Source organism: Mercenaria mercenaria, chromosome 3 (assembly GCF_021730395.1).
Source record: "Mercenaria mercenaria strain notata chromosome 3, MADL_Memer_1, whole genome shotgun sequence".
In the NCBI taxonomy this organism is placed as follows: domain Eukaryota; kingdom Metazoa; phylum Mollusca; class Bivalvia; order Venerida; family Veneridae; genus Mercenaria; species Mercenaria mercenaria.
Window position 1 is genome coordinate 94,328,058 of NC_069363.1, and position 116,376 is coordinate 94,444,433.

General features: G+C 34.8%; 2 protein-coding genes across 6 annotated transcripts; both read left to right on the forward strand.

Moving 5' to 3' along the window:
• Positions 1-6,956: 6,956 nt before the first annotated feature.
• On the forward strand, positions 6,957-35,572 carry LOC123523995 (uncharacterized). Of its 5 annotated transcripts, XM_045301846.2 has the most exons (10): positions 6,957-7,152; positions 9,177-9,304; positions 16,593-16,662; positions 19,133-19,285; positions 20,198-20,967; positions 26,505-27,172; positions 27,368-27,466; positions 30,820-31,045; positions 31,602-32,450; positions 32,633-35,572. In XM_045301846.2, the coding sequence occupies exons 5-9, from the start codon at positions 20,702-20,704 to the stop codon at positions 32,356-32,358; spliced, it is 2,016 nt and encodes a 671-aa protein (XP_045157781.2). In that variant the 5' UTR covers positions 6,957-7,152; positions 9,177-9,304; positions 16,593-16,662; positions 19,133-19,285; positions 20,198-20,701; the 3' UTR covers positions 32,359-32,450; positions 32,633-35,572. The 5 variants fall into 5 exon arrangements, with proteins under 5 accessions (XP_045157781.2, XP_045157782.2, XP_053395321.1 ...); XM_045301847.2 differs by lacking the exon at positions 9,177-9,304; XM_053539343.1 differs by lacking the exon at positions 6,957-7,152 and having other exon boundaries at positions 8,729-9,304.
• Positions 35,573-50,738: 15,166 nt separating this feature from the next.
• Positions 50,739-114,571, forward strand: LOC123523992 (uncharacterized). The gene is made up of 11 exons (XM_053539347.1): positions 50,739-50,858; positions 52,165-52,269; positions 56,044-56,125; positions 88,044-88,380; positions 91,162-91,226; positions 94,037-94,216; positions 98,315-98,479; positions 99,832-100,074; positions 109,494-109,598; positions 112,276-112,477; positions 112,824-114,571. Exons 4-11 carry the CDS (start codon positions 88,088-88,090, stop codon positions 114,145-114,147), a joined length of 2,577 nt encoding a protein of 858 aa, XP_053395322.1. The 5' UTR covers positions 50,739-50,858; positions 52,165-52,269; positions 56,044-56,125; positions 88,044-88,087; the 3' UTR covers positions 114,148-114,571.
• Positions 114,572-116,376: the final 1,805 nt, after the last annotated feature.

Below are 116,376 nucleotides of genomic sequence, written 5' to 3' on the forward strand. Positions count from 1 at the left end.
CAGAAAATGGTGACAGTGAATGAGTGTGTTAGGAATTGTGAAAGTGGATCTGAATGGAAAGTATAGTAAATTGATGCACTTCGCACATCTTATCATCACCACCTACCTATATTAGTTTGTAGGTGGACCGGTGGTATAGTGGTAACACGCTTGCCTGTCAATCCAGAGGTCCGGTGTTCGAATCCCGGTCCAGGCACTGGAAATTCCTGAGATGCACATATACACCGGACACATTAAAGAGCCAGACTGTCTATTCGCAAACAGCTAGACTAAGTTAGCCGGACAGGTCGTTTATCTCTACCTGTTCTAGGGGGCTTTATCTCACTCTGTCCCTGTTGTAAGATCGCTCTGTATATATACTAGTAGAGGATGAATTTCGCACCCTGTGTGGCTATGTTTGCTATATTTAAAGCGCCTTTGGACGTGTTTATCATGAAAAGGGCGCTGCATAAATCTGGTATAATAACAATAGTTATTCCAAGTTTCAAGCCAATACCTTTAAAAGTTTTCTTAGTTATATTCTGGACACGAAATACGGACGAACTGGAGTTCAATTTGTGATATTAACCTTTGTCCTACCAACCCAAGTTCATTTACACTGCACCCAATCGATTGCTAACTACCTACATTCCAAGTTTAAAAGTCATTATGTTGATTTTTTTAAGTAACGTGCCGGATTCGAAATAAGATAGACAGATAGACGGACGGACAGAGGCACATCTTTCACATTATTTGTACAAATTTTCCGAAATGGGCGTAAAAAATTTCAAATAATATTTTTGTTTGCAACTCGATAAACAGTAGCACTCAAAATGTACAGTGAAGATACCACATTTTTGTTTGTAACAAAATCTTGTTAAAGTTGGGAAGAAAGTTAAATAAGCACAAAAGACTGAAAAAAGGGACAAAAATCTCCAGTTAGCTCAGATACACTTATTAAAACTACTTTCAAGGTAAAAAAATCACAAGGTGGAAGTACTCCAGTAAACTATAGAAATAGTACTAACAATGATATGATAACACCGAAAGAGCTCTCACCAAGGAATCACACCCTTAACCTATAGCCAGTCAATACCAGTGATTACGGGTCAAAATATAAACTTTAAAAATGAGTCGGAAATAAGACATCCTCTCTCAACAACAGAAAAGCCAATACCAGTACAACATGTCTCTGTTAAAACAGAACCTGAATCAGAAAATTCTGAAGAAACATGACTTGTAGGGTAAAACACCACATTACGCAAAAAATAAAACCACCGCAGATGGAAGAAAACGTTTGGTTGAGGAGTTAATGGAAAGGCCATTAAACGATGACCAAATGAGCACAATAAAAGAAGAAAACAGAGAATTAAGAGAGGACATACAAAATGGGCTACAAAATGTAACAACCCATGTATAACAGACTCTGTGTGTGTGTGTGTGTGTGTGTGTGCGTGTGTGCGTGCGTGCGTGTTCGGGTTTAACGTACTTTTCAACAATTTTTCAGTCATATAAACGACGGTGTCTACTTGTAGCAGTGAGCACAATTCCCAGCTTTATAGTGCTGTTACACTGGAATATCACGCCGTAGACACATGGCATGATACCCCACCCAGTCACATTATACTGACACCGGGCTGACCAGTCCTAGGACTATCCTCTTAATGCTGAGCACCAAGCGAGGAAGCTACTAGTACCATTTTTTACGTCTTTGGTATGACGCGTCCGGGGATCGAACCCACGACCTCCCGCACTCGAAGCGGACGCTCTACCACTAGGCTACCGAGGCGGTAACAGACTGTCCCCAGAGAGACTTTACACACAATAACGTCAAAAACTATGTAGAATTCAACTAAAAATGATCAAAACTTGAAGGACTTACTGCAGATACTGAACATACAGACAAAAATCAAGAGATACGATTTACAACATCCAGTGACTCAACAGAACAAAAAAGTTCAAGAAATGACTTGAGCACTGTTACAGAGCCAATCCATAATCATTCTAAATTCCCTGTTATTTTAATCTTTAGGGTCTCTGTCCCAAAAGTACTCAGCAAATCTAAACCGCGGATGGAAAACTTAATTAAGTCATTAATTCCCACCCAGGTGCTAGAATTAAATCAATAGAAAACAGTATCTAAAGCAAATGATATCAAATATATTGATGCCATTGTGATACGTGCAGGTATAAATATTGTATCTAGAGCAGACCTTCCAGAAGCAATTTTGGACTATTTCAGAGACTTGACCGACACTATTAGGCAAAATAGCTCCACTGTTAAGATATTACTGTTATCAATACTTCTTAAACGCCGGGATAAACTTTCACAGGAAACCTTCACTATTACAAGAGCTGTGTGTTGAACAAGGATATGATTATATTGACAATACAAAACAATTCCAGGAAAATACATACCTGTATAGGTGCATCTTAATAATAAAGGCCGGGCTGCACTCGGTACCAACATATGAAAAGCAAAATTTAACATCTTCAGTATAGAAATGGAGACAAATATTAGCAGTGAAAGAAATCACAACAGTCAACAAAATTTTCATTGGACACAATACCCCGGGAGAGGGAAACAATTGGAGAACAAGAACACCGCGCCAATGGAACAGACCATATTCAGCAAATTCCCAGAAAATATACAGCCAGATAACTCCCCGGATGGCATTATCGCAATACTGGTACCAACCCTGGACACAACAGAGTCATTACACAGTGCAATGACAGGCCATGCAGAGGACTGGTTTGCAAATAAAGGACTTCGAATCTTTCATCTTAACATACACTATCTATATTCAAAGTTAGATAAAATAAGAAACAAAACTGAACAAATTCATAATATTGACATTATGTGCTTTTGTGGAACATTTCTGAATAATACTTATTCTAAACAGAAACTAGAAATTGATGGATTCCAGTTGGTAAGACGTGACCGGAAATGAAATGGAGGTGGTCTGGCTATTTATACACTTGAGAACCTCTATTACCTGCACCAGAAGACATTATCTAGTATCAGAAACTTTGGAAATAATGTGCCCTGAGGTTAAATGTGGCAAACAAAAACCATTTTTAATATGTTATACTTATAGACCACCCTCTTCTTATCAAGACTGGAAAGAAAGTTTAAAGCTTGAGCAGTTAGTGAAGACACCTACAAGAGTAACAGCTTCCTCCTCCGCATACATTAATTGATCATGTTAATACCAATGTTCCTATAAATATCACAGAAACAAACGTTCCTTGCTATTCTATTAGTGACCATCTTCCTGTTTGTATGACAAGAAAATTTATGAATAATGGCGAAAAATGTGATTGCCCTAAAGTTATTTACTACAGAAATCTTACAAACTTCAATGAAACAAGTTTTTGGAAGATTTAACCAATCAGGCATGGGATGTCATTGATATATTTGATGATCCTAATGATGCTCTTGATTTATCCATAGCACATTTATAAATGTATAAACTAATCATGCCTCGTAAAGGAACCAACCAGCATGGTTTTCTTACAGCATACTGGATGCATGCAACAGAGGGACTATTATAAAATAATAGGTGAGGTGACACTGAAATTTTAAAACTTGTAGAAACCTAGTAAAATCTAAGATACTTCAAGACAAAAAATCCAATTTTTCAAAAACAATAAATGACAACAAATCTTACCCAAAAGAGGTATATCAGGTCAAATAAAATCACATCATAATAATACAATAAATGATGAACAAGTGAATCCCATTTTAGATCCAGTCATTACTGCAAACACTTTTAATTATTTCTTTCCAGAACTTCCGCTTACACATATATCAGACTCCTCAATAAACAATGAAAACACCTCACTCAGCGACCATCTTAATACAAACCTTACATCTACTGACTTTTACATAATTCCACCATTAATTGAGAACTATGTGCTACATGAGCTTCTAAACTTGTCAACATCTAAATCAACTGGCCTGGGTGATCTTAGTGCCAGATTCTTAAAGATAAGGGCTAATACAATCAGTAACAGTAAAAATAAACAGTAACATCCGATATTAATTTATGTATTTAAAAATCAGTTTGAAATTGTTAAAGTAATTCCAGTCTTCAAGAAAGGCTCTAAACAATACAGGAATAACTATCGTCCAATATTAATATTACCTGTCATATCACAAATACTGGAAAGTCATACCAGTAATGATTTAAAAAGCTGTTTGAAAAAGTATGATTTATTGCATGAAAGACAATCAGGGTTTAGACGAAAACTCTTGTGAAACAGCTCTTATTGCTATAGTCGATGACTGGATAACTTCCATAGACAATAATAGACAATATTTCTTGATCTTTCTGATTACTTCGACTTAGTCAACCATCAAAAGCTGCTTATAAGTTAGCGTTATATCAATTTCATCACAGCTCCCTACAATAGTTTAGTTCATACCTAGATTGCCATTCACAGAAAGTTGCTGTCTCTGGCAAAATGTCACATCCAAGAAGTATAACATCTGGTGTGCCTCAGAATTCAGTACTTGGTCCTGTACTATTAATCCTTTACATCAATGACTTATCTTTTAAACACTAAAACTCCAAAACAAACATGTTTGCTAATGACTCCACTTTAACAGCTATAGCTAACACCATTGGAGAAATTACATTAATCTTACACAAGATCTTCTCAATGTTCATGTCTGGTGTAACAAAAATTGCATGGCTTTAAATCTCTCAAAACTAATGGCTCTGATCATATCATTTAGATCAAGAACACATAATGAAACTCAACAGTAACAATAGGTTCCCATAGTATAGATTATTCATTGAAGAAAAATTGCTAGGAGTTACTATAGACAGCTCGCTTTCTTGGTCAGGACAAGTTGTGAAAGTAATAAAAGAATGTTATTCACTTTTATATTTGCTAGGACGAATAAAACACTTTCTATACCAAATCGTAAACATTTTTTCAATGTTTACATTCTCCCACACATTGACTATTGCTGTACAATATGGGGAAATTGTAGCAAAGACCTATCTGACCAGATCTTCAAATGTCCGAAGAAAGCAGCAAGATTAATACTCGACAAAGACCTGGACACACAATCTTCTACACTATTTCAAGAAGTTTGATTTTGATGAAAGGGTAAACTACAGAAAATCTATTCTCATGTATCAAGTAGCTAACAAATCAGCACCAAATTACTTGTTACCAACTTTCCAATACATTTCAGATATACACACAAACTCATCAATCACTTTATGTTCTTAAGCCAAACTTTGAAATTTACAAGAAAACATTTCATTTCACTGGATCTATACTCTAGAACTCCTGGGCACTGTTAAATATCCTCCTACCCTTAGCGAATATAAAAAGATGTATCTTAAAACAAGATACCACTCACCCTATTCTGCATCTATACTGTAAACGGTTATTGTATTTCACTTTATTTTTACTTGCGTTTAGTGTTATTTCCTCTGATTCACAGATAACATAATTTTAGTACAATCTTTTTTAAAATTTACATTTCATATGTTAAACTGAAATGTTAATATTTATATTTAATCACTGCTTTCAATGTTTGATATCTGTTTACATTTTCTTTTTATTCATCAATGAATAAATTTAAACTTCCATTAGTAAATCAGTGCATGCACATAATTTGTTTAAAAAGAAGCTGAGAATTCCAAAAACACAAACTGTATGCATAATGATATATTTTCGACATTAATGCCTTTTTCACATGATGTTTTATCACATTTTGTTTACTGTTAATACTATCATGTAAATGTATATAATGGAGGACCACAGGGAAGATTAGTCCATTATCAACTTTGCTTCCTCTTTTAAAAAGAGTCTTTCTTCTACTTCTTATTGTTATTATTATATTGTATCGCATAACAAATTAAGTAAAGGTGATATCTATTTGCAGTACTATGCCTATATTCCTCAAATAGATTAAATAAAGTAATTCGTCCTTCACCTCTGACTCATGTAGGGAAGTTGACAGTTCATTTGTACTAGTGCAAAAGCCAGGAACACTACCCACCGTTACATATCTGAAATAAATGTTGAAAACGGTATATACCCAAAGCAAACAAACAAACAAAACAAATGTAATAAACTACTGATGAATCATGGTTATAAATAGTTACCGGTATGATATGGGTGAACTATTTGCACGCGTAAACAACCAAAAGTATAAACTATTTTACTTCTGTATACTACGTACACATACGAAATATTTATGAACAGTTTACACTTACATAAGTTACACAGAATCAAATATGCAAACACTACTGATACCTAAGTTTAAGGAAAATTATAAAAGGTGTAATATCATTCGTAACATTTACTGAAGCGGAGCTCTATTATTCTATGACCTGAAAGGAGCAAAAAAAGTCGACCAAATTTTAACCTCGGTATATTTTCATTATAACCGATACTATATAATAAATGTATGCTTTATGATATATGTTTAAGATCTGTTGAGTAGACGGATTGGGAATTCTTCAGGAGCCTATTTTACAAACTTTCATAATTTCATCCTAAATTTTCTCCTAAGTATGAACTTTTAAAGCATATTTATTTTATAGGTCTTAACTTGTTTCCGTTGAAAAAGGTGTAGCTAATTCAATTTAGATCAAATTTAAGCTTTCTGTTTTCGTTTGACTCAGATTGTATGAATAGCCAAATCTACTTAAAACAATTTATTCTTTCAAAAATATGGCAATGTAATTCGTGCATCTGAATTATTACATCTAAGTATATGTATATTCACTGAATTTGAATTAAGGTGTCTAAATTTAAAAAAGGAAGGCTGGACATTTGTTCCTGAACAGCATCAGTACCCAGAGGTTATATTGCATTCTTTTCTCATGACTTTACCAAAATAGTACACTCGTTAACTTTACTTGTCAACACAATAATTATATGCTCTATTTAAGTTATATTGTATTTTGAAGTGTTACATTTCATAAAGCTTAAACAGGGTATCTTTTTTGATATATGGATAGATAGATCCACATGGCCGAAATATTTAAATGTTGACTTGTTATATAGGGATTCCATTTAATCATTTCCGTATTACCCAAAATAACCAGTTGTTTAACTACTCGATATATTAAGTTCTATTGTAAAATGTGTTTTATACATTCTTTGATCGGGCTTAGTTGAAAGCACAGGGGAACGATGGAGGTAAGATTTTATGTTGTACCGTTATTATCATGTTTTATAATCATTTTGCGCTTATAGTATCATATTTAGGAGAAAATATATAGCTGTCCTGATCACACACGCCTAAAAAGTATTCCATATATATTATATATAAAACTGATATTTAGATGCCCCGTCAGTCCGTGCGTACGTCCGTGTAAATTATTGTCCGGGCTGTAACTCTGCTATCCATAAAAGGATTTTAAGATAACTTGGCACAAATGGTTTCCATACAGTGCAAGATCCAGTCCCTAGCTCTAAGGTCAATGCCACAATTTGATGTTGAAGTTTAACATGGTCTGTTTCTTGCCAGTCCATAACTCGATGAAGAAATTTTAAAAATACTGAGCATAAATGTTCCCTATAATAAGATGACGTGTTATGCGCAAGACTCAGACCCCTAGCTTCAAGGTCAAGGCCACGTTTAGAAGTCAAAGATTAACATAGTCTATTTCTTTGAGAATGTGTGTCGCGCTTATGACCCGGGTCTCTCAGGTCAAGGTCACAAAATGATTTATACCTAAACTTTTCTAGCATATATTGTGCAGACAACTGTAGCATTCTCGGTCACGCTTCTGGGGCATTTGACACTAACAGTGACAGCTCTTTTTTCAAAAGCTACGAAATATAGCTAAACGTATTTCAGAGAACAAATCCTTACCTCATTTTAAAGAGTTTTGAAAGAACTGATAAAGTGAAGAGAAAAGTAGGGGTTGTGTCTGATGAGAGAGATATCTCTTGTCACATTTACTTCCTGTAGATTTACATCAGAATCACACTGCTGTACCCTGGAAGTACTTATCATACTTCAGTTTCACTTCACCAAATACAACATCCTCTCCCATTTTTCTACCAAAATGTCAAAAATACATCCAAAATATAAATTAAACAGAAACCGGCTTTCATTAACTAGTAGACCTTTGTGGCCATGCCAAGTGAAAAAAATAGTTTTTAGAAACCTGTTCGCCATTACGCGAATAGACCGGATAGCTCCCACGATAAAGTAAGACCTATCCTGTAGCTAGGTCGTTACAGCGCCAGAGAGATAAAACATTGAATTTGTGGATTTGTCATAACGTGATCAGCTGACATGCCGTTATTGGCCAACATTATAGAAAAAGTGTAAATTTAAGCTGATCTTCTTAAATGATAGAAGAATGTAACTTTCAAAACTATATGTTTTCAAAAAACATGGTATGCGCTTTTGTACACGTGATCCGACTTTTTACATGACAGTTAAGAGTGATAAAATGACCTAAATACAAGTAGATGCAATAAATCCGACATACCTTATATCGAAACTAGGTGAAAAGTGATGATAGAAAACCGTTTTTACCTCATAACCCTCATAGAAAGTATGGTTTGAACGTCTGTTATGAAACTAAATACAATTTGTGATAATATGCGTAACTCCTGGGCCATACACGTATATACTGATTAATCGGTACATTGATTGTATGCCGTAAATATCTCGACTTCCAAACACATTTTTACACTGAAAAAACTATAAGCATAAAACAGGAGTTATTTAGAGCCACAAAAGTGTTGTAAACAATTCATTGTACTACATTTAAACTTGTGATTGTATATAAAACTTTGATGTGTTAGCGGTAATGGTTTTTGCTTTTTGGTACTATGTAGTTTATATTTTTTATATTTTTTTATAAGTTATTTCCATTTTTACATCAAAAACATCATAAATTCTTAACAAAATTGATTTTATATGCAAGAAAAACGTTTACATATACAATTTTAAGCGTATTTGGAAATGTAGCTCTACATGAACGAGAAGTGTCTAAAAAAATATATACATGTACATGTCTATAGAATGAGTGACATATATTGTTCATCATTAGGTGATACATATTATTTTTCAGTTGGGGGCCATTCTTAACAGAACGACTAATAATATATCAACAATGTAAAAACTATGCACATGATTATATTGTTATTCAAACACTATTCGAGTAACTAATCGGGAAATAAATTTGACATGCAATGTTTAGATCTTACAGTAAACATCGTTAAAAGTTGTATCATAATTTGGTATCCATGCCCAAAAGAAGAAAACGAGCGCGAAAGTGTCAAGGACAAATTGACCAGTCTGCATCAGGAATCCAACTACACATATTAGGTAAGCGGCTTAGTTAGCATGCATAGTTACCTTGCTTACATTTAACCGGCATTAATCTGGTACTGATCTAGGGGAGGAAACTCTTAACAAATACTTTTGTGTTGAATTGCAGAGTTACATACTTTTTCTATAGTAATTTTTGCAACAAGTTATATATTCATAAAAAAGGAAAATGGTAGTTTAAAAAGTACAAGGTCAGAATAGAAAAAATAGTAAAAATAACCATTAGTCAAAGCAAATAATATGTTCCAAAAATAACCTGTAATTCAGTACCTAAGTTGATTGAAAGATAAAAACAAAACAACACAAAACAAAACAAAAAAGATAACAAGCGCAGTCACTATGAATCCATTGATTGCAGTCACTATGAATCCATTGATTGAAGTCACTATGAATCCATTGATTGCAGTCACTATGAAGCCCTGGACCCATGTGTTACACTTCATCATCTGCAAGTAGAGTCCTTAAACTATTTCATTTTCTTTCAAAGCTATTCATTTTTATTTTTTGCGATATTTTTCTCAGTTTTCTTAAACTATTAATAAACATCTGTAAGGTAGGAACCGCCTCCTTAAATTTACTTTGATAAATAGTGTATTTTCAAATCAAGATACCCCTGTGAAAAATAGAGACCAGTTCATGGAATAATTCTTGAACTGGAGTTCGTTAATCAAGAACAAAAGTTTATGAACAATCACATGAACAGCTAATGGCCGCATCATAAACATTCGTTCATGAACCATTGATGAACTGTTCATGAACCAAGTTCATCATTTGTTCATGAATCAAAGCTCATAAATGATGAACTTTGGTTCAAGAATAATCCCATGAACAGAAAATGACCTCTGAGGTTCATGAACATTTGATGAACTCCCCTGTGAAAAAGGTTCATGAACTTCCTGAATTTATTCATGAAAACATTCATCAACTAGTCAAGGTAACCTGGTAGGAGTGTAACAATATGAAACCTGAAAGATCTGCATGTAATGGAACTCTTTGAACAATATCGGTAGAGAATGATACAAGAAAAATTCATGTAGGTCAAAGTATTGTTCCGTTAGTGGCCGGCAGAGACTGTTTTTAGTCTCTGCTGAGTCACTGTGATGATGAAATTTTCCACCCTCAACAAATAACATGTTGAGTAAAACAGTAAAACAGTAAACTAGAGTGTGATTTGAAGCATAATAAGAAGTGAACAATTGCTGTATAAAACACAAAACATTAAGTTAAACAATGTATAATTTACTTTGATCTCAAGATTGAAATTCAGATACTAGCTTTGCTTCAGGGTCGTGACAACTCGTGACATTTTAAAAGGAATTTATATTTTTTTAAAATGAACGATTTATTACAACACCATTATTACTTATTTGATATTCAGTATACTCATGCTCCTTTTAAACCATTCCTAACTGTAGTATGATAAAGATTTCCTTCTTATTTGCAGCACTAACTTCTCAAATATTGCTGAATCACATGTGCAAAAAATGTCCCAGCATGCAACAAAATAATGAATACTGATCATGTGAGATAATGAATCTAATGTTAATGAACATTCATGAACAGTTCATGAACTTATTCATATATTGTAAAAGATATTGTAAAAGTTTATGTTTAATGAATGAACAGTACAGAAACTTACAATTTGGTTCAAGAACTGGTACAGAACTAGGAAAAGGTTTTGAATTTTAGTACTTTTAATGAACCTGTGTTTATCAACAATTTTAGTTCTTAGTTTAGACCAACAGTAACTGTTTCAGGAACTGAAAGTTCCATATTAAGTTCTTGAAAGTTTGCAGTTTTTGAACCAATGCTCAAGAACCATCATTGTTTTAGAACCACATTCTAAGAATTGTTATGCTGGTTCAAGAACAGTTCTTCAAGCATTACTAGATGCACGTGCCATTAAAGGGGTCATGAAATTAGCCTTAATATTTTCAAACGTTTTCAACAGAAACATAACAGGTCACCATTAAAATTCACCCATTACTTCTTACTATTTAATGGGACTTTCATGACCATAGTTTTAATGCCATATATTAAAAAGCTATGAAATAAGTATATTAAAACCCTGGTAAAATATACCTTGTTAAAATGATTTTGGTGGCCATGAAAAGCTGCTTAAAATAAACCATTAGAATAAGTTAATTGGTTCCTTAAAACTCCATGAAAAACTTTAATTGGCATGAAATAAATGTGCCATTAAAAGTACGCCTTAATTCCACATTAATCAGTAAATACTAATGGGGCCATTACTTTTTAATACTCTGTTAATGGCCGTTAATTATCAAAAATTGAATAATAGTCTCATTAAATATGTCAGATTCAATTTTGATGAGTTCGTAATATTTAATGGTATATCAAATTAAGGGCCATGAAAATTTGCCATCAGAATTAGACATCTTACGATAATCAGCTTCATATTGACATTTGCCGTATTGATTTAAACTACTTATTACTACACACGTAATAGTACCTATACAAATGTACTGTTTTGTAAAATGCTAGAAGAACATTTTATTCTTCTGTTTTTCTCCCATTATTTTGTAAATTATTTCAGGAAATGAAAGTAATATTACTGAGAGTTCATGAATTTAAGTTAGTGAACTTTTCCTTGTACTTCATGAGCTTTTTTGAAAATTCATACAAATTCATGAATAAATTCATGAAGTTCATGAAGAACCTTTATCTTAGGGGTAAGTAATAGAGTAAGTGAACTGAAATTTGTATTGCCTAATAGAATGTTAAAATTAGCATTTGAATTTAATTTATCTCTTCATTTCCTACTGGAATCTGGAAAGTTTTGAAAGCTTGACATAAATCATAAGTACACCTACAACCTTTTTTTGCACTCTGAATTTTTCTATTAGAAATGGCTGCAAAGGATTTTGCTCTTTGAGGAAATCTTAATTTATCTAAAAAAATCCCTGATTGATTCAGTTATACTTTGGTACTGAAGAAAGTTTGTTTGGATATTATACATATCTATAAAACTATTAAACGATAACAGATTTCCATTTCTATCCAAAAATTCGTTCACCAATTTAACTCCCAACAAAAACAAAATCAAACAATAATTATGCTATCCTTTTAGGTATCAGTTTTGATTACATTGCTATACATATTTGATAACAAACTGAGGCATATACGAGTCGCAATAATACTTATTTATTATATACCTATATAAATGCTGTAAACAAAACAGCTTGTATTTCACAATCAAATATGAACAGGCAGAAAAAAATTCGTATTGTACCTTTTGAATTCCGTATTGTACCTTCCGTGTTGTATGCTGTCGGACTATTTTCATTAATATTCATGACCTGATACAGTTCTATAGATAGCGCACATAAAAGCTTCACTTAGTTCCATTTTAATATCGGTAAACATTGAAGAGTTCGTTCAATAACAAAACAACAAACAAAGGTAGAGGTGTATAATAAAAGGGTCATTATATCAGAAGTTAGATCTGGGATTTTGTATTCGGCTCTCGTGGAGTTTGCACGATCGGATCACACTAACGCTTGTGCGCCTCGTAGGATCCGATCTGGCAAAATCCAACCGAATATAAAATCCCAGATCGAGCTACTATTATAATAACCATTTTATAATATGAAATTAGGCGCTGCCTATTTGACGGGAAAACCTAGTCATACAGAATCTTATTTCTGCATTCATTTTTCTTTTTGATATTTTCAGTTTTGACAGTAAGCCTGACGGTTTTGCTCTTCAGCCTTTTGTTAGGTAAATTATGAACAAAGGCAAATGTGTTTAAATGTTTGGAATAAATGAACAAGATCAAATCATTTCTTCAAATGTGTCAAGGATCACACATTGTCTCGTGGACATACCCGCATCGGCATATTTCCACCCTGCCACACTGGCAACTCGAGGACATACCTCGAAGTACTATTTACCATTCTGTCGTACAGAACTACTCCGCCATTCCTTCTTCCCATCTGACATTCGGCTTTGGAATCAACTTCCGGAAGAAGTTGCCATGTCCCAGACCTTAGACAGCTTCAAGGCGGGACTCCAGGGCCTCCACCACTAGACGCACTTCATAATTTTATTGTCTTTTAAATCTGCACAATGTTTACGCCTCACAGTCACCTTGTACATAGTTCACCAAGAGCTTAGATTTAGCATAAAAGTAACAAATAATCAAAAGAAACTGAAAATTAGATATTACAAACCAAACTGCCCAACTGCTATTTGAAAGTGGCCGTAATAAGTAACCTTTCACCCAGCTATATTTCCAATATCATCAGCTACCATCATCCATTTTCTTACATTTTGCATATAACATTTCAATAAAACTACATGAAAGAAACAAAATATTGATCATTATTCAGAGCGAAAGACTCATAAAAAATATTTCAGCAAATGATGGCTGTTAAAAAAAGTTAAATAAAGAAAATGCACAGAATTACGTACTTTCAAAATAAAAGCTTTTGATTTGGTAACTGACACGTAATGTCATGACGTCGATGACGTCATTTTAAGACAGAAATGTTTTGAAGCGTTTCTGTGGCATTTTATTCATTATTTCTAGATTATTAAACCATGAAACATCAAATCGGAGACAGGTTCATGATTTATTATCAGAAGATTGGGTATACAAACACATTTTGTTTGTCGTAAACATCGTCATAAATCGTCACGTTAGCTTCCGGTTCGGCATGCGCACATACAAATATCAAGGTAATATAAAAACATAAGTCTGGCTTCCTATTTGGCCATTCCGCGGTCTACCAACTTGTTAATGTTTATAATCAAATATATAAATCCATTAACGAAAACAACCGACATGTATGGTATTTTATGACATATCTAATGCTTTTTATAGTGTTTGGCATCAGGTGATACCTCGGGCAATATTCTCAGCTGGGTAGATAATTACTTATAAGGTCGTTCTCAAAGAGTATTCGTCAGACAGTCATTTTCAGATACAAAATATCTGAATGCTAGGGTTCCTCCAGGGTCATTGCTTGGCCCCTAATTATTTGTAGCATACGTTAACGATATTGCTGAGTCGCTAATAACACTACTGGTCTATTTGCTGACGAAAGCTCTCTTGCAGTTTCTACCAGTGGGATTCCTCTCTTGGAAGAAAATGATAAATTCCGAAATTTTCTTGCTTGGCAAAGAAATGGCTGATTTGCCAATCTAAAACAAAAATTATGTTCTTCGCGCTATCTAATTCCATAAAACCTTCGATTATCTTTGAAAATACACCGCGTAGTATCGTCGACCATCATAAACATTTAGGAATTACTTTCAGTCAAGATGGAAAATGGCATGACCGTATCTATAGTATCTTGACATCAGTATCGGAAGTGCTCGTGTCTATGCGCCAATGAAAATACAAGCTGAAGCACGTTATTTAAGTTGATATTGCTTAATTCAGACCACTTATTAAATACGTATCAAATCAATTAAAAAGCCATAGATCGGCGCTAAAAGAATGGTCATCCGGGTTACTTCAGTCACATAATTTTAGCTTGAGAAATAAAGTATACATTTTATATTTCCATATATAGTAGCATTTGTAGATTGCCTAATATATCTGAAACCGTTTAGATAATATGAAATTAGGTGCTACCTAAAAAGCAGAGCTCCCATGAAAAATCACCAGTGCCCGTTAAAAATTAAAGGAGTGGTGCTGGAATTATCAGGAATTATGGATTCGTTTAGGAAGTTTATGTTCTTTAGATCTATTAAAATTATTAATGATAATTCATGAATTCTGAATGCATGTTTTAGACTGCATCAAGATTAATTCTCGACATGTGAAAACTCCACAAATATTCTGTATATAATCAAAAGAAAGTTCGGTATAGATTAACATCTGCACCAAGATAAAGAAAATAAAACGTATTTGAATAATTTCTGTTATTCTTATTACAACGTACTGCATCAACAATTTTACATAACTTATTATCATACTGGAAACCAGTCACAAAATGATAACTGCTTCAAACTGAAAAGCTTGAACTTTGAAAATTTCAAACCTAACAGAATCTCATTACGCCAATAGCCAAAGGAATTCTGTGTCTTTGCGTGTGAATGTTGGGCAATGAGGACTTAATGTAAAAAGTTAATGTTCCAATTCCAAAGTTAATAGAAATTAGAATTTACGTAATCCTGGAAATGACTATTGTAATTCTTTTAAATGTCATTATTGTCAAATTTTGGTTCTTTTTGGAAGGAAGAATGGGTCCAACTTTCAGTCAAAAATACTGCTATAACAGACGCCTGGTATGAGAAAATTACAATCATTTCCATGACTGTACAAAGCTTGTTTTAAACCCAAAAGTGGTTAATCTTTTAGCACTATAGAATAGGGATGGTAGTAAGAACCTTTTTGGTGTTCGCCATTTTTTTTCATTTTTTTTTTTTTTTTTTTTTTTTGATAAACTCTGGTCAGTGATTTTAAAGCTAATGGATGAAATATATGTGAACGGGGAGAAGAGTATTATTTGCTTTTCACAGTTTAATGCCTGTATATTTTGATCCTAAAGCTTTTCTTTTTTTAAGTTATGTCTACTGACTACTACACAGGTACTACAGTAGAACCTGACATCAAAACTAAACACATGTTGAATTTCACATGAATGACTTTAGTTATACAATATTTCCAAAACTCACAATAATACAAAAAATGAAATGAAATAAAAATTAAAACAAAAACCTGGTCCAGGTGAAGTTCGAACTCACGACCTCTGGATTACAACGCGAACTCGCTAACCTCTACACCATTGTACAGTTATGACGTCATAAGACAAACATAAGTATATATAATAAAGTTCAGTAATGCCAGCATGACGAAAGTCGTTTCGAAATGAAAATATTGTGTTTTATTTCTTTTTTTTTTCTTCGTAGAAAATGTATTTAGCACTTATTTCTTATTATCAAACGCTCATTTGCATTTTTATTCAATATTCAAAGCAGTAAGCGAGACGCTTTTGTCAACCGTAAACAGTAAGCGTCTACTGACGTGTTTACTGATTAATTACTATGTGCATAGTGTACTTGAAAAAATCCGAACAACACCGATTCCAAAAAGTACCACGAATTTTCAACTCGATAGTATACACAGTTAGATCTCTCTGTTCATTTTCTTTTTCATACGTCTAACCGTAATGCGACGCTGTCGGCGCTATAAAAAAGCAAATAAAAATGGTCAATAGAGAATGGACCTTTTTAAAATTCATTTGATTGGAGGTAATAAACCAGACAATATGAATCAAGGGGTGTTTGTTTCCAAAGTTTCCTTCTTTTGTAGATCTGTTTCCTATTGATGGTTTTGATTTATCAGCTTCTGACAAGCCATGTTTGGATTGGAAATAGCACAGGTAATTTATTGAACACAAACTCTAGTATAATGTACTTTACATATTCATATATTCAGAAAATTCTGCTTTTATACTGTCAAATCTTTGGTAAATTGTACTGCTAGCCTTACAGTGAGATTGTTTTTAAATACTGTTTATACCGATTTGCATGTTCTTATTGCTATGATAATTTATCCAAACTTTTTTTCCAGTTTGTTCTGAAAAAAAGGCTATTGATGATTAAATAAAAATTTTACTACATGTACGAATGCAAATCATTTCCAGAAAAAGAAATTTGTTCAACTGTTAAAAAGGTTTTCGGATCCATCGGCGTAGTACAGTTTACTACATCTCTTACTCTTTCTCTGCACTTTTATTTACACACCAAATAATGCATTGTAATGCTCAAAACTTCTGCTCTCACACTGGTTCTGGTTCATATGACTATTCAATGACTATTTAATTGTAGACAAATACATTATCGTTACCACAGACACTTAGGGATCAGAACCTCCTCCCCTCTCTCCCTGTTAACTGCTAGCTATTTCTAATGGTAAAATGTGCATTTTTAAATAAAGTTGAAATTGTAAGAAAACCCCCCCCCCCCCCCCCCCCCCACACACACACACACACGCTCAGTTCATTTTAAAATGCTAAATTGCATTGACTAACATTTAACAGCTACGAGAGAGGTGTGGTGGGGGAACTGCCCCAAAGTGTTTCCGGTCATAACTATGAACCAGGCTACCTCTTGGTATGCCACTATTACTAGTATTGTCGAGCTCGTTTGCAGTGATCGAAGACAAAGTCGTCCAAATGGCTGCCCGGTGTATGTGCGTTAGTGCGATAGTGCGTCCGTCCGGATATTTTTTCCGGACAATAACTTTTACATGCATAAAGCAATCTTCTTTATATTAGCCATGAATGTTTACCTGATCAATAAGACGGAGTCTCATGCTGAGCAAACCCTAGGTTCTTAACTCAAGGTCAGAATTAGGGGTCAAATGTCATTTTAGAGCTTGTCGGGGCCATATCTTTGTTATGTATGGAGCAAACTTTTTTTTTCATAAATGTTCACCTCCGTAAGACGGAGTGTCGCGCGCTAACTACATGTCTGTATCTTAAATGTCAAGGTCACACTAAGGGGTCAAATTTCTTACGAGGTCTTAAGCCATAATTTTAACGTGCATGGATCAATATTTTTTTATTTGACAGATCCCTTTTTGTGGACTTTCATTTTTTAAAGAAATACTTGCCTTTGTTATAACATAATTATGAATAGCTTATTTTGTAAAGATTGTTTTGTGGACTTAGAATTATTTTTTTTTTTTATTTTTTTTTTTTTTTTGTTTGAATGATCGTTAATGTTAAACAACTTTAGCTTGGGTCAAGATATTGAATGAAACTTGTTTTAATGGGCTGAAATGTTCGAGTCATTCAGACAGTGTGTCAACAAAAAATGGGTTTGCCTATTGGCTGCCTTTATGACTGGTTTGCATGAGTTTAAGTACTAATCATGGCTACGATTGGATCTTTTTGCTGGTCGGCTCAGCGGCGGCCGAATATCCTTATTAGTTTTTGAAAATGCACACAGCTTGCCACTATTCCTAATGCTCACACCACACGATAGAAATGTAGATCATAATAGCATAGAAATGAAACTTATATCCAACAGTGCTTGAACAAACGTCACGATCTGAAATCGGGAATAATCCATTATACGGAGAATGACGGAAATATATCTAGAGACAACTATTATTGTCATTAATATCGGCAAAGTTACATAAACTGTATTTATATATATATATGGCAGCATATTTCTGCTAACCATAGCCAGTTATGTATGTAGATAAATATCCCTAAAATGTCGCAAGATATGTGGAGGGTAGTTGTTGGCACTAACAGACAGTTCTGTCCTGTTATCTGTATTTTTGTGTTTGTTTTTGTTAGCATAAAAGTTATTTCGACACAATTATAGGTCATTTGGCGACTTTCCAGCTTTTGATGGTGGCGGAAGACCCCAGGTGCCCCTCCGGGCATAATTTCATCACGGACCGCACCTTAGTAGAACCACCGACCTTCCGTTGGCTAATTTACTTGAAGAATTCTATGCCCAAGAGTGACTCGAACAAACTTTGGTGAGGGGCAAGTGACTTAAAGTCGGCAACCTTAAGCACTCGGTCGCTTATTAGGATAATACGAAACATTCCGCTTGCTAGTAAAACTATGCCACCATAAAAGTGAATAAATAGGGTTTTGATACATGTTTGGTTATGCACCAGCTTTAAGAAATGTTTTCGTTACAAAGTACATAGACATTGAAACTAGAGTTTAGATGCTTAATATAGAAAATAAATTTATACTATAAAATATATCGTTCAACTATGTACCGTATGAGTGTGCAAATACCTACTATCTCTTTAAGGTAGAGCATTTATTTACGGTGATTTGATGTTCATCAGTTTTCATTGAATTTCTTTTATTTCGTCAGTGGTGGAAGATAAAATGAAGTATAACAGAACTTCCACTTTACTAAATGTACTGACGAATGAGCAGTTAAAAGTTACAGACTCTCATACTGTAAAGTTTGATGCTATTACTACAACATAACAACCTTTGGAATTTGCCGAAGGAAGAAAGCGCCGTGAGTATGATTTTAACCTCAACAGGACCACCCGTATAATTAGATTTTTACGATTTGTATTTAACAGTGTTCTTTATCATTAAGACTTGAATTTTCCCTACATGTAAATTTAGTTAGTCATGTTCATTTGTTAAACCTTTATTTCAAACTTTGAAAGTAACACCTTATTAACTGTTCCACCAGTGATAATACATACAACTGATAGATCTGTAGTCTTTATAGTCAGACCTTTTAATGTTTTCTTCCTAAATAGTTGCGTGTGTTGGGGATACCGCCTTGACCTTCCCCAAATCATTGTTTGCATTACTCCACCTAAAATTTTCAACGGACGGGCCAAAAATAATAGAAACCTATAATTATGAACTTGTGCAAGTGTTATTAAGACAAACATGTACTAAAGGTGGTTACGGATATATGACCCTCTGCAATTTTACAAATGCTATTGGACAACTCCCAGTTTTCAAAGGATCTTGTCCAAACTAATAACAATTGAATTATTCTTAAGTGAACTCGCACTTTAAGTCAGGATACACACGTAATTTGTCATGTTACCGTATGGACCTTTGGACTATTATCAAATTGCCCTTAAGCAATCAAAACCTTCTAATGGAACTTGTTAACATAGCAAAGGATATAGTCTATACTTACACGTATGCATTTATATAACGAATTCCTGTCATTATTCTTGGTTATCTACGTATGTCCTGGCACACTGTGTCCATAACACACTCGATGTACCTACATTATTGATTGCTATTCTTTAAACTGTAATGTATCCAAAACTCTCTTTGGATAACAAGCTATTAATGTAAGCGGTCGTATCAAATTTGGAAAACAATAACAGCAAAGTTTACAGATTAGAATACTTTCATTACATATTTCTGCAACGTTCACATGTTTCATATATCATAGGTAAGGTGAATGGAAAAGTTTCAAAAAAGCCTTACGCATGTCAGTGCAGCAGAGAGCATATTAGGAAAAATTGTTCAAATGGGGTCAATGCGAAAAGCTCTGGGAAGAGACGGCGAAGATCAAAAGTTAGTTGTACTGACCTATGCGACACATTTTTAGACAGCTGTAGTTTGAACATGGATGTGTCTGCGGGAAATTACGAACAAATCCGTAACATTAGTATATCATATTTACAAAAAGACAGTCAATCATATCCTGCTAGAACAAACCACTGGAATGAAGACAGGGAGACAAATTCATCGGATTCTGGAGATAAAAAGATGATTTCGAAAACAACAAGACATGGGAGGAGAAAAGGAAATGTCAGAAGAAAATACTGTAACTGTCTTCGTAGACATCACTTATTAAACCCCCTTATGCCAGAACAAATAAAGTTTAACGTAGGTTCATTTGCAATTGACTGTGGCTTATAAAGAAAAAACGAAGAACATCATAGCTTTACCTATGAGTCCGACTTTAACAAATAGTTCCTTTGAAAAATCAGCACAAAGCATTACCACTACGACAATAGCTCACATTACAAGACAAAATGACTCAAAATCATACCATTACTCGACCGCTAATGACAAAGTCGATGATAGAGTACGCAATAACTTGATCGATGCGGAAAATGAGAATAATGGGGATCAGACGATACTAGTTTCAGCTTTGACTGCGTGTGCGTGTTCCACGATCGTTGTAGTCAGCTTCCTTGTTATGTACAAATGCAGGTATGTTTTTCTTCTACACTGTGCATAAAACCTTGTATCAAATAAGGATTGTATATCGATATTGTATTTGATAGATATTGGCATATTGTAACAATCTGAACCAAAAGCCAAGTTTTGAAATAGTCTGTAGCTTCGTAATCCATATATTTTCAATCTACCCTAGTTGTTCAACCAAGATAGGCAAAGGGAGGTAATAATATTTCTACCAACTTGCATCTTTAATGAATTTCTGCAAAAACTATTTGTCTTTGTAAATGTTTTACAAACATAGTACAAGAGCTCTTATATTAGTACTTCTTAGGCAAAGTTTGTTTATTGAATTCATACATAAGCTAAAATATCTCTTGGTTGGGCTATCAGGAAGGGAAGACGCCCTCAAGTACCTGCTGAAGGGGACTTCTATTACATAGATATTGAATGAACTCGGGGACCCCAAAGGACCAGAAACTATAACAACGCTGAATTCAAGTATAAGTGAATGTTATAGACGTAGTTTGCATTAAAGGGATATCATTTGATTCAGAACAATTGACTTTCTCATATGTGAGATACGCGTGGATACAAGGTCGCATTATAAATTATCATATAATTAGAGAGAATTTATACGAACTAACCACAACCACAATATTCTAGACCAATTACGGCAAAGCACCTAGCAGTACAAATGAGCGTGCACATTTCACAACAAGTCCACTAACCGACTAACTGTATTTTCGAGCTTGTTCAAGCATATATCATATATATATGACAATGCAGAGTATGGGCGTATTTGCTTGGGCTTTAACAAGCTCGAAAACCATCTAGATATAGTCAAAATGATAATATATTCTAAGTTCGAATACTATCCGAAAACATTCTATGAACTTCCCTCACCGCTAGAGCAGCCCTAGTTATCCGATCTTGGTCTCAAACGGTAGCTAGGTCCTACGAATACACATCATAGTACAGTATGGCTATATCTCCTTGCCAAAGTGTTCAAACCGGTCTGTGAACTATTCAGACTTAATCATGGTCGATAAGTTCAGTATTCTTTTAAATGTGAACTCTGACCGGTCACTAAATACGACCCTCTAGGGCTACTCCAGGTACACGATCTGACCAAAACCTATACATGTTCATCCATATATGGTATTTCGAGTAAAATGGTCCTCATCTGTACTTGAATAGTTACTGTAGTAAAGACATGTGAGTTTTTGTTCCACTTATTTGGTATTTTCGATTTTTTCAACATAGACAGTTCGCGATTTTTTTCTTTGAGAAAAGAAAAACAAGCACGGACAAGGTCTTTTAAAAATTAACGAATAACTTTGGTTGGTTGCGCTATTGTTTTTTTTGCTTGCCAACTTTATGCCGCCGTTAATACCGTATATGGTGTTTTTTTTTTTGACCCCTTAATCTTAAATTTACATGAAAACTGTTTCATGTATTTACTTTTAATCTAATTATGCCGAGGTATAAAAACAGCATTATTGGGAAACGATAAAAATAGATATTAGCTGAATCTAAAAATACCAAATTACTGAAAATGACCAATTATCTGCTACAAAGGCAACTGTTTGTTAAACCTGCCAATTTTCTGCCACAAAGGCAGACTTTTGGCAGATTATTGACTGTGGCTTTAAAGTATATATAATTCATGAATTTACTTTCAATAAATTATACTTTATTAAAAAAAAAAATAATAAAAAAGATGAGATTTAGAATTTGAAATAGAAAATAATAGTATGTTTAGTACGTCATTATGTAACATTTTTATGAAGCATAAACAATAATAACCGCACAATACACCTGCTTTGTCTTGTATGTTGTTATTCTGTACTCCTGATGACCAATGGAGTAGGAGTATATATTTGATTACTTCTTTTGGGGGAGATAATCCGAAAGGATCAAAATACTTATTGTCCACATAACACACCTAATGGGTTCCAGGTCCAACAAAATCATCTAAATTTATAATTCCACATTCATTTTTTTATTCAGAACCTTTGGTTGTTTGAGAAAACTTTGATTTTGAATCAAAACGTGTTTCTATTAATTATTCCCACACGACTAGAGTTTAAGCTAAATCATGTTTTTAATTCTTTTACCCATTGTTCAATTTCAAAGTTAGAAATTGCTTTATTTTCAAATTTGATTATATTTTACTGGCACAAAAGGAATTCGTCTGTACGGTCTTTTCTGAGAATCAATCTGTATACCGCGCCCGGTCCCCTAAACACTTTGCTATTTTAATAATTGTTTTTGCTGACAAGGTGTTAGATATGGTTCTAAAACCTAAATACTTTGTCCGCGCAGCTACCTGCACATGCAAAATTATATTAATCAAGAGTTATATATATGCAATAGTTACATCGTTATTTAGGTTCGGACACCAAAAATTCATTTACGGAAATTTACGTAGTATTCATTTTGCAGACCGATAGAGCTCAAAATATTAATACCTTTTAACAAATTCTTCTCATTAACCACTTGATTGATTGATCCTGATCACACTTGATCTGTAGCATCGTTATAAGGTCCTGTCTTACATACACAAGTTCTTTTAAAAAAGAAACCTAGGAGAGGTCCACTGTTGCTCCTTTTAAAGTTATATTAGACACATAGATAACAATTGTTATCTAACTTTTGTCTCTGCTTATTTGACAGGTTGTGTTATAGACGAGTTTCAACTTAGTCTTTAACACCATTGTAATGTCATTTCCCAAATGTATTAAAATTGAAGTGTTGCTCCCTTTAATGCTTAAAGTAAAAATAGCGTTAAAGCTTATTCTCATGAACAGCTAGTTTGATCCTTGTCTGTAGTATCATTAGGTCCTCCAATTCAGATGTGGGCACTGCACACTTTTGGTGGACATTACAGCTAAATATACAAACGACTTCTTCGAACGTTTGACGGATCTTTATCAAACATCTGTAACATCATTTTAAGATCCTCTCCAAATTTGTTTAAAATGAAATAGGGATCACAGCCCTTTGAGAGGCCGCTGTGGCTGGACACGTAATACCTTTTCAATATTTTTTCTCACGAATCGTTTTATGGATCTTTAATAATATTAAACTCTTTCTTTAGCATCATAGTAACGTTTCTTTTTAAGTGGGACTCTGGTCCCTTTTAGCGACAATCAGAGTGAAAAATAGAAGTACCTATAAACGACTAATTCTCATGAACCACTTGATGGATTGTCAATATACTTGGTCGGTAGCATCATTATAAGGTCTTCTTCCATTATACTTGTTCAAATGGTGCACCTGGTCCCATTTGAAGGGCTACTAGAGCTTAATGTAGAAATGCCCTCGAATAACTTCTACTCATGAACGGCTGGATGCAGATTACTATTACAAAGAGACCTTATAACAGCCTGCTCAAATTGTAAATGTGTATGTTTTCTACCCAATTTTAAAAGCCTTGAAAGCATAGAGGTTGTAACCTTTCACACTTATTTATGTAATCAACTTATACTGCTTCTGGAAGTGTCGAAACCCAAAGTATATTATGGTCCACTTCCAAACTTGCACACTGTCTAACCGATTTACGACCATTATGACCGTCTTGTTATTAAGATGTTTTGAGGCAATTTTTTTAAACACATATAAAATAAAGACAGTTTTACCCCAGACTTGCGTATTTTAGAAGCAAAGTATCTGGGCTGGGGGCGGGGAGGGGGGGGGGGGGCGGGAAGGGGGGGGGCGGAACCTAGTTTCCACTATCAATTACTGACATGCGGGAAATATTGGCTCCTGCCATTGAATAAGACTACTCATACTCTATGTTTGCAATTTGACACCTGTGTCTGTAAATACTGAGAAAACTGCTCCTCGTAAGGCTACTATTACATACAGTTAAAGTATTACAGCTAAAGGCGACTGTTAGAATAGCGAACATTCTTTACGTCGCCTCATAATGCAGGCCGTTATGTATGTAATTGGTCAGACACACTACACGGTATAGAGTTAACAAACGTTCAACGTATAACAAAATTTACAGTCCGTTCGTGTCCGTTCGCATGCGGTTTTTTCCGTTTCTCATGCGGCGCCTGCGCTTATTGTCCGGCGGTGTTCGTTTCATCCGGTGGAAAGTTTTGAGCATGTTCAAAATTTGGAACGTACACCACCAGACAAAGTTGTCAGTTAGATGTACGGTAGCAATGCACTGGTATGCTTTTGTTCTTTACTCGTGCGTTCCTTATTATGTACGTGTCTGGTTCGTATCCGTTTTTGTCCGGTGGACATGCAACGGATGTAACGTATGTTCAACGGGCGATGACTGACAATACATTCGTCAAAGTTTAACGTTCGAAGAACGTTTTCTCAGTTTCTCATGCGTTGCGCTTGCGTTTTACGCCGTACAAGTCCGTTACTAGTATGGTGGTGTCCGTTAATTGGACATTATTCGTCCTGTATATGTGCGTTGATCTTGCGGTCATTGTGCGTTTTATGCGCCCCATACACCAATCGCGAGAGCACTAAGCAGCAGCGGTGGATACCTTTTGTCACCGGATAACTTTCTGTCGCAATTTTTCTATACGTTGGGCGTTAGTTAACTCTATATGGTTAAGTGTGAATGAGCAATAAACAATCGTAATCATTCAAACGCTGTTGCCTTGGGAATACTGAATGGTATTCATCAGTCCTAGATTGTTTCATCAAATTTAATGCATCTGAACTGTAAATGTTAAGATCTAACTATGTTTAACGTAGTTTTCAGTTATTGTTTACGTTTGTTTCTTTACAAAATCGTATTTAATTTTTAACAGGGGAGACTATTTGAAAATGTTTCAAGTATCCAGTTGTACGGGACAGTACAGTAAAAACTTTTGGATAGACTTTTTGTTGGTAAATGTGCTGTTTTTACCAAATATGTCTGTGGTTTGAAGATGTACTGCTACAACTGAAGACAACTTATTCACAAAGTAACTGAAAACGATTATATGTAAAATTTAGCACAACGAAAAGTATAATCGGTCCTATTTCATATTTAGCACGTCGTGTAAATTTTTTCCAATGTTGAATTGTGTCCGAGGTGCTGATTATTTACAAATGAAAATCAATTAATATCAATTCACATTGTTGTAAACGTGTGAAAACATGAAATTTAAAATAAACTTATGATGGTAAACGGATTACAAAATCAAATGTTTGGTGTGATAACTGACAACATATTCAAACACATTTGTTGTCGGCTTAACACTTTGATATTATAAGATAAAGATAAACGTTTAAAACATGACTCATCCAACAATGGCGTACAGACAAACGATACCTTTTTGATATCGCTTTTGAAAATATTATTCATTTTAAAATTACATTATAACAGCTGTACATGTATGCCTTAATTACATGTATGTTTATCGGTATATATCCTTACCGTCTCGAAATTTTTCATTTATAGCAACAAGTATAAAAATATTCAGAAAACGTTCGGATACTCAGCTCATTGTCGTTGAAAACGCAGTTGTTATTATAACTGGATATTTTAGGCTGTATCACGTTTACCATTTGAACTGTTTCAAATATTTAATGTTTTTCGTCCATTTCAGATTGTGCAGCAGAGCTCTCTATAAATGTAGAAACATGAACCTACCTTTTTCACGGGAACAGGAATGTGCATATCTTACTCCTGTCTATAGCAACGAGTACACAACAGACTATTTTTACGAAGATATAAATCTTTTATCTCACAAAACGCCTGAGAAAGAGAAGACTGTTACTGATTTTTTTCCAAGACAAAGTTTTAATAAAATGAAAAGTAAAGACCAAGAAAATGTCTATAAGCAATACGATCCAGCTGATTCATGTATCTCAGTATATAACAGTCATTTATTATACTCCAAAGAAGAGAAAGAAACAGCTCCAGTAAATGACTTACACATGGTACCAAGTATGTCAAAAGCATCGTACGAACTCTTGCCGAGAATGCACGGCCCCAGTTGTAATCCTATAAAAATTGCACTTAATGTTCCAGTCAACTATAAGATTTACCACTCGTTTGAAGTATCGTCGGAAAAAACTGTATCAAAAAATGTATTAACTATACAATTTGTAGAAGAGTGTTATTCACACTCACCTGAGACAATTGTTGCTGTGAAACCATTGAAAGCAGCTGACGATATACTGAAGCCGAATGATCAAAGCAAACAGATCATAAAAAATCATGAATTAGACAAACTGCATGAAGAAGGCAACAAAAACGGCTCGCTAGACATCGGTAATTTTCATTTATTACACTTCTAAACTTCAATTCTTATATAGAAATGTATCATATTTCTGCGAAGTGATTATAGGTTCTGTAGCATATGTGTAATGTAAATACGTATGCCATAATTTCCGGCTTTCTTTCTTATAATGTCATTATAGATCCTCTTAATTCAAAGAGTTAATAAATGTTTGGTTCGATTTTCAGAACATATACAGAAATCTTTAGACTGGGATAAAACAATTAGATTTCTTGTTCAGAGGATACCACCACATGAATGGAAACTGTTCTTTAATTGTTTATTTGGTGAGTATATGTGTTGATTATTAATATTAATACGGTATCGCAATTGCAAAGATTATTTTTATTATGTCTAGATCTAGAAACATTTAAAGGTATATGCTGAAATAGGGTTTGAAGGGATCCTCCAAAAAATATATAAAGTTTTGTTAGACAAATAGTTAAATTTAAGCCATTACCATTCAAACAAAAAACATCAGCCAAGCTGGAAGTACACAGTACTAGCAAGGATAGTTCAAGTAAAGTAAGGGTTGGAGTTCGGATGTATGTCAGGCATAAAAAGTCAGTATATCAGATTGAAATACATGTATACATACTACCTACTAGTCTGCATAAATTGAGTGCAGATGTAGGGATGGGGCTTCAAGTATCTTATTAAAATTACCTCCACAACACACTGCCGCGTGTGCGTGTGGAATGTTGAAACCTACCTTGATCTAATCTTAATAAGACTGGGGTTCAAATTTCTACAAGACAAAGCTATGCATTTTACACCATTTCAGGCATAACAGGTATTAGGTTGAAAGTTACAATGTAGTCTGCATAATTGCAGGGCAGGTGGTGTGGTTCTCTCGGGCGTCATCTTCCGTGAATGTTTGCAATTCTAAAAGACAAATGGTTCATTTTTGCCATTTTAGACAAAAACATACTAAGCAAAACTGACTAATGTATGTGCTAAAGTAAACACTTTCAGCTAGTGTAGATGTTTGGGCAAACAATAAACAAATTAGTGTTTATTTGTGAGAGAATTCTTGAGCATGAAGATCCCATTGCTTTCTTTTTTCTTTTGAGATCATGTCATCACTATAAACGAAAACATTTCAGGTTAACTGACCACCGTTAAAACAAAGCAATCGGTAACACCGATGGATGCTCCCCGAAGCAAGTATGAAAAAGGGGGAAATTCAAAAACAGGGTCATATAAAGTTATAATAATAATAATAATAACACCTTTATTTATAGAAGGTAGCTCTTGAAGATATAAATCAGTACAATGTATAAATGGTACATCTAAATTTTAAATGTGGCCTTCTGAAAAACAACAACAACCAAATACAATTTACACTATCATATAACTTAATAAGTCACATTCATCCTTATTAATATCACATTCATTCTTAGACAAATACCCTTTAAAATAGATATTGCCTTTAAGTGTCTATTTATACAATTTCCATTTCGGCAATCAATTAGTTATGGTTCTTAGTTACTGCACTCCCCCTCAGTGTGTTCTATAAGAATTTGAAGTTTGAAGAAATTATCTCTTATAGTAAAGGGGAGGTGTTTTTAAACAAAAAGGGAGAAAATTTAAAAAATGAAACCAGCTAGAGTTATGATTCTTAGTTACTGCTTTTCCTCACACTGACCTCTATAAATATGTGAAGTATTGAATCAAACATGTATATACTTTTTAAGTAATACACAGCAAAAGTTTTTATATATTAAGGGAGATCATTCAAAAAGGGTAAGCTAGAGTTATTTTTCTTTGACAATGCATTCCCTCTCACTGATTTTCTATCAGTATGTAAAGTATTGAGACACATTATCCCACTTTCATTCAGTGATCTCTATGTAGTATCAAGTCATTCCTTCTTATTGTTTTCAAATGTATGCTCCGAACAAACTTTTTTCACATAAGGGGTGATAATTCAAAAATGGGATCAGCTAGAGTTATGGTTCTTGGACACTGCACTTTCTCTCACTGACCGCTATCAGTTTGTAAAGTATCAAGTCAATCCCTTTATAGTATTGGATTTAGGCTCTGGAAAAGATTTTTACAAAACGGGAGATAATTCTAAAACGGGACCACATAGAGTTATGGTTCTTTATCACTGCACTTCCTCTCAATGAGCTCTATCGTTATGTAAAGTTACAACTTCATACCTTTAATGCTTATTGAGTTTATCTGAAAAATATAAAATTAAATAACACTGATACAGAAAAATATTTTGAGAATGCTAAGTCTAAATGAGCAAGTTAGACCTACTGTATGAAAAACATCAAATTTGTAAAAAGCCTAGACAATCTATAGTATATTTAATTGAAGTAATTGTTACAGATGTAAGACATTATCTGAGGATTCTTCGATATTCTTGCTGCAATCAAAGCCAAATTAGGTCAATACCTTCTTAGAAACTTAGGACTGTTACGATATGGTAATGGATAGAATGGTTTTTGTGAGTTTATTGATGAAATGCTAGGACATATTTCAAAATAGAAAAAGTGGAAACTTCACAAGTCGCTCAACACGACAAAAACGAAAATGTTGTAGGCTCGGTTTGAGTGAGCCTGTTCATGGATGGTAGTGGAAATGCATGCTACCGTACACGCCCTCTAGCCATATTTTAAGGGCAGATTATAATAATATTTTCTTTTGAACTGGGATTCGATCAATTTGTTGACTTATGGATAATGTTTTAATAGAAAAATAGTGTGTTGAGATTTTATGCTATACTCATGCCAGGTTATTTAATTGCTTTGAAACTAAGCTCTGACTATTAATTTATAAAATACTATTTGTATTTGTATAGTTATTAACTTCCACCCAAAACGCCCTTCTCAATTTTCTAATTGTCATCCCCTCAAATTTCTAATTCAAATAAACGCTAAACAGAGGATGTCAAAAACCTGTAAATGGCTTTGAACTCTTAAAGATTCGCTTGAAGATTAGGCACTTGCGAGGATAGACGACTTAAGCTATTTTCAATTTTAACGAACGATAGAACTCCATTTCTCTAAAAATCACAGTTAATATGTACATCTATTTATTCTTTTAACCGCACCGTTCACTCTGTTGGTAGATCGCATGACTATGAGTCCAAATGTCACGAGTTCAATGCCGATGAGAAGCGATGTATCTTATTTCATTCATTATCCATCTCTATTTCATGTAGGGATGTTGTCAGTTACAATGCAGTACATGTACACAATCCAGGAAGTCTGATTAGGTTACCTTTCCATCGTTAGATAATTGAAATTATGTTAAGAAAATTACAGACAGCGGTGTCTAAAATTGCTAAATTTGATTGCAAACAAACTATATTTCAAAAATGATCAAGGTCTTATCTCGTCAAAGTCTTAATTATTTATTTCATAAAAATACACGCGTCGCATTTATGCTAACTTTTACTAGCTTTATAATGAATTGCACTAAACGTTTAACATTTTTGTTGCCGAAAGTTTCTGGAGTCAGACTGATTGTAATATCGGATTTAAAAATATCATTTAGTGACATTAAAATGAATGATTGCAATAAATGACAATGTTTTCATGTATTTTAGAAGTTAGTTAAAAAAAAGAATTGACAAAAAACACATTTATGGAAATATTTGATTCAAACCTAAGCCACTTTCTTTTAGGTTATGCAAAACATTTGATTCCATATTGGATGTCAATAGACAATAAAATCAGTCAAATCGAAACAGATGTCAAATGTAGATCGGGAGGAGTGTCAACTTTAATGTTCGAGCTTTTCAAATACTGGAAGGAAGTCATGGGAACGGAAATTAACACAGATTATATTTTTCGTGCTTTGGCTGATATGAGCTATAACAGCATAGCAGGAGAATTCCGGGAATTCCTGAGGTATGTTTAACATATTTTGAAATAGTAGATCCATTCCATGTCTTTTGTATCATTACAAAGAAAATCAATCGTATCTAGTAGCTCAGATGTTTTTCAGACAACAGTTCTTTAAACGTGTTGGGCAGAATTATTCAGTAAAAGATTCATGCATCAGTCTACGTTAATTACCTCGGATCCCATCTAAATTATGACTTGTTTAGTATAAATTTAGAGCTAATCCATTATTCCAATTCGGGACTATACGTCGCTTTTATTGAAGGTTTTGACAGTGAAATTGACAATGACTGTGAGGCTGTAGATTGTATCATGCATATCCACTAATGCCCATGAACAGGGTCAATCAAACCGAGTCTGCCACATTCTCATTCTTCATTTTGGCTAGTTTTGGGCGATCTATGGAGTTTCCATTATTTCTATTTGATGTAACGCTTTATGTCTGGCTCGATTTCCGTATATGCGTAATATTTCTATTTTATTATGTTTGATCATGAATCATATGTACATTCATCTTTAGATACCGGTTTGTCTTATAAAATGAATATTGTTTTATATGCAGATACCCACCATGTAACCCCGTATGTAGTGAATTAAGCGAAGAATTGAGATTAGCAACAACTTACCCCACAGGTCACAGAATGACTGGGTATGGACAAAGACGCTTGGATGTGTTTGCGTTACATAATAAAACTGAAACGTTGAAAATGAGTGATAAAAGTAGTGGACTGCAAGTCAGCAGGCGAGAGTTAAATGAAGTCGCCCTCCAAATTGCAACGAATAACATATCACACAATGTGCCTAATTTTCCCGAATTTCCGGGAACATCCGGATGTAACACTTTCGGAGAACATACACACAATAAAAGCAAAAAGCGTACATTGAATACAAATGAAATGTCTGATTCTGATACAGAATATGTTTCTTGCAAACGACCAAAACTTTCAAACATCGAACCAAACCCAAACGAAAGAATTGTTTTAAAGAACACGAGGAAGAGCTTAATACAGTGGAACAAAGTTGATAAAGAATCCCTGATAATTGATATGATAAAACGGCTGCTGGGTATTGATCAGCAACTCAATTATGTACAATATGACATTTTTGTGAAGTATGTCCTTACTCTGATCATAGAAAAAACAAATACATCGGAAACAGTAATACTTTCTATTCAGTACTTTGATTACGAACATGTTCTAGAAATCAAAGGAAGATATAAGCACGTGTCCTATATCCTGGATACTAAAGTACCATGTTACACCTCGACCACAAAGAATGGGAATGTCTTAAACTATACGCAGAAAATGCTAGAGGAATGATCGTATGTCGATTGAAATCGGAGAAAGGAGAAACATATATTCCAAGCAAATATCTGTTTATTAGATTCGATGGCAAAGCATTTATTAAAGAGGTAATTATACTTAAAATTGTGATTGTACTGCTGTTGAAACTTCTCCACTTGGATTGATAGAATAAACTTAAAGATGTTGTCATTTATCATAGATTAGAATCTCATGTTAAAGTTCATGTGATATATGAACTGCTATGAAAATTTCATATTGTATGGTTGTTACTATTTATTTCTCATTACAGCAAGAAGATGGTACACTCGATTGTGCAACAGAAAATCCAGAAAATAGCTTTTCGCCTGCAAAATATGAAGATTACAGAGACGATACTGAAACGCAAAATACATATCAAATTAAAAACAAGTTTACAAAACGAACAGAAACAGATGTCGAAAAGATCGTTGTGTCAAATGAAATAATCAAGCGTCAGCCAGAGAATTCAAAATGTAAATATGCGGACACCAGCACAACATGGCAAGCAAAAAGTGCAAATATACAATTACCAGAAATAAATAACGACATAAATGTGACCGTGAAGTTTGACACAAAAATTACGACGAGGAGAAAAAGTGTTTGAACAATCAAAATTTGTCTGGGACTTGGTCCTCGATCGTTATCTATATAGTTCTATCAGTCAAACAAACAGTCATGTGTCTCCTGATATGTTATCCGATATATTCACTTAAAAAAAAAACAGAAAATTTCACAAATCCCAAAAAGTGAGTATCCCATACGCGTGAGTCGTGGATAAGAACATCTTGCCCGAGATTGTGGTACGTCCAACCATTCTTCCATTTTAACGTGGTAAGATTGACGTCCATCTCGCCACAATGAAAGTGTGTATTTATTTTTTCACTGTCATTTCGAAAAATACCATTTGACGATGGTAATCACATATGTATTTGAATGAAATAACGGACACAACGAAAACAAAATCGTGTCGTTTTAGTTTACACGTTAACAATATGCTTTTCATTTTAGCACTATAAAATTGAAAATAGTGGCGTGTCAATACAATCGATACATCAGGGTTTGCCAAATGTGGGGGGTTTCACGTATCTTAAGTGAATGAGATTTCACTGCTTAACAAACTTATCAGACAAGATTGCAACTGTAGCCATATTTAAATACATATCAAACTCAGTTTATTTTTCGTACGTCTTCATGTCTTCCACGACGAAAGTGTAGCAATTGTACTCATTCACAGCTACAAATGTAGTTCAAAATACAAGAATTGTCTCTAATGCAGTTTCGTATTACGTAATTATTTTAGTCAGTTGACTCCCGCTCCTTCGCTTCTAAACAAGCCAAATAAGATTCTCTGAACATGCATGTATTGTCTGCTTTTATTTCATAAGTTATCAAACATGTTGAAAATGTTTTGTTTGATTATTCTAGCAGGAACCGTTCTTGTAGAAATATCAACTGAAATGAATATTCAGGACAGGAGGTAATACTTTAAGATTCCCCGTGGCCATCTTTCACTGAAATATTTTTTCTTTATATATTTACTCCAAATACTTTATAATTAAATGTCATGCAGTAAAAGTTGATTGTTAAAAAACAGCCAGTTTACTTTTTAGTGGTAGTACACATTTATACTTTGTTTATCTAATACATATATATACGGCTGTTTGAAACCTAATGCATAGTATTCTTAATACACATGAACTGTTTAATTTTATGTTAAAGTAAATTATATGTTACGTAATTGTTCATGTTTTTAAATATGAAATTCTGATCTAATATACCTTTAAGCGTTTATAAACAAATTATATGATAAAATACTTAATTGTAAATTGACAGTACAGTTAATAATGTATAGAAGTTTTTGACATTTTACATGTATTTGCTTTTGTTTTATGTTTATCGTTTTCTCTATGTTTCGATTTGAGGGAATTTACATTTCGTATTTCTATTTTATAATACGTGTACATGTGTAGTTCTATTTAGTTTCCGTTTTCTTAAGAATTATGGCAGATTTGTGGAGTCTGCTTTCGGAACCGACCCTGAAATTGTTATGAAAATGATTGCTCCGTCATTATATGTATGACTGCGCCTGTCCGATTTTTGCTTGACTAAAACAAATGTTTACCTCAAGCAGCTTTAATCTTGTTCATTAATGTCACACTTAGGAAACAAATGTTTCTTTGTATCTACATCGTGTATTGCCTATAACTCTACCTCTTATTGAGTACTTTTAAGATTGCTCTTCCCCAGAATATCTAGGCCAGAATCTGAAGGCCACATTCAGTGATCAAATAGTTATAATGTCTGCTTCTTGTCTGACCTGTGATTTTATCAGTAATAGACTGAGTGTCAATTCATCCAGTATATTTCTTGAGGAGACGATATGTTACTTACAGGACCCATGCCACAACACACATGTAAACGCGACATTAAAGGTCGACTATTTCTTGTCCAATCTCTAGATTTTTTTTTCAAGTAACTCGAGCAAAATGTTCATTGTCTTGGCAGAAGACCAACCCGTATTTCTAACAGATCAGTCGTCGCCTCTCATAGTATTTTAGTGTATTAATTTTCTTCGGGCTAGCTTCCAGTTTGGCCTGTCTTGTGTAATTTGAAAACATTGTCGCAACCAATAAGTCTGGTACTTTGTAACATTCAATCATACACAAGACTAAAATATATATCGCACATCATGATCACACAAATGGGTCAGCTATTTTGTCCAGTCCAATACTCCATCCACCACGGGATTTTGAAATTACCTTAATTTTATGTTAGAAATTGTAACACAGGAATACAATAGTTAATGTATTTTTATTATTAGTAATAAAAAACTCCGTTGTGGAGTGAGGCAATGTACATTTGCTCATTGTTCAATAATACTGTGAGATCATTAACATTCGTGGTTGCGTCAAGCCACGAAATAAAATTCCAACGAAAAATAAATTTCCAAGCCTCAAAATAAAATTCCAATGAACTAATACATTTCTACGAATTTAAATTCCCACGAAAGAGCCGTTTTTGATGAAATTTCATGCCCCTGAAATTAAAGGATTTCATATCACTATATAGAGATAATGGAGAATATGTATGTATATACATTTATTTTCTTCCTGTTAATACTTTTGTGTGGAAAGCAAAGCACTAACTAGACTTCATATTTTATTGCTAATATGTGTGATATGATTGTGTGTATTAGATTCTAGTATCGAGAGTTGTTGTTTGTTGATCTTGAAACCATGCAATAATGAAATCTTATCATGAGTCTACTTACACTATTTTTGAACATGTGCATCAACTTTTTATAAAAAATATTGTTATGTTATAGAAGAAAAGAATGTCATCACCCGGCCACGGAGTCCTTTAAAATTGAGAGAGAACCAAACAATGATGCCACAGTTCACATAATGGATAGCTTAAGGCTTTTCTTTAACTTAAAATATGGTCCTCACGAAAATGTCAAGATTGTCGTGAGCGGCCTCCGTGGCTGAGCTTAAGGATCGCTTACTTCTAATCACTTGCCCCTCACCGATGTTGGTTCGAGCCTCACTAGGAGCATTGAGTTCTTCATGTGAGGAAGCCATCCAACTTGCTTACGGAAGGTCGGGGGTTCTACGCAGGTGCCCACCCGTGATGGAAAAATGCACGCACGGAGGGGGCAACTGGGGTCTTTCTCCACCATTGAAGCTCGAAAGTCGCCTATTATTGTGTCGGTGCGACGTTGAACCCAACAACAAAAGATTGTCGTGATATTATAGAACTTCTATGTTATTGTCTTCTTTAAGGCAAAGACAATTCAATAATTTGTGTCTTTGTACTGAACTAAAAACAAGTCAGACGGAGCTATAATTAAATTGCATATGAAAGATATTTTGCAAGTAAAAGGTTTTTAACATTGATGATATTCAGTGCTGATTCTTACACATTTTTTGTTAGATCTGAATGTTTTGAAGTTCCTTTACAAAACTTCCTTATCACATGTGCATCAGTAGTAGCCAATGCTTTGTCCGTTATGAGTTTGCAGTTTTATATAGGTAAACTAATTAAATACATTGACGGGTCCAGGTGAAGACATTTTAAAATGTATGTATATATTTTTCAAGTAGTACTCAGCATTTTTAATAAAACAATGAAAAATCAATTTTTCCTAGAAATATTAAGGACACGTCACGTACGAGATATTTTAGCACTTCTGTAATACACAATACGTATCGAAATTTTATTACCAATATGTGTGCTCATTAGATACATCCGCAATATATATGAAAACGACAGTAAGTTAACAGTCAGTTCTTTTTTTGTTTTAACTTATGAGTTACAAGAGCCTTTATAAGAAAATCGATCTGGAAGGTAAAAATAACAGCAATTTTTAATTAGGTCATGAGTCATTTACCACCTGTCAAATTTTGTCATTCGTTTTCATGATCTGTCAAAATTAGATTTATCTTTCAATTTTTCATATACATTGGTTTTGCAAGTATCTTGATACATTGTAGTACTTCGTAGTGTGTAACATAACAATAATTGTGCTAGAAATTGTTTAATAATTGCTGTTGCTTTAGTTAACTGATGGTAATGAGGGCACCAAAACTCATTATTCAGGCATAAAAAATGGTTCCTTTCTGACGGTTGAAGAAAAATATTAGTGTGATTCTAAACGTTATATTTTTGTAAACAACTGAATATTTCTTTGTTATGTGTTAATCACCGGAAATTAAAAAAGTGATGCTACCTTAAGTTATGAAAATAACATTTAATTCAATTTAATTTCTGCATTTGAAATTCTGTTTTTAAGGTGTTGATGAGGAAACTTTTACTGCATGATTTAAACATTCTGCAAGGGTTTATGCATTTTTCTTCTTTTTTTCTTCAAAAACCATCATATGAAAATATGCATCATTCTAAAGGTCTCCATTGTTAATAGAAGGAAGAACTTGAATTCTGAAGACATCATTAGTTATAATATTTTATAACCAAATGTACTTATTGAAGGAAAGCTCACGAATATTGCAAAATTATGTTTTCAAAAAAAAATACAAACATTTTTCTTGTACATTTCACTTTTATGGCTGGCTGAGAAACTCCAACGTCAAACATAAACAAAATGCAATTTTAAATACCTCTGATGTTTATAAAACAGAAAATGGAATTTTGACAGCAATGTTCAAACAACAGCTTTCGGAAAAATGAGGTCCCTATCACATAATTGCGAGTTTTCTGTCATTATCACTCACAAGAAAATTACCCGTATCACGTAACTACGACATTTTTCCTCGTTATGGCTACTTCATATCTCGTTTCTACGAGAAAATAGTTCGTTATTGCAATAAATAATATCGTTTTCACAAGAAAGTCGTGTCGTAATAACGAGAATTTTCTCGTAAGGTGAAATTGTACATTTTCAGGTAAAAATTCAATAACTCTCTGATGGCAAAAACTTAAACAAATTTTACCAGCACACTCACTGCATGTAACATATAGGTCTGCATCATTTATAAAAAAAATATGTTTTTGTACATTACCTTGCCTTTCTTGCCTATTTTCAGCTATTTTCGTCCTAAAATGCCACACCACGTGTATTTCTGTGGTACATTTCTAATATAAAGCGGAGTTTACTACTTTCTACATTTTGTAACAGTTGAAGATTTTAATTAATTTTGTGTAACTGCTTTTGGCATATTCTTTCACGTTTGCCAAATAATGCAACAATATTAACAGCCGAGATTAAAGCTATTGATTAATAAAATCTGTAAAAAGATCCTAAGCCCTAAATTGTGTATCAAAATATAGTCATATAGTAATATCACTTACTGTTTTACAGTCAATTCGTAACCGAAATATATGGAAAATTCTTGCATTCAAAATATTCTTCTCAGGATTCATGCAATATCAGTCAATAAGTTTATCATATTTTGTTAAATTCCTAGTCATGTTGGTATTAAAGGAAACGAGGATGCTGATAATGCTGATAATGCAGCAAAGAAATCCCTTTCATTACCACACTCTAATTTGAAATCACTATATACTGATTCTAAACCGAATGTAGGTAAATACATTTTATCTAAATGTCAATCGTCATGGAAAAATGTTTTCGTTCAGTAAACTTCATACTTTAGTATAAAACCTACTTTAGATGATTGACACATAGAAGGGAAGAGATCTGGGAGGAAATTGTTCTTTCTCGTTATTGATTTGGTTATACCCGTTTGACTCATTCTTATCCTCTGAACAAAGAGGATCAACCTGAATGTGTACCATGTCAAACACCGTTTACTATTAAACATGTTTTAGTCGACAGCCAAAGCCCAGTACATATTATGACGTTAAATCTTTAAAAGAGTTGTATCGGCAACTTTTTTTTTTTTGGCGAATGCCGTACTAAAAACGAATTCGTGACCTGGACCGACCCATGCCACGTGACTTAAGTTTACAAATCATACTTCCTGAAAACGCACTATAGATAATTAATCAAAATGAAACGTTTATGCAACACTCTGCCTGATTGGAAAAAGTGTCTATTTTTTCACTCTGCTGATTGTTCAACATGTTCAACGCTGAGTGAAATGTCAGGCAAAGCGTTTATCCTTAATGACTCTGTTTACAGTTTTAAAGCTACGTTTCGCTCTGTATATTGCACAAGAATATTGATATATTTAAAATGATAAGTAAGTTTAATAAATATAATAAAAACCTGTTCAAATACCAACATATATCAACTGAAATACATGAATAAGGGTGTGATTAGCCGATTGATTAAAATATTCTAGGTAGAGAAGTGTCTTCCATATCACTGCTGTAATTATCCGTCGTAGAATAAACGAAACAAAATTGCACACCTACGACACCTTCGTGAAAAATTAAAAGAGAACCATTTAAATTCTTAAAGTGTGGTGTTTAGTTTTGCTATTTGCAAAATGTTAGATAGATAGAATAACACAATTGATATGAAAACCTCATAAACTTCTTGTCTTACTACGATTCGCCGACCATCTTTTTTAAAGATATTTCTTGTTTAAAGTAGATAGGCATTTATCACAAAATCTGAACATCATATATCTTCATAAACAATTTTTGCAAAATGTTTTTTAACACTTTATATGTATATACGTTTTTACATAAATGTTTTATTCGTGTTCAATTTCGCCGATATAACCTTTTTGTGTCGATTCGCCGTAAAATCAAACTCACTCACTGAGTTCATCTGAATTTGATGAAAAATGTAGAAGAAGCTGAAAACGCAAGATATTGTGAAGGACGGATGGATGGATGGGTCCGGACCCCCTCTGGAAAATCTTTAAAAAAGGAAAGAAGACAAGAAGGAAAGAAAATGTTTTTCGAAAAAGGCAACATTAGGACTGCATGTAAAGTATATACGGCTGCTGCTACATACGACCCCGACATAATTCATATTATTTATCTAAAAGAAACTAAGAATTTTACCTTCAAGAAAGCTTGATTTTATCATTTTCCCAAATTTAACAGGTTAGTCCATAAAACTGTCCCAGAATGCAAAAAAATGAAGTGCTAAATTTCAAAATTTTCAGGGTGTGGGTGGGTGGTGGGGGCAGGGGATCGGACCCCCTCTGAGAAAATTGGCTGTGTCCATGCATGGTCACTATACCTGTCCAGTACTGGACATTATGGTAAACGCTTCTTTCCTACACAAATGACAATTTCGCAACTTCTGTCCGGTTTGTACAAATTTCTGGCCGCGATAAACCATTTGACTTGTAATCACACATGAATGCAATATCCCTGTATACATATGAGGCGTTTGCCATTACTATAAGTAAATGAAATAGAAACTGCATATGAAATGTCTTAGCAATTGATGAAAAGAGGCTGTTAAAATATGAACATCTGCATAATGTAAATATATGTACACTTGTATTTTTTGAAAAAATAGAGTCTCAGACAAAAGTTATACATTAACAAAATAAATCGGTTGCATATATTTCAAGCTACTCCATGTAGCACAACAAACTTTTCAAACTATTATGTTCCACGATGTTATTAGATGATATTTTATTGATATAAATGGATCGTATTTTATCATTGTTTTACATCAACAGAAAATGACAGAAAATAAAGAAAGATTTTGATGAATTAATTTTGAATTTATAAACTTTTACACATATTATTATTTTAATATAAATAAGTAGAAACAAATATTGTTTTATTCTCGTTACATATTAAACTTAACAACCCTCATTCTGACAGATGCTGGTTGTTTATTGTTTGGCACAACTATAATACCATTTTAGCACTATTCAGGTTATGTATCAAGAGTCAATTAACTGAACAAATGTAATCCCCTCAAAAATCGGGTCGAGAACGAATGACTTAGATACACTCTCCCTGGTCAAATTGTCACTGAGATCGAACTCGGCCCCACTGAGTTGGCTCAAATGCTGATAATGTTTTTATTTTAAACTAAACATTTAACTTATTCACAAACTAAGAAAAATATTCATGAGCAAGACATTCAATTCTGTTTTCCACACTGCTTCTCAAAAAAAGAAGAAATTGTAATATGCTGACAGATTACTCACTTTATGTAACTTACATATTTGATTAATATATAGATTCGAATCAAAGCGTCACATACATGGGCTTCAATAACAGAAGCATTATTTTCCCCACTGTCATTTTTCTTACTTTAACCAACGATAATACAGAATATGTGATTTGATTTTATTGAAGTTTTACTGAAATATTATTTCTTATAACTACTGCCATAGATGGGGCCTCCGTGGCCGAGTGGTTAGAGTCGTTGACTTCAAACCATTTGCCCCTCATCGATGTGGGTTCGAAACCTCATTTGGGGCGTAGAATTCTTCACGTGAGGAAGCCATCCAGCTGGCTTACGGAAGGTCGGTGGTTCTACCCAGGTGCCCGCTCGTGATGAAATTATGCACGGAGGGGCACCTGGGGTCTTCCTCCACCATTAAAGCTGGAAAGTCGCCATATGACCTAAAATTGTGTCGGTGCGACGTTAAACCCAACAAAATAAATAAATAAATACTGCCATAGATTTCAATATATACACTCTAAAAATCAACATGAATCAGATAATAGCAGTGTATTGCATGTTAATCATCACGTAAGTTAAAATAATTGTTTTCAGTAATCCTAGGACATGTTTGAAATGCAACATTACTTACACACATGAAAATGGTACCAGTACTAATAAACTTTGATAATGTGGCAGTTGAGTCCAATAAGTCCAGGGGTGTTCAAAGATAATCCGTCATTGATCTATTGTAAAGCAAATATTGGATTTACCTTTATTTGAAACTAAACAGTGTCGATTGTATTAAGATCAACTGCCACGTTATTAAAGTTTATTAGTATAACATCATACAGTCATCATCAAACAATCCATTGAGTTTATATTACAATAAACTTCCCTCATAGGGTCATTCTAAAAATAGACACATGGGGTGAATGCTTGATCACGCTTGTGTATCTAATTTTAGAGCACTTGGGTTTTTCCGTGTTTATTTTTAGAATACATAGTGGGTGAGTCTAGACAGTGCGACACCGTAGTGTATACAATGAGAGGGACGGTTCGCGGCCTTGAAAAGGTAAAGTGTTTTGAATTTCGTGATTATTTATCGTTCTATGTATTCTGAATTGCATAATATTACGTAATAACGTATAGCGTATTGGTAGTTTATGCATTTCACAAGCAAGTAAATAGAGCTAAACCGCACCCTATTACCTGATGTTCACCACGCCGAGGGATGCGGCTGCCACAGAGGTAGGAAATCAATAACGTTGAGTAGTTGTGTTAGTTTTTTGAGCTGTATTTTTTCATTTCGACATCCATGAAGATGTTCTGGTGCAGACATACGTGTAAATGCCTTAACATATTATATGATTAAAGGTGGTCAATCACATTTAATCAACATTTAATGACATTTTTTACTTTTTGTATATTCTGGTAGAGAATTATTTAAGGAATAAAAAGACCGATTACATAGAGTTAGATTCCTATTTGACATGTATATTTTATTATTTTTATAAAATTTTGTAATTACTCCCCTTTAATATGAAAGTATATAAAAAGCTGGGTATTTCTTTTTATTTCGATACAATGTCTAGTTTTACATTTGCATTTGATAGACATATCAACTATTGAACAATCTGAACCAAAATGCAAGTTTTAAAGCTGTGTGTAGCTTCTGAATTCATTTATTTCCAATTTATCTTGGTTGCGCAACCAAGATAGGCAAAGGGAGGTAATAATAATTTTTCAAACTTGCGTTTCTAATGAATTCCATCTAAATACATAATTTTTAATGCAAACATTTTACAAATATATTACAATATGTCTAATATTTATACATTTCCTTAGGCAAAGTATGTTTATCAAATTTATACTTATGATAAAATAACTCTATCTTGGTTGGGCAACTAGGATAGGAAAATGAAATTTTAAAAAACCTCCAGTGAAAATCAAATTTGTATTAAGTGTTAAGTGAACATAAATAAGTGTAAATGATCAGATGCTAAAGTTTCGAATAAATCCGTTACATGGCCAAAATCTGATTATCCACCTTTAATCCTGGTCGCCAACTTTGCGAAATAAAGAAGTATTCAGCTGTTTAAATTGGACGTTTATTAAAATTGATGCGAAAGTCATATTCAACGGCCCAATTCGAAGTGTTTACAAAATAATTTGATCGGGTGTACCTCACACGTCAAACGATCAATCATCTGGGGATAATCTTGACAAGTTTCAAGTCTGTCCGTACGTCTACACCGACGTTCTGACCCTCTTAAGGGACCCAGGTATATAGTCACGTATGATAAACATTACCGCAGAGGGCATTTTTAAATGATGCCCATCCCACCGAGGAGTCAAAATATAGGATATCGTTTACGACAGAGGGAAATTTTGTGTAAAAACGTTTATTTTGGCTGTGTGTTTTTCTTTTGAGACCTGGGAGCTCATTGAATTATTTGCAGTATGCATAGTTTATACTTCTGTTTAATAATTGGCGATTTTCAATGGCGAGCACCGCTGTAACACGGTGTTAATCAGTCTAGATTGAACTTCTATCTCTGACGTTGTTTTTTGCAACTATAAGTCTTCGTTTTGTAAACTCAATTTTGTTTCAATTTCTTTTATCATGAAATATACAGAAATAATGATATCGTAAGTCCTGATGGTATCGGTACTTGCGTTCTTGCTAGATTCAGTGTTGAATTTACGGTTTATAGTAAATGATAAATCGTTTTGCAATCAGTCTAGATTGTATTTATATATATCTCCTACATTGCATACAATCCGATACTGTACATGTATAGAGTTGTTTTGCCACTGAAAATCTTCATTTTGTAAAATCATTTTTGTTTCTTTTTATCATAATATACAGACATTTGCTGCCAGCAATGAAATCCTAAGTCATGGTACTTGCGTTCTTGCTGGATTCAGTGTTGAATATAGGTTAATATCAAATATCAAATTGTTTTGCATTATCAAGCTTTCATACTAAGAGACTACTGATACATGTAGTAACATATAGTTCTACATAAAAGATCAGTTAGGCTAGAAAATTTAAATATATTTGTTGTCAGTGGCATATGTCAAGTGATCGGTTCTAAATAAAGCTGTTATTTATTAATCGTTTACAGAAATGTTCTAAACAATTTATTTTGTATTCAGTTTCAGAACTAAAGATGAAGGCATACACGTGTTATTACTGTAAAAATGATTTTGAAGTTAACACTGGAGTGATTGACCATTTAGTTAATTGTCATGTCAAGAGAGATCTATCAAAATGCAATGGAAATAACTAAACCACCTGTTATTACCGAGTTACTATCTGAAAAGAAGATTTCATTCTGATCGATCTCTCTTGACAACTTTAAAGATGTATTCAATTTTGATATTTTGCCCTGTACCTTCGATAAATGCCCACACGCTGGTCACTAGAAATGAATATTTCACCTTCATTTGGAATCACGTCGGTATATGTTTTTTGTCCTATATGCAGCAGTTCAAATGTTTTCATTTTATTCCAGTTCCATGTAACTAAATGGTCAATCACTCTAGCGTAAGCTGCAAATCAGTGTCTTAGCAGTTTTTAAAAACAATTCTCGTATATTTCAAATATATATGCTTAAATATACTAATCGACAAACTGTGTTAAACTATATGATCTGATGTGTATTTAAACGAAAGCTGTATATAATAAATGCAGAACGATTTAATATCTAATATTAACCGTAACTTCAACACTGAATCCTGCAAGAACGCAAGTACCAGGACTAAAGATATCATTATTTCTGTATAATTCATCATAAAATAAATTGAAACAAAAATGAATTTACAAAATGAACATTTACAGCAGCAGAACCAATCTATACATGTAGCAGATAGCATGCAATGTCGGAGATAGAAATACAATATAGACTGATTAACACTGTGTTACAGCGGTGTTCGCCATTGAAAATCGCCCATTATTAAACATAAGTATAAACAATGCATACTGCAAATGATTCCATGACCTCCCAAGTCTTAAAAGCGAAACAAGCATCCAAAATAAACGTTTTTACACCAAATTTCCCTCTGCCGTAAATGGTATCCTATATTTTGACTCCTCGGTGGGATGGGCATCATTTAAAAATGCCCTCAGCAGTAAAGTTTATCATGTGTGACTATACCCGGGTCCGTTTGGAGGGTCAGAACGTCGGTGTAGACGTACGGACAGACTTGAAACTTGCCAGGATTATCCCCAGATGATTGATCGTTTGACGTGTGTGGTAAATCCGATCAAATTATTTTGTAAACACTTCAAATTGGGCCGTTGAATATGATTTTCGCATCAATTTTAATAAACATCCAATTGAAACAGCTGAATTATACTTTATTTCGCAAAGTTGGCGACCAGGATTAATTATATAATATGTTAAGGCATTTACACGTATGCTTGCACCAGAATATTTTCATGGAAAGTCGAAATGAAAAAATACAGCTCAAAAGACTAACACCACTAGTCATCGTTATTGATTTCTGACCTCTGTGGCAGCCGCATCCCTCGGCGTGGTGGACATCAGGTAATAGGGTGTGTAAACAGTGGCACTGTATAAATTGATTTTCAAGGCAGCAATGATTAACCTCTAAGCATGTGACATACTTTCTGGTTAAATTTTGCATATTTATCATGTAGCAATGCAAACTGCGGTAGGTGGCGCTGTCGCACTACTTTTCGCGGAATATTTTTTCTGACCTCATTTTTGGTACAGTTTTATATATGGAAGCATCCTGGTGCCAGCAGAGAGATTTAAATTTGTCTTACGTACGACTTACTATCTCCTACGTAGGAGTTAGTATGTCCTACGTAGGACATAGTATCTCCTACGTAGGACTTAGTATCTCCTACGTAGTACTTAATATCTCCTACGTAGGACATAGTATCTCCTACGTAGGACATAGTATCTCCTACGTAGGACTAAGTATCTCCTACGTAGTACTTAATATCTCCTACGTAGGACATAGTATCTCTTACGTAGGACATATTAAGTACTACGTAGGAGTTAGTATCTCCTACGTAGGACTTAATATCTCCTACGTAGGACATAGTATCTCCTACGTAGGACATATTAAGTACTACGTAGGAGTAAGTATCTCCTACGTAGGACTTAGTATCTCCTACGTAGTACTTAATATCTCCTACGTAGGACATAGTATCTCCTACGTAGGACATATTAAGTACTACGTAGGAGTTAGTATCTCCTACGTAGGACTTAGTATCTCCTACGTAGGACTTAGTATCTCCTACGTAGGACTTAGTATCTCCTACGTAGGAGTTAGTAACTCGTACGTATGTCACTGATTAAAAGACCCTCAAGCATGCGCAGTGGAACAATATACTCGTGTGTACTATTATTTTGTAAGGAAACGTGTGTAATTTAAAACTACACGGCATGGATGACTTTATAAAAACATATTTTGCATCTGGTATAAATACCGTGAAATATCAAGTTGTCTTGAAAAAATAAATGGGTTTAAAGTTTCTTTACGAAGCCTTAAACGGATATTGTCACGTATGAAGTTGTTAAGACGCATAAATAAATGTGATGAACTTAGTGTTGCTCTCTATGTCATGGAAAATGTAATGACATCCAGCAAACAACTTTGATACAAGATGATGCATCAGAGTCTCCTTCAAGTGGGATATGTTGTTACACAGGAAACAATTCGCCTGATGATGCATATTTGTGACAAAGAAGGTATTGAACAGAGAAGGAGAACTCGTCTTCAACGTCGGATGTACCTGAATCTTGGACCTAATTATTTATGGCATATCGACGGGTATGATAATTTGAAACCGTACGGGCTGTGTATCAACGGAGCTATCGATGGATTTTCTCGTCTCATAATATGGCTGGAGGTGCACAAAACAAACAGCGATCCTAAGATAATTGCTGGTTATTTTATGAATGCTGTGAAACGTTTGCAAGGCTGTCCAACGCGTGCTAAATAATTAAACATCTCCCTTTTTTCAATGTCTAACACAAACTTCCGAAGTATGGATTAAAGACACATTTGACCAAGTTCTGAATTAGACAGATGAAGTAGTCAATAAATTTGTTTTAATAGATATTTTTGAACATTTTATTATTTTTATTTTTTATTTTTTTTTTATTATTATTATTATTTTTTTTTTTGTATTTTTTGGGGGACTATGTAGTTTGGGTATAGTCACACTGCGATACCCCCAAGGTGCACTTCTAGGCATTGCTCCAGGCATGGGCAGACATCAGGTTACAACCGCCGACATTCCATAAGCCAACCGGGCGGTTTATGAGCATGAAGAATTGAAACATGTCATGTGAGGTTTCGAACCTTAACCATTCGGCTATGGAGGCCTCTCTTGAAATTATGTAGAGAGTTCAAAAGTATGATTAAAGTATATCATGAAAGTTACTAAATATAATGACCGCCTGTTATTGTTTTGGCCGATTGTGTGATTTGATTAATAAACTTTATCTTAATAAAGGCACTGACCTACAAATTGGCTAAAGATGGTCGTTCTTTAAAATTGAAGTTCGGTCATACTATGGACATTAAAATTCGAGTTTTTGTTTCTAAACTATACTTAATCTACTCAATCAAGAAAAAAAGATGCCAGAGCCGGGAATTGAACCCGAGCCGCCACGGCAATGAAAATTTTCCTGCTGTCTTCGTGGGGGAACAAATTTCGTGGATTTCATGGTTGAGTCAATCCACGAAATTTTATTCCAACGAACAAGTATTATTCCCATAAATATTATGTTCAAAAGTTGAAATCCACGAATTCATATCCCCACAAAATTGCCGTTTAGACCAAATCCACGTAATTTTATGCCCGTGAAATTAAATGATTCTACAGTATACACCACGGAGAATATGTATACAATGACTCTTAAATGTAGATATTTTATAATTAGGCAGTTTACTGCAGTAAAACGTTACAAACGCTTTTCAATTTCCAGTGTAAAAGTTAGTTAAGACAACTATAGTTCTCATGTGTTTCAATAACATATAATCTGTCAGTAATTAATTCAAAGCTTTCTTAAGCGGTATTAGCATTAATTTCTTGATACTGGTACCTAAAATTTCTCTTTTTTCTGTTGTCGTATGATCTCAAGGACAGTGCCTTTAATAATCAATATCTATTAGGTGTTATCATCGTTTGAGCTGCGCCATGAGAAAACCAACATAGTGGCTTTGCGACCAGCATGGATCTAGACCAGCCTGCGCATCCGCGCAGTCTGGTCAGGATCCATGCTGTTCGCTTTCAAAGCCTATTGCAATTAGAGAGACCATTAGTGAACAGCATGGATCCTGACCAGACTGTGCGGATGCACAGGCTGGTCTGGATCCATGCTGGTCGCAAAGCCACTATGTTGGTTTTCTCATGGCACGGCTCATTTCTTTTTCTACATTCAGGTCAAGCATTAACTAGTTACAGGAAATTACTGTAACTGCATCTTAAGCATGATTTAACATGATAATAAACTATTGATAATTTTTTTGTTTCAAACACTCATTTCTACGTTATTTGTATATTAAAGATGATACATTTATGAAGTTTAGTAGAGTATAAAGTTCATTAACACCTCTCCCATTCATCTGGTAATAAAAGATACTCATTGGCAAGCACTTCATTATGCAGACTGTGAAGATCATAAAGGATATTCTATGATCCAGGGCACTGGAGTCGATCAAGGGTTATAATACATCATGAACACATATGCAATGATCTCTAATGAGTTGTTGATAATTATAGCTGGGATGAAAACTACCTAGCTCAGATCGCATTTGTCCAGTCGTTAGCGTCAGAGGTAAGACCGTAAGAGGTATTGATTTTTTTTTAGAAAGTGGTATCAGAGAGGATTGATTTTATGGCCAAGTGCTTTACATTTAATGACTCTAACGACTGATGCGAGTCTATAGTGTTCCGAAAAACTAATGTCAAATCAACTTGTGGTCCGACGGTTTTGCTTTCTTTAACATGGTGTGTGTATCTTCTATATATTGTATATGTTGTGAAAAAGAGGAAGAATAGAATAGTATTTAAATAAAGTGAAGCATTTTTGACAGTAAAATCTTTTAATTACCGAATATCACGGCGAATTTGTAGGTTTCAGTCATTAAATCTGGTTATCCTTTGTTTTGTTAAGTGTATGCCTAGAGAGAAGAAATTAAGGACGAGTAACTTGGTAAACATGATTTATTCCCCTTTATCGCTCTTCACAGTAGAGGCTATATTTTTTGTTTAGATATAAGAGCTAATTTCATGCGAAATAACCTTTACAATTTTGTTGGATCAGAGTGACTAGATGAAAGAATAATTGACTAGTTGAAACTAACTAAATCTCATAGAACATTGATAATCGTGTCATGCAATTAGGTCTATATAAATTCGTTCTTTGTTATAGGTTAGAAACAGTGGTTAAGAGATAATTTCACTGATTGCAATGAAAAGTTATTTATTTAAGCCCCTTCTCGAGACAACACATAAAATACAAGAATATAAATACTTTAGAAAATAGATAAAATATTGCAATAAATGCCATTTATCAGCACGCAATTAAAAAGTCAACGAGCAATGTTCAATTAACACATGTACCGGAAACGCGAGTAGGACCACAGAACACTGCAGCGCCCAAAAATAGGAACCCTTACGTATGAGTTACTATGTCCTACGTAGGAGATACTAAGTCCTACGTAGGAGATACTATGTCCTACGTAGGAGATACTAAGTCCTACGTAGGAAATACTATGTCCTACGTAGGAGATATTAAGTACTACGTAGGAGATACTATGTCCTACGTAGGAGATACTAACTCCTACGTAGGAGATACTAACTCCTACGTAGTACTTAATATCTCCTACGTAGGAGATACTATGTCCTACGTAGGAGATACTAAGATACTAAGTCCTACGTAGGAGATACTATGTCCTACGTAGGAGATATTAAGTACTACGTAGGAGATGGTAAGTCGTATCTAAGACAAATTTAAATCTCTCTGCTGGCACCAGGACGCTTCCATATTTATACGGTCGATTTCGGCTAATAAACGTAATTAAATCTGGGAACCACGTTTCCATAAATGGCACAGGAAGTTGTGAGAGGTTGGAAGAGTCCACTTTTGATTATTTAGGCATAATTTTGTAAACAAAAACGTCGATTGAAATTTTCTCACGGCGTGATTTTGATGAAAACGGTGGCTTTCGCTAGCAGTTTCACCTTACAGAGGTAGGTTAACAATCTCTGTAAATATATAATCAAGTATTTCCTTCGTAAAAATGCGTTTAGTTATAGAAAAAGGCTAAAATCCAAGGTCGGTGTCCGACGGCCAAGAACGGCAACTCTTGTAAGAGCAGTTTACAGGTATAGATTTGGTTGATATTTTAGTGCATATTGAACGTTTTTAAACAGTTTGAGCGATGTCATCAAGAAAACTGATCGCTGTAAGTTTACAAAATGCTAAAAGTCAATATACATGACTTTAATTTTGAATTCGTACCCAATAATCTTCGAACTACGATCAGTGCGAGCGGTAGTACTGACCGAGACAGATTTGAAGAAAGTCATACTGTATTTCAATATGTTAAAATTAATAACCATTAAAATATGAGGCTTCTGAGGGAAAGTTATGAATATTTTGTAAATCAGACGTACTGAGAACTGTAGAAATGCATGTTCTCCCTGAATCATGCATCATAGTATCGTTCATGTTGTCTCTTCAGAAATTATATTTTAATAACATTGTGTGTATAGAAGTTTAGTTAACTAAGATTGATTTAATCAGTATGTTATTCTTATATATATAGTGAAAATTATATTCATACTGGCTTATTCAGGAATCATCACTGATGGCATCAGACTCATGTGGCAGATCCAGATGCAGAGACTCAAGAGCCTTCTTGCTATGAAGTGTTTGGACAAAAATTAGACTACGAAAGTGAACCCGAATACATTGAATTGAAATTATCAGCAAGATGTCATTTGATACTTTATCATTACCAATCTCTAAGACTGCATGACACAGACTATCAAAATGTTCCCTTTTGATCAGTCAATGTGTAATGCATGTAGGACATCCCAATTTAAATACATAAGTATTGTCTATATAATATATATAATTAAAATTATTGCAACTACATGTGATGATTTGACTAAGTCAATTGAACTATCTTGAACTTAAGCCAGCTACATATCATGTGTGTTATTTATGGTAAATATGAAAATTTATTCTTTCCTTAGTCACCAGAGGCTGATGTAGACCCAGAACTGGCAGAAGCCGAAAGTTGCAACGAAGTTTTAGGCCAAAAAAAAAATTACGATTCTGAAAAAGAATACATTGATTTGATATCACAAGTAAGAAACTTTATCCTTATCTGAGACTGCAAAATGTTTTTGTTTAGTTCATTTAACAGTACAATTTATTGTTTATATAATATATATTATAATTATCTGTATGAAAGTAAATAATTGTAATGAAACGAAACTGATTTGTGAGGATATGCGACTTGAATTTAAAAAGAAAACTTTATATAATAATTGTTTCATTTCCATTCCAGCCTGCTACTGAACCTGAGCAGACGGGCAGTTAAGGAGAAGAACTAGTAGAATCAAGCAGTTATACACAGACAGGTAGTTGACACTATTTAAACTCTCTATTGATGTCAAACACGCTAACGAAGACACATTTATAATTTATATATATTTAAAACTGATGCCGTGAATGTTCAGTAAGTTGAGTAACTAAATGGTTTTCAAATTTCATATATACAGTACACATGTTACAGTCAAATAAATTCTGAAACTGGAAAAATAACTAATCTTTATCAAAATACTAATTGTATTTCAGGGTCAGCTTGACCAGGAGTCTAGAGATTTATCAGAATACTAATTGTACTTCAGGGTCAGCTTGACCAGGAGTCTAGAGATTTATCAGAATACTAATTGAACTTCAGGGTCAGCTTGACCAGGCGTCTAAATATGTAGAATTACAGGTTTCTGGTACTCCTTTCCTGTTTACCTTGACTGAGCCAAATATTTCTACTAAAGAACTTGGACTGGTACATGAACTGGTGTTCGCGGAAGAACCAACAGAGATTAAGTTATGTTTATGTACCTGCAGTGTTTTTAAACACAGGAATCAAACAGTAGTCTTCAGCTTTAAGATTCTGAACACATTAAATTTATGTCCTGCTCTGAAAATTATCTAAATATGAATATATTTTCAACCATAGTTTAGTGTCAAATTCAAAATCATTTATTTTTTGCATCATTACAGGTCCCTGGTACTACTTTGTTTACATTCACTGAGCCAAATATCTCTACCCAAGAACTTGGACTGGCACATGAACTGGTGCTCTCAGAAGAACCAACAGAGATTAAGGTATCTTTATGTGAATGTACTTTAGTACTATAATGCTTACTGTCTAGTGACTGGTGTTTGTATCTCAATTCTGAAAAACAAATTATTTCCGGTCAGGGTGTTCTAAAGAACTCTAATATTGATCAGTATGAAAGGCATTCAACTGCTATTATTTCTGATTTATATGAATGCATAGTATCTTACGAAGACATTTGCATTAAAGTGTATGAAATTACTATAAAATATCATTTATTAATGATTGACCTGAAATAGAAGTTTGTTATACTTTATGCATATTATTCTTATAAATTTTACAATTTTATAGTTGTATATGTGTGGGTTAAAATATTAATGCTAACTCATCTTCAAACGTTTAGAGTACACTAAAATACCATTATGTATTCTTTCTCTAATTGTTAATATGTAAAAACACGAAATAGTAATAGTAAGCACATTTTGTATGCATGTTGATTTTCCTTCTAGTATAGGTTAGTGTATATTTGTATGCATTTATCAACTTAAATTGGTCAGGCGTGGCTGTGCCTCGCGACCAATTTCAGTTGAGAAATGCATACTAAATGGACACTGACCTACTTAGTGTTTGAAAGTATGATATAGAGCCATCGCAGCACACTTCTTTTACAATTAGAGCATGGCATCACCAATGCTGTTCAATGCACAACTGTTCAAAATAATTATTTTAAACAGGTATCACAGCCAGTAGAACCTTTGGCAAAAAAGCGTAGGTTATTAACTTGTTCAAGTGCTCAGACAAAATTATCAGGAAATATCAGACATTTAAATTTGTATATAAAATCAAGTCTAGTAGATATCTTTGAAAGTAATAAAAGTACCCAGACAATATCTACAGTGAGTGTTGAACATTATAACTAAGTAAAAATGTCTTGCACTGCTGAAGATCAAAATTTCACTTCAACTGTATTTTCTAATCCTGGTAGTCAGACATTTGAAAAGTTAATAAATGGACAGGTTTTAAAGATCTTGACCTTGGAAAATAAAATTCAAAGGACAACTACAAGATTGTTTCAACAATTGGAATCATTACCAAACATGAAAACATAAATATAAATGCAACAGTTTTTAAGTACCATAGAATATTGAAAAATGATAAATCCAAGGCAAGTTACAGGGCAGAAAATTTTAGTATACCAGTTTCAGCAGTGCAACTATCAGAAAGTTCAAAGATAAGACAACCATCGGTTGATCCAAAATAAACTACCTCTGCTTCATCACAATCTGAAAAGAAAAAAGTTATTGGGCAATTTCGAGAAGAGAAAAAACAGCTTAAGAAGAAATTGAAAGGCATTAAAGTGCAATTGAACATTTAAAGGATGAAACATTAAAACGCCAGAAGCTTGAATCAGAAATTGCACAGGAAAGAAGGAAATCAACAAACTTACAGATATTACTAGATAAAAACAAAGAACCTCATAAACGATCAAGACTATAACATAAGTCTGCAGAGTATTCTTTGTTTAATAAAAGAAGGAAGTTGAAATCTGCAAATATTCATTTGAAAGCCCTCAGCGGTATGAAAGAAAAAGTTGCTAATTTGGAAAGAATTAATACAGAACTAACTCGAGAGACAAACACCTTAAAAACTGAAAATGCTGACATTCAGAGAATTAATATCTTCAGGATTTGTTGAATGACCAGTCTGAAGTTAAAAATTTTAATGAAGAACAAAATGTTTACTGTAATGATGCAGTGCAATGTGCCATTAATTTAACAGACTTAATAGTCGCCACAAGAAATATAGGTCCAGATATGCAAGAAGTTGGTAAACTATGTGGAAAGACATTCAATCAGTTACCAACCAGACAAACAGTAGACAATATTGTTGACCGAAAAGAGTCTATTAGTCAGAAACATATTGGAACAATTTTAAGCGAAGCTAAAGACACCACTTTATGCACAGACGAGCCTCGGAAATATGGCCACACATATGAATCTTATATCATTACAGATAATTCACAGAATTCTTACTTAGTAGGACTGAGAGAAATTGCAAACAAAAGCGGTTCATGCACTCTTGATACTTTTAAATCAATTCTAGATGACATATCAGACCACTGCAAGATACTACAAACCGAAAACAGGTTTGGTGGTGGATATGAGCTGTTAACAAATATTAGAAACACTATGTCAGATAGGGCTAGCACAGAGAAACATTTTAATGTCTTACTTCAGGGCTAAAAGACAAATGTCCTTCCAGATGTAATAGATAATTACAATGATTTATCTGAAGATTAGCAAAATTTGTGTGGTCAGATAAATAACTTCTTCTGTGGTTTGGAGTTACTAGTAGGGATTACATATGTTACACAGGCGGCAGTGAAACAATTTGAGAAAAACCTCCTAGATGGAAAGTTGATTGGATCTGCACAAATGCCAGAAGTGAAACGTTATCATAAAGCTTAGAGCGGATGTCTTAGACTTCTGAAAATATGTAGTAAAAGTTTTGCAATGGGTGAGGATGAAAGGAATGGAGTATATCTCCCTTGGAATACATACTTAACAGAAAAGGATGAAAGAAATCACACCCTTAGATTCAAGCAAAACAGAGATTTAATATGGTGTTTCTCATAGCTCAGACGGTATATTATCACAGCGAGAGCATCTATGGTTTTATAAAAAATGTTCATGGAACTCAGATTGATTTGCTTAAAGCAATTGTTCTAGACTGCCAGGACCAGGTTTATTTAGCAGGTGCTAAAGCATTTGGACTTATATCCAAATTCATCAAAGCACCTTTATGGAAACTGTTGGAAGCACCTGGGCATATTTTGGATATGAACAAACACTTTGACACATTACGTACATTTTTAAATCAAGCTGGAGCTGATTCTGATCACACTATGAAATTCATGACAGGAGAGAACACTCCATTTGACGAGGTTCTAGACAAAGACAACAAAATGCTACAGAAGTTGTTAATGCCAAAGGAAGAAATATATGAGATTTGCTTACCATTGCTTCAAGACATATTTGTTGCAGTTGCCCAGCTTCTAAGGAGAACATATTTCAGGCGGTATATTTTGGGATCCTTCAGAAAAATTGAGAAAGCAAACAACATCAACTTTGAAACATAACAAACTACCCGAGTTTATTTTTGGACAACTGGACAATCTTGTTCATATAGACCAAATGCATCTATATTAGCTAATGAAGTTTATATAATGTATCGTTTAATAAAACAGCACATTGGCAGAAGAAAGAAATAAGATTTTACAGGAATCAAGAAAAGAGGGCAGAGAAATACGCGAGAAGTTTAGGTGTAGACTGAAACAAATTGAGAGTCAAAACGGTTAGAGGAGCAGAAAAAAAGAAAGAGAAGAGGGAAAGATTAGAACGACTGAGAATACAAACAGCAGAAAATTTGACACATACCGTTTGCTACTACGGTCAGTGGCAAAGTTGTCAGCAAATTGACGAGGGCATAATGGCCCTTGGTGAAAACAGAAAAAAGGTCCTCAAAGCGCTTCAATCGCAACTAACATCTGCCGATGAACTTAAAGCTAACTTGATGCAGTTAGTAAGAAGTGCTACAGAAGTGCCAACGGAAGTGGGGCTCAATCTTTAAATGATTTAATTTGTCCAAGGCTCCAGCAATCTTAATAATTTTCAGTCTTTTTTATTAGTATTCAAGAATGTGATACTAAATAGTATTTGACATAATGCAATCTAGCAAGACTCAGTTTCTGCAGGAAACTAATGAATATAAATATATATATAATGAATATGAATATATATATACCTCCTGCTTTCTTCCAGGTCTGTTTGAAATCATTTCAGTGTTGGATTTGTCGTCACTTTGGAGAAAGTTTGTACCCAGAAGTGAAGATAAACAGTTTTGGTATTTGAATTTTGTATTGTTTTTATCACATTATTGTTAGTAAACACGTTTGTTTTGATTTGGGTTCAGAGTTTATCATTTATTGACATTTTAACAGGGAGGTCCGGTTTTGGCCCTAATATAAGAAAAAGGCTTCATAAGCACTGGAATTTGTGGATTTTCACCATGCACCCTAGTCCATTTATTCCAGTATATTTAACTTCTATTGACTTTAAGTTGCTAAGGGAACCACACTGAACTAATCTATGGTGTTTTTAGTGAAAAATGACCTTTTATAAAATCCTTTTGCATTGCTAATTAAAAGGTATTGATCAATATATAGAAACACAACTAAGGAAATAATTGCAGACGGTCTACTTGTACACTGTGGGGAAATGAAATGTAAACCGGATATAGCAGCAAAATGTTCAACGTCTGTACACTGAATATGCTCTCAAATTTTGATTTTATTCATTTAACCCATCTGATTCCGAATAACTATGTTAGCTATTTGGATCATGTGGTACTACCGTCCACCCGAATGTCCGTCCATAACAACTATTTCTTCGGAACTACTGGTTTTACTTCTGCCAAATTTTGCCGAAAGCAATCAATAGTGGTATGGATAAATGATGACCCCCGAACTCCTCGGATCGAGAGGATGAGCCTCTTAGTTTAAAATAGTAGTTTTCTTTAAGGTACTTCATCTCCAGAAACTGATGTAAGTGTAATGGAAGGAAATCAAAAGTGTACACACGAATACCTTAACCTCCATGAGGATGAACGACTATTTTACCAGAACAGCTTGATGGAAATATCACTGGAAACATTTTATTACTAGCAAGGCGTAACTAGAAATAAAAGCCAGCAACAAACTTTTAACAATAACAAAATTTATTCAATGTAATATCAAAGTACATTGAATACCTGAAACAAAGTCCTAACATATATTATAATATTCAATCTACACGAATTGTGCTTTTGTAGCTTTAATAGGTTCCTTCAAGTTTAATACACACAAATTACTTAGTCTGTATGAGCACTCAAATCAACATTTCCCAGAATTCGCTGAAACAATTTCTTCACTGTCTGAATAATTCTTAGTTAGATTGTCATATTGTGAATATAGTCCTTTTAGAGAAACCTAAAATGTAATTCAACTATAACCAAAAATGTTAACTCTAAATATAACAAAAACAGGAAGGCACTTCCTATGAAACATGTTCATATACTTTCTGGCTTCTACCATACATGGCAAGTCCTTCTAGAAAATATTTTTGCAACGTAATTATGAGACAAACAAGTTACTGGAAGTCTCAATAAAGTTCAAAACGTTTCTATGTATAGAAAAATTGTCTTTTTTTTAGATTCTTCTTTACATAGTTACTTAATCAAGTGAATACTAAAATAGAACGGTGAAACCTATAGCAATTACACCATCAAATATATAATCAACGCATTTACAAATAAACTTCATGATTTAAGGCTTTCAAATAACTTGTTCTTCATGAAGGTAATTTAATATAATTAGACAGATGAATCCTCCATTGAAGAGATTCAAATTTGTAAAAAATAATGGGCATGACCCCTGAAGGGTGGGCTAGGGGCAGAGGTGAGGCCCAGTAAGGGTAACATTCAGAAATTTCTTTCAAACGCCTTCATCTCGATAGCTACTTGACAATGGAAGCCACCAAATTTGACTAAGAAATTCCTGTAGATGTTGGAATTCAAAAAATTGCACAATTAGTTTAGAGACATCGGACGGCATTATTAAGCGTAAATAGTAATTTTCTTCGGAAGACTCTTCTAACTCAGAATAATTAAATAGAATTTAGCTAAATTTCACTAAAAGTCCTCTCCTGTGTAATAAGTATCTTGTATTTTCAAATAACTTCTTCTTTTGACAAATAGAGTATTGTATTCAATCAAAAGTATTCATTGGCAGAAATTTAAAAATGTAAAGACGATTGTACTGACACAATTGTTGGGGAGGTGCCATCGAGACAGTCTCTTATGTGCTATGACGATTTTTAAGCGGATTTTGTGATATGTATTATTGTATAGTCTCTTTACATAGCACCAGCAACAGTAGGTTAGATATATGTTTAGCAACCAGTCACAACTGTAAGTAAACTAAAAGTTGTTCATGTTTTCTCTTTGATAAATTATGAATGGAAAATATATTAAAACGTTTTATTTTTGGGGGTGTGAAGTGGAAAGTGAAGGTCGTGAAGTATCATTTTTTATATCAATTCCTTACAGTCGTGTTCACCCATGATACTAGATGATAAAAGAACAAACAACTTCCGGTCAGTAACTTAAGATTGGAATAACCTACTCCAACCACACATGGTGTATAGCAAGCTTATATGAAAACCTAGTTTTGGGTTGCATTTAAGGTCGCTGAGGTCAAGGTCGCCTTCCTTTTTTGGAAAAACAAATGCAACGTTAGAAATGAGTTTTTTTTTCGTGAAATTTGGTACGTAGGTATATTTCGATCTCTACCGATCGTTCGGTACGACATTTATGCTGTGTTAGTGTACAGTTTAATTGCTCAGCTTGAACATTTTGGCTTTGGTGGTTCCAATACTACGGCTTCAATAGCTTTAATTTGGTATTGTTTAATCACCCCTTGGACATGGTGCCTGCTTTTTAATTTTGTCTTTTGACCGTTTCTGTGACATGTAGGCTCCATAACTTCAGATCCCTTTTCTAAATTCCAGTTTGTTTAGTTCTGCCCATAGTTTTCTTGTTATTATTTTAACTGGGAACGATACGCCGATTTTCATGAAATTACACTCAGTGTATCATTGAAGGTTCCATTTGCACCGCCGTATGAATACACTTGCGGGTGTCTCTAGACTATGGGCCCGTCTTATCAAGATACTTACGAGAATATTTCTCGTATCTTTCTCAGAAGTCTCTCGCAAGTTTCTCGTAAAGTTACGATATTGATAAGACGGCCCCATACATGTAAATGTTGAGTTCTGCTAAACCCGGGGCTGGAGTGCGTGGACGGTAGCTTGCATTTCCGCTTACTTCCATGAACAGGCTCAATCAAAACGACCCTCAACATTGTCATATTTGTCGTGTTGGACGACCTGTTGTTTTCCATTTTTCTATTTGGTATGTAGGTAGCTCACGAGAAGAAACTGATGATACGTTGTTTTACATTTTAATCAAGTTAACAATAACAGAAAATAGAACAAAAAACAATTTCCTGCCAATTACTTATAATAAATTAACAATGACATATTCTAATAACACTTCACGTGTGCAGGCTTATATGGAGACCAAACTTTGGGTTGTATTTGGATATGCTTTGGTCAAGGTCAAGGCTGCTGTTAATAAAAACAGGAACTCTGGCTGTAACTATAGTTCATTTTGACATAGTGTCACCAGACTTAGAATATAGAAAGCTTAACTGGAGCCCTAGATAGGGATAGTATTTGGGACCCTTGACTAAAGGTCAGGGTCATTGCACTGCAATCAGAATATCTTAAGTAGTGGGCTTTCTTCTTTATCTTTCTCGTTGCATAGGAGAGATCGTGTTTGTATACAAATCCGTTGTATATTCTAGTTTTAGAACTGATAAGACAAAGATCGGGTGGTCAGACGCCGAGCGTCCATGTTTTTCTGTTAACAGTGATGTTTTTCTAACGGCTTAAACTTTCTTAAAACACAAATGATATCAATAATTTTTTGATCAATGGAAAGAATATAAAACAAGCAATTTATTGATAACTTTTAACTATTATTTTGATATAAAATGGATTAATTATGAACGCTTAACTTACAGTGTTTTTTCTAAAAGTTTAGAGCATCGCTACGCCGCTATTAAAATCAAATGTCATTTAAAACGGTTATTCATTTTCAAAAAATATTTAAATAAGAAAATATGAAAATCGTAAGCATTTCAAAACTTTTTAAATTTTAAAAATCCATATATGAACGAAAAAGTTATTTAAAATTGAAAATTCTGATCCATACACAAACAATGTAAAAACATTTTGTTTTGCCCACCGCCAGATAAACAAGTGTTGATGCGTGACGTCAGGGCGATCTCTCCTATTGCAGTGAAACTATAAAAAAGAACGATTTTTGTCCAATTTTGAATTGTTAAGAATATCGTAATCATCGTTTGGTACCACAACGAATTAGCTTGATTTGCAGCGATATTGGCAACATTGAAAAAGAATATTATGTTTTAACTGAATTTAAATAATAATTATTTTTAAATATTTTCATATATCCAGTATCGTAGATAACATAGTGGTGACATTCTGCGTCCACATATTGTTTAAGAATTTCAAATTTTGGTAAAGAAACAGTTTATGATATTTTTTATGGCCCGCCTTTTGGCGGAAGCCCTTTAGTAATCACTCTTGCTGTCTGTCTGTCTGTCCGTGAATACCGACACCTTCTTGTCAGGGCCATAATTTTGAACTTGTGAAAGGAATTTTGTCAAATCTTCACATATTGACATAGGTTATTAAGAGGAAAAATAGTGTATAAGAACCATACCTCTACCATGCTTACGTTATGAATTATACCCTTTTATCAAATTTAGTTGTCCTGGCCGCATTACAACTCTAAAGAACCTAAGGGAGTTCATCCGATGGGCATACAAAATAGAAGACAATAAGAAAACTACAGTGTACAAGAACCATAACATTAACTTGCTTATGTTTTTGATAATGATTCTTTATTAAGTTTGAAATGCTATTAGTACAATTGTCTAGGGAATAACTACAAACTATAAGAAGAGTTTGTTGAACTTACATACATTAGCAAGAACAGTAACTCTACCTAGCTTAGTTTTTAAATTTATTAAATAAAGTTGTTCAGAGCACAACTCCAAAAGTGTTGAAGAAAATTTATTGAATATACATACAAGGGTAAAGGATAACTTTGTTTCGCTTTGAATTTTGTCACTTTGTTATAATATTATGTTACAATGATTTTCCAGAACATACTTGAAAACCTGTTCAATGGATGAAATTGACATTTCACCTTATGACAGAGGACATTGAGAGGAAATGCTATGTGCAGGAACCATAACGCTTCTTTACACAATTATTCCTCTTTGTTATTTTGGTCCGACATGGCTGAAGAGTTTTCTTGTACGAGACATATGTCTTCAAATGAAATAGGCTATTAGACATCAAATGTTTACTTCAAATATCTTTTTTATTAATCGGTGTCCTCCGACGAGGGCCGCAATTCACCACTGAACTCTACTAAAGGCTCATGATCAACTTTTACAGCCCAATGTCACATTGAAATAAGCTAAAGGAAAAGGATGGTGTCATATTTGATGCAAATAAAGTATTTGAAGTCAAATAAACACACTGTAAAGTAAGCTTAATTATAGTTACGATTAGGGGCAAAGTATTTTAACCCAAAAAGTTCATTTGCAACAATTTGATAACGCTGTTAACCCTTCAGCCAATCTCCAGTTGTGTAATGGAATGAAGTGCCTGTACGAAATTTTATAGCTGTAAAAGGCCTGTTTTTTTGTGCAAAATTACAGTCATGATTATTTCAATTTTACACCTGTAGAATCTATCTAACAACATTGATTTTACAGCTGTAAATTTCAATAAACAGCTGTAAAACGACTGTAAAACAGGTCGAGTTATACAAATGAGATACAGCTGTAAACAAAAACTTACAGCTGTAAAATGAAAAAGTTACAGCTGTTAATATGCCTAAAAGTTACAGCTATAGAAATACAGGTGTTGAAAAAGAGAACATTATTTTAAGGGACGAAAGCAGAAGACTTTCAGTACAAAAAGTTTTAGGATGAATTGTTATTGTCTAGAAAGGGTAGCAATTACTACACAAATGGCAAAATAAATGATCTAGTAAGTAAAGAACAATATGAAATATGTTTTTAGTATAGCAATTCCAATATTAATAAGTAGGATACAAAGTAGGAACTATGCTTCATATCTTGTTTATAAAATCTTTCTTTGTCATGAAAACATATGACAATCTTTTAATTATTTCTTTTAAACTTAACAGTTTCAAATAAAGTGTAAATTGTTTATGCATGTGCTTACACACGTCGTTTTACAATTGTATTAGATAATTAAACATTTGCACTTACTCCCACTAATGGCTAAAATTCCAATATTTTAGATGATGTGGTGTCTCTGTTGATTTCAGTTATTTCCCGCCAAAACAAAAGATGGCTGACAGTATTCATGTTTCCCTCCAAATAAAGTTACAGCTGTAATTCTGAGACATGACCATTTTACAGCTGTAACTTTCAACTAAAATTTTACAGCTGTATTTTTGAGACCTTCAATTGTTTTACACCTGTAAATTTCAACGGTATTTCTGGTAATTCTCCACTTACAGGTCATTTACAGCTGTAATTTCAAAATACAGGTCTTTTACAGACGTTTTACAGCTGTCAAACAGGTCCTATTTTTGTACAGGTATAATATAACAATTTGTAAAAGCAAAATGTACAATAATTGCATCCTCTGTTTATTTGATGGCTTTTCAGCAAATATATACATGTACTTACTTCTTCTGTGTTAAATACATGTATGATAAGAGTGTACTGAATAAAAATATATAAATGTAATTTATTTATTGTAGTGAGGACTTTGATAAGAAGTTTGAAATATATACTAAGCTGGTCGTTTTAACACTGATTTTAATGCATGGTCGCTATTTTTTATTCTTTTTGGGGAACGTGAAAAGATGATGTAGAAAGTAGGCAATGAAGTTGGGTAGCTCAGCATCTTAACATTGCCAACACAGAGCCAATAATATTTAAATGTTTCCCAATACAGTATACGGGTAATACAAATACTAATTTAAAGTATATACATATATCATCTACATATGATACTTGATGCAATCCTGCTTGATGTGTATCCGTAATTAAAACCAGTTTCTGATAATTCATGCATAAAGCACAGCTAAACTTTTACACCCGTGTCGTACTGAATTTTAGGTAAAGCTTTCATATATAGTTTAAAGACTTTACAAGTGTTTTATTAGTACAAATTGAGTATGTATAATTACGCTGAATCAGTACCAATTTTACTATTCTATTCATCTGCAAATTCAACAGTTTCTTTAATTCTATCTTTATTAGGTATAGGTTACCAACGTTTTTGAACTAACATCAGTGGCAAACACTTTAATGCGCGTCTGTTCCATCTGACCATCTAACATGTTTAACGCACCTGGTGCTGTATAGAATGGGAATCTTGTGATTTCGTATTGTTTTTGGAGGTACGATCCCGTGCACAGTTGTTCTTATGCAAAAGTCTCCTACTGCCTGAATTGTGTCTAAGCTTCCTATATTTGTCTCAGCTTTCTGGTGCTTAGCTTACATATGCTATCGTCTTTACAATTTGCCTACCCAAAACTTTTATGCCCTGGTCCTATTGGTCGTCTTTTTTTAAATAGTGTAGGCTATAAGGCTAAAAATATGGCCGAATTGTGCACTTTTTAGAAGAGTTTTGATCTTTATCTAATACAATACTACTATCTATAACAGAACACTTTAGATGTAGAACCCACCTCTACCAAGCCTTTATGGTAAATAATAAGGGTCAGAGTTATGCCCCTTGAAATCATTTATGAAAGGTATTAGTATACAACACCCACCATATACTATTTTATGAAATACAAATTCTAAACATTTTATGCGAAATATATGTCGGGGGAAATTATTAATCAGTCTGGGGGTTAAAAATTGAAATAGATATGCATATATGAGAGTTACGACCCTTGAATTTGTAAAATTGTAGAAAAATTGGACAACACTTATAATGGTACATTTAAAGTTTGATTTTTGAATAGTTTTGTTTCAGAAAACGATGTTGTAAGTAGGAAATGGCATGTTAATTAGTTGTGAACCCCTATTTTTATGCACCCGTTCTAAGAAGGAGAAGTATATTGTTTTTCAGAGGTCGGTTGGTCTGTCTGTCGGTCTTTTAATATGTTGAACAATCGGTTTCCGGATGATAATTCAGGAACGCTTAAGTCTAGGATCATAAAATTTGAAAGGGAAGTTGGTCATAACCAGCACATTTATTTTTATTGATTTTGAGGTCAGTAGGTCAAAGGTCAAGGCCACAGTGACCGGGAATAATTAAACAGTTTCTTGACGATAATTTGGAAACGCTTGGTCCTAGAATCACGAAACTTATAAGAAAGGTCGATCGTGACTAGCAGATGACTTTCCTTGATTTTGAGGTCAGTAGGTCAAAAGGCAAGGTCACATTTACGAAGAACAGGTCTACAGTTTCCAGATGATAACTCAAGAATGCTTGTGTATAGGATTATGAAAGTGGAAAAGGAGACTGGTCATGACCAGCAAATGATATCTATCGATTTTGAGGTCACTTTGTCAATGGTTAAAGTTACAGAGACCCGGAACATCTAAACAGTTTCTGGACAATAACTTGGAAACGCTTGGACCTAGAATCACGAAACTTAATAGAAATGTTGATCATGACCAGTAGATGACCACCACTGATACTGGGGTCAGTAGGTCAAAGGTCAAGGTCAAATTGACGAAGAATAGGTATACCTTTGCCATATGATATCTCAAGGATGTTTTGCATAGGATTTTGAAAGTTGATAAGGAGATTTGGCATGACCAGCAGATGATCTCTGTCGATGTTATGATCAGTAGGTCAAGTAGTTTCTGGACGATGACTTGAGAACACTTAGGCCTAGAATCACGAAACTTTATCGGGTGGTTGATCAAGACAAATAGATGACTCCTATTCATTTTGAGACCAGTAGGTCAAAGGTCAAGTTCACAGCGATCCGGAACAGTTGAAGCGTTTCCGAATGATGACTTGAGAACGCTTAGGATTAGAATCACGAAATTAACGAAACTTAATAGGGTGGTTGAACATGACCAGCAGATGACCCCTGTTGATTTTGAAATCAGTAGATCAGAGGTAAAACATTGACCCAGAACAGTTATTGACAAATAACAAGATAATGCTTTGGTCTAAAATCAGATTTGATCTAGAGGTCATTTATGACTGGTAAATGACCTTTTATTTTGATTTGATGTCAGTACGTCAAACGCTCAGTGCACAATGACCCAGTAGGGTCTGTTCTTTGTGCAGTTACTGAATGCATCAAGGGGTGGAGTTGGGCGTTTCGTGGTCTACGAGCTTTTTTCAATATTTCAATTTGTCTGTCCGTCCGTCTCTATACACTGTCTTTGGCTGTCAATGTCCGACACATATCAGATTCTTGCCTTCAGCACCGTTATTTCAGTTTTCTTTCCTTCAGAAATATCCAACAATTTGTTCTCAGGGTAAAGAAAAAGTATAAACCTCCAGATCAAGGTCAGATGACATAAACAAAAATAACCTTTTAGTATCCGCAACGCAAAGTATAAAATGTTTTGTTATAAATGAACATGTCAAAACCTTGTCTTCATACATGCATATATTGAGCTTAATATGAAATCAATTGTCATTGGCAATCTACAAAACGAGTCGTCAGGTGATAAGAGACGGGAGGGGGATTGGTCCTTGTATTTATTCACATTTTCATGTCCTTTATATCGACACTTACCGGTGACCGTGGCACAGTGGTTAAGGCGTCCTCCTCAGGATCAGGAGAGGTCGGAGGGGGATGTTTGTCATGGGACTCGTTCCGAAAAGGCCGGTTCGTGAGCCACGAGCATGTTAGATGAACGGTTACCGACTTCTATCCGCCCGGCAAAGTGCTAGGAGTTGGGAGGCAATAGGTACGCACAATAAATGTGTCTCATAAACCAAATTGGCTAGCCTTTTTTAAAAGGGCTGACACGATGATAAGCAAGACCTTTACCCTTATCTTTTATAAAATAGACATGATTAAAACATCGGTGCCGTAACAAGCCCTGAAAAAACACCGAGGCAGAATTCTTTCGGAAAAAGAGTTGTAACATAGTTACATATTTGTATTATCATGTGTTTATGAATTATTGTTTTGTAATTGATTTTATTTACTTTTAATGTCCATTCAATGTACATGTATTACATATATATTAAATTTCAATTTTGTCTTAAAGTTGAACATGTAACGGGCAATTTGCCTGGTCACGAATTCTTTTTGCAATGTTGTAAACAACAGATATTATATGTGTGCTGCATCACGTTCCTAATTAACAGTATCCTTGTATTTTTCAAGCTTTATCACGTGCGTTTAACTTTAGTAATATGTTAATTCAAACGTGGTATATATGACGTCTATCTAATCAATATTCTAGCTAGTGCGTGATGTGTAATATCTGCCATGCCACCAAAGTAGATAAAAATTATAACTTAAATGCCAATCAAAGATGTTTTACTGTAAGTCCTTTGGACGAGATCTAATTGTGAGACCCCAAGATATAGTCTATGTGCTATAAAAATTTGTGTTCTAAGATTCGTTATCACTTTTCTGTTTTGATTTTGTATGAGTGAACATGAAGTAAGAATATAAGTTGTAGTAAACCTTGTAACTGAAATTATTGTTAGCAACTATACAATTATGGTTGTGACTACGCTATAGTGTTTCATATATGGTCTTAGGTACAAACTACGATTTAACAAGTCATCAGTTAATTTGAACATTTTTTTCTTCAACCATAGAAAGCACATGGAGTTGTAGCATATGTTAATGCAGGGTTACAGGGGCCCATCCTGAGTTTTTGTTTGAAATTCTGCATGACAAAATGGTGTATTTTTAGTTATTTCAGATAAAAAAAAATCTCGACAAAACATTTTAGAAATGTACACACAACTCGTCTGCAATGTTGGAGCCAAGCTAAGGTCTTGAAAGGTTTTTACACTATACAATACAACTGTGTTAGTTTCAAGCGATTTCAGACAAAAATCTGAGCAAAATGTCACACTACTTGCTTACATAATTCGAGTACACGTAGAGGGTTGTGTTCGGGGTCAAAGCTGTGCATTTTAAACAACCTTCGAAAAAAATATGAGGAAATAAGGTTAAAAAGTTTGCACTAGCCGCCTGCATAATTGGTATACAAGTAAAGATAGGATTTCAAGGGTCCTTCCCAAGAGTACTTTGATATTATAAAAGACAAAATTGTGCATTTTAAGACATCTCTGATAAAGAATTTGAGAGAATCAGGTTGAAATGTACACATTTCCCGGCTGCATAACTAGAGTAGAAATAGAGATGGTTCCAGGGTCCTCCCCGCGAAATTTTAAATTGATAGGAGATAAATGGGACATTTACACCATCTCTGACAAAAACCTTAGCAAATCAGGTTAAAGTGTACGCATACGACTACTCGTCTGTGTAATTTGAGTAAAAGTAGAAGTTGGGTTCGGGACCCTCTTAGAGAAATGTGGAAAATTCAATGAGGCAAAATTATGCATTTAAAAATCATTTCAGAAAAATGAATTTGAGCAACTCAGGTTGACAGGTTTACCATATTAGACTGGTAAATCGGAGAACAGGTAGTGGGCTCAAAAGTTCTTAAGTTCCACAAGAAAATGGTACGCTTTTAAAGCTAGATTATGAAATTGTTAGTAAAACTTTGTGTGATTCACAAGCAAAAGTACAAAATTGAATGCTTATATCAGGAATGATTGGAGGGAAATGTGTGACCATGTTTAGGAGTTAACGTTGACCCTACAACCGCACAAGAATCAAAACTCAATGTCTTTTTCGTACGCAAGTGTAAAAAAGTCAAGTGGAGATATCATTCCCATCAATATGTATATGACTCGTGCATTTCTTGATAGGACACGTCAAAATGAGTTTTCAATACACAGAAATCCTAAAATGGACAAAGAAATACATGTATTTACATCTAGGAAGAGGATTTGAATAAACCATTTACAAAAAGACCTGAGTTTATAGACAAATCAGGTAAGATATTTTTATCAGATGTATCTGTTTTGTTTAGAGGGGAAACAGAACTTTTATAGATACATCAAATGTAAAAAAATAAAGAAAAAAAACACGTTGCTTAAAAACACAACACCGAGGAATCTGCCTCGGTGTGCCTCAACGTAGTTACGGCACTGAACTTGCGAAAACCATTGACGCGAAATTGTCAACAGATGTATACTTTTTTATATAAAACTTGTCGTTTTCTATTCAGCCCGTTAAACAATTTCATTTCGCTGTTGATAACATCTGAAACTCGTCTTCAATTATTCTGTGATATACGTGATAATTTCAGTATGTGGTCATATGTAAATGATGTCATTGATTTATCTATGGTGGCTTTTAGGGTGTTTCGTGATGTTGCATTGGCGTGCGCGTGGTTTAGGCAACACGTTTCTTTGTGTCATCCTGGCACACACCTCAAAAATCAAAGCAAAATTTTGAAAGTGTGTGTGTTGTTTTGGTATGCGCACAACTTGACAAAATAAACTGATAAAGATACACAGAACTCGACATAAAGATACATTTAATTTCGTATTTAACATAGAGCTCGAGTCGTTACTCGACTTTCATACATTTGATGGATTTTAAAACTGTCTTGGAGAAAGTGTTTCTTTTTGTGTGCAGTGAAGAGAAAACGTCCGGTAACAGGACTGTAGTGGTTTCTCCAAGGAAAGACGGCTTTGTGTGTATCGTAGCTATACACCGAACACGTTTAAAGAACCAGATTGTCTATTCGCAAAGAACTAAGCTAAGTTAACCGGACAAGCCTGTATCTAAAAGGGATTTCTCTCTCTCTCTCTCTCTCTCTCTCTCTCTCTCTCTCTCTCTCTCCTTTCATTATTATTATTATTATCATTATTGTATACCATATTTATATAGCACTCTTTTCATATAAAAATACGTTCAAAAGTGCTTTACATAAACAACATCTATATAATGTTCAATACAAATGATAATTGAACTATTATAGAAAACTATTTAAAATTACATTACGATAATAAGATACCTAGCATTTTAAATTTGATGTAAGCAGATCTAAACATGAACCAAAAAACAATATCGTAAAAAAACATTAACTGATCTATTAAAGCCCCTTCTAGGGGATTTAGCGGCTTTTTCTCACTCGGTCCCGCTGGTCAGATCGCTCTGTGTTTGTACTAGTAGAGAGCACAGACGATTAATTTTGCACCTTGCTAGGCTTCGTTTGTGCTAGGTAAAGCGTCTTTGATCATGGTAAGGGCGATATATATATGTGGTACAATAATAATGATAATGATGTAACGTCATCCGGTTGCTCAAACTTACGTATCAATTATTTATCAAAGTTTCTAGCTAGATGGAAAAATGATATCATTTTTACAAAAATATTCAAGAAAGAATTTCGAAATAAATGCCACGGCTCTTCAGGGACATATCTAGCTAATACCTATCTTCGTATCTGTAAGAAATGGCAACGGTTTAATTTTTCTTTATAAGTTACAATGTACTGAATGTCTCCGCTACTATTTTCAATGTAAAATTACAATGCAAAGTATTTTTCTTGTCAGCATGTCTAGCGTTACATTTCTTGCGAGATAACCTTCGTCTTGAGAGTCTGTCTATAGACAATCAGTAAACAGAAAATATTGGGTTTTCCATAATGCAGCGAAGCCATGGTCACGTGACTGAGATACTTGATGAAACGATAATATTGCGAAGGAAGACTTCAAGCATGAACGTACATTCACTTACATTCTACCTTGCAGGTTCTACACAAACATAGAACAATATAACGTTACGTAGCTCTAAATCATCTACAGACATTCAAGTTTAAGTACATTTTATATCTGGCATGTAAATACATTAACTAGACGGGAAAATAGCACTATATACTGACACAGACTACTTTCAGTGTTCAGTGTGACCACAGAGGCAGAAACGGCGAATTACTACCTTCGTTCCTTATTTGAACACTTTCTCAAGAATCTGCGCATTTTGAGTAGTAGCAAAGTCGTAAAGCTCGCTTTGACACTTTGCCTTATTTCATATGAACGTCTTATTGGCTATCATCTGCATGATTTGTTTATAGTATGTGTCAACATTTACAGATGAATACGTGCATACTTGCAATAAATACAATTTGTCACGGTCCAGTTGTTTTTGTCATAAGCTTCTGAACATTGTATGAAAAAATTGCAATGAAATTGTCAACAAAGAAGTTTCAGATCAATCTACTTATGCGTACATTGACATTTTATCCATTTTTGTGTTAATTCTAGTTGCCACGGCTCCAACCTTAATCTTTACATGATTTTTTTTACAATTTAAGTCAATGTTTAAATGTTAAACATGCAGAATTGCTTAAATCAATAAAGTTCGACATCCTCCAATAATTTTGCAACACCAAACAAATATATGTGTCGCATCGGCATTTTAAAAAGAAATATTTGTACAAGATATTTTTAGAATTGAGCAAAAAATAAAAAAGTTATGAAAAGTACAATGAAAATCTGCACTAGTAAAGTTTCCTAAAAATCGGTCTAAATTTTGTAAAATAGTTCATGCAGCGATGGGTTCTGCATAAAAATTGTAATATTATGATACAATACGCAAGAATCATACAAATTTAAAACTCTTCTAAAAAGTGCACAATCATCTGGCTTATAGCTTACACTAAAACAATATATGGGCTCTTTGAGTTGCTTCAAGACCTTTGTATAGCTACAGTCACACATACGGATTTGTCCGTGCGTTGAGGTACGGTGCGGATGGGATTGGTCAGTGGTGGGAGCGGACACGGATAAGTACGGAGCAGTAGGTCTTAGTACGGGAAAAATGGTGATAATGGGGAACAAAAAATACAGGACGCGAATAAGTACTACGTTGAACTACGTTTAACTGCGCCTGGCAACTTGCCCAGCGCGTGGACGGGTCTGCGGTGAACTACGTTGAACTACGCTTAAGCACGGGCAACCTCGGATAACTACGTTCAGCTACGGATCAATACAGCAATGTACGTTTAAGTGCGGATAACTACGTTTTAGTACGTTTAACTGCGGATGATTAAGTTTCAACTAATACCACAGTCACACATACGGCGCGGATAGCTACGTTTAGCTACGGATAGAAACGTAGTTATTCGTACCGATCCGTACCTAAGCCGTACGGGCTGGTACGGATTGATACGGGTTACTACTTTAAGGTACGGCTCAGGTACGCATCGATACGGATTACTACGTTTCTATCCGTGGCTAGACGTAGCTATCCGCGCCGTATGTGAGACTGGGGTATAAGCTGGACTAAAGTCACGCTCAAATGGCTACGGATCGCATGTTCAAAAGTTGGAGAAACTTGCAAGGTTAGTATAAGTCTTGAATACGTTTTGACCAAGTGTTGGTACGGATTGATACGAATTACTATTTTGAGGCATGGCTCAGGTACGGATCGATACGGATTACTACGTTTCTATCCGTGGCTAGACGTAGCTATCCGCGCCGTAAGTGTGACTAGGGTATTAAACATTTATATTGCTTTACCTATTTTGCTCACTTTTTTTGAGATTACAATTATTTGCATAAGTCAGAGATTAACTCCGCCCCGCCAGGTCGAATAAAACGCACAGTGAAGGAGATGAAAATATATATGCGGGTATTTTAAAGCCTTTAGTCGTCAGTCGGTTTCATACAACTATTTTGTTGGGTTTAACGTCGCACCGACACAATTATTAGGACATATGTCGATTTTCCAGCTTTGATGGTGGAGGAAGACCCAAGGTGTCCCATTCATGCATTATTTTATCACGTGTGGGCTCCTGGGTAGAACCATTGACTTTCCGTAAGCCAGCTGGATGGCTTCCTCACATGAAGAATTTAACGCTCCGAGTGATGCTCGAACCTACATCAGTGAGGGGCAAGTGATTTGAAGTAAGCGACCAATTGGACACGGGGGCCCCTTCATACAATTATAATCATCAGGAGATTAAGTCTAACATAGATTTGATAACAAGGAACGTCACTGTTAAATTATTACGTCGTCTATTTCATTTTATGCTAATTGATGAAATACTGTGTTTTATTATAGACATACTAATGAAATACTGGAAAATATTGATGAAATATAATTCATATTTTCACTGTATTTATTTTTCACTGTAGTGAAACATATTTTCTATATTTTCACTGGTTTCCTGGAACTACTTTGGTATTTTCTTGGGCAGTTACTTTGGTAGATCTACCATTTGAAGGGGAAAAACTGTATATGGATAGTGAAGCAAACTATTTCAAGTCAAAATATAGAATTTACAATGATCGCAGACCACCTATGGTACATTCTAACCGGTATTTGTACGAATACACGGCATTTAACCTTACGCGAAGGGACATTGCTCGGGAGAACGTTTGAGATTCGCCAGAAAAGAAAACCACACCAATATGTCGAAATTATCCGGAACTACGTGTTGTACGCAACTCGTACAAGTTCACTTTCATGTTTAATGTTTTTGTGGATGCTGTAAAGGTAAAGTTTTTTGTTTATTTCTAAATTAAGACTTAATTTCGGCTGTACGGAAAATGCATCGTTGTTGTAGTCGCTCGTTCTAAATGTAAACAAAAGACGTTTTAAATCATTTGTGTATAAAATAAACAGAAAATTCAAGTTTTTTGCAGGAATATGGTTTTTATTTTCATCTCGAGGTATAAGAAAACATATTTGACTCGTGGCGTAATCCTCTATTTATCAGTGACATATAATCCATATCACTCACTGCATATCACTCACTGTAAATTATATAGCTTTGCCGATCTACTTGTACATTGTGTATAAATTTTAAATTATTTGCATAAAACAGGATCAAAGTTGTAGTCGCACTTTGTTCTTTATAGTATATTTCTCGATTCAAATTATTTTACTTAATGAGAATTTCATAACGTTATGCAGCAAGAAGTAGAATAAAATGGAACTTTATGTCATGTGCGTCTTTCTAACGTCAAAACACGTCTGACGTCATGTTCGTTTACGCGCGTCTATTTCCCGCGCTGAGATTAAAATTTGTTGCAAAATGCATATCTCAACGTAGATCTAATTAAGCATAAAATAAAAAGAAAATTTGTTTGTTTTTCGTGAATATAGAATATCTCACATCAAAGTGAGAAAATGATTGAACTGTCTCACTTTTAAGTGCGATATACTCCGTATTCACGAAAAACAAACACATATCTTCTATATATTGAAAGATGTAACTGACGTTATGTCACTGCCGGACGTTAGATAACGTTTGTCTCTGTTAATTTTCCTAATTAAAATCATTTCACGTTGCTTCCTGCTGGCAACATTGTCTGTAAACAAAAAACAAAAAACAAAAAAAAGAAAAAAAAAGAAAAAAAAAGAAAAAAAAAAACGGGAAAATTATAAATTTCCGGAACTTTGTTTCCACACAAACGTCTATGTGCTCATTTTTTCAAATATTACTCCTCTTGAGGCATATCTTATGTGATGGTTAGTACATGCACTCTATTTCTAAGGTTATATGTTTCGCCGACATATTTCTGCTGACATCCTTCGTCATTGAACAACAGATATGACATTCTTTACGTCATAAAAATGGCTTGTATTCATTTTGAATGTTTGTCCACATTAACATTTAAAAGAATCGCCTTCTGTCAGATAATACCAGAGTCCACAATTTGATCTATTACATTTCGTAACTTAAGATAGTTTTATGTTTTCGAAAACCTTGCTTTGGTCAAACTTGGTGGTTGCCTCTTGTGCTTCATTACTTTTTAATTTAAGAGTAAAGCATTCATGTGTGGATCCAGTTTTAGCACATATAAATCATACTTTATATGTCCAAATATCTCCGAGTTAGGTGGGTTGTATGTGCTCACATATGGAGTAGTATTGGACGTTTGTCTATTTTAGTTCCTTTTCTCATACCAGTCATAATTAGGTCGTCCGGATATTCCTGCATCCGTAAGTATTGTCTGAGCTCATTATAACTTTTCGCTAGGATTGTCTCATCGGAAACTGTAAGTTTTAGGCGCCTTGCATGTAGAAACGGAATACTTACTCTGTAACGCTTTGGACGACTTGACTGAAATAACAAGTATGTTTTACTATCTATTGATTTATAAAAAAGTGTCAATAATCTCTTCGTTTCTGATGACTGTACAGTCTAAAAATGAAAGGCACTCCTCGTAAGTTTCAATAGTATTTGATGTTTTCATTAAGGTTAAGTATTTTGTGTAGTACTTCTAATACTCCAGTGGATAAAGCAGTCATCTAGGAATCATCTCCAGTCCGTTTTAAACTGTTTTGTCTTTTCTGCACCCACTTGCTTCTCTATTTTTCTGTAGAGATTTTGCTCCAAATATCCTATGACAACTGGACATAGGTTGGAGAAAATTTTGAACCCATCGCTTTCCCTATATCTGCCTTAAATATTCATCATTGAATACAAATGTATTATTTTTCAAAATAAAAGACAACGATTCAGATATGAATTCTTTTATGAACCTGTTTGGTATTTCGTTTGCATATCTATTAAACCAGTAAATCATCGCTTCTTCCACTAGGCTGTGTGATGTGTTGAGAGTCCAGAGATTCTGTGTCAAATGAAGCAATTTTTGTATTTTGATCGTTGTGGTTAGGCAGTTGTTTCAAATAATCGGATCACCATAGTGTTTCCTAGAAAGCCAGGTACATGTTTGATTAGTTTATGATGTCTATGTGCTCTGTACATGTAGGTCTGGCAATAATTGCTTGTAGATTTTAAATCTTCAACTGTTTAATATTTTGATATACTTAGCGTTATTTTCAATGTTTATTTTTATATTGGCATTCTAACTGATACATCCACAATCAACCCAACAGTTTTGTTTAAAGATAAAATTATTTTTGACAAATGCATGTTTTGAGTTAGCGCTTGCTCAAAGTTAAAGGATTTTAACTCGGAATGCTTTCACTAGATTTTACTGCAGATCGTCAAAATCTAAAAAATGATAAAAGATAATATGTAAGGGTAAATTTCTCGGAAGCACAGAACACCAAAAACACAGCCCCAGAGCCATGCGTTTACATAGTAGGCCCGCCACAAAAAGAAGCTGTAATGGAAAATATTTCAGACGGGGTGCTTCAAACATCCAACAAGTACATATTACATTATGCTAAATATTAATGGAGTGAAAGGAAATGGCAGGGGGCAAAACGGGGTCGGGGTGGGAGTGGGTTGGGGGTTAGGAATCCGAAGGGGAAAATTGAACAAGGACGAATATACAAGGGAATGCCATGTTCTTTAAAACAGTCGCACTACAACGTAAACCACAATAGCGTAGACACTCATGTACCAAAGATAAACATACAACTACGATTAACTAAATATCATAGGAAACGAACAAGCAACACATTAGAAAACAGTAGGGCACTGTTATAGACTCACAAGCATACAAACGCACCCACACATGTAGGAAAAAAACAATCAAGTACCGTCTTGGGATTCGGCTGCCAAAACAAAGGGAAGCCACAAAACCTACAAAAAGTAAAGGGGGAGGGGATGCAAAAAGTAGCGTAAATGCAAGGAAAAAGAGAGGGCAATAGGGGGAGTGGGGCGGAGGAAACAACAAACAAGAAAACATAACACAACCCTTAAAATACTTTTAAACCTTAGACTTACACACCCTTGCAGTCATTTTCCTTGTACTATAAGTGAGTTATTGTGACCACCATAATTTTAGCTGCTGTCCGTCCTTGGGCGGTACCCCACTTGTGTGTGTGTGTGTGTGTGCGTGTATGTGTGCGTGCGTGCGTGCGAGCGTGTGTGTGTTGCTGTAGTTTATGGTGTAGGGAAAGTGTTTTTAGGAACGTGGTTTTCCCTGTTAATGTTCGTCTTTTTTTATGCCCCACCCCCTTCGAAAAAGGTGGGATATATTGTTTCGCAGATGTCGGTTGGTAGGTCGGTCGGTCCGTTGACCAACCGGTTTCCGGATGATAACTCAAGAATTCTTGGGCCTAGGATCATGAAAGTTAAAAGAAAGGATGGACATGACCAGCAGCTCACCCCTATTGATTTTGAGGTCAGTAGATTAAAGGTCAAAGTCAAAATGACCCGCAACAGTTACTCGGTTTCCTTATAACTCAAGAACGCTTAGGTGTAGGATCATGAAAGTTGATATTGAGGTTGATCATGACCGTTATATGACCCCTATAGATTTTGAGATCAGTAGATCAAAGGTCAAGGTAACAGTGACCCTGAACAGTTAAATGGTTTCCGGATAATTACTCAAAAATTGCTTAGGCCTAGGATCATGAAAGTTAATTAGGAAGTTGGACATGACCAGCAGATGATCCCTATTGATTTTGAGGTCAGTCGTTATAGGAAATGGTCACAGTTACTCGGAACAGTCAAATGTTTTCCAGAGTATAACTCAAAAACGCTTAGGCCTAAGATCATAAATGTTGATAGGGAAGATGGCCAGAATCAGCAGATTACTCCAATTGAATTTGAGGTCAGTAGGTCAAAGGTCACAGTTACCCTGAACAGTTAAATGGTTTCCGGATGATAACTCAAGAACACTTAGGCCGAGGATCATACAATTTAATAGGGAGGTTGGACATGACCAGCAGATAACTCTTATTGTTTTTGAGGTCTGTATGTCATAGGACATGGTCACAGTGACATGGAACAGTCAAATGGTTTCAAGAGGATAACTCAAGAAAACTTAGGCCTAGGATCATCGAAGTTGATAGGGAGGATGGTCATGACCAGCAGATCACCCTATTGATTTTGAGGTCAGTAGGTCAAGGCCAAGATCACAGTGGCCCTGAACAGTTAAGTGGTTTCCGGATGATAACTCAAGAACGCTTAGACCTAGGGTCATGAAAGTTGATATGAGTGTTGGACATGACCAGCAGATGACCTCTATTGATTTTGAGGTCAGTAGGTCATAGGTCAACTCACAGTGACCCAGAACAGTCGAACAGTTTCCAGAGGATAACTCAGAATGCTTAGACCTAGGATCCTGAAAGTTGAAAGAGAGGATGGTCATGAACAGCAGATAACCCCTATTGATTTTGGGGTCAATAGTTTAAAGGTCAAGGACACAGTAACCCGGAACAATTTAACATTTTCCGGACTATAACTTCAGAATGCTTGGGTCTAAGATCACGAACCCTAGTAGGGATGTTGATCATTTTCAGAAGAATACCCGTTTTGATGTTTAGGTCAGTAGGTAGGTCATAGGTCAAGATCGAAGTGACCCAGAACAGTTAAACAGTTTCTGGATGATAACTCAAGAACGATTGGACATTATATAATGAAAGTTGATAGAGAGGATGGTCATGACCAGCAAATGACCCCTATTGATCCTTAGGTCAGTAGGTCAAGGTAAAATTGACCCTTAAAAGTCGAACTGATTTGTCATTTAACTATACAATGCTTTGGTTAAAGATCACAAAGTTATGACTTGTAAATGACCCATGATTTTGAATTGTTGTTAGTACGTCAAACGTCCAGTGGACTGTGACCAAATAATTTCTGTACCTTGCACAATTACTGAATGCATCAAGGGGGACATTTCTTGTGCTACGAGATCTTGTTTACCCATTCCCAACCTTCCCCACCTTTTTTCTGTATAATTAAAATGTTCTTGTTGAATTTTTGAAGTAACCCATCTACAATATTTTTCCTTACTGCTTTTTTGTGGTAGCCTTTTTTACGGTGCATGGCTCTATGGCTATGTTTTGGGAGCTTCCGGGAAATCTACCCTTACGTTTTATCTGTGACAAACTAATCAACAAATGATGTGTTCTACAACAACTCCAATATATTTCATTTTAAATAAATTAATAGATTTAGGCAGTCGAACATATTTTTAATTTTTACAACAAAGGTAAGGGTAGATTTCTCGTAAGCATAGAGCATCAAAAACACAGCCTCAGAGCCACGCATTTGCAAACAACAAAAAGAAGCTGTAATGGAAAAATGTTTCAGACGGGTTGCTTCAAACATCCAACAAGTACATATTAATTCATGCTAAATATTGATGGAGGGGAAGGAAATAGTAAAGGGCGAAATGGGTTCGGGGGAGGTGGGAGGGGGGAGGTCAAGGAACTCGAAGGGAAATGTTGAACAAGGACAAATATACAAGAGAATGCCGTGCTCTTTAGAAACAGTCGCACTACAACGTAAACCACAATAACGCGGACACTCATGTACCAAAGATAAACATACAACTACGATCAACTGAATAACATAGAAAAACGAACAAGCAACACATAAGAAAACAGTAGGGCACCGTTATAGACTCACAAGTATACAAACGCAACCACACATGTAGGAAAATAACAATCAAGTCTTAGGATTCGGCTGCCAGAACAAAGGGGAGCCACGATAACTTACCAAAAGTAAAGTGGGAGGTGATGCAAAAACTAACGTAAATCCAAGGGAAAGGAGCGGGCAATAAGGGGAGTGAGGCGGAGGAAAAACGTTTACAACAAACAAAAAAACATACGCAACAGACAATATAAGACAGACAAAACAACCGGTTGAAAATAGGGGCACCGCCTTGGAACGGTCAGTAACCTATATAAAGGAAAATGGGGGTTTAAACGCGTTTAGGGCATGCCAACCTCACACTTACCCTGTTTTCAACAAGTTAAACAACACAAATTAAATAAAATCCAAGCTGAGAAAGGCTCTAACATTAGTGCAAAAATAACAGATAAATAAAGCAAAACATAAAATTAAGGTAAATTTAAGATATATTTACACCAATGTACTCAACAACTTGTCTGAAGTCAGAGCAACAAGAGCCTAACTTTTAAGGACACGACTAAGAAAACTGCAAGACAAAAATCAACTCCCTCTGTCCGTTGTATGTAGGATTTAGGAGAAAAGCATCATGGAGTCTTACACTTTATTAGTCATCGCACCATCAAAAAGGAAAGCGTAGCAATTATCTGTAGAGGGGTCAATCACTAAACATGCACTGTGCTTCACAATTTTCGCATCGTTTCCTCTTTTGATAAACGTTTTAACCAATTTTGCGTATATTTGATTGAAATAAAGGTTATGTTTAATTTTCCGAATTTTATAAACTACATCTCCATAGTATTCCAGGTGTGTAAGTCCAAGTTTTAAAAGTGTTTTAAGGGGCGTATGGTATTTTTATAAACAGTTCCGACGATCTGTAGTAAAATTTACTAAAAGCTTTCCGTAGCTTATGATAACGGAAACCGTGTTGTAACAATTTCTTGGTGATATGAAGATTTCTGTCATTAAAATCATCTATCTTTGAGCAAGCCCTTGCAAAACGAATAAGCTGTGAAATATAGACACTGTATGATGTTGCTCGAGGGACATCTCCATCAAAATCGGGAAAGTTCACAATTTCAAAATTAAAATCGTTCTTTTTGTCATATATTTTCGTTTCTATATTATTATTCAAAATTGTTAAATTTAAATCCAGAAATGACGCTTCTAAATCTGAAGTATTAGCCTTGTTCAGCTGTAACTCTTTAGGGTAAATATATTTCACCATTTCTGAAAAATATTGGTTGTCCATATTTAAAATATCATCAAGATACCTTGAGGTTTCATTAAAAGCTTCAATAATTTCAAATTGTGTCTCAGTAGATAAACTAAGCATGAAATCTCGTTCATAACAGTGTAAGAATAAATCAGCAATGAGGAGGGCGCAGTTAGTTCCCACCGGGATACCAATTACTTGCCTGTAAGTTTTATTGCTAAATTTGATAAATACATTATCTAGTAGAAACTTTAGAGCTTCACAAACCTGATCACAACTCCATAGGTTGTATCTCTTAAATGCACTGTTAGAAAAGAATGCTCTAGTTTCATTGCAAGCCAGATAATTAACGTTTTCTCTTGCAAATGTTTTCTCAATTAAAGCTACTAGTTTGTCTTTAATAAATTTATGTGGTATTTGTATAAAGAGTAGAAAATTCATAAGTACTTATCTTCGAACATTTGAAGTGTTTGTTTTTTAGCTTTTTGATAACATCTCCAGAGTTCTTGATGGACCAAAACAGATTAACAGAGTTCTCATAAACCTTGGAGCAATACTTCTGTACGTGGTCTTTAATTGTAGTAAGACAAGAAGTTAAAAGTACAGAAATGTTTTTTGTAGTGCATAAGGGTGAATTTGCAATGAATCGAGCTTTATATGGAGTTTTGTGAAGTTTAGGACCCAATAAAGAGTAGGGAGCTTCATTTGACTGCCGTCAAGTGCGACATTAAAACTTATACAATGATTTGCATGACGTTTTGCAATAGTTCTCTCATTTAGTTGTGATAACTGGTAGGTTTTTGTATGTTTTAGTTCATTTTGTAATACTTCTGTGTAGTAAATGCGTCATATAATAATAATATTATTAGAAGCTTTGTCTGCAGGAGTGAAAACAAAATTCGTATGTAGCTTGGATAAAGCTTTCTTTAAACTTCGAAGTGAAAACTTGGGTTTAGGAAGTAATAAGGAAGGATTTGATTCATAAAATTTAACTAGAGTTTTAATGATTTTATATATATTCTTTTTATCCCCCGACGAAAGTCGGAGGGATATAGTTTTGGCGTTGTCCGTCCGTCCGTCCGTCCGTCCGGAGCCATATCTAGAAAATGGTTGGGAATATTTATTTAAAACTTCATTTACATGTTCACCACTATGAGTTCTTGCGGCCCGTCAAGTTTCAGTCAGATTGCCCAAGTAACACCAGACTAGGTCCTTAGAAATTTCTAGTGTTAACTATATAGGGTACTATAAATATGGCAATTTCTGCATCATAATTTTTGATATATTTGACCTAGAACTATGAAACTTAAACAGAATTTAGATCGCCATAATGTGGTTGTGTACACACAATTTCATTCGGATTTATTTGTAAATTAAGAGTTATTGCCCTTTAATTGTATAAAAATCCACATATTTGTACATAACAAACTTACCATTTAGTAGAATTTCATTAAATTTCTTTCATTCTTTTCCATGAAAATTTATTGTAAACATGTGAAGTTGTGTACCCACACCTGTCGCCCCCTTACCTTGATTACATCCCTCCCTATCCCCCGACCCCCCCCCCCCCCCCAAAAAACCTTCCATGATTATTTATCAACATGCAAGTTGTACCATTCCCCCACCTCACTCCTCCACCCAGTCATGCCCACCATTGATCATGCATCCTCTGCCCCCACCCCCCCGCCACCCGCCCAACTTCACCCTTTTACCCTTTTTTTAATTTTTAATTTTCCATCAATATTTATAATCAACATGTGAAATTTTGTTTCCTCTCCCATTCCCCCGCACCCCCACCCCCTAAAAAAATAAATATATTAAGTTGTGACTGCACAAACCTTGTCCTCAGCCATGTGTTCTCTTAAGAACATCTGTTCTTTTAAGTTCAAATGTACATGTTAAACAGCAACACCTGGTGCCAAACCACTAAAAGACAATATTTCGTTCCAGTTAAACTTCAAGCTCACATTTCAATTAACTGCATTTAATTTTAAAAGCTAAGCTTACTACAGTAAGCATATCCCATTCAAAATAAATTCTTTAGTCAGGATCAAAGTATCATACATTTATTATGTACTCTTTTATTAAACATTTGTTTTCTGTTAAATTGATTTTGACGAATGAAATTATTTGTTTCTTATTAACATCCTTAACTTTTTGCCGGATATATTTTTTTTGCCATTCCTCACTACAAACCCTTTCGGCGGGGGATATCAATTCATCGAATTTACTTGTTCCATACAGTGAGAGCGTTCTGATCTGCATTTTCCTTCAGACACCATTTTTTTAATATAGTCATCAATAGACTGAGTTATTTCAGAGAGACATTTTTCAAAGTTAATGGACGAGGGAATTCTATATTTTGGACTTTGGAAAAAATATCTCTGATTCTTTCATCATTAAAAATCTTAAAATTACCCGTTATAACATGGCCAGCTGCTTGGTAACAGTATTTAGATTTTGTACAGTTACAACTATCTGGAACATTAAGTACTATATCTAAATCCGAGACAATTTGATTGTAATTAGATATAACGTTTCTAACTGGTTTATTAGCTCACCAGAGCCAAAGGCTCAGGGTGAGCTATTAGGATGGGTCACCGCCCGGCGTCCGTCGTCCGTTGTCCGTTGTCCGTAAACTTTTACTTCAAACGACATCTCCTCATAAACCGCTAGGCAAATTTCATCCAAACTTCACAGGAATATTCCTTGGGTGAAGCTCTACAAAAATTGTTCAAAGAATTGAATTCCATATAGAACTCTGGTTGCCATGGCAACCGAAAGGAAAAACTTTAAAAATCATCTTTTCAAAAACCAGAAGCCTAGAGCTTAGATATTTGGTGTGAAGCATTGGACCTCTACCAATTTTGTTCAAATCATGATCCCGGGATCAAAATTGACCCCGCCCCAGGGGTCACTTGATTTTACATAGAAAAATCTTAAAAAATCTTCTTCTCAAAAACCAGAAGCCTAGAGCTTAGATATTTGACATGTAGAATTGCCTAGTGGACCTCTACTAAAGTTGTTCAAATCATGACCCCGGGGTCAAAATTGACCCCGCCCCAGGGGTCACTTGATTTTACATAAGAAAATCTTCAAAAATTTTCAAAAAATAAACCAGAAGACCTAGAGCTTAGATATTTCACATGTAGCATTGCCTATTGGACCTCTACAAAATTTGTTCAAATCATGACCTTCTGGGTCAAAATTTACCCCGCCCCAGGGATCACTTGATTTTACATAGGAAATTCTTCAAAAATTTTCTAAAAATAAACCAGAAGGCCTAGATCTTAGATATTTGACATGTAGCATTGCCTAGTAGATTTCTACAAAATTTGTTCAAATCATGACCCCGGGGTCAAATTGACCCCGCTCCATGGGGTTACTTGATTGTACATAGAAAAATCTTCAAAATTTTCTAAAAATAAACCAGAAGGTCTAGAGCTTAGATATTTGACATGTAGCATTGCCTAGTAGATTTCTACAAATTTTATTCAAATCATGACCCCCGGGGTCAAAATTGACCCCGCCCCAGGGGTCACTTGATTTTACATGGAAAAATCTTTAAAAAATTTCTAAAAATAAACCAGAAGGCCTAGATATTAGATATTTGACATGTAGCATTGCCTAGTAGACTTCTACAAAATTTGTTCAAATCATGACCCCCAGGATCAAATTGACCCCGCCCCATAGGGTTACTTGATTGTACATAGAAAAATCTTCAAAATTTTCTAAAAATAAACCAGAAGGCCTAGAGCTTAGATATTTGACATGTAGCATTGCCTAGTGGACCTCTACAAAAGTTGTTCAAATCTTGACCCCCAGGGTCAAATTGACCTAGCCCCAGGGGTTACTTGATTGTACATAGGGAAATAAACCAGAGGGCCTAGATCTTAGATATTTGATCTGTAACATTTCCTAGTAGACTCCTACAAACTTTGTTTAAAGCATGACCCCCGGGGTAAAATTGGCCCCGCCCCAGGGGTTACTTGATTGTACATCGGAAAATCTTCCAAAAAATTTCTAAAAATCATCAGTTTGACATTTAAAACATGTAGCACATATTATTCTGGTGAGCGATCCAGGGTCATCATGACCCTCTTGTTATATTTGTAACAGATAATAGGTGTTTCTGAATTCTTGAAATATTTAGGAATAGAGTTAACTACAGATAGGTCTCTTAAAATACTAGGTAAATTAATAAACTCGATTCCTTTATTTAAGAAAGATAATTTTAGAAAGTTTCGTTATGGTCGGATTCAGAATCAATATGAGATCTACGAAAATGTTGTGTATAAGTTTGTATCAATGAAGCAGTGTCGTAAAATTGATATGTACGCATATAAATATTATCAGCTTCTTGACCAATTTGCCTCAACGAAGAAACAGGGAAAGGGGTTAAACACGATAGCATAGCATGTCTACCAGAGCGATTTAGTATCATATGGCAATCGGCAACACTCATTCTTTTGCGTCGGACACCATGAGAACGAGTATTGCGTCTTCTTGGGGAATCTTTTGAAATATTTCCCTTTTGGTAAATGTTATCATTTAAACCTAATGGAAAAGGTGTTTGTAGAAATTTAATCCATTTAAATTCAGAGACATGTCTGAGTTTTGCCTTGAAGCCAGAAGTCATTTTAACCATTTTAAAATATTATTAAGAAAACTGCAAGACAAAAATCAACTCCCTCCGTCCGTTGTATGTAGGATTTAGGAGAAAGGCATCATGGAGTCTTACACTTTATTAGTCATCGCACCATCAAATAGGAAAGCGTAGCAATTCACTGCAGAGGGGTCAATCACTAAACATGCACTGTGCTTCACGATTTTCGCATCGTATCCTCTTTTGATAAACTTTTTAACCAATTTTACAAATATTTGATTGAAATAAGGGGTATGTTTTATTTTCCGAATTTTATTAAAACATGATATTATACATTTTCTTTTCACACTGTTTCCTCGGGAACAAATACCGTATAACCTGTCAAACACGCTGTATTCATATGTAACCACCATTTTCTACGTTGAATACATACCGCCTGCTGCGCTCATGAAATGGGCAGAACTAAATAAACTGAAAACTAGAGAGGGGATCTGTTGTTATGGAGCCAGCATATCAAGGGGTTATTTAGCATTATGCAAAGCTTTAAAAGCGGGAGTATTGGTGGAATAGGCGATGACAAATCAGAAGTGTGCTATTTAAAATAACTACTACAAATACCCCTATCTGATCTCATTTCAAAGGACTAACCCACATGTTTTAGATAAAAACATATCTCTCAAATATCCACATTATGTACTCTGAATGTGACTAGTGATACACACTAATTTTCATACTTTTTTGCAAGATATTCTTATCAATAACCAAAACGTTTGTGCAGAAGGTAGTAAACCGTTGCAACGATTTTGAAATAATGCAGAACAGATACTTGCGTCGTTACCAATATTGAACTTTTATTTTCGCACTTTTTATCACTTTTCAGTGTCATATATACATTCTATGCCAAACTTGCCGGAAATGAACATGTTAAAAAAGTCACTAATACTGTGCGAGCGGCTTTAACCATATATTATTTAATTGTTCAATTTGCATTTACATATCTTCAAATAAATGTGGAAATATGCCATTATTGGTCTGATTTATGATGACCTTGAAAACCCGAAAGCGCTCGGGTTTACAATTAAACGTTGACACTGTTTGATCATATATTTCTCATGCTGTATAATTTCATTTTAATGTTCTTGTAGCCTTCTGGGATCTAGTATAATTGAAATTCATTTCGTTTGTGTTTGGGTTTTTTTCTCATTTGATACGCAGCATACTTCTATGTTATTAAATGAAAATTACATTCACTTTACAGTTTATATGAAAAGAAAAATGCTTTAATTTTCGTATAAACAACAAAAGCGGATTTTTTCCCCGCGCGATTGCACGTGCAATCTGACGTCATTAAAATCATTAACAAAATGGCGTCGTTTGAAAAAATGTTTTGAAATAGGATGCTAACATTTTTAAAGGAACATTTATCTAAAGCTTAAACTAATTTTCTGACGGTATAGATCTAAACTAAATCTACACGACTGTATGAATTTCCACTGCATTTATCAGTCTTTTAGGAACTGTATTTTATCAAAGAGCGAATAGCGAATTACAACTGAACGTGGGAGGGTCTTTTATGGTTGTTCTGTTTAGATTTTGAAAGAATCGTTACCTTGATCCTTATTTTCATTTTTCGATACTTATTTGTTGTAAGCTTCGTAAAAATATAATTATTCTAACACGACCAGCAAATAACCTACATACATGTAGAACAAAATCTATCTCGGGTTATTCTGCAATAAACCACTCGCGTGCAATGACGTCATCCAATCCAGGTACGTAGCATGATCGTAAAAAATAGTTACCATTTTTTCTAACACTGTTGGTACTAGTATGTCGTGTTAGAATCCAAATAAAAAGTTCCCAAGTGTGATTTATCGTAAAATAACCCTAGTTTTCGTTCTTATTCGAAACAATATATCACTCAGGCATACGGCCTTCGTGGTATATTCTTACGTATAAGAACTCACGATAAACCACACTTGGGAACTTACCATTTCTTAGGCTACATTGTGGCTTTTATTTCATAAAGTACGTAAACTAATATAGCGACTTTGTTGGATATTGAAAAATCACACAAGAGTTATGGGCACTTAACTTACTTCTCTACCAAGGCTAATGTGGCGATACCTTTTTGTGTTGCTAAAGTTAATCATTATCCCGCATAAATTAAATCGTACTGATTTGTAAACACTACATTCAATAAAGATAGAAGACAAATTACCTGTCATCATCGTTTCAGAAAATAAATACTCTAAGACAAAACCATTACAATTCATGAAATATGATTCGTAATATAATGTAAAATTGAAATATGTATCGATAGTATTACATTACATTAAAATTCGAACCCGTGGTAACATGCATAGAAGTCAGACACCTTATCAGTACGCCACCGTGACAATGAATAGCTGTATAGGAGAGCTCGCCGCAATCACATCTGTTTATCTGGTGGTGGACAAAAGAATGTTTGTTGTATGGATCGGAATTTTTATTTTTTAATTACTTTTTCGCTCATTTATGGATTTTCAAAACTTAAAAAGTTTTTAAAAACTTACAATTTTCATTTTCTAATATCTTTTTTAAATGACCAACCGCTTAAGATGACATATAATTTTAATAGCGGCGTAGCGATGTTCAAAACTTTTAGAAAAATACTTTCATAATAAACCTAGTTTATTGCGAAGTAATAACTTTTTCCATTGATAATCTGTGGACAAGTCTTTATTCAGAGGTGGTCTTTAACACAGGTTTGACTGTACATTATATTACTGTATTCAAACATATACAGGAAATTGCCGACACTTTCACCTTTGTGATATAAATTGATGAAATCTTGCATGAGTCTTAATCATGATATGATCATGCACACCTCCTATTTTTCGGCTGGCTCCGCCCCATTTCCTGAGTTATGACCCCTGAAATAGTAAAAATGCACATTTTCACCTTGTGACGCGCCTAGCTCAAAAAGTATTTGATGTAAATTCATGAAACCTTGTCTTTATCATGATGGCCCTTGCACACGTGAAATTCTTCTTGAGATTTAAGCGCAAATTACAGAATTACACCCCATGAAATAGCCTAAAATAGTGGATTTTTAGTTTATGATGCTCATAGCTCAAAAAGTATATGGTGTAGAATAATTAATCCTTTAAATAAAATGTTTGTTGACGCTATACCCCATTAAGACTGCAAACGTTTGAATGTCCCTTATTGGTGACAAATGTTCTCTTTTGAGTGAGTCTAACATGGGCGGTAATGAAACGTGTAACACCTATTACGTTGTCTAGCACTGGCATAAGTGGAATTCAGTTATAGAAAAAGGGCCAGAAAAATAACAACACTTTTCATGAGTTCAAACTTACTTATTTAAAATAGTAAATAGCAGACTGTAAATAAAATTGTATTAATGATGTATCACTTTTACAGTATATTTTGTAATCGTACTATTCTAGAAAGTTCTGGGACTGGAAATGAAGGTTTACTGTCAAGACTTGCAAGGAGTCCGATTTCAGATCGGCAATTACGGGACTAATCATTTTGTAAAAATTAGAAATATTAATACACCAAAAACAAAAACGTTTAAAGGGTGAAAACAACTGAAGAAAAACGTAAATAGAAAAAGTTCTGATGAGATTTAAAAAATGATAGAAGAACGAATATCACTATATATAACCCCAAAGTCATATCCACTTTGCCACGAAGGCTAGGATAATTAATGCTATAAAGAACAGTATCTAAGTTTTAAATGAACATCTTAGTCTATTCGAGGCTGCTTTGTTTCCGTATGATCTTTCGAAGCAAAGACATTAACAAGTTGAATACTTATACAACTTTTAGAATTTATGGGTCAACGATAGAAGTCATTTCAGATTTTAGAGAAAATATAGAGATAATATTACATCGCAGCAACAGGTTAATGTATCGCATTTCTTTTTGTTTACAGCTGTAAACGATCCGTCTGATACTTCCGATGATAAAGCAGTAAAGATGAATAGTAACAACGGTCATATGTTTGAAAATCCTACAACAGAGTTCAGCTTCTGTCTTTATGATAATGGACAGTCGGAGAAGAATTGTACATCTGGCCTTTTTTCTTCACTTCCGTTGCAGAGTAGACAGACACTTTGGACTAGAATTTTCGGTGCACAATTTCAAAATATAACAGCCAACGACACAACTACATCTACTGAAAATCTACTGGGAGAAAGGATTGCCTTTTTCATCATATTATGTGTGGTCTTAATATTAGTAACGGCCGCTATCTTCATCATAACATTAGGGTGAGTATAGTAATATTTTATCGTCAAAATCGACTGTACCAAACAAAACCAAACAGTATCGCGAGTAGTTGTAAAAAGAAGAATTAGATGGGTAAATGATAATTGTTTGAGACGACAGTAATTTAAAGCATTCGTTTTAGGGTTTTGGCTCGAGGTAAAGTACTAAATTTCTGTATGCGCAAACTGTATGCGCGACAGTCAACTATTTGAAATAGTAACCCAGACCAAACATTCAACACGGCATTTTATATACTATCAATTTGTGATAGTTTAAAGGTTCAAATCCTGCAGGCTGGCATAAATTTGCATACATGGTGGCGAGCTGAGAAAACCAAGACGGCGTCCAAGATGGCCACAATAAAATGGAAGAAAGGCAGTTTTCTTAAAATGTGTTTCTTTATTCGCTTTTGGTGAAATAAACTTAACATATTTCCTATTCTATTAATATTCTATCACTACTTCAACAGATCTTTCATGGCTTGTAAAACATTTGAATCATCACATTTATGCATCTAATTTAAAGATAAAGAACCAGGTCAAAACGACAAAATAACGCAAAACAAAAGTACACACAAATTGAATCAATTCAGTATAAGTAATTTTTAGTTTTAAAAATTAGAATTCATTAATTCTTTTGAATGAATTTACAAAATGGTACAGAAAATCTAGTTTACATATAATGATGGACAATTATTGATGTAATACAGTAAGAAAAACATATTTCTTAAAAGTAGTCGTTGTAATGTGACTTATGGGCCGTACAAGCAGATATTAAACACTTAATTCAAAGTTGTTGATTACTTTTGATACATGTATATATTTTCTTACATAAATTGTTTAAGTGCAAAAACAAACTTTCGGTCAGTTTCTATTATTAATTAGTGCTTTGTATTCCACATATGATAGGTTCTTCATCCATTATGTGGTCAACGGATTAGATTTTCGAAATATTTGCTTCGTGTGATTAAAATAGCATGGAAGGTGTGCAAACTTGGCTCGAAATAAAACCAAAAACAAGAGGTAGTTTGTTAAACATTTTTGAATGTGCAACAATCAGTTTAATTTAATGCTTATAACTCTTATTCTTCATTATCTGTAATCATGAATTGAAGGTATATACAGTTACAAAATTTAGTATTTTATATTTTACTTATTTCATTTTGGATACTTATCCGTTTTTTCCGACACTAATGCTCTATTTGCTATACTTTTGCTTGGTTTTGCTGAGGAATAAATGGGTGTAACCTTGTTGAAAATCATTAAGTATCCATCCCGTTACATGATAGTATAGACAGACCTTACTGGAAACTGTTACACTGCCGTCAATCATTTTCTTCTTGGCAGGTATCTTTATCCAGTCATCTACGATACATAAGTTACTGACACAAATCGATTAATTGTGTCTCTAATGGTCTATGTTAATACAATTATAAAATGTTTAGTATAGTAGTGTAACAAATGTTTCAGAAGACTTCGACAGAAGTCAGGAAACACAATAATTAGTAATTTACTGTATTATTTACACATTTTAGCATATGTTAAATGTTTGACCCCGGTTCATTGATATATACTTAACCATCAATACTTATCTTGTATAGGGCTGCAGGTAGTAGTCAGCAGTGCATTTTTTCAGCTCCCTGGTAGACGTCAATATATATTGTGAAGGAAATATCTGTTTTATAGTTCCATAAGAGATTGATGCGTTAAACACTGGACCGATATATACGATACCAAAAAAATATAAATAATTCAACAATCCCTAGTTCAATAATTATCATATCGTGTTGTTTTGGTGGTCTGTTTCACCTTGATAGGAGTCTTCTTACAGACAGATGTCATATTCTGGTACAAACTTTAATGACAACATGTTCCCAATGGTTCAATGGTTCATTATATATATTTTTTTTCGGGGGGGGGGGGGGGAGGGGGGAAGGGAGGCGGGGGGGGGGAATCAAATAGACAAATAGAACTGGGTGTTAAACAAAAAAAAATAGAATAATAACGCTATTTTTTGCAAGAATTCTATGTATGGTGCCCTTTCCTTTCATATCTGTCCACATGCAAAGCTGAATATAGCATTTTATATTTTAAATAGGATATATTCGTTATAAGTGTTAACATATGTACTGCGTTTTCCCGTGGCAATCTAAGTAAATTTTTTCAGTATGTTCAAAGGTAATCCCAAACGTGATATCACGCCAGTAATATTCCACTGCAAAAACGTGATATTTAAACTGCGGTTTTTTTTTTTTTTGTTGTTGTTGTTTTTTGGGGGGGGGAGGCATCAAATAGACAAATAGAACTGGGTGCTAAACAAAAAAATAGAATAATAACGCTATTTTTCAGCCTAGAAATGTTACGTGTTTTCCCCAATTTTACTGACTTTTTATGCACAGAAAGATCAATGAATTGTTTGTCCAGATCAGGCGTTATTTATAGCAACACTTAAAATTGCAAAGACACACACAGTTTGACGATCTTAGTTCTCAAATTTTCACAGAAGGAGCAATGTCATATTTTGTGTAAGGTTCGATATATCACGTCTAGAGCATCTCAAAAATTTATTACCGAACCTGCTTAAATCGGGTTTAGTCTTAAATGATGCTTTATATAGATGCTAGTTTAGATACACTTCTGACACGAATACTGTGATGCTGATCAAACACAATATGAAGCTTTATAACCTACCATTGAGTTGATATAAATTCAGTATTATGATTTCAGATAATTTCCATAAGATACTCTGTGTTAATATTGTTTGACTTTCATTTTATTGCATAGTTTCCGTCTTAAACATTGGAGAAAGAAGTGGACTAGAGACAATATGGTCACTATACCAAACGCAGGTAAGAAACACTCAGTAGGCGGGAACTGTTTATGCAATTGAAAAGACTTTTTATTAATAGAGGTCACATCTTCACTTATTCCAGAATGAGTAACACTATTTCCTTTTACTTTCATGCTGCAATGGGTGAGTTTTTATGATCGTTGGATGCCTGTCGTCCGTCTGTCGTCCACATATATCTTCATAAACAACCAAGTTATTTTCAGTCACACTTAATGTGAATGCACATGGGATGATACCCTTTCCGATCCCTCAGATATAAGTCTTCCACGGCAACAGAAATGTAAAATATATATAATATCCTCATTGAATGTGTTTTCTATACTAAATACATACTATATAAATTAAATTTGCATATAGAACTACATTCGTAATTGAATAGCATGTAGCAACGGTTGTTTGTTAAAAACAGCCAGTTTTTAGTGGTTGTACACATTCATACAGTGTTTATCTGTACATATATACAGTGTGTACTATCTTAAACCTAATGCATAGTACTGTAAATACACATAAACGTGTTAATTTTATGTTGAAGTAATTGTTCGTGTTTTTAAATATGAAATTTGGATCAAATATACCAATTGTTTCCTTATATAATAATAGCAGAAACTTTGGTTTGCTTCTCATAAGAAACTGTTGACCTTATTTTGAAATAATCTTACAGAATTGATTCTTGATTGCTTCTAGGTCAGGCAGATTTCTTCAAATCAATCCGCTACTTAGAAATAACTGTCTTGGGTAGGGAAGGTTTTTCTGTTATAGCTAAAGTGGAAAATTTGAGAATCTACTTGTCATAGACTGTTGAGATGCTTTCAAAGTAATTTCGTAGAACTGTCTTTAGCTCACGTGAACCACCACTTGACTGACTTTAGAAGCCACAAGAACTAAAAATAGCCAAATTTCAAATCAATTTTTAACACTTAATAGATCTTCAACAAATGTGGTCTGTAGCATCCCTTTAAGGTCCTCTCAACTTTTTCTCAAATTGTTCCGCTTCACTGATTTTAGAGGGCCATTGGAAAATCCTTTAAACGACTTCTAAAGAACTGGTTGATAGATTGTCACAAGTCTTGGTCTGGCATCCTTACAAGGTCCTCTCCTACCTTTATTCAAATGATCCCGCTTGACTTCCTGTAAATGACTTTTCTCACGAACTGCGAAATGAAATGTCACAAAACTTAGACCGTAGCATCCTTGTAAAGTCTCACAATTTGTCCAAATTGATCCGCTTCAATGTTTTCATGAATCGCTCGACAGATCATCAATAAACTTGATGTGTAGCATCTTTGAAAGCATTGTCTAAAATTTGATAAAATGCTTTCGCTTCACTGATTTTAGGGGTCAACCCCTGAGCCGCTTGATGGATTATCCCCTTTATTGATTTGTACAATCTTAATAAGGTCCTCTCCTCCACTTATTAAAATTGTGCCGCTTAACAGATTTAAGGAGCCAGCCACCAGAGCTGAAAATAGAAAAATAAAACTTTGAACCACTTCTTTCTATGAACCACATCTTAGATTATCACCAAACTCGTCTGTAGCATCCTCTTAAGGTTTTCTCTCAGATTTGTTCAAATGGATACACTTGACTGATTTTTAGAATCACCAGAGCTTAAAATAGAAAAACCTCTAAACGGCTTCTACTAATGAACTGTTTGATGGGTTGACACCAAGCTTGGTCTGTGGCATCCTTATGAGGTCCTCTCTTCTATATTTTTCAATTGTTTCCGTTTGGCTGATATCGGGTCCGCCAGGGCGTGAAATAGATAGACTTTAAAACAACTGCTCCATAAATCATCAACAAACTTGGTCTGCGGCATCTTTATAAGGTATTCATTTAGAATTGTTTATTTTTCTTATTCTTCTTAACTGATTTTTTGGGCTACAAGAGTTAAAATCAGACAAAATTAACATTAAATTACTTCCTATCATGAACGACTTGATGGAACATCAGCAGACTTGGTCTATAGCATCCTTTTAAGATCCGTTCCTAAATTCATTCATATTGTCCCGCTGTACTGTTTAAAGGCTGCCAGAGCTAAACATAGAAACACAGTTTAATAATTTCTGCTGATTAACCTAGAGATTAAGCATCATCATACTTGATATGTAGCATCATTTGAAGGTTTTGTGTTGATGTTTAGTCGAATATGTCGGTTTTATTGAGTAGCTAAAAAACAAATTCAAACGACTCCTCTTGAACTGCCTAATAGATCACTACAGAATTTTGTCTTTAGTATTTTTGTAAGGCCCTCTCCTAAATTTGTGCAAGTGGTTCCATTGGACTGATGTTTAAAAATAGAAGAAATAAAACCTTTTATATGTAACACAGTTGTCATCATTCATGGTTCAGTGTGGCATACATACAGGTCAAATTGTCAGTTTCAGGTGAGCGATTTATGGCTACCATAGGTGACACTCTCCACTATTTCTAAAGCTAATGTTGCTTTGTAAGTAAACATGGTCGCCTCAACTTTAAAAGAACTTGACACGGTTTTCTTTTCTTTTCAAATGATACTGATGTAAATATTTTAAAATATTCTTGTCCGAAACTGCTTGTCAGATGACCAGTGGTCATTAAGGCCAAGGTTACAGCATATTTTGCTGACCGTTACTCATTTAGTTCTTTCCGACAGTCGTTAGACAACCGATAAATGGTTTTCTGGTGAATTTTTTTTCATTGATTCATAGATTCTCATTTAACCAATGTTATGTAACCAATATTATTTTCCTTTTCCTTTCATGTACTTAGCGTTTCTCTGCAAGGATTTTCTAAACAGAAATAAAATAACAACCATTTATTTTATTACAGATGAAGATTTAGAAAACCTGGGTCTTTTGAGGTTGGACACAGAGAGTAAACTTTCATGCAATTCTGGTGAAACATCATCTACTGGATATGCCAGTGATATGTATGATGATACACGTTCGAATGTAGAAAGTGAAATGTTCAGCCCAAAGAAGGATGGATTCTTGACGAAATGTTTACCAGGTGTAAATTTCAAGTATTTGTTTTCAGTTGAGCTTTCTTAAATGTATAACATATTTAGCATAACTGTAAAGTTTAGTATCTGTAATGTTACCTTCTTATTAATCGCTTAGATGTATGGGTTTTAGCATTTGCTGTCACACTGGACCAGCAAACATTCATAATTTAGATGGAATGGTGCTTGAACTGATACAGAAGAAATCATATTAAAGTATGTATTACCTAACTTTGGACCTCCGATTATGTAAAATTCTAAAAAATAGCAGCGTTGATAGCAGAATGTTAATATCTCCAGGCATGATTTTTGTTTTTGTTTTGTTTTTTAAGATGACGTAAAAATTCAAGATTTTGTGATTTTCCCATTCCAAGATGGCGGTGCCCATACAAACGTCATTAAGGAATTTGCTCACAGTTGTCGACGTCTAGTATACTTATTGTTGAATAACAGACTTGAAAAAGTAAAACAAACTTTGTGTAAAACTTACAGGCTTTACTTGCACGGTAGGCCCTGAATTAAAAACCGATGAAGCAGTTATTTCCGTTTCAGTCCATACACGCTATTTTCGGTCAACGTTCGGTTTAAGTCAAAACTTCTACCTGTAATCTAAGTCAGTGCAATTGATAATTGAAAATAAAAGGTCCCGATATATTTCAATTGATACAATTTGCCCAGCTAACCTAATGACCCACAAAAGCTTGTTCCCAATTATTATCAACAAAACTGCCTATATGGGGCTACATTCTTAATAAGTTAATAATTGCCATTATTCTTTATAATTCTTAAAAAAAAACATAATATCTATTTTATCAATTCGATCCTCGCGTCTTTAATTCTCTGCGGGCCGTTCGGTAAAATTTCAAAGCAGAGCAATTTCTAACTAGAGATGGTAGATTTACAGAAAAAAATATGACCTTTCGAAGGGATAATTTGTTCTTCATGCTCAAGGACGTCAGTAACTTTCATTTTAGATTGAGCGTTATGAAACACACGTGCGGTTTTCCCGCCACAAATACGAATACCGATTCCAATGCGGGAGATACGTTGAAAATACTGCTAAAACACGATGACAGAACAGTGTTGCCATTAAATTTCAAACTTCATATGCTGTCTAAAATTTCGTAATTGCAGCAAACTTTACCTTATTCTGTATATAAATGGCTTATGAAATCTTTTTTAGGTAGCAGTATCGATATAAAATAAAGGAAACAACAGCAATTGTACTTCTTAATGTCAAAATTTCACATGTAGACGTATTCAAATGATCGGTCTTATCCCGCAACATCACCGCCTTTGACTTAAATTTTATTCATATGATAAAACTCTCACCATTGGCAGCTATTTTACTTTACATTATTTAATTTCGAGTGGGTTTCATTAATTACTAAATTGTATTTACGGTATCTAAGCGCAAGAGCTCACACATCGTTCCTGCTAATGGCCTTACACACATTATGTACTTTATCGCTCGAGATATTTTAGTGACGTCATATATTGTATGACATAATTGAAAAGTTATTATTGGCGATATATTCTTAGAAGACTAAATGAATGATTATTTTATATTGCACAGGTTTTTCTTGAATTATGCCTTTAAAAAATAATGTGATTAAGATATTGTTTCATATGCATAGTTCCGTTATTAATCTGAAATTCGCTGATTGACTTTATCAGTTTTTCGGATAATGGATTTTCTGTGCGAAACTTCTGACTTTGAAATTATTTATTGAAATGGACATCGATCTGAAGGATTTAAGGATTAATTAAAAAAAGTAATGATCATAATGAAATTTATAACTGTACAGTGAATAATTAATGACAGGAATCTTTCATGCAAAGTCAGTTTTTTTTCAAATTTTCAGTTTTCCATAAAAGATAAGTGTTAAACGTGCCTGAGGACATGAAATTTTACGTAAATTTCCAAATTAGAAAATCTTTGGCATTGGCGACAAGAAATAAATAAAAGTGATTTTCCGTAGAGAAAATAAAATTCAGTCGCACGAGAAAACCAAATTGTTGCAAATGCCCTTTAAATTCTCGAGGGTGACTTTTTTTAGTTCACAAAAACATGTTTTATGTCCTTTGATCCCGTTCCATTTCTTCATAGCAGCCCAAAGTTAAGGTCCAAAATGAGATGAGACAGACATTAGTTAAGTTAATTACCACCGACGTTATTTTAGATGCTAACGGGAAAGTAGTGGTTCTTTTTCTCAACCCAACCAAGCCAACAAATAGCCGACTAAGTTTGATTGAGTCTGTGCATGAGAAGTAATGAAAAGGGCAACATCCCTCAAGCTCCCTAGCACCGGTTTAAGCGGAGTTCTATTACATAGAGATTGAATGGACTCCATGATCCCAAAGGTCCAGAAAATATAACAACTCTGAATCCAAGAACGGAGAGACTTTTTGCGGCCGTCACACGGCACTTAAAGATTGCTGTTGTGATAGTTAATAAAGTCTATAAGAAGATCCTTTGGAAGCATGAAATGTAACCAAGCAAGCAAATAGCAGACTATTTGACTGAATCTGTTCATGAGAGGTTATGAAAAGGGCAACACTCCTCACACACACTAGCACTGGCTTAAGCAGAATTCTATTGCATAGATATTGAATGGACTCCATGATCCTAAATGACCGAAAACACTGAATCCAAGTACGGAGTGACTTTACAGTCGCCACACGGCACTTACAAATTGCTGATGTGTTGATTAAAATCTATAAGACGATACTTTGGATGCAAAGAATGCAACCAAACAAAGTAATTGCAGAATCTCTTTGATTGAGTCGTCGACTTCGAAACACTTGCCCCTCAATACTTTTTATTAGAATCTTGGTTGGGGTATATGATTATTATAGATTAATTTTCCTTTAATTGTCCAAGCGGAGGGAACGTTGGGTTTTCTTCCTCATTTTAAGTGCTTGGAACTAGCCATGGTGTAATTTAAATCAAATAAGTAAAACATGTGTAAGTTGATATAACTTGTGTGCAATTTTTATTTTGCTAATATAAAAAATACTGATCTTTTGCTATTTACTGTAAATGACATGTTTATAAACTATGGAATATATAATGAAAACTACGTTAAGTCCTTTTACGATCAGAATATGTAGTGCTCATTCAAAAGTCTGTCATATACTGCGAATCGGAAGCTTTTAGCTCGACAATAGGAAGTATGGTGAGCTGTCCTACTCGACCCAGCGTCGGCGTCCATAACTCTGGTACCAATATTTAATGAATTATCCCCCCTTTTACTTAGAATTTTAGGTTAAAGTGTTGATGAACGTTCACTCTATCTCAGTTATTACTAAATGGATTTGATTCAGACTTAAAATAGTTGTTCAACATCATCACTCACATCATATCACACAAGGGCCATAACTCTTGCACCAATATTTCATGAATTCCACCCCCCCCCCCCCCCCCGCCCTGTTTTTACTTAGAATTTCAGGTTAAATGTTTGATGCACTTTTACTCTGTCTCAGTTATTACTAAATTTGATTCAAACTAAAACTAGTTGTTCCACCTTATCACCCACATCATATGACACAAGGTGCATAACTCCGGCACCAATTTGTTATGAATTATGCCCCCTTTTACTTAGAATTGAAGGTTAATTTCGATGCATTTTCACTATATCTCAGTTATTACTAAATGGATTTGATTCAAACTTGAAGTAGTTGTTCCGCATCATCACTCACATCATATGACACAAGGTGCATAACCCTTGCACCAATATTTGATGAATTATGCCCCCTTTATATTTATATAGTGTTATGACACTTTATCTTTATCTCTCTTATTACATAATATTTTTGTCACACACACACAAGCTATTGTGCAATATCGTCATACACCATTGGAGTCATTAAACACTCCATTGACAGCTCCGGCTTCCTCAGATGTGCTCAGTTTCACTATCTAGCATCGAAATAGTCGAGCGCGCTGTCTCCTGTGAAGCTCTTGTTGACAAGCCGAATAAAACCCGAGTAAATTAATGTTGCTTCACTCAAACGGAAGAAAACACAGATTTATAATCTGGTAAAGACGAGTGTGTTGGTTTTGAAATCCCTAAACAAGATAACAATTGATCATTCCATTACAGATGAAGATTTACTTGTCGCAGATATGAACAACTTAAAGAAGAAATATAAGTCTGATGCTGAAATAGAAAACCCGAGTCGTTTACAGTTGGAAACTGAGCGTAAACTTTCCTACAGCGAAAAGTCCAGTTTAGAGAAAGATTTAAACTCGGCAAAACGTTTACCAGGTGGATATTTTATGTATTTCTTTTCAGTCGAGCATACGTTAACATATCGCATTTTAGTGTAATAGTGAATTTTATAAGATGTGATGTTGATGTCTTATAAATCGCTCACAGACACTTGGGGCCAAGACCCAACCCTCGACCCCATCCCACTGTCCTCCACCCATGCCAAAGTTTACCGAATATTTTGTTTCATTTTTACACGTATTGCACATAGGTGACGATCATAAAACGCATTTTCTTACAATTTCAGCGTATTTAAAAAATCACTTTTCAGCATCAGTGCTCCTAAAATAAGAAGACTTGCAACTGTGAAACTGACACTGGGAACACTTACTTGCGCTGGAGCCCCCGCCTTATATCGTGCGTGTCATACAACGGGTACCAAAATTAATACGCTTACGAAGTTATATTTATACTGGATCATCACTTCTAATGATAAAAGTCCAATTTTGGTACCCGATTTCGATATGCGCAGTACAAAGCAGGGATCATTTCGCAGGGAAGTGTTCCATGAAATTTAATTTGATCGATTTATAATAGTTATTGATTTCACGTCGGAATGCGAATGTCAGTTGTCAGACTGGTGTCATTTGATAGAATAGTAACAGACACGTCGACTGATACCAGACATTCATAGGTAGGTGTTTTGTTTTCCTAGTCACCATTACACAGTTTCAAGTCTTCTTATTTTAGGAGCATTGATGGTGAAAAATGATGTTTTAAAACACGCTGAAATTGTAAAAAAAAAATGCGTTTTATGATCGTCAGCTATGTGCAATACGTGTTGAAATGCTACAAAATATTCGCTAACCTTTGGCAGGGGCGGAGGACAGTGGGGTGGGTGGGGCTGGGGTCCTGACCACAAGTGTCTGTGAAATCGCTCAGACGTATGGGTTGTATCGTTTACTGTCACAATGGACAAGCAATAATGCATAAATATGATGTTATAAGGCTTTAACTAATATTATAAAAGAAACCATATTAGTGAATTGTAAAACCACCAAATTAATTGTAAAAGATTACACACAAGGGAAATAGTTGGCTGTTTCAATCGTCTTAGGACATCTGTTGTCAGGTTAAGGTCGCAGACTTCGAAGCACTTGCCCCTCAATACTCTACTCGGGGTACAAATTTTATAGAATTCATTTCTGTTTGTTCTCACCAGGTAACCGTCAAAGCCTGAATTAATATACGAAGGGAACGTTGCTTTTTTCTCCTCCTTTAAATGCGTGTAACCCGCCATACGGCTGAAATTGTATGGATGTAACTCAAATCCAAAAAAATCACAAAAAAAAAAACACCTGTGTAATTTGATTTTAAAAAATGCACTGGCTTTGCACGAATTATTTCAGCTGAAGAATCTGTAGTGCTCAAGCAGAAGATTGCCATAGACTGTGAAAAGGATGTTGTTGAAACAAGTGCAGTAAATCTCGAGTCAGTTAAAGTTACCACAGTCAAACTGAACGAAACAAAGAGTTATAATGTCGAAAAGATGAATGTAATAGTTCTGCAATCTCCAAACAAGATGCCCGGCCAAGAAGACAGCCCCGATCACACAGATGATCCACTTCCTGTGCAAGTCAGTACAGCAAACAGTGAGTACCAAATGCATTTCTTCAAGGTAATGTACTTGTTTAAAAACTGTGATATTCTCATGAACAAAAAGAAATGAATCCTCCAAACATCCTCGTTTCCTATTAACAATTTCACTTACTGTCTAATTACCCTTGACCAAGGGCGTATATATATGTTATCATATAGACAAATATGTCGTGTCTCCCTCCTACTGATGAAATATTATGATATAAATAGGCAAACAAAAAAAGATTAGGCAGCCGTCTCGAATCATAACTCTACAGCAGTGTACGCACGGATATGTAAAATCACAAAAATATAAGCTTAAATCGGTAAATGGTGCAAAACAAACCTCATTTTTCACAAAGCTATTTTAAAGATAATGCTTAATAATGAATTCCGTTTTAAAAGCATACGGTTTGGAACCTGATAACATTAAGAGTGAGGTTTTGTGGTTTACAAACTTCGTAAGATCTTGGGTCATGGTAATTTTCCAAATGTATTTGGTAAAATTATAAAACGTTTTATTAAAAGAGGTTACGACCCAACTGTTTTGAGACATGCCGCGTGTTTAGTGTTCAACCCGTTTACAGTTGGACACTACGCTTCCCTCTTTGATTGTGTCTGACGGAAGAGGGGTGGGGGGGACTCTATGATAAGCAGTTTTTAAATCCTACCAGGACTGAACTGTTTTGATATCTGTCTTCTGGCCTGTTTCGTCGGGCCCTTAAGGGTGTTTCTCTTGTTGCTCTGTCTTCTGAAAAGACATTGAGTACATACGTTTTTGGTTTGCTTTTTATATATTTATACACGAGCATTTTTGTGTTTTACATGCCATGCCTTTTTGTTTCCATTACGTGTGTTATAGATTCACCTGGAGAGATTACCTTTATTTACACTGTCCCGTGTCTTTGGAACATGGTGGAGGTAAGAGTGAGGTTGGGTGCGCACCATAAACCGGTTTAAGCTCCCCAGTGGTGTTTTTGCCACTGGCCGTTCCAAGGCGGTGCCCCACTGTGTTCCTTTGTTTGTTCGTTTTGTCCTCGTGTTTTGGCTTTGTGTATGTGCGCGTGTATGTGTGTGTGTGTTTGTGGTGTGCACGTCTGCGTGCTGTAGGTTTCGTTTTGGGGAGGCTGCAATTTTGGTACGTGGCATTCCCTGTTTGATATTTGTCTTTGTTTTTTTTTTTTTTGGCACCGATAACCAGTTTAAACACCGTGTTGTTGTTTGTTTAGCACTGACCTATTTTAGCGCTGTCCTTCCGTGTTCCTGTATTAATTTGTAAAGAAGGCTGCTTTTTAACTGTTTTAACTGTTTGGATTAGGTTTTTGTCCTTAACTGTGTAGAAATTGGATTAAGTATAATTTCACTAGAGAACTTATGTTGTATCTAAGACGGTTAATTATTGTACTGAAAACATACGCTTACCGAGAGACTTACCCTAAGCCTTCATATCAGGCCCAAAAGTACAATTAATTTCCCATAGGGTTATATACAAATATATCAATGCAAGGCTTTGACACAATGTTCTGAAGACAAATGCAAAAACCTTCTCTTTAGAAATCTATCCGAGAGAAACACAAAAATCACTTTGAAGTGACCGGTTGACCTGCTACTTTTCTCCTCACATCTGTCAGAATGCTGTCCAGCCTACTTTTTGTACAAATCCGCAGACAGTCATTTGCAAGAGAAACCATGATTTTCCAGCAATTTTTTACCCCTTTCTCTTCATTTACATCAGATCTATAAAATTTGGCTGCTTTCAGAAGCTCAGGATATCTATTTACACTCAAATCCATCATGAAATGAGGGACCACTTTTCTCTCGGATACACTTCCTTTAGTTAGGCAGGTAACTGTATCTTATATTTAGACCTATTTTTCTATTTAAACTAAAAAATATTTTGCCAGTACAATCTCAGATGTATAGCAAATTAAATCTGAAAGTTGCACCTTTGTTGAACTATGCACTAAAATTTGACAGCTTCCAATGTTACACATGGTATCGGTCAAATCTGAGCCAAAAAAAAAAAAATCGCGTACTTTTCAGATAAAAAAAAAACGCAAAATTCTATACCTTTTTGGTTTGATGAGATTTTCATCCAAAATAAAAAACAGTATGTTTCCTTATTATATATCTATCCAAATTAAGAGCCACTTCAAGTTTGATTACAATATCACTGTTCGTGTTTTAGGAAAACTATTCATATTACAAAAACGCGTAGTCTACTCATATGAAAAAGTAAAATGTAAACTAAGAAAACTCCTGTAGCTGTCAAATTTGTCCTTTTTAAGCAGCCCAGTATGTGGCAAATATGAGAATGAATAGCTTTTGTACATATATGTGTCATATACCTTTCAGTGATTATTCATTTATGGCCACCCTAGGTAAAATGAGCCAAACAGCTCTGAAATGTCCAATAAGAGTCTTTCTGGAATGAATATTTCACTCAAATCTTACAGTTTATAGGCATTCAGTGCACTCTGCACATGAAACATGCACACCATCACGGTTAATTACACTGCACAAAATCTTAAATTGTGTATCACAGCTGAGCTTTCTGGCAAAAATAGCCCCTATCTCTGTAAAGAATGATTTTAATGTACATCACTGCCTGCTGAATGTTCCAAACTGGCTAAATTTCTGCAAAAACCTTAAAAATTATCAACCTGAGAAACTACAACTGGTGCTCCTAATTTTTCCGGTGACTCATATCAATGGAAGTGACCCTTCGTGTGATCGAACCAGGATCCTCTGTGTTATTGGAAGGCCTGCGGCCGAACAACATCTAAAATATGAGTCAAGCTAATAATAATAATAATTTCTTAGATTGAATACTTAATCACTTTACATGACTGTATGTATATGCAAACTATATTTCAAAACAATCTGACTGCAAAGAAAGTGTGAAATGCTAAAAAGTGCCCCTCAAAGCAACTTTTCTATGGATATTTATATCACAATCTCCTTTCCCCATACTGAAACTGTCATAATGTAATATAAAACCTCAAATTCAAATCTTGTTTATGTAAAATGTGTCAAAACAAACAGTCTGAATAACAAAACTATCAATCACAAAGCAGTCTGTCCAGTTTCCTTGCTTTACTGACTGCTAGATCTGAAGCAATGTTTACTGTTTTCAGGTAAAATTAGCTACAATCTGAACCGAGTATTCACACTGGAAATACAGCTTACTGCATCAACTATTATGTACAAATTCCTGTCCAATTTATTAATGTAATCTCACTACCACACATGCTGCAGAAAGTAGTCATTATGGCAAAACTGGCTGAAATAATGTTATTCCACTACAATTGTATTTTCTGGCTTTTTTTTTCGCTTGTCGGTGCAATTTAACGAAGTCTATTAAATTTTACAAAATCTCAGAAAGTACCTGATTTTGATTAAAAACATCTAAAAAGGAATTATTTACCCATTCACAACACCGAACAATTGTATTCGGTCAAATCTGAGAAGCTGCAGACATATTTGTACAAAGGCGGTCAATCCCCGCCTATGCGACAAACTTCACATTGTCCGAGCGCTCTCATTTCAAGTTTTTAGGTACTAAAAGTGTAAGATATCCAACAAAATAAGTAAATATCAATCTGACTTAAGTACTTGATCTTCTAAACGAAGATCTGAGAACGACCCATTCACACACGTCTTCTGTTTATTTTGGATTTCCAGTATTGCTATTTTTATTTTAACCAATCAGACGACTTGTTCGCATGACAGAGTATGAAAAATGTGCATTCATTCCAGGGCTCGAACCCGGGATCCCTCGCTTACAAAGCAAGTGGTCTACCGACTGAGCTAACCGGCTATCTGACACATTACGACATAAGAATTGTAAATATCAAAAGTCAAGGCTACAAGTAGATTTGCAAAATGTTGTAAGTTAAGCTCTGATTGGCTAGCGAAAGGGTCGTCAGAACGAGGCTATGAATAGGTCGTTCTCAGATCCTATGCGTAGCGTAATAGGAGATGTACTTTAGTCAGACTGAGTAAATATACAATCAGATATGATGATTTATGCTTAATTAAGCATTAAGGAAACCAATATGTAAGTCTAGTGTGTGAAAATCTGCCTGTTTTCCTTCAAAATCAATTAAAATATGCCATTTTCACACCTAATCTGTTCAATTTTCAAGTCCTTAAACTGATTTTTCATGCACCTATCACACATATTTCTCTATTCAGAATGTGTGTACTGTGTAAATTTAAGTAACCAAAAGAGCAATTTAATGTAAACAAGAATAGAAAAAATGCATATCAGACTTTAGGTCAGATTTCCTCGGCCGTAACTCAGATTTTCTAAAAAATCGAGAAAATATCACATCACGGCATTTGTAATACCCTATTCTGTTTTACGCATACCGGTTTCAAACAAAAAAACTTATAAAAATGCATTTCATGCATGAAAACCTGCAAAATTAGAAAAAAAAATCCAGAAATATGTAAACTGAGAGAAGGATTTTTCACATTTTTCAAGTGCATGTATACTTTTTACCCAAACAGAAGCAATATCAGCAAATGTAATGATTAATCTAAATATTTACCAGATTTCTATGCCTACCAGCTATTCGCTGTCAAAATTTCAGTCATGTAGATTGAAAAATGACAAAAATATTGACAATTTACTTTCTGACATTTTCCATTATATCAGGCCCAAAAGTACAATTAATTTCACAAAGGGTTACATACAAATATATCAATGCAAGGCTTTGACACAATGTTCTGAAGACAAATGCAAATACCTTCTCTTTAGAAATCTATCCGAGAGAAACACAAAAATCACTTTGAAGTGACCTGTTGACCTGCTGCTTTTCTCCTCACATCTGTCAGAATGAATAGTGTATTGCATTTTTACAAAGTGAAGCGGTCCAGCCTACTTTTTGTACAAATCCGCAGTCATTTGCAAAAGAAACCATGATTTCCCAGCAGTTTTTTACCCCTTTCTCTTTATTTACATCAGATCTATAAAATCTGGCTGCTTTCAGAAGCTCAAGATATCTATTTACACTCAAATCCATCATGAAATGAAGGACCACTTTTCTCTCGGATACACTTCCTTTAGTTGGGTAACGAAGGGCAGGTAACTGGGTAACGAAGGGCAGGTAACTGTACCTTATTACCACTTCTTTACACAAAGGAAACAATCAGTTTATATAGTGAAATTGTTGAGTGAACACCGTTTGGTAATCCTAATCCTGTCAATGTTTTATCAGCGCAAAGGAAAAGTAACGTATCTATGTTGAATGCTATGCATGATAACAGTCATGCATCTAACAGTCCTAAAATTTGTTTCTTCGGTTTTCTCATATTTCTAAATAGTTTCCTATACTTTGACGCATATATATGGGTAGATTAGATTGTTCTCTTTCAAGCAGTGGCCTTTTCAACATATTTCACTTTCTACATAGTTTTCTATTTAGATTGCTAATCCATTTGGCAATTATGCATGCTTTTTCCCTACTTATTATTATTATTATTATACCAGATTTATATAGCGCTCTTTTCATGATCAATTTCACGTTCAAAGGCGCTTTACATAGTTCAAATGCAGCCACACAGGGCGCATAATTCATCGTCTACTAGTACAGACACAGAGCGATCTGACCAGAGGGACAGAGTGAGACAAAGTCCCCACGACAGAGAGATCAGATACAGGCGTGTCCGGCTAACTTAGCCTAGCTCGTTGCGAATAGACAGCCTGGTTCTTTAACGTGCCCAGTGTATAGCACTGATACACGCAATGATTGCCTGTGTTCCTGACCAGTACACCTGTAGTTGGGTGGGAAACACTGAAAAGCGTTTCTGAAAATTCCCGAGTAGCTGCCGGGGATCGAACCCCAGAACTCAGGATTGGAAGGCAAGTGTGCAAACCACTGAGCTATCCGTCCACCTAGAGAGGTAAAAAGTGCATAGTTTGCATGAGGTTCTAGGTCAATAGCCACCAAAGCCTACCATAAGGTCTTTGCGGAGTTGTCTCCATTTTTCCAAATATTTTACCCGGGATCATTTTTATTAGCTCAAATAACTCTTTTTCAGAAAATGATATTTCAATAATGTTTTCAGTCCTTATACTTTGATGCAGTTAACTACACACATCTAAAATAGAAAGTTTGTGTTTTTAGTAACACTGCCTACGAAAGAGGAGTCGATATGCATTGGCGAATATGGACTTCTTTCATAGTTTTGAGTATAGATTTATCACCCATTAGATATGGGGCCTGCTTTTTATACGCCCGTTTGATAAACGGGAAGTATTAAATGAACGCTCCGTCGATGTCCACAAATATCTTCTTCATGCATGGAGGGATTTCTCATGCGCAAAAACCAGGTCCCTAGGTTTAAAGTCACGGACACACTCAGAGGTCAAAGGTCAAATTCAAGAATGACTCACCATCATGAAACGGAGAGTCTTTCGCGTGAACTATGCCCCTAGGTCTAAGGTAAAGGTCGCACTTAGAGGCCAACGGTCAGATACAAGAATGACTTTGTCTGGAGAATTTCTTCTTCATGCATGGGGGGATTTTGATGTAATTTGGCACAATTGTTAACCATCATGAGATGGAGAGTCATGTACAAGAACCAGCTTTCTACTTTCTTACTTCCCTTTTTTGTTACTAAAATAGCTTATATTGTAACTTTTTTATTACTGGTCGTAGCGGTAAATCAAGACCACTTTTCTGTAGTACAACATGCATGTTACATCCAATTCTGAGATGTATTTAACCTATCTCTACCTAGTAAGGATTTTTGTGTGGACTTGGAAACTTCTTTTTAAGATTGATTTCCTTTCTTGTTACTAGAAACAGGTAACTTATATTCTAACTTTTTTTATAATTACGTAGGGAAAACCAAAACCACTTTTCTGTGGTGCAACATACATGGTACTTTCAAATTTTAGGTGTATTTTAAGGTATCTCCTTAGGAGTTTTTATGTGGACTTTGAAAAGAAATAATTAGAATTTAGAAAAAAATTATTACACAATCACAGAATTAAAATTCCATTTGTAAATACAGGTGCTAGTGTAAAGACATTTGCTATGACGGGTGTAGATTGTGATATTCTAGATTTTTTATTGTATTTTGGCAGTATCTGTGATATGCAGGTTCCGTAACCTCAGATGCCCTCTCCTAATTCCATTTTGTTCATTTCTGCCAACTGTTTTCTCCTTTGAGTCAAACACATTATTTTAACTCTTGACCTGCTCATAGTCGTCCAATGGCAGTTATATGTATGTGCGTGCGTGCGTGTTTGTACAGACTATAACTCTGACATGCATGAAGCAATATTGTTTATATTTGGCATGGACGTTATGCTCAGTAAGACGGAGTGACATGCGCAAATCTCAGGTTATCTGAAACGGCAAACTCACAGTTGGAGGTCGAAAGTCATGTCAGATCTTGTCCGGCCCATAACTGTGACATGCTTTGAGGAATCTTGTTTATATTTGACATGAATCTTTAACTCAACGAGGCAGAGTGTCATGTGCAAACCTTAGGTTCTTCAAAGGTCAAGAGCACCCTTTTGGGTCAAAGGTCATAGTGACTGTCATAAATGTTAGTCCTTTTGACAGCTTGGGGGCTCGGAATGTTAGCCATGGGAATCTAGTCATAGAAATGCACTATTAGTTAAGTTCAGAACTTCTGCTCAACTCGGGTTGAGATTGCGTAGACGATTATAAGCATTTCCCTTACCGACCATGAACAGGCTCAATCAAACCGATCCTACAACATTTTTATTTTTCTTGTGTTGGGCGACCATTGGAGTTTCCACATTTTTACTTGACTATTCGTGGAATAGGAAGAGCTAGTCGGAGTCCGAGTCGGCGTCCGAATCGGCGTCCCGATATGGTGAAATTATGTATATAGGCTGGTATCCCAGGACACACTTGTGGGAATAGATTGAAACTTCACTGTCATGATCTGGCATGCAGTGCACAGGCTCTATAATTCTTCTTTGCATAATTACAAAAGTATGCCCCTTTTTGTTGAGGTTTTTTATGTAAGCTGGTCTCTCTGTACAAACTAATGGGAATGGATTGAAACTTTACACGATTGTTCACTGTCACGATCTGACATACAGTAAACGTGTTCTATAACTTTCATGAGATTATATGCGATGAACATGTTCCATAACCCTGTTTTGCAATTTAAAAAAAAAATCTCGACTTTTATATTCATTCAATTGACAAGGCTGTTGAATAGTCGAGCGTTGCTACCCTTCGACAGCGTTGTATGTGCCATGTGGCGGCCTTAAAAAGGCATCCCCGTATATTCAATTTTTCGGATCGTGGCATGATATTTATACTGAATTAGTTGAACTGTTTAGTTTTTTCGATTGAAAATTTCGGCTTGGTTGCATGCAATTCCTCTACCATACATGAACAGGCTGAATCAAACTGAGCCTTCAGTATTTTCACTTTTCCTGTATTGGGCGACCAGTGGAGTTTCCACTCTTTCTAGTTTCTGATATTGGTAACAGATTTGATCGGCAAGATACAAAATAATTCTTAAATGCTTCATCGTCGATTGTACCATTAATTTAAATTATAACTTGCTCTGTGTTGGAAATATATTTCAAATTTCGACATTACCGTTTACATCTTTCATGTTATTTTTCTGAACTTGAAATGGCATTTTGTGGGACGTCACTAAAATAATCAAAACACCTGCTAGTAGTTCAGTGAATATTTATGCAAAAAGTTTGATTTCACTTTTGGCTTTCTACCTAATTCCAGTTTGTTTAGTTCCGCCCATTGTTTTCTCGTTTGGGTCAAACCCTTTACTTTATCTGGGGACCAAACGCCGCTCTTCATGGAATTACACGCCTCAACACGTGTATCATTGAAGGTTCCGTGTTCACCGCCGTTTGAATACATCTGCGGATGTCTCTAAATTGCTTTTTGTACTTTTAGCATGTGTAAATGTTGAGTTCTGCTCAACCCGGGGCTATAGGGCGTGGACGGTAGCATGCATTTCCACTACCGTCCATGAACAGGCTCAATCAAACCGAGCCTGCAACATTTTCGTGTTGAGCGACCTGTGAAGTTTCCACTTTTCTCTATTTTGCTTTTATCCTTTCATATATTTTGGCAGCCTTCAGTAAATATTCAGCCTTGATGAGATTTTTAAGAAATTTACCTTTTTCTTTCACATGCTACTAGTAACATCAACTCTTTTAGCAGCTCCTATTTGAACCAGCTCGTTGTTACTAAAACCTTCATATATACATTTTGATTTGATCGTCGTATATCGTTAATTTTTTTCTTGTAATAAATATAACCATAATGTTAATTTCATCTCGTTTTTGCCTTTCGTTTTAACCAGTTTATTTTTTTTTTTTTTTTCATTTCATAAATAACAGCTACTAATCTTCTGAAGCATAGGCACGTAGTTGCAATATTAATTTCTGCTCTATTTTCAGATTCGCATTTGGACTTGATGCGACTCCACTGGAGCAAAATATTTTCGTTTCTTATGAAACAAATATTTCCTTCGGAATACCGCAGGTTTTTTAGTATTTTATTAGGTTAGTACCTTTTTTATGAAGTTGTAAGGGGATATAATGGTTTCAGGTTGTCCGTCTGTCTGTCTGTCCGTCTGACCGTAGACAAATATTTTGCGCATCATCTCTCCTCATCGCCTTAACACAATTTAATAAAACATCACACAAGTGATCAGTAGCAACAGTAGTTGTGCATGGGGCATGTTAGGTTCCTTCTGAAAATTTTCACAGAGTTACGGGACTTTGTTTTTTGTTTCTATACTATATACATAGACACAATCTTGTGTGCACCATCTCTTCTCACTCCCTTGACACAATATAATGAAACTTTATAGTGATCAGTAACAACAGTAGTTGTGCATAAGGCATTTTAGGTTCTTCCAGAAAAACAAATGCAGAGTTATGTGCAATTTGTTCTTTGTTAACATACTATATACAGTCTGCATATGCTATTTTGTGCGCGCATAAGCACACAATTTAATGAAACTTCAAACTAATGATCAGTACTAACCCTAGTTGTTTATGGTGCATCTTACGTTCATTTAGATAAATATTAGTTATGGGACTTTGTTTTTGTTACCATGCTATATACATGGCGTCTATATACGTTTAGTGCACATATTATGCGTTCTATTAAACAATAACATTGAAGGCACGGACGGTAGCATGAATTTCCACAGGCTCAACCAAACCGAGCCTTTAACAGTTTCCGTTTTTAGCTCACCTGAGCACGAAGTGCTCAAAGGTGAGCTTTTGTGATCACCCTGTGTCCGTCGTCCGTCGTCGTCCGTGCGTCCGTCCGTCCGTCGTCCGTCGTCAACAATTTGACTGTTAACACTCTAGAGGTCACATTTTTGGCCCAATCTTAATGAAACTTGGTCAGAATGTTACCCTCAATAAAATCGTTGACAAGTTTGATATTTGGTCATCTGGGATTAAAAACTAGGTCACCGGGTCAAATCAAAGTAAAAGCTTGTTAACACTCTAGAGGTCACAATTTTGGCCCAATCTTAATAAAACTTGGCCAGAATGTTACTTCTAATAAAATCTTGGATGAGTTTGATATTGGGTTATCTGGGGTCAAAAACTAGGTCACCAGGTTAAATCGGAGGAAAAGCTTGTTAACACTCTAGAGGTCATAATTTTAGCTCAATCTTAATGAAACTTGGTCAAAATGTTACCCTTAATAAAATCTTGGATGAGTTTGATATTGCATTATCTGGGGTCAAAAACTAGGTCACCAGGTCAAAACAAAGGAAAAGCTTGTTAACACTGTAGAGGCCACATTTATGATGTATCTTCATGAAATTTGGTCAGAATGTTAATATTGATGATTTTAAGATCCAGTTTGAATCTGGGTTATGTAGGGTCAAAAACTAGGTCACCCGGTCAAATCAAAGGAAAAGCTAGTTTACACTGTAGAGGCCACATTTATGACTATATCTTAATGAAACTTGGTCAGAATATTAATCTTGATGATTTATAGGTCAAGTTCAAATCTGGGTTAGGTGGGGTCAAAAACTAGGTCACGGGATCAGATCAAAGGAATAGCTAGTTAACACTTTAAAGGCCACATTTATGACCATATCTTAATGAAACTTGGTCAGAATGTTAATCTTGATGATCTTTAGGTCAGTAGGTCAGGTGAGCGATACAGGGCCTTCATGGCCCTCCTGTTTCCCTTTTATTTTTGCAGATATTTTTTTTGTGTTTTGAAAAATATATTTTGCATTGTATATCATAGACATTCATTGTCCATTTCATACAGAACATTTGTCTTTTTTCAAATATTCGTACCATTTTGTGTCTAAAGTACATTATATTTAGATAGTCCGGGTAATGGAAAATAATAGACTTGTATCTATGTCGAAATAAAGTAGCATTACGTAATTTTGACACACTTACCCGTTTACGCTCCACTACGTGTTTTCCTATAGTTATAGAAGTTCAAAGCAATTTTTAATCAGTTAAAACATCAGTATGTGAACAAATTTCATCAGCAACAAACATGTATGCGCAATAGAATACAACTACATTTTTACATTTCAAGTCTAAGTTCACAATATAATCGAAAGGCCTATCGAGTTTGTAAACTAGTCATAGCTTGACGACTGTTTTTTTTTTTTTTTTTTTTTTTCAGGAATTTATTAGCAATAAATTCTCTAACCTTTGTTTTAAAAATATCTTGGCTCTGAAAAACTACCTACTGGACGAAACAAAATTATTTATATTGACACGGTCTGATTTATTTCCCTATTTAACAAAAAGGACTGTAAATATATTCTATTTTGCAGTACATGAAATGTTTGTACGTCAAAATTATTTCCTCATCGTCAAGCGTAATGGCGGTCCGCTGGAAATGATAACACTTAAAACTAAAAATAACTTCGAAGTTGTAGATAATAATCCTTGATAACGTGCTAGAAACGAAATGTTGTATCTCAAACAGTAACTTGAATAGAACCACTAAATGATATACATTGTAAAGTACTTTTTTAAATATCACTTTACCACCTAACGAACGTTAACGTGCTTGAGGTTTTAAAAGGCATCGACTCAATTTAAGGAGGCCATATCGCAGCTTTTCAAGTTTTCTGAAATCTTTTCCATGACACAGTTTTCAAATTTAAATATAAAGGACTATTTTCAGTAACCGTACATGTAAGAAAAATGAAGAAATGACTTATGTTTAACATTTCAGAAAACGCAGGTTGCCGTAATGCAGGCTGGGTCATTGAGTCTGTAGCGTGTGACACAACGGGGAAAATTGATAATACAGTGTTTACACTGTTGCAGCGCTGGAAAGATGGAGCTTGGCCGAATGCAAAACCGAAAGATATAGAAGATGTATTTGAAACTCTGGAATGGAATGCCCAACTAAACAACTTTAGAGAATATATGAGGTATTTTTTGTATAATTAGATCTAATATTTTAGAAATTATTTTAAATAAAAAGTAGAATTGTCTGTAACACTTATCTATCTCCAGTCAAAGCATCAACAATTAATTGCCTACGATATCCATCCGAGTTTGTATTCTTTATTGAATTGTTTTGAACAAGAAGCGTTTCGTACTTTTTAGGCATCTATTTTACCACAAAATAGGAGGTAAAATAGGAAGGTTTAAAGTATTTTACAGCGCTTTGAGTTAGACATAATTAGGAATTATTGTTTTTGCTTTGATTTTGCAGTTGAACGTTGTAGCTCAAAGTAAAACAATGTACTTATTTCTTTCATTTGAATAATATAGAAATCCGCCATACTCGCCAGAAGGAGCCAACTGGAATGAACATTGTTGCCAGTGCATTTCTTCGGAAGACACGATTGGAGATAAGCGTCATTTATGTATGCACCAAATTACAATACCTCAGATCCAGGGTGCTGATGACGTATATGACAGACAAGCGCAAACTAATGACATCGGTAATTTTTCTGTAGACATTTCAGAACATGTTTCAGTTGCTAATAAAAATGAAATAGGTGTATTTCGACACAAAAAGCTTACATGCCACAGAAGTATGGTACGAAGAAATAGTGATGATAGTAACGGTGTACGTTGTACGAGCGAAACAGTAGAGTGTCGTTCAGTAAATATGAAAGAATGTATCAAACTGTGCCGTCACAAACGCTGCAGAAATATATGCGAGGTTGTATCTAAAAAGGGCAAGGATGCTTCTTTTGATACAAAAGTATCATTTCTAACTAATAAAAGTTGCATGCCGTCGCTGCTGCCATCATTATCATCATTTCCAACAACAGAAACATCAACAACAGGAAACGTTTCTTCACCATCACAATCGAGTTCCGGCTATGGATCGATGTCTTCAAATATTGTAGAACAGGAAGTATCAACTAATATCTGGAATGGAGGGATTTCTGAAGACACGTTTTCACAATATGAAGACAAGACAGGACTGTCAAGTAATTCAAACAGTTATTCTGAGACTAGTGAGAGTCAACAGGACACTCCAACATTAGATCCTTGTCAAACGGAAATGGAAAATCTAACTGAAAATCAAAACGAAAACCCATGCCGATGTACTTTCAATTCCTGGCATGTGTCTTCAGCGGTGGAATGTCCTTTATTTACCTCCAACACGGTCGTGGGACCAAGGAATCGGAAACAAAATAGAAATGATAACAAGAAACACGCTTTAGGAATGAAAAAGAAAATGGTGTCAAAGAAAAGGCCAAAGTCTTACAGACGGAAGAGCACATCCCGCATGAATAGAAAAATGTCTGGAGAAGAGGATGCGAAATCTGCTTATCTTTCTAGCCTTACTGATACATTCATTGAAGATCTCCTTGCTAGAATGATACCAAGCAGAGAAGATGTTCTATCGCTCAAATTCCAGTCTTACTCAGATGGAAACTGTTTTGTTACAACTTGGAATGAACGAATCTTTTCAATATTGTCTGAAAAACTTTGTCTCTATGTACGACAAAGAGAATGGAAAACTATGCAAAGATACGTAAACAAAGTTAGGAATGTTGTGATGAAAAACAGCCGGAAACAGCATGACCGGAATAGAGAGTTCTTGTTTTTAAATCACAATGGTGAACCTTTGATTTGATACATGTGGCATATGTGTGAACTAGTCTATCAAATGTTTTTGTTGTTTTTCTTTTTGTTGGATTTAACGTCGCACCGACACAATTATAGGTCATTTGGCGACTTTCCAGCTTTGATGGTGGAGGAAGACCCCAGGCGCCGCTCCGTGCATTATTTCATCACGGGCGGACACCTGAATAGAACCACCAAATTAGACTCGTACCCACATTGATGAGGGGCAAGTGTTTTGAAGTCAGCGACCTTAACCACTCGGCCACGGAAGCCCTCTCTATATATTATCTTATGATATAGTGTAATATACATTTCCAAGGCAATATGACCTACGATATTAGTAATATCTAGTCTTATGTGAATAGGCATTGTGTAACATGTTCCAAAAGCGTTTGAGGTGACCATCATCATTTTGAATAAAAAGGTAAAACTAACTTTAAGTTTTTGTTTTATTTCATAACATGTTGCACCATTTATTCCTCTTCTGCCTGACCGTGAAGCTATTATTAAGCGCGTTACCCCAACAACATAATCTTAGCCCATGTTTTAAGCATTTCAAATGATTTTAGAGTATAACCTTCGTTTTGATACATGTGGCATATATGTGAACTAGTCTATTTTAAAATCATTTGAAAAAACAAGTTAAAGGTGACAAACAGACAAATCCCCACTTAAGAGGTCGTCTTTACGTACCTTTAGGGAACATCACTTTTTCCTAAGCCTATTTTTCATGAAAGTTCTATCACAAATAAACAAAAAAATGAAAAGAAAATAGGGGGTTGAGTAGTTCCTAGTGAAATACCAGCTAGTTATGGTCTGCTACCCTAAAAATGGCTCTCGTCCGCTTAATAAACACCTACTTCCGGTTTCGATCTGCAAAACTTGCCATATGGGGTGTATGAACGTGAAAATCGTCTCATTTCATGCAGAATATATTCTAAAAGGGAAAAGGTGCGATTAAAGCACTCGTTCTACACGAATTTCCGCAAAATATGGTAAATTAGGATCTATTTATTATGGACTTTTCAACTACACCACGGAAGCACATTTTAGACCGAATTACTGATCTTATTCCTATAAGAACTGTTTCTTATCAAATTTCACACCATTTTCATGTCTATTTTCAAGAAATGTGTAAAACCAAACATATTGCCAAGTTTCATTGTGAAATTTCGAGATTTTAGAGTAATATAGACATTTAATAGAAGCCACCCCCTATATTCACTAGACTAAAGTTTGGCCCTATGGACGCTTTATTGTTAATTTTGGTAAAAGTTTCACTTGTTTGCATTATTTTTCACAGGAATTTTAAAATATCATTCACTCTGTCATAAATAAGACCCAGAAAGATACATTTTGTGCATTTTCTGACATTCTGGAGACAAAATATTGGCTTTTTAATCCCAGAAATCGCTGCAGAAATAGGCGCATCTACTCAAAATATGGTCAAAATTATTTTCTTTTTTTTTTTAATTTTATGATTATTTTGCACTGGAAACACCATTTTATATATTATACAACCGATTTATGACTATTAAGACTAATTGCGATGTGTTTCGAGAAAAGTCTTATTTCAGCTCTTATAGGTTAAAGTTCAGTAATTCAAATCCTTCCTTGTTTCAAATAAAAAACGACAACTTCAGGTCGTCTTTACATACCTTTAGAGAACATAACTTTTTTCTAAACCTATTTTTTCATGAAGGTTCTATCACAAATAAACGAAAAAATGAAAAGAAAATAGGGGGTTGAGTAGTTCCTAGTAAAATGCCAGTCAGTTGTGGTCTGCTACCCTGAAAATGGGGCATATTTGCTCTCGTCCGCACAATAAACACCTACTTCCAGTTTCGATCTGCAAAACTTGTCATGTAGGGTGTATGAACGTGAAAACCGTCTCATTCCATGCAGAATGTATTCTAGTAGTGAAAAGGTGCGATTAAAGCACTCGATCTACACGAATTTCCCCAAAAAATGGGAAAATTAGGATCTATTTATTATGTACTTCTTTCGGCTACACCACGGAACCACATTTTCGATCGATTTACTGACCTTATTCCTATACAGTATCTTGACCTGGGATGCTGTATTCGAGTGAATTTTGCCACATCGGATCTCACGAGGCACGCATGCGCCGAGTGTGATCCGTCCGTGCAAAATCCACGAGAGCCGAATATAAAATCCCAGATCTAGCTACTGTTGTAATTACTCTTTTATTATATACCTCCATCTTTTTGTTTGTTTA

Bases quoted from the DNA above. Each gene is read 5' to 3' on its own strand.
- LOC123523995 (XM_045301846.2), top strand. From the start codon at position 20,702: ATGAGTCCGACTTTAACAAATAGTTCCTTTGAAAAATCAGCACAAAGC. The intron at 20,968-26,504 runs GTATGTTTTTCT...CGTCCATTTCAG, and splicing joins CTTGTTATGTACAAATGCAG to ATTGTGCAGCAGAGCTCTCT. The intron at 27,467-30,819 runs GTGAGTATATGT...ACTTTCTTTTAG, and splicing joins GTTCTTTAATTGTTTATTTG to GTTATGCAAAACATTTGATT.
- LOC123523992 (XM_053539347.1), top strand. From the start codon at position 88,088: ATGAATAGTAACAACGGTCATATGTTTGAAAATCCTACAACAGAGTTC. The intron at 98,480-99,831 runs GTGGATATTTTA...GAATTATTTCAG, and splicing joins CTCGGCAAAACGTTTACCAG to CTGAAGAATCTGTAGTGCTC. The intron at 100,075-109,493 runs GTGAGTACCAAA...CTCTATTTTCAG, and splicing joins GCAAGTCAGTACAGCAAACA to ATTCGCATTTGGACTTGATG.